General features: G+C 54.0%; 1 protein-coding gene across 1 annotated transcript; it reads right to left on the bottom strand.

The window, feature by feature from the left end:
- Positions 1-57,518: 57,518 nt before the first annotated feature.
- On the bottom strand, positions 57,519-126,510 carry UMODL1 (uromodulin like 1). Its single transcript, XM_047797106.1, has 22 exons — positions 126,435-126,510; positions 122,016-122,258; positions 116,350-116,511; positions 115,733-115,854; positions 112,891-113,077; positions 110,156-110,296; positions 96,283-96,537; positions 93,653-93,765; positions 92,182-92,401; positions 87,129-87,266; positions 85,504-86,076; positions 84,050-84,307; positions 81,511-81,623; positions 77,932-78,145; positions 74,906-75,043; positions 73,112-73,431; positions 65,239-65,384; positions 64,502-64,738; positions 64,083-64,242; positions 62,133-62,217; positions 59,706-59,903; positions 57,519-57,894 (listed from the first exon to the last, which is right to left on the bottom strand). Exons 1-21 carry the CDS (start codon positions 126,508-126,510, stop codon positions 59,722-59,724), a joined length of 4,083 nt encoding a protein of 1,360 aa, XP_047653062.1. The 3' UTR covers positions 57,519-57,894; positions 59,706-59,721.
- Between the last annotated feature and the right edge of the window lie 15,788 nt (positions 126,511-142,298).

Below are 142,298 nucleotides of genomic sequence, written 5' to 3'. Positions count from 1 at the left end.
AGTAAATTTTATTCCTAAATCCTAGCAACGAACACATGGACACTGAAATAGTATGTTATTAACAGTTGTTCAAACAAAAGTAAGTACTTAGCTATAAACGTAACAACAATATGTATAGGGCTTATATACTAAAAACTGCAAAAAGCTGATAGAAGGAATAAAAGAAAATCTTCAAAAATGCAGAAACAAATCATGTTCAAGGAGTGGGAGATTTAACATAGCAAAGATGTCAATTATTCCCACACCGATATACAAGGTTGATGCAATTCCTATTAAAATCCCAACAAAATGTTTTGTAGACATAGATTAGAATAGTTTAAAATTTTGGAAAGGCGAAGGAATTAGAATAGTTGAAACAACTTTACGAAAGAGGAATAAAGTAGGGGAAATTGTTTTACTGATTTCAAGACAAATTATAGCTACAGTGATCAAGTCTGTTTCGTGTTGGCGAGGAGAGAGATACAAAGATCAGTGGAACAGAGGAAAAACCTAGAATTAGACCCACACATATATGCTCAACTGATTTTGGCATAGGTTCAAAGCACTTCAAGGGGGGAAGGATAGGAGTTCCTGTTATGGCGCAGAGGAAATGAATCCGACTAGGAGCCATGAGGTTGTGGGTTGGATCCCTGGCCTCGCTCAGTGAGTTAAGGATCCAGCATTGCCATGAGCTGCGGTGTAGGTCGCAGATGTGCTTGGAACTGGTGTTGCTGTGGCTCTGGCGTAGGCTGGTGGCTACAGCTCTGATTAGACTCCTAGCCTGGGAACCTCCATATGGCCGGGTGCAGCCCTAAAAGGATGAAAAGAAAAAAGAAAAAAATGAAGGAAGGATAGTTTTTCCAATAAAAGGTACTGAAGCAATTGAACATCCATTGACAGAAAGGGAAAGAACCTAAGTCTTATGCCTTATATGAAAATGAACAGAAAAGAGATCACAGATATAGCCATAAAACACTAAATCTTTTAGGAAAAAAGTAGGAGAAAATTTGGGGTCTAGGGCCAGGCAAGGAGGTTTTAAACACCAAAAGCACAACCCATGAAATGAGACATTAATAAACCGAACTACTTCAACATGAAAAACCTTGACTCTGACAAAGACTCTGTTAGAAAGATGAAAAGTCAGGCTACAGACAGGTAGGAAATAGGTCTGAACCTCATATCCTACAAAGGACTAATATCTGGTACATATAAGGAGCTCTCAAAACTCAACAGGGGAAAAACCCAAACGATCCAATTGGAAAATGGGCAAAACACACGCATGAATATTTTGCCCCAAGAGACGTACAGTGAGGAAGTTAAGTCCACGAGCAGAAGTTCAGCATCATTAGCCATTAAAGAAAAGAAAGTTAAAATCACAATTAGATGGCATTGCACGCCTATCAGAGTGGCTAAAATAAAAACAAGCTCAACCCAACAAATGGAAGCCGTGGGATAAACTGGACCACTAGCTCACTGTTGGTGGGAATGTAGAAGGCACAGCTACTCTGGAAAGCAGTCTGGCCGTTTCTTCAAACACTGAACCTACAACTACCATTGGACCCAGCAGGTGCACTCCTGGACGTGAATCCCAGAGAAACGAAAACTTCCACTCACACTAACATCTCTACAGATGTTTACAGCGCCTTCATGTGCAAAAGCCAAAACTTGCAGGGGGTATATATACACAATGGAATACTACTCAGCCATAAAAAAGAATGACATAATGCCATTTGCAGCAACATGGATGGAGCTAGAGAATCTCATACTGAGTGAAATGAGCCAGAAAGACTCATTTCACTCAGTAAGACAAATACCATATGATATCACTCGTAACTGGAATCTAATATCCAGCACAAATGAACATCTCCTCAGAAAAGAAAATCATGGACTTGGAGAAGAGACTTGTGGCTGCCTGATGGGAGGGGGAGGGGGAGGGAGTGGGAGGGATCGGGAGCTTAGGCTTATCAGACACAACTTAGAATAGATTTACAAGGAGATCCTGCTGAATAGCATTGAGAACTTTGTCTAAATACTCATGTTGCAACAGAAGAAAGGGTGGGGGAAAAATGTAATTGTAATGTATACATGTAAGGATAACCTGACCCCCTTGCTGTACAGTGGGAAAAAAAAAAAAAAAAACCCTGCAGGGAACCCACATGTCCTGCAGCAGGGACCGGTTAACCAAATGTGGTCCACCCGCACCACGAAACACTACTCAGCCATAACAAGGAATGAAGTATTGATACCCACGATATTCTCTGGTCGTATCTCCAGAGAATTCTCATGGAAAAGCCAGTCCCAAGAGGTTATATATTGTGTGATTCCATTTAGGTAACATTCTTGAAGCGGGGGAAACAGGATAAAGGCTACGTGGGATCTGTCTGTGTTCTTTCTCACAACTACAATTCTCTCAAAATACAAATGTTAATTTTTCTTTTAGGGCTGCAGGTACGGCATCCGGAAGTCCCCAGGCTAGGGGTTGAATCAGAGCTGCAGCTGTCGGCCTACAACACAGCTACGGCAACACCAGATCCCAGACATGTCTGCAACCTACACCGCGGTTCGCAGTAATGCCGGATCCTGAACCCCCTGAGCAAGGCCAGGGATTGAATCTGCATCCTCATGGATGCTGGTCAGGGCCATTTCTGCTGAGCCACAACAGGAACTCCAAATGCTAATATCTTTTACGTCACAGAAGAGTCCCGAGGGGGGCCCCTCTGTGGCAGAATAGACTTTACACAGAGTGTGGGGAGCAAGGAAGTGGAGGCTTTGGAGACGAACAAAGAAAGGACAACCAACTGTTGGTGACCGTCCTCGGTCAGCTGTCAACCTCAGAAGGCAAGGATGGAAGGGACAACGTTCTTCCTCCTTATGAGCACTCTGTGAGTGAGGGTGTGCACGTATGGGCGTGTGCGCGTGCGTGTGTGCCTGTGTGTGTGCATGCGTGCATGCCCAGGCACCTGCTGGTGGACGGCGGTGGGTGGGACAGCAGCCCCATCACTGTGCTGCCAGGCCTATTCCCAACCTTGCAAAGCCTTCATCTTCATCTTCATGGGTGAAATAGCAAAAACAGTACCACTGTGATGGCTGAATAAGATGGGGTGTTGAAGTGCCTGGGAGCCCAGAAGAGAGGGAGGTTTGTAGGCATCTAAGTTTTCTTTTCTTTTCTTTTCTTTTTTTTGTCTTTTGTCTTTTTGTTGTTGTTGTTGCTATTTCTTGGGCCGCTCCCGCGGCATATGGAGGTTCCCAGGCTAGGGGTCGAATCGGAGCTGCAGCCACCGGCCTACGCCAGAGCCACAGCAACGCAGGATCCGAGCCGTGTCTACGACCTACACCACAGCTCACGGCAACGCCGGATCGTTAACCCACTGAGCAAGGGCAGGGACCCAACCCGCAACCTCATGGTTCCTAGTCGGATTCGTTCACCACTGCGCCACGACGGGAACTCTTTTTCTTTTCTTTTCTTTTCTTTTCTTTTCTTTTCTTTTCTTTTCTTTTCTTTTCTTTTCTTTTCTTTTCTTTTCTTTTCTTTTCTTTCTTTTCTTTTTCTTTTTCATTTTCTTTTTTTTTTTTTTTGGCTTTTTAGGGCCACACCTGTGGCATATGGAGGTTCCCAGGCTAGGGGTCTAATCGCAGCTACAGCTGCCGGCCTCCACCACAGCCACAGCAACACTGGATCCTTATCCCACTGAGCGGGGCCAGGGATGGAGCCCGCATCCTCATGGATCCCAGTCAAGATCATTAACTGCGGAGCCGCAAAGGGGACTGCCGGCATCTAACATGTCTTCTGCGCCTTGAGAGGCTGACCTCCCTCCTCCTGATTTTCACTGCTCACCCTCTGGCCGGAGGGCTTTATTCTTCTCTGCCTCCTCCGGTGAAGGTCGAGCGGGATGTCCTGCAGGAAGATGGGAGGAGAGATGCACAAAGGGGCTCCCAGGTCGCCAGCCTCAGGGGTGGTGCACTTCACTCTAAAATATTAAGCATCGATGTGGGGGACGAAGGTAAAATCTTCCAGTTCTAAGAGAAATAAGTGCTGGGGACCTAAAGCACAGCATCAGCAGAGTTAAACACTCTATATGTTTGTATATATGTCTTATATTGGAAAATTAATGAGAACGAATCAAAGATTCTTATCAAAAAAAGACATTTGTAACTATGTGAGGTGATGGATGTTAATTAAACTTTTTTTTTTTTTTTTGGCCACACCAGCATCATATGGACGTTCCCGGGCCAGGGATCAAATCCAAGCCGCAGCCACGACCTACGCCACGGAGGCAGCAACGCCAGATCCTTAACCTGCTGTTTATCCCAATATATGCATATGTCCAGTCATTGTGTTGTTCACCTTAAACTAATGTAATGTTTTATATCAATCATCTCTCAGTACAACTGGAAAAAATATCTAGGCATCTTTTTGCCGACACTCAACTCACGTGGATGTACAAATTTGTGTTGTCTCCACTCGTCTCTGACCCAGAGGACGGGGACGCTGGGACTGGTCCTCACTGATCCCCAATATCCAGCAGGTACCTGCCTCCTAGCAGGCTTTGAAGATTTGAGGACTGGCTGATTTAAGTCACAGACACTTTGCATCAGAGTAAATCACAATTATCGTTTGCTGCCTGTTCCCGTGATCTATGTTCCCTGACCTCCATCTAGTTAATTACATTTACTCCATATATTTAAATTTTTTTTTTACTAAAATGCATTTTGTCAGTGACATACCTACAGCTTAGGTATAAACACTTCCCAAGGAGTCCTTCTGCTGCAAAACAGACACCTCTGGAGTGAAACATATTTATTTTGCAGTTAATAAAGGAGTCCTTCTTTATGTAGGGACAACTTTCAGCTGTCACCACGGCAGACATGAAAACCCCCTGACCGCAGTGATTCAGTTTCTGTTCTGTGCTACAAGGAGAATTGTTTTAAAATAGGCATGATGCAATCTTATGTGTAATAATATTGCCCAATGTAATTGTTCCTGCAGAAAACAGGAAGTAAGTGAGGTTACTCAAGGGCAGTTTGCTCCCTTCCAGGTAACTGGCATGAAAGATCACCTGTCTGTCCACAGACCGACCAAGTGCGAAATCTAGGTATTTCCCATGTTTAGTCAGATAACAGAGTTTTGCATTAGGGAACATGGTGGAATTTGTTTCGTCATGCGCCCTGAAAACAATTAAGGCAAAAACTGAAATTCATCAAGGCCTTCAGGATCATACTTGTTTGGTTTGGTTTGCTTTTTAGGGCCACACCCATGGATATGGCGGTTCCCAGGCTAGGGGCTGAATCGGAGCTACAGCCGCTGGCCTACACCACAGCCCCAGCAACGTGGGATCGGAGCAGAGTCTGCGACCTACACCATAACTCAGAGCAATGCCGGATCCTTAACCCCACCGAGTGAGGCCAGGGACTGAACCTGCCTCCTCATGGCTCCTAGTCAGGTTCATTAACCGCTGAGCCACGAAGGGAAGTCCCTTCAGGATCATCATTGTTAGAGATGAACAGAATGTTTCCAGCAGAAGGTCTAGAATAACGCCAGTGACATCGTAAGGTGAGAGCTCTAGCCAATGATTATTGCTGCCAAGAGGGGGGAAAGAGTGTGCTGGGAAGCATCTGAGACTTCAAAGCTTGAAGGGAGCTTACCTCTCACCTGGTAACAGGACTAAGTAGCTTTGGAGTCCCAAGCAGGTTCCTGGCACTGTGCTTTGAACTTTAGAGCCCTTATAATTCACTTAGTCCTCATCACTGCCCCATGAACCTCACACTATTATTATTCATGATGGGGAAAGAAGGCACAGAGAGGTTACGTAACATGCATGGGTCACACAGCAAAAAAGTACCAATCCCAGATCCCAAATAGTCAGGTCTAGCTCCAGGAGTTATCAGGTTTTCTTTTTTTTCCTATAAGAAAGACTTTTTTCTTTTCTCTTTTTCAAAGTAAAGCACACATATTTTCATGTAAAGCTTGGTGAGTCTGATACATCTAGTCCCTTGTATTTACAGACCTGCACACCTGCATATGCATGACCCAGATCACAACATAGGACATTTCCATCCTGTGAAAATCTTTTTTCCCAACCACTTCCGGTCTCTAGAGGCGAACACTATTCTGGCTTCGATCACCATAGATTAAGTTTGTTCGTTCTTGGCCTTCAGATGATTGGATTACAGTATTCCTACTTCCTGCCTATCTTTTTTTCCCTCAATGCTGTGTTTTTAGATCCCCCTGTGTTATTGTGTGTACCCACGGCTCATTCCTTTATGCCATAGTTTACGTTTTTCTCTTACTGATGGCCCCTCGGGTTCTTTCCTGCTTGGGGCTCTTAGAAATAAAGCTGCTGTCAACCTTCTTGGACACGGGTCTTGGTGGACAGAAACATTCATTTCTCTTGAGAATATGCACAGCAGTGAAACTGACGAGGTATGGGACAAGAACATGATGAACGTGCGTTGCACTGCCGACCAGTTTTCCAAATTTATACCCGTTTGTATTCCCACCAGTTAGGTAAGACTTCCAGTTGGTCCATATCCTTCCCATCGCTTTGCGTTTTCCGCGAATTTTGGTTTTGTTTTTGTTTTTAGTGTGGCTATTCTGACAGGTGTATGGTGATTATAGCACCAAGGTTTTCATTTGCCTTTCAGTCCTGATAAGGATTTGTCTGTTCAAATTTCCCCCATTTTAAAATTGGATTGTTTTGTTTTTCGTATTGATCCGTACAATTTCTCAATATAGTCTGGATGTGTTCCCTGCTGCCTAGAGATATTGCAAGTGTATTCTCCAGTCTTGCCACTTAGTTTCTTAATTTTTTGATGATGGAAGTTCCCAGCTTTGATAAAATCCGATTGATTAATATTTCCCCTTATGGTTACGGGATTTTTTACCCATATATGTCTAAGAAATTTCTGCCACCACGAGAATATGAACGCACTTTCCATATTTTCTTCCAGAAGCCCCATCGTTTTGGTTTGCACACCTCAGTTTAGGACCCGTCTTGAATGAAGGTCTGCGCGCGCTGAAAGGCAGAGGTCAAGGTGCATGTCTCCGTATTTATTCAATTGCTCCAGCGCCAGTTTACTGAAAACACCCTCCTTTCTCCACTGAATGAGGCCAGCACGTTGCTTGAATCAGGTCTCTCCCCAGGCGGGAGGAAGGTGCATTTCTGGAATGTCTGTCCTTGTCCATTGCTCTCACGCCAATAGCACACTGCCTTCAGTCCGCAGTTTCTAAGTATGTCCTGGATTTTGATAGAGTCCTGGCTCCTTTGTATTTCCACATAAATTTAAAAATCAGCTTGTCACCTGTCATCAAAAAAAGTGGGGAGGAGGGGGAGGAAGAGGCACGTCAACCCAGTGGAATCGTAACTGGGATTGCATTATTCCAGAGATCCTAATATTAATTAGGATTAATAGGATTAACTAATCTGTATTAATATAGATCCATTAATCGATATATTACTATCAAATCCTACCAATAGGAAATATTCCTAACCCATGGCTACGGAATATTTCTCCACCTATATGTCATCTGCACGTTCTCTCAGCAGTGTTGCAATGGTTTCAGCCTACCTTGAGTTAGATTTATACTTTGTCATATTTTCGTATTTTCGTAAATTATATATATATTTTTTTATTTCTTTGTTTTTTCTTATTAGGGCCGCACCTGCATATGGACGTTCCTGAGCGAGGGGTTGAATTGGACCAGCAGCTGCCGGCCTCCACCACAACCACAGCGACGCCAGATCGGAGCCACGTCTGCCACCTACACCACAGCTCACGGCAACACTGGATGCTTAACCCACTGAGCAAGGCCAGGGACCCACATCCTCAGGGTTACTAGCCAGGCTCGTTTCCGCTTTGCCACAACGGGAACTCCCGCAAAGCATATTCTAATTTCCCTTGTGATTTCTTCTTTGAACTATTGAGGTTTTAGGATGGTGTTGTTCAATTTCCATATGTTAGTAAATTTCCTAAAATCGTGTATTGATGACAGTGAGTTTATAGACTTATTTATAGAGAGATTGACTAGGATATACTTAAGTTTTTTAAAAAATTATTCATCCTCATTGGAATTAGTTCTCGAATCTGTGTGTTGCTACCTTTCCTAAGGTTTAGAAAATGTTTGAAGCATTTGGCTATTATTTCTTCAGATATTCCTCTTTCCTGTCCCTCCGTCCTTCCGCCTTCCCCTCTCCCACCCCCTCCCACCCTGCCCGGACGGGAGTTACACCTGCGATGGTATTGATCATGCCTTTCCTACATGTCTCATTCTTTGTTCTGGTTTCAGTATTTTTATCTCTGTGTGATTCTTTCTCTTTTTTTTAGGTCCACATTTGTGGTGTATGGAAGTTCCCAGGCTAGGGGTCAAATTGGAGCTGCAGCTGCCACCCTATGCCACAGCCACAGCCACCCTGAATCCGATCCGCATCTGCGACCTCCAATATCTATTTTGGATACTTTCTTTTCCTTTTTCTTCTTTTGTCTTTTTAGGGCTGCACCTGAGGCATATGGAGGTTCCCAGGCCGGGGGTAGAATCAGAGCTACAGCTGCCAGCCTGCACCACAGCCACAGCAACAAGGGATCCGAGCCGAGTCTGCGATCTACACCACAGCTCACGGCCATGCCAGATCCTTAACCCATGGAGCGAGGCCAGGGATCGAACCCACAACCTCATGGTTACTAGACAGTATTGTTAACCACTGAGCCACAACAGGAACTCCTATTTTTTGATCGTTTCTATTGATCAGTCTTCAAACATGCTAATCTTGTGTTCTGCTGTCAGAGCCACCTGAGAGAGCCTCATTGCAAGTCGTCAGGGGCGCTTCTAACCTGTCCATTTGATTTTTGTAGATTCCAACTCTCCATCCAAACGCTTCCTCCTTGCATCCAACTTCGTCCATGTTTTTACTCCATTTTTAATGTATTTGTCAGTTGTTTTGAAGGCCTTGACCACGAACTCAATTCTCTGGGTCCTTCTCTGAGGCCTGGCCTCTAAACACACCAGCCATTTCCACAGAGGAGAAATGAAACGCATCTCCTGACTTCTGCTGCCCTGGCTGTCGGGTTTCTCACCCTGCATCTACCAGCTGGGGTGTGGGCTTGCTGGCCTTGGAGTTCTGTGACCAGGAGCTACACGTCGCTGTGATAACACCAACGCAGTAACCCCGACTGGGGGGTCACCGAAGATCAGCAGGCATCTTATCCCTCCCCGCACACCATCTGAGAAGCTGCCTTGGGCAACACCGGGTCTGCAGGTGCAAAGCGCTTTCCCATCTTCCTTGACCTGGCCCTGCCACGCCGAGGCTTCGCCAATGCAGCCAATCACCACCCACCACTTGAATAAAATTTTCTTTATTTTTTAAAAAAGTCCGAAAATTGACACTAATGGCAATTTAGTGAAAATAGCAGGGGTTCCCTTCGTGGCTCAATGGAAACAAATCTGACTAGTATCCATGAGGACGCAGGTTCGATCCCTGGCCTCACTCCGTGGGTTAAGGATCCAGCGTTGCCGTGAGCTGTGGTGTGGGTCGCAGACACGGCTCGGATCTGGTGTGGCTGTGGCTGTGGTGTAGGCCGGCGACTATGGATCCGATTCGACCCCTAGACTGGGAACCTCCATATGCCGCTGGGTGCGGCCCTAAAAAATAATAATAATCAACATAAAAATAGTATGTTGAGAACGTTACGAACCCCCTTCTCCTGAAAACAAAGGCAATTCGTGGTTCCCTAAATCGGTTCCCTGGAGTTTTGTCTGCTTCTGTGGAGGGAAGATTTTGAGGGATTCTGGAAAGCTTTGTGACGATTTAACGAGGCCCCACGTGTGCCGTGAGATTCATGGGATAAACATCTCCCATGGGAGGACTGGAGGGTTCTTGGGGTCTCTCTTTTTTGTTCATCTTTTTAGGGGCTCACCCAAGGCAAGTGGAGGTTCCCAGGCTAGGGGTTGAATCGGAGCTGTAGCTGCTGGCCTACACCACAGCCACAGCAATGCAGGATCCTTAACCCAGTGAGCAAGGCCTGGGGTTGAACCTGCATCCTCAGGGATACTAGTCAGGTTCGTTTCCATCGAGCCACGACGGGAACTCCCCGTTTGGGATTTCTAAGGTCTTGGCTGCTACACAATTTCGAATTTCATTATTTCAACTGTACCAAGTTTTTACCTCTTAACCATATGAGAGATTAGAAACACCCCTGGGGCTGTCAGCGGGCAGGGCTTGGGACAGAGGAAACGAGAGACCAGGCCAGGCAAGGGTTCAGATGTGGAACGTGGGCCGTGAATGCTGCGCTGAGGGGCCGTGGACCCCCGTGGACCTCAGGCCTGGGGTCTGCTCTGATGTCCAATGTCCCTGTAGCCTTGCCGGCCCCACCTTACCCAGCCAGCCTCGTCCCCCCCCCATGCTGGCCCCTCCTGGCCAGCATCCCACTGACCTCCCGCTGCCCTTCGCGTCTCCAGCTGGACATCCCGGTTCCTTCCTTGACCCTTCACCCCAGACGGGGTCCCGCCCCCTTGCCCCAGATGTGCTTGGGTTCAGAGGCCTCTTGTGAGAAGCTGCACCCACACCAGGCTCCCCAGAAGGCCTGAGACCCCGAGGAGAGCAGGCTGAGGTGGACCCCATTCCAGGGGCTTGGCCTCATCATGGCTCCGCTACTGCCTGCCTTTGCCCAGCCGACCTGGCCACGCCCGTCATCTGTTTCCCCAGGCCTGACCCTCCAGGTGTCTTTTTCCCTCAGTCCTGAGCCTCCAGGCAGCTGCAGGTGCTGGCGGCTCTGTTAGCCCCTAAAGCAGGAGGGGACGGGCATGTCCCTGCCTAGGGGGGCCAGTGTCAGCAGCCATGCAAGCGCCTGTTGGGCATTTGATTCACTCCTGAGAGCAGCCAGGAGCCAGAATGCTCATGTCCCCTCCATCCCTGCTGCCGGCCCCTCCTGCATGGCTGCTGAGAGGGGGTGCCCGTGAGCCCCATCACAGAATGACAGGAACATGAGGAGAAGCCATCACGCCAGATGTCGCCTTCCTTCTCCTTTGCTGCAACGTCTCAGGAATCTGAGATGCCACGGAAATGGGCCCTTCCAGCTCCATGAGGGTGATGGTCACTGTCCTCGGGTCCCCACCACAGTGACCCGCCCGGATGGTGTCGGGCTCCCAACACGTTCCCCCTGCCCTTTGCTGGTGCAATGACTCCACGCCTGTCCCGTGCCCTGTAGCAGCCCTGCAACCCAGGGTTCCCCAGCAGGTGCCCCTGAGACCCTGAGGGCAGAAGGTCTGGGCATCTGGAGTTTGTGTAGCTCCCAGGGGATTCAAATTCAAATCCAGGGAATTCCCTTTGTAGCTCAGCAGTTAACAGACCCAACCAGGATCCCTGAGGACGCGGGTTCAATCCTTGGTCTTGCTCAGTTGGTTAAGGATCTGGCGTTGCCGTGAGCTGTGGTGTAGGTTGTAGATGCGGCTCAGATCCTGCGTTGCTGCGCCCTGTGACATAGGCTGGCAGCTGCAGCTCCAATTCAACCCCTAGCCTGGGAACCTCCATATGCCGTGGGTGTGGCCATTAAAAAAAAAGCAAATTCAAATCCAAACTTGAGAATGAGCGCCCTGGGTCTGCGCTCAGGAACTGCCTGGGACCTTGTCAAACATGCTATCTCACGTCCAGTCAGCGGGTAAGGACCACACGTTCTCAACGAGCTTCTCTAAGTGCCCACAGCACCGGTCTCCCTGTGAATGCGGTGTCTTCATGACGCCTGTCCTGAAAGTGAGCTTTCGGATACATTTCCCTCCCGTGTCACTGGTCCCCAGCCCTCCAGCCTCCCCCCAGGTCACGCCCAGCATGACCAGACCTCCTGTCCCTTTTATGGGCGACTTGTCCTCCTGTCCCTTGTATGGGCAACCCAATACAGGAAGTTGTGCCAAAACCAGCTGCCCAGTAGAACCTGCGGGGGGTGGGGGTGTTAAAAGGAGTGATGCCTCCATGTCACCCAGACCCATGAGTCAGGACCTCTGGGTGGGATTCAGGAAAGAACTGATGGCCACACCTCTCACTCCATCCTGAGCCATGGAAGCAGCCCCGGGGGGCAGAGGCCAGGAGCCCCCCACCCCATCTCTCTCACAGCCCTTCGCCAGCCCCCCACTCACACCCGGGGAGCGCTGCACCCCTGCTGAAGTGACCTTCTCCTTTCCCAACAAGGCTTGTTGCCCTACGTCCGTCCAGCTGCCCGGGCCCTCGGTGCCTGTCCCACGTGGCCGTGCCATCGGAGGTCACTCTGGGGCAGGATTGCTGTGTACGGGCTCAGGCCCACGAGGCTGTGAGGATGAGGGTGGTTTTTCCCCGACGAACCACAGGGTAAGAAACGAGAAGTCAAGCATGAGCCCCAGTCCACTGTCTTATTTGTAATTTCAAAAAAAAAAATCCCGGAATATTTTCTCCATGTGCTAAAGGTTAAGTGGCTTGAGCACTACTGGCACCAGAACAAGAAGACAGGAAGCTGGAGGCAACGCAGGAGGTGGGGGTGGCTGAGATGTTCCCAGGGGGTCAGTGGCAGGTGCTCACGGCCATCTCTGGCCATGGAGTCACTTCAGAGCGTGGAAACCCGAAACCGCGTAGCAACATCTCACACAGGTGGGCTCGAAAAATGGATGGATGGGTGGATGGATAATAGATAGGCAGACAGATAGACAGACAGACAGAAGGCTGTGGGCTGATAAAAATCACAAGCGTATTGGCCAAAACTCACATCTGCTCACCAGGACAGCCTGGGTCCTCCCACGTGGCTGGGACAGTCCCAGTGGCCATGGAGCAGGCCGTTTGTGACCTTTGGAGCCAAGAGGAGAGACAGAAGCAAAGTAGCAAGAACATCCCCTGGGGCTGGGGGACTTGGAAGGCGGGAGTGTCAGGGCTGGATGCCGGAGTGCTCCTCAGCCAGCGTGCTGCACATCCCCGCAGGTCACCGTCCAACACGGACGGGCGTGGCCACAGTCAGGTCTCCCGTGATGACCGTGGGTCTGGGCACAGAAAACTGGGGCAGGGGGAGCAGGGTGTGCAAAGGTGGCCAAGAGCTTGGAACTGCCGTGGACAGAGCCTAGAACCTGCGAGAACCAGCCTTGACCGCTGAGGATCTAAGAAAAGTCCATCAGGCTATAAGCAGTCCTCTTCCAACAGAGTTGAAGGACCACCGAGGGAGTAGCCATGTGACTCAGGGTCAGCCTTCTTGTCTCTTTAAGTCACTTTGGTCCCAGAACGAAAATGCATCCTTAAAAAATGGGGGCGGGCGGAGGGGGCTTCCCACTGTGGCTCAGCAGCAATGAAGCCAACTAGTATCCATGAGGATGTGGGTTCGATCCCTGGCCTCACTCAGTGGGTTAAAGATCTGGCGTTGCCATGGGCTGTGGTGTAGGTCGCAGACCCTGCTGGGATCCTACATTGCCGTGGCTGTGGTGTCAGTTGGCAGCTGCAGCTCCAATTCGACCCCTAGCCTGGGAAGCTCCATATTGCACAGGAACAGCCTGGAAAAGAAAGAAAGAAAAAAAGTGCCCTTGTTATCCGGGCATTGACTTCCAAAAGCTTTTTGCCTTTTGCAATCAGAAATCCCCACTCAAAGACTTTGATTATTAGACTCTCTTTATAAAATCCCACTGGAGCCAAGAAGAAAGGATTTTGAGGCTCAGCCCTCTCCCTCGGGTCTCCTGGCATGGCGGGGAAGGAAGGATTCCCGGCTCCTGGCACCTGAGCCAGAGCTGCCCCCCAGCATCCAGCCCCAGTCCACGGGGACACGCCGCATCCGGAGGCTGGCAGTCCCACGCAGGGCGGGCCCGGGCTTTCTCTGGCTTATTGTTGAGCATTGAGAATGCATTTTCCCATAGACACAGGGGTTAGGTTCCCAGGCCAGCCCGTAAAAGCCCGTTTTTGTTTCACTTGTAGATAACTTGCATTACTGCAATTCTTCATGCTGCTGAAGCGTGGAACTCCCAGTATAGAGAGCCCTACAACACGGTGTCTGCCGGAAAATGTCCCCAGTTCAGCCTTGGCCTCTGGGCCGTGTGGCTCAGGCTTGGCCTTGCCCCTGCACAAGATCCATGTCCGCTGATGCAGATCCTGGGGCACCACCTGTCCAGGCAGGGGTCAGTGCACGGGCCACTGCGGCCAGCATTACCCAGAGGGTGGTTGGGCCCAAGGTGGCAACCCCAAGGCCAGGGAGGAAGACTGGGTTAGGAGAAGACGGCAAGGGCAGAGCCTCCGGCTTAGGCAGCTTATCAGACGCCAAGAATATCAGCTGCTCCAGCAACTTCTGCAGGGGGAGCCTCGCAGATCGTGCTGAAGTGTCTGATCCCCCTCGAGCAAAGGCAGGTGACATGAGCCCAGCCAGAGCTCCCCGTCGGCACAAAGGATTGAATCTGGAGAAAGCAGTTAGGGCTCATCCCGCGGGCTGAGCTGAATCAGTCAGTGAGGATGTCATTGCCGTAATCCCGATCATAGCAAGTCCAGACTCAGCAGGACCTGGTGCCCGATCGATTAGTGATGTCTGCCTTGGGAAGAGGCAGCGCCAGCGTGACCTAAAGTGTGGGCTACACCCTCGCTGGGCAAGTCAGCACCCACCATCGTTTTCAGGCTTCCCGGGGAAAGATGTGCTCTTATATATGAGCAGAGGCTCGGATCTCTTTCAGCAGTCCATAATAGCAGCATTACCCGTCCAAGATTATACAATTGGGCACATAAATCTAAAAATGATGCCTATGCAGTGTACAGAAAAAGAAAGCGGTCATGGTCTGGGGAAAAGTTGTTGCTTTTTGGTGCATAAAATTAAGTATGACTTAGAGAGCTAAAATCACGATGGTTGAAAACTGCATGTTTCTGGCTCCGGAATCCAGAAGCACTTAGCGGTGCAGTGCATCTGTGGCCACTGCGCATCGCACCTGAATTTTTGCTGTACTTTTATCCCTCCCTGCTTTGTGTCTCCTCGAATTTGTATATTCATATGTTTGGGGAAGTGAAATACTCTTTTATTGATTATCTTGCCACATAACTTAAAAACTGCCTTATCTCTAAAATACTAAAGTTCTATTACTGTAGCTTTAAAATGCATTCCATCTGCTGTCCCCCTTAGAGCTGTAGGTTTCCATGTAGGCTCAGGAATCTCTCCCGCCGCGGTGTTTATACTATGCAGATGCCTACAGGCCTCAAAGGGATCATGGCCTGAACCCTGAAAGAGCGGGGGCTCCTTGGGAGATTTCACTGTTCACGATGCCCCATGGAAAGCGTTTCCTTCAGCACAGCCCAGAGACAGGTGACCACAGCATTCATGGGGCCCAAGGCCAGGCCTATCAGCAGGGCTGCCTGTGCTGGGCCCTGAGACTCAGGGGGAAAGAACTGGCTGCTCCTCTGACCCCTACAGAGGTCAGCTCGCCGCTGAAATCCACGGCACATCTTTCCTGCTCTTTATAGAAAAAAGATACATTTTTATTAATGTGAGTGAGAGCAACCCACATGAAGCAACCACCTCAGGACACTTTTCTGAACGATAGATGGATAGATAGATAGAAAAAGGAGTTCCCGTCATGGCTCAGGGGTTAATGAATCCGACTAGGAACCATGAGGTTGTGGGTTCGATGCCTGGCCTCTCTCAGTGGGTGAAGGATCTGGCGTTGCCATAAGCCGTGGTGTAGGTCGCAGATGCGGCTTGGATCCCACGTTGCTGTGGCTCTGGCGTAGGCCAGCGGCTGCAGCTCCGATTAGACCCCTAGCCTGGGAAACTCCATATGCTGCAGGTGCAGCCCTAGAAAAAACAAAAAAGGCAAAAAAAAATAGATAGATAGATAATAGATAGATGATAGACACTAGACAGATAAGAGATGATATATATTCACAAATAGATAAATTCATAGATAGGTAAGAGATATATACATACATAGATACACAGATACATTTCTAGATAGATTCATAGATAGACGGACGAATGGACGGATGGACGGACAGACAGGTAGGTAGTTGTAAATAGATATGATCCTTGATGGCGGGACAGCGTTTAAGGTGAGGGAGCCCCAGCTGGGGCCCCTCTTGCCCATCTTTGACTTCCGCTCCGAGGTCTGCCCCAGGCTGCGGACAAAGCTCTTCCTGGAGATGCGGAGCCAGCTGCTCAGGGACCCGCTGCCCGCTCCTCCACGCCGCCTGAATGTCGGGGCTCGGCTGTGAGGTCTGGTCCCAGAGAAGGCCCTGGTTTCTCCTCTCAGCCTTGCCGCTGCTCAGGCTCCCGATGCCCTCCACACCCGAGAGGAAGGGGAGGAGGTGGGCCCCAGCCCTCCCCACCGCCCGGGGGGGTCAGACTGCAGGTGGCTGGGCAGTTTGCCCTCCTGGAGTGTTGTCACCGCGGCACTGATGCCTGCTGCAGCTGCTGTGTGTAAAATAGAGCAGCAGCACTTGCCCAGGAGGCAGCGAGGCTGTGCCCTGAGCCCCATGCCCAGCCGTCCCTTCGTTCATCACTGGCCCGCGGAGTTAAGCAACATGTAAACATCCACGCCGGCCTTCGGAGCAGCTGCCCTGTTTATAATCCCGCATCTGTGTGGTACACTGGGTTTCTATATTTCACACGTTCTCCCAAGAAGATGTTTGCAAACGGTTTCCATTATTATGAAAAGAACAGTTTCCTTTTTCCAAATACCTTACACACACCGGGCACCCTCCTGAGCTGTATCCATGCTTCCTGCCCTTGACTCATGAGGACAAGCGAGAGGGGGTGTATTTGTTCGCATGACCAATTGTCAGGCTTTTTCAGGACTGAAGAAGGCGGGGAAAGGGGTTTCTGGGACATGGGACTTTCGGTGCTAAAACCAGCATGAATCGATCACCCGCTATTAGCCCCATTTTACCCACAAGGCAACTGAGGCTCAAAGGGGTCCAGAGCTAGAGCAGGGCGCAGGGCGAGTGGGGCAGCTGGATGCTGGTCCGGCTGGTTCCAAGGCCAAGGCCGGTGCTCCTACCACCCATGATGGGCCGCCTCCAGCAGCCAGTGCTCATTTTTACAGACAGAAGCATCCAAACATCTTTCCTAATGATCTAGATGCCACTGCGTGTGCGCTGGCAGTGTGTTTCCAAGCCTTGATCCTGAAGACAGAGGAGCAGAGAGTGGGATGGGCTCGTGTGGACGGAGCTGCTTCATGCACGACCCCCGCCCCCAACCCCAAGGATACTTCTGCACCGAGCACTGTCCGGGTGGACAGTCCCTGTACTGCTCGGGCCCCAGCCCTGCCTTCCAAACCCTGGCACTGTCCCCACTCCAGGGGCCCCAGCCTGCTTGACCCACCTGAAGACTTTAGAACCACATTTTTCAAGACGGGAAAGGAAGGTTTCTTTTTAAAACAAGGCAAATTAGGAGTTCCTGTTGGGGTGCAGCGGAAACGAATCCAACTAGGAACCATGAGGTGGCAGGTTCGATCCCTGGCCTCGCTCAGTGGGTGAAGGATCCGGCGTTGCTGTGAGCTGTGGTGTAGGTCACAGATACAGCTCAGATCCCTTGTTGCTGTGGCTGTGGTGTAGGCCGGCAGCAGTAGCTCCGATTCAATCCCTAGCCTAGGAACCTCCATATGCCACGGGTGCGGCCCTAAAAAGCAAAATAAAATGAATAAATAGAAATAGATTTTCAAAAGGCAAATTATATAGGCATATTGTAACAGAAGAAAGATATACGAACAAAAGCTTATCATCTTCTTCATCTCCATCACACACACGAGACACCAGCGTAAAAAGATTGGTGTGTGTCTGTTGGGACCGGCATTGCATCCCTCCCATGCATATGTTGACGCCCCAATCCCCATGGGAAGGGGTTTGGAGACGGACCCTTTGGGAAGAGACGAGGTCACGGGGGGGGGGGGGACACTCAAAATGGGATTAATGCTCTTATAAGTGGAGAATGCAGGGAGTTCCCTCCTCCCCCCCTTCTTCCCTCCCTCCACCCCCTCCCTCCCTCCCTCTCTACCCCACCCCCACCCTCTGCCACGTGAAGACACAGCAAGACGATGGCCAGCAGCAAACCAGAATGCTGGCACCCTGGTCTCAGGCTTCCAGCCCCTACGACTGTGAGAAATAGATTTCTGTCGTTTATAAGCTCCTCAGCTACGGAATGCTGTGACAGCAGCCTGAGCAGACCAAGGCGACATCCTGCCACACCTTTCTCTTAAAACAAGCAATTGTGTACGTGTGATTCACATAAGGTATGTGCTCAAATAGACATGGAATTATACCAGCCACATTACATTTTTCCTCACGTGAAAATATTCCACGGATGTTTTCAATATATAGATATCCTGCCAATGACTTTATTGGCCACGAAATCATCCATTGAATTATAAATGCCATAATTTATTCGGCCATTCCATTATGCGTGAATATGGAATTTGCTGCCTTTGTTTTTTAACTAATAAAGCTGATCCCAACTACTTTTTTTTTCTCCTTTGTGTGGTCTCGGTTCCCTTGTGTTACTTACATCTTAGCTTGGTTCTGAGAAGGGACAAGAATATTTCATTCTCTCTCCAGGAACCACGGTTTTTCCTTAACTTAGCAATTTGTTTCTAAGATATTGACAAAAAAGTTTTCTTTCTTTTTTTGTTGTCTTTTTTTAGGGCCGCACCCACAGCATTTGGAGGTTCCCAGGCTAGGGGTCTCATCAGAGCTGTAGATGCTGGCCTACACCACAGCCATAGCAACCTGGGATCCAAGCCACATCTGCGACCTACACGACAGCTCACGCAACGCCGGATCTTTAACCTGCTGAGTGAGGCCAGGGATCGAACCCACATCCTCATGGGTCCAGGTTGGATTCGTTTCCTCTGGGCCATGAGGGGAGCTCCCACAGATTTTCTTTTACATTCATTTTTCCAATTTTTCCTCTTGTATTTGAAGAAACAGAGTTTTTTGTTTTGTTTTGTTTTAGGGCTGTTTTGTCCATTCATTGACCTAAGATCGTGAGACACATCCTCCGATAAGAGAGCATTTACCTACCTTGCAAGCGCCTGTACCAACCAAAATGACACAGGTTTGGGGGATGCATGAGGCCTTATCAACCTGGAAAAGCAAAAAGCCACAGCTTCAGGCAGAGCCGTGCTGCTCGACAGCTAACAGCAGAGACGGGGTGGGAGGGGTGGGGGGGGAAGGGGGGAGAGGACCTCTGACTTGTAGAGTCTGCCAATTTCCAAGACACAAATGCCCCCACACTGACCCACTTCCAGCTCCCAACACAACTCCCCCGACTCCAGAGTCGGGAAGACACCACCGCAGAGGGACCCCACCATCTGCCAGGCCCACCGGCATCGATCGCTCAAGGACACCAACAAGGACAAAAGGTGTTGAAATAACCAGGCAGTGGTGTGGCTTGAGTGTTTGCCAGCTTTGGTTGTAATATTCTTTGCTTTTGAAGAACGAGGGGTTTAGCACTTGGTTCTTAGGGGCTGGAGGAAGCCTGCGAGGACACACCCCAGGCCGGGGTCCCCAGCAGCACGCTGGGCTGCGTCCCTTCCTCCTGCCACCAGCCGAATGCGCATCGGTCATGCATGCTCGGGAGGCTCACCTGCACAGAGAGAGCTCACCTAGCCAAGGGATTCTTCCTAAGCCAAGGAGTGCTTATGGATTTTAAAAACCATTTCCCCACCTTCTAACCACTAAGGCTTAAAAATAATCTCAGGCCCCATTTTCCAGTAGGGCCCTGACACATTACCTCAGGGAGCCCCTCGCTGCCTTTCTCTCCCTCTCCCTCCCTCTCTCTCTCTCTCTCTCTCACACACACACACACACTCACACACACACACACACACACACACTTACCTTTTCCAGTGATAAACTGTTGGCTTTGAGTAGTTTATATGCTAAGCCGTTTCATCGTAGTTTATGTAAGTTTTTGCAGTGGTGCAGTTTTGTGCTTCTCTCTCTCTCTTTTTTCTTTTTTTTTTTTTGTCTTTTGTCTTTTTAGGGCCGCACCTGCAGCACATGGAGGCTCCCAGACTAGGGATCTAATCAGAGCTGTAGCTGCCGGCCTACACCACAGCCACAGCAACGCCAGATCCAAGCAGCATCTGCGACCCACACCACAGCTCACAGCAACGCCGGATCCTCAACCCACTGAATGAGGCCAGGGGTCGAACCTGCAACCTCATGGTTCCTAGTCGGATTTGTTTCTTCTGCGCCACGACGGGAACTCCATGTGACTCTCTTAAAGCCAGTTCTGGGCGCCTTGGCATCACATGGCCAAGAGAGGAGAGGTCTGAAAGTGGAGCCAGAAGACCGGGGTCAGCAAGGTTTTCTTTGCTCTGACCCCTTTCCAGAAAGGGAGAGGGCACTTCCGCAAGATGGAATAGGAAGCTCATGCTGCCCAACCATAAGGTCCGAGAAGAGAAACTGTGACCAAAGCCGTGGCCCAGGTAGGGTACGGGGGCGGGGGAGGGCACAGCCTCGATGGGATCTGGGGCTGGGGGCAGGTGTGAAGGTCAGGGGTGAGCCGGCCTCTGCCAGAAGCCAGGGAGGGGTCAGGCCATCCCTGCTGGTGACATGCAGCTGAGAACCAGCGACTGCGGACGGCTCTGGGGGCCTGGGCCTCTAGGATGAGGACATCGGGGAGGTGATGGACGAGTGTCACACGTGCTGTGCCCACAGCCACCGGGAAGCAGAGGAGGCCGGCCCGGGGTGGGCAGGAGGTGGAGCTCAGGGGCACGGAGGAGCAGAAACAAAAGTTCTCACCCCAAACCAACCTGCAACCTCAGATCTAAGACACATGAAGAAGAAGTTCCCGCTGCGGCACAGTGGGTTAAAAATCCAACGGCAGTGGCTCAGGGCGCTGCTGAGGCACAGGTTTGATCCCCAGCTCGGCAGAGTGGGTTAAGGATCCAGTGTTGCCACAGCTTCAGCATAGGTCACAGCTATAGCCCTGGCCCAGGAACCTCCATATGTAGAGCAATGCAACCACAAAAATAAAACACACACACACACAAGAAGATGCCTAAAGCCTAAATGATTAGCTGAAAAACCAACACTGGAACATGAATTAACTTCAAACACAATTAATTTTGTCAGCCATTCTGGCACAAATTAATGACAAAATCACTTTTTTTTTTTTTAGAAAGAAAAAGCTATCTGACAAACAAAACACGTATATATTAAAGAGCCACTTAAAACTCTCGGAAATGAGGAATAGAATTACTGAAACAAAAATTATACCTGGGAGCTCCCGTCGTGGCTCAGTGGTTAGCGAATCTGACTAGGAACCATGAGGTTGTGGGTCTGATCCCTGGCCTCGCTCCGTGGGTTAAGGATCCCGCGTTGCCCTGAGCTGTGGTGTCGGTCACAGACGTGGCTCGGATCCTGCGTTGCTGTGGCTGTGGTGCAGGCCAGCAGCTGTAGCTCCGATGCGACCCCCAGCTAGAACTTCCATATGCCTTGGATACGACCTTAAGAGGCAGAAAAAGAAAAAAGAAATATGCCAGACAGAGAAAGACAAATACTGTGTGTTATCTCTTATATGTAGAATCTAAAAAGATATACTGAGCTAGTCGATATAAGAAAAGAGAAGAAAGACCTGATGGTCCCCAGTGGAGAGAGAGGAGGAGGGAGACGCCTCACGGGGTGGGGCTAAGAGGTACAGGCCGCTGTGTGCGAAAGAACTAAGCTACAAGGGAATGCTGTCCACCCCAGGGAAGAGAGCCCGTCTTTTATAGTAATTATAACCGGAATGTAACCTGCCAAAATTGAACCACCGAGTCCGACACCTGAAACTGACACAATGTTGTGTATCAACTATATCTCTATTTTAAAAATGTTTAAACCCTCAGATCTTATGCTAGAGAAAAGGAGAGGTGAAAATAATAAAAGGTTTTCAGCAGAAGAGGTGCGGAAAAGGACAGATAAGTGAGCACGCGGAAGACAGAAGGTGGGGACGCACACGCATGGAAGAGGCATTAATAAATCAGAAGACAGATTGCACCAGGCGCCTTGTGCCAGTGCAGCCCGGCCTCCGTCTGGTGCCAGCTGCCACCTCAGCGTCCGGCTGACCCCCTCCCCTCACCCCATCCCAGCCCCACATCCCTCACGCCTCCTCGGATACCCCCCAGGATCCCATCCAGCACGCAGCCCAGAGCAGCCCAGAAGCAGGGGAGGTTACTGCCCCGGGGAGTGACCTCCCCCGTGGGAAGCAGGGGTCCCAGTGCTGTGTTTCTTGGACAGAAAAGCCTGGGGAAAAAAAAGAAAAGAAAAGTCTGGGAGGCGCCTATACCCATCTCAGTAGGTCCTAGCTGGGTCCAGCCCCGACTGCCCAGGGCAGCGGCCAGCAGGTAGCACCCAAATAACAGGAAATGTGCATTCCTCCAAGTGCGCGTGGAAGTAGGTTAATTAATAATAAGTGAGGGTGGTTTCTTGTAGTTGCTGTTTCAACCATCCTTTTTTTTTATTTATTTATTGAGTCTTTTTAGGGCCGCACCTGTGGCACATGGATGTTCCCAGGCTAGGGTGCAAATCGGAGCTACAGCTGCCAGCCTAAGCCACAGCCACAGCGATGCGGGATCCTTAACCCACTGAGTGAGGTCAGGGAGGGAACCCTCATCCTCATGGATGGTGGTCAGGTTCTTCACTTGCTGAGCCGCAAAGGGAACTCCTCAACAATGTGTAAAATTGCCATCATCCAAAGCACAGTCTCAGAAGTCCATGCAATTACATTGCACGTCAACAATGCAGACACTTCAAAAATGCTTAGAAAATGTAAATGCCCTGCTAAACGACCCGAGTTAGGAAATTACAGTAGAAATGAGGAGAGGCTGCCCCCTCCCCGGCCCAGATGCCCACAGGGACACATGATTTCATAGCAGCCGAATGTCACCCTAGAAGCACAACAGAATAGCAAATTTAAAAGTGAGGTCTTTGTAAAAACTAAGAAAACAGGCAAACCTGCAGCCGGAATGATACAGAAGAGGGGGCGAGGGAGGGAGGAGGGAGGGGAGGGCGAGGAGAACCAATCATGACTAAGAAGAACGACAAGTGGGATTTAATTGTGAGCATCATTAAAAACACACGGAAGAGATCCTATGAAGAGAGCACTCTCTGGTGGATCTGCAAGCCGCTTTGCAAGGGGTCATCTTCGGAAAAGTCAAAGTCACCAAAATTGCATCAAGAAGAAAACAGAAGCCTGAATACACCTACAAAGCCTTCCGTAGACTGAACCCGTAGTTGCATTTCCCCACCGACCTAAGGAGCCCAGACAGATTCTCAGGCGAATTGTATCAAAAGTTCAAGACATAGATCATCCGCATCTTACACAGAATGTTCCAAACAGAAGGCAAAGCAGGCGCGCCATACCGTTCACTTTAAGAGGCCAACAGAAGCTTGAGAGTAAAATCATACTGGGAAAATACATGCGTGCAAGTCCACACAAAGGCCACGTGGCCTAGTAAAGAAATCCTACAAACGGAGAGCGAAAACAATCCCAAACAATCCAACTTTTTTTTTAATGTCTGCATTCATGGCCAGTGAAAGTTCCCACGCCAGGGACTGAATCCCAGCCCCAGCTTCGACCTTTGCCACAGCTGCTTTAAGTCGGATGCTTCCCCCACGGCACTGGGCCGGGGACGGAACCCATGTCGCCACAGAGACAACACCAGATTCTTAACCCGATTCACCCCAGGGGGAACTCCACATCTCACATTTAAAATGCGAAGAGTAGATGAATAAGAAATTCACGGAAGAAACTCAAGCATCCAATAAACAAAGAAGAGACGCTCCAATTTGTCAGCCAATGGGAAACTAGAAGTTAAACCATGAAGTACCGCATCCCTTGTCAGACTGTAAACATTTGAGGTCCACAGATGACAGGGTTCCTGGTACATTTCATGGGGGTATAAAGTGGTACAACCACTTTGCAGGGCGATTTGGCAGCGTTTGGTGAATTTGAAGACACCTGTTCCCTGAAGGGTGTTCCCTTTTAAAGCTAAAGGACATGAACCCTGAGGTCCAAGTCCACAGTCAGCTCAGGGCAGAGCCACGCTCTGTCCATCACCGCCACCTGCCTCCAAATAAGATGGTTCATCTTATGTGATGGACAGTCTCTGATGGCACTTGGACGTTTTAATAAAATAAGCTTTTTTTTTTTTTTCCTCCACTCTAAGGATATCTCTTTAAAAGGGGAAAAAAAAAGGGCTTCCAAGTGTTTAATGCAAATAGAAGATCTAACCATCACATGCCACCTCCTCGAGTGTGTCGATATAAAGGATGTCAAAAATTGCAAGTGGGGGAAAAAAAACAGTGGGTGTATTTTTAGCTTTAATGCTAACACAGAGCAACCCGTGCAATCATGTGAAAATGTTTCCAAGAACATGGTAACCACTTAAAAATGGCCTATTTTCTAAAAGGAAACCCAGGCTATTTTGCCAGAGGAAACCCATGCTTCTAAGAAGCCAAACTGGATTTTGGGTGAATGGGGTCACCTCAGGGACTGCTTTTAGGAATGATTCCTCTCCAGTCTGCACCCAGAGACTGTGCTTTTTTTTAGAATTTAACTTTTTTGACCACGTGTACAGTGGCTTGATGTGGGATCTCAGGTCCCAGATCAGGGGTTGAGTCTGGGCCGCAATGGTGAAAGCACCAAATCCTAACCATTAGACCACCAGGGAACTCCCACAGACTGTGCTCTTGGGAGTCAGGCTTTTCAGCTGAAAGAAACTGGGGGAGCCTCTCGGCGGGGGTCTCTGTTCTACAGATGAAAACTGTCATGTGGCATTTCTCCTGCTTCCCTGTGAGTTCTTGGGGACACTTTGAAGCATCTCCCCAGCTACATGATCATCTTTCTCTACCTTGGAGGAATGCGTTGTCCTTGGGAGGAAAGGTACCAGTAACCACGAGCTTTTCCAGAGATGCACTGATACCCCAGCGTTGTCCAGTTTTGTTCATTCAAACATTGAAACTTAAAGTAGGTGCCACTTCAAGTTTCCAGAAAGAGGCATGAAAGCAGGTTCCTCAGCTTCCTGTCTATAATTGTGTGGCTCTGGGGGCTGAGAGAGCGCGAGAGCAGGCTGATGGGTGGGGGACTGCAAGCTGTGATCTGCTAAGGTGATGTGCAGAGCTGGGGGAAAGGGGGCAGCAAGTAAAAGACACTAGTGCGTTTTGAAACAATGAGTTCATTTAAAAGCATTTACAGAGCACCAGCTCCAATGTCATTGTCATTCGAGGCGGACACTGTGGGGCTCCAGAACTGGGGGTACTTGGTCCCCAGCCTGGAATTTTCTGCAAGCTCACTGATGGTTGAGTCCTACAAAGGCATACGGCAGACATGAACACGCACATACCTTTGCACACGCGCATCCAAACATAAGAAACTTTTAACCAGCCTTCAAGCAAGCATCACTGCTTTGTAGAAGCCCAAAGAAAATACTTCCCATGAGATGGAGCAGCAGGCTTCCAGAGAGAAGTGGCAGTGTGTCCGGTGTGTTTCTGGAATTAAATTCACAGGAGTCAGACACCCATCGTGTACCAGGAAGCAGGCACTGGGCGGAATCATCAAATAACCAAGGCTATAGGGTCCCTGGCTTTGAGGATCTAGCCTAACTTAGCACTGCTTTACGAAGCCAACTCCAAATCTGCAATTGAGGTCATTTCTTATAAAAACACATCAGATTAAAATATCTAAATGGCAGCTAAGAGAAGACACCAGGAGCTAAGAAGCTCTGAGGAGCTGAGGGGGCAGGGGGTGATCACCCCGTCTTTGCAGCAGGCAGATGGACCAGGATGAACGTGTGCAAACAAGAAGTGGAGGGCCTTGAGGAAAACAGAAGCTGTTTCTTTTGGCTGCACCTGCGGCTTGCGGAAGTTCCGGGCAATGGATCGAACCTGTGCCGTGGCAGTCACAATGCTGGATCTTTAACTCTTAGGCCAGCAGGGAACTCCAAAAACATATATTTTTTTAAGAACATTGCCAGTGATGAAATACAGTTTATATTTTAAAGCAAGACAATAAAAATCAACCATGAAACTCTGTGTGTTTCCTTCGACCCCCTCCCTCCCTCGGACATGTGCAGCGGACCTCGGCATGGCACACAGACCACACCTCCTCAAAGATGGGAGTGTGTGCTCAACCAGCACAGATCAATTTTTTCCTTCCCTTCCACGCTTGCAATGTAACTTCTTAAAAGAACAGCATTCTTGCCTCACTCCACAGAGGGTCACCGTGACCAGCTGTTGGCTTTGTAGGTGCCTGTATCCTTGGGGAACTGTACGTAAAATGTCAGTATGTAACTTTGATGTACGACCCTTTGTCTTTACGACCCTTTGTCTTGAAAAGGTACAGCCCCCGTGCCTTTGACTTCAAACCAGCAGCACAGTTCTCGGAGCTTTCTGATAATCTTCTTCCTGGGTTATAACCCTCAGTTTGGCCTGAATAAAATTTCCCTTTTTTTCTTCTAACTTGATAGTTAATTGAATTTTCATCAACACCAGGAAGAGCAGGAATATCCACGGAGTTTCCTTCCTGGCAGGTGGATGGTTGGTGTGCCAGGGAATTCAGAAAGCCAAGGATGACAGGTGGAAAAGGATAAGCTGCCAAGATTCCAGGGCTAAAGCCCCTTCCTAGGAGGTGTCGCTAAAACCCTCCGAATTCTCAAATCCAGGTTGAAATGTGTTGCCAAAACAAGCGGGTTCTCCACGAACAGATGCAACCTGACTGAAGCTGAACAGAATTAAAGCACTGCAACAAAAGCAGCAGCCAACAAAGTTTTTACATGAAACACAATGTATACTTATACACGTGTGTATCTGTACCCAGACTTGTTCCAGGAATAGACCGTGCAATCTTCGAGTCTGTTAAGGTTACTTAAGAGACAAATCAAGCGGCTGAAACACTGGCTCTAATTCACCCAGCACCCATTCCGCCCTCCTTCAGTCTGTTAACCCGTGTCCTGGGAGAAGACCCAGGTAGGGCTGACTTCTTGCAAGCAAGTGGTCCAGAGCTAAGCTGTCAGAGCCTGAGCCTCTCCTACACGGTGATTGGCTTGGGCGTGCTCATGTGACTCAACCCAGCCAATCAGAGTCCTTCCTCGGCCTCTGCCAGGGGACCTGCGGGAAAGTTGTCCGTGTTGCCCTGCTCAAGAGCCTGGGCTCTGCCAGCCTTCACCCCAGCCTGGCCTTGGCAGATGACATCGTCAGAGCCTTTCCCGGGCCCCTGTGTGCACCTGACTTCCCCCTTCTGTGAGCCAGCAAACGCCCTGTCTTGCTTCTGCTCGTTTGAGATGGTTGCAGCTCAGAGAGTGTCCTGAGTACAACAGCTTTGTGAGAACGGCTCTGAAAATGGCCTTTGAAGGAAAACACAGCCAACCATTGCCCGACATAGACATGGAACTGGCGGTTAATTCAGGCCATTGCGAGCGAGATGTTCGACGTTTTGGAGGCATAAATGAACCTCTCCGTTATACCTTGTCCCCGCCCTCTCCTGCGTCCCCCTCTCTCACTCTGGCTCTTTCCCTCCCCCCCGCCACACTCAGAGACGGTCATGAGATGAAATCACTTCCCCAGGTGCTAGATGTCATTAATACCAGAGAGTAGTTACTGACTGAATGGTACCTCCTCACTTTGGAAGAGGTAGTGGAATTTCTAGAGTAACACCTGGCTCTCTTTCTTGGAGCAGTTTTTGAATTGGCTGAATAGTTCCGGAAAACTCGAAGCTCTGGCAGTAGACTGCCACTTTAAATGCAAAGGAGACAGTGGCACTAGCTTATGTGGTGGAGCCGCTCCGGGTCTTGGACGATCATCTGGAAAGTTCTTCGGGAACAAATGTACCGTCTTGTTCCTGGTGATCCATACAAGGTGTTTCCAGAGGGAAAAGCCCCACCCCTGTCCCTGTTGGGGATCTGGACTCACTGACCCCTCTGCTGTCTCTAGGGTAGAGGTCCCTGTGCCCCTGCCAGCCAAGCCTGCAGCTGTCCTTGCTGGCTGGGGCCCACACAGACCCAGAATGGGCTTGATGGTTGGCTCCTGGCCCAGCCTCCCGACTCAGAGGGGCCGCACTACCAAGGCACCCTGGACAGGGAGTCCTGACCACTGACTCAGCCAGTCACCACCACCGCCACAGCTGGCCAGGCTGCTGTCCACATGCCCAGAGGTGTGGTCACTTACCTCCCAAGCAGGGTCTTGTCTCCTTGCACACACCCCTGGCCACCAGAGAGGGACCAAGCTCGCAAAATGAGAAAGCCCTGGCCCAGGAGTCACAAGAAAGTCCCCATCTCAAGACCAGCCCCACTGGGGGGAGGGGCTTGGACAGGTCACTGAGCCCCTGTGGGCCACACTGTCCCCATGAGAAAGTGAAGTTACCGGACTCCATCAGTGCCTTTCAAACGGTTGCTGCCCAAGACTCAGGCAGGTGGTGGGGATGGAGGGGATGGTGCAGGGCCTCAGTCTCCTTCCCTTTTTCTGCAGCTGGGCAGTTCTCTCCCACCGGAATCACTGGACAGCAGGCTCCTCAGCTGAAAGCAGTTTGAACCCGCCCCGCGCTCCCAGCGCATGATCGTCCAAGGCCTCTCCCAGTCTGCGATGCAGTGACTCAGGGAAACCCGTACGTGCCTGGGAGGGCAGAATCGATCCACAGGGAACTGCCGATCAGCTGGGGGGGCACTGGCCCAGGACTGTCTTTGGGCTTGAAACACCCACTGCCTGATTCCATGGTGATGTCACCTTCCTGACCCCATCAACGAGTGCTCAGAACATGTGTGCTAAATGAAATATGAAACAGGAAGCTTGGTTTGGGGGTTTCAGTAGTTCTGGTTGTTTTTAGGAAGTTTGTTGAACCTAATTTTAATTTCACATTTGAAAAAAACTTCAAATGTGAATTTTAATTTAAAAAAAATTTTTTTTTTAATTTGTGAGAGTTCCTGTTGCAGCTCAGTGGTAACCAACCCAACTAGCAGCAATGAGGACTCGGGTTCAATCCCTGGTCTCGCTCAGTGGGTTAAAGATCCGGCGTTGCCACAAGCTGTGGTGTAGGTCACAGATGCGGCTCAGATCTGGCATTGCTGTGGCTGTGGCTTAGGCCAGCGGCTGCAGTTCCGATTCAACTCCTAGTCTGGGAACTTTGATATGTCGCAGGTGTGGCCCTAAAAAAACCAAAAAAAAAAAAAAGTGTGTGAATTAAAAATCTCTCTTGGAAATAAGTTCTTTCCTGTATGGTTAAAACTACCTGAAAGGAGGAAATTATTATTATTATTATTATTATTATTATTATTATTATTATTTAATGTAGACATTTCTTTTTTTTACTTTTTTATGTAGACATTTCTTTAAAAGTACACTGTCAACATTTTTATCATTCTCCCAACATTTCAAGAATTCGAAAATTAGAGGAAGCTCAGCAGAGCAGGGTAAAATCCATAAGCTCTGACTGTTCTGAATTCAAAACACTCAAAGAGAAAGAGTCACCCCCTCGCCCCCCATTTTCAGGACCACCTGTGAGCCAGCTTTGCCTGTTGCAGTCACCCAGCCACACAGCATCACTCAGGACCCAACTTCACGGCACAACCCCGACAATCACACCGTGTGTGCTTCAAGCAGCCTGTGCCCCAGGTCACCTGCAGAGAACTCTTTGTATTCGGTGAAGCGGCTCTGAGCCTCAGTTTCCCCAATGAACCTGGGAGCACTCATGCCCACAGAGGCTCTGCACATTGCAAGCACCGGCCTCCAGGCCACTTTTCAGGCCAGCCAGACCACGTCCCTGCAGTGACCCGCTCTCCTCTCCCAAACCCACCCACAGTCACGCTTGTGGCCAAAGCAAGCCACCTGTGAGGCCTCCAGACACAATGACACATTCAACGGCCCCTCCTGGCTGTTCCTGGAAGACAGCCAAAGTCAGAGTCCACCGTGAGTCCTGACCTGTGACCGTTGAAGGTCATGTCTCTCAGAAGTCGGCTTTGGAAATCCGTGTTTTCCTCCTCCCGCCTGAGTTTTAAGAGGGAGGTTGATGGCGAGAGTGAAGACGGACAGAGGGAGAAGGTTCTATGTAGAAAGGGAGCGATGAGGCGCCGAGCGCACCTGCCCGCCTGCGGGAACACCTTTCAGCTCACGTTAAGCGTGTATTTCAGCCACCCTGTCATCCCTTCATCCGAGTCAGTTGGGAAATCAGGGAGTGGGGAACTCTTGCTGAACTCCCACAAGCTGCAGGCACTGTGCGAAGGCTGCCAGATGAATAGATATTGTTTCGGCTCTCAAGGACTTTATTGTCTAAGGCAGGAGAAGGACAAGCAAATAATAACAGCATAAAAATGCTGCATCCAGCACAGACAGTACACGCTGGAGGCAAGGGAAAGAAGCAACGCACTTGTATTCTTTTGACATTTGGGGTGAATGATGTTTTTATTTGAAATGTATTTTGTTGTGGTGGTTGTTGAAACTGATGCTAAAAGACCTGCCTTAAAAAACGATGACCTCTTGCTGTGGGAGCCCTAATATGTACCCAAATGAAAGGTAGCAAGACCCTATTATAAAGGAAAGCACAGAGTTACAGGCGCAGGGGTCTTGCACTCTAGGTGATGTGGTGTAACATTATCTGAAGGCTAGACGGGAAAAGGCAGGGGTACAAGAGGGTGTCACAAAGATAATGGCACGACTGTAACCGAGCAGAACCTGGGAGGTCTCCCCAGAGGGGACCCCCCCCCAACTCACATCCTCCTGCCTTTTTATCTGTAGAAAAACTTTACTCAAAGAACTGATTTCATCAGGGAAGTGAAAAAAAGCAGAGGAAAAGAAAACGGGAATAATATTTCATTCATTCTACAAAGTCAAAGACCTTCAGTTCTTCAAAGACTCAGATAATATTCTGAGCCGTGACCTTGGAGCTGTTTGGCAGGTGCTGAAGCCCCGCCAGGTGGAAGAAGTTAGCTGTGTGCTGCCCACAAGCACAGAGACCCAGCGCAGGTGGAACCAGAAGCCGATGACGCTGACTCCAGTGACCTCTCCACCCACCAGTCAGGAGAGTGTCCAGGAGCTGACCACGCCCTGCTCCTCAAACGCTATCAGACTTCTCACTACTCCTTCTAAGGGGGGGTGGGCACAGTCCCTGGGGCACTAGCCTGCTCTGTTTCCCTCTTTGCCTGGCCATTAAAGCTACTTTTTCTGTTTCTGCCAGCTCTGTCTCTGCGTTTCTATTTGGCATCAGTGTACAGAGGCAGCCGAGATTTCCGCAACATGACCATGGGGTCACAAGACAGAAAGCACAACTAATAAGCTGAGGGTAGAGAGCAAATGGAATACTAAACAGCACTCAGTTTAAAATGCCTGTTACAGGCAGTTCCCATCCTGGCTCAGCGGAAATGAATCCTACGAGTAGCCATGAGGATGCAGGTTCAACTCCTGGCCTCACTCAGTGGGTTAAGGATCCAGCATTGCCGTGAGCTGCAGTGTAGGTCACAAATGCGGCTCAGATCTGACATTGCTGTGGCTGTGGTGTAGGCTGGCAGCTACAGCTCTGATTTGACCCTTATGCTGCTGGTGTAGCCCTAAAAAGACACACACAAAAAAATGTTACACAGAGTTTACCATAATTTTTAAAAAAGGCTCAACGCTCATTTGATCAAAATGGGGGGGGGGGCAAAAATCATAGATTTAAACCCAACCCAGCCCCAAATTATCTCCGATATAAGTGGGACAAACATTCCAATTAGAAGGCAGCTATTGCCAAAGCAAAACCTGAATGTATGTTGTCTATAAGAAAATCCATTTTAAATACAATGACACAGGTGGATTAAGGGGAAGGACTGGGAAGGGATGTGCAGAAACGAGGTGTGAGATCAGCTGGATTAGCTGTGTTAACACGAACTAGACCTCAGGACAAGGACGCTCGCCAGACATGAAGAATAAATTGCAGAATGGCAATGGAGTAAGAGCCTCATGAGAGCATAAATGTGCACACACCTCTTTACAGAGCTTGAAAAACACATCAAGGAAGAGCTGGTAGACTAGATAGAAAACTATCACCTTCACTCAAGAACAGAGTATCAACCCGCTTGCCTAGTTTACGATTCCAGACAATCCGCCCCAGCACTTGCCATAAGCATCCTTTTCAAGTACACGTGGAACCTGCACCCCAAGGACGACAGGCAGACCTTGAAACAAGTCATAATAAGCGTAAAGTGGTTCAAATGATGGAATGCCTGTTCTTTCACTATAAGAAAATTAAACTAGAAATCAGTAACAGAAAATTATGTAGAAAATCTCCTAAATATTTGGAAATGAATACATTTCTAAACAGTCCATGGGCAAAAAAAAAAAAAAACAAAAAACTCACAAAAATTAGAGAATATTTTAAATGGAATGAAAATGAAATCATAGCATATCACTTTGTAAGATGCAGCTAAACTGGTGCCTAAAAGGAAATGTATAGTTTTCAATGCTTATATAAGAAAAAATAAAATAAAGCCCTCAAATAATTGATCTAAGTTTGTAAGTCAAGACAGTTGAAAGACAACAGTGAATTAAACCCAAATTAAGAAGGAAAGTAAGAATAGGTGGAAATCAATGGAACACAAATAGAAAAAGAATAGAAAATTCAGTGAAAACAAAACTAAGTTCTTTGATGCGATTGATATAATTGATAATTATCTAGCGAGAAAAATTAGAGATAAAAAGAGAGAAAAGACATAATCACCAACATGAGGAATTATAAAGAGGACCTCACCGTAGCCATTACACACATTAAAAGAATAATAAAGGAATGTTATGGACAATTTATGCCAATACACCTAACAATTTACTTGAACAAATTATTTTTATTATTATTATTTTAGTCTTAATTGTAAACAATTGTTATTTCCCCAATACATTTTTTCCCTACTGTACAGCATAGTGACCCAGTCACACATATATGTATACATTCTTTTTTCTCATATTATCACGCTCCATCATAAGTGACTAGACATAGTTCCCAGTGCTACACAGCAGGATCTCATTGCTGATCCATTCCAAAGGCTATAGTTTGCATGGTTTCACAGGCGAATTCTACCAAACCTACAAATTCCTTTTTAAGAAAAATTTATTGGAGTAGAGTTGGCTTACAATGTTGTATTACTTACAGGTGTACAGCAAAGTGACTCTGCTATATGTATACATATATCCACTCTTTTTCCCCATACAGGGTATTACAGAATATTGCGTAGATTTCCCTGTGCTATACAGTAGGTCCTTGTTAGTTATCTATTTTATAAACAGTTGTGTGTATATGTTAATTCCATCCTTCTAATTTATCCCTGCCCTCCCATGGTTTCCCCTTTGATACCATAAATTGGTTTTCCACATCAGTGAATCTATTTTTGTTTTGTAAATAAGTTTATTTGTATCATTATTTTAAGAGTGGAAATCCAAGTGATATCATACGGTATTTGTCTTTGATTTAATTCACTTGGGAAGATCATCTCTAGGTCCATCCATGTTTCTGCCAATGGCATTATTTTGTTCTTTTTTATGGCAGGGTAATAGTCCATTGTATATGTGCACCACATCTTCTTTCTCCATCCCTCTATGGATGGATACTCCCATGTCTTGGCTACTGTAACTAGTGCTGCTATAAACAGTGGGGTGCATGTATCTTTTTGAAAAATGATTTTCTCCAGATAGATGCCCTGGAGGGGAATTGCTGGGTCCTATGGTCGTCTTAAATTCAAATGCTGGAAGGGAAATATTCCCACACCCTTCATACTGTTTTCGAAGGAATCTCCATATTGTTTTCCATAGTGGCTGCACCAACTTCCACGCCCACCACCAATGTAGGAGGGTTCCCTTTTCTCCACACCCTTTCCAGCTTTTAGAGCTTTTGAAGATGGCCGTTCTGATTGGTGTGAAGTGATCCCTCATTGCAGTGTCGATTTGCATTTCTGTAATAATGAATGATGTTGAGCATCTTTTCATGTGCCTGTTGGCCATCTGCAGCTCTTGTTTAGCGAAATGCCTATGAACAAATTTCTTGAAAAATACAAATTATCAAAAGAATTAAATAACCTGACTATTCCCATATCTATTAAAAAACTTGAATTTATAGTTTAAAAACTTTCCTCAAAGAAAACTCTAATCCTAGATGAACTTTACTAAACATTTTAGGAAGAAATAATAATAATTCTGTATAAAATCTCTCAAAAATTCTTAGCATTGTTTTAGAAATTGACAAGCTGATTATAAAAGCTCATACGGAAATGCAAACACCTAGAACAGTCGAACTTTTTTTTTAATGAATGAAATCAGACTTAAATTATTAATTATTAAAGTTCACCAGAAAGTCATTGTGACCAAGGCCTTGCAGTTGTATTGATGTGAAGACAAACCCATGCGGCAGAGTCGATAACATATCGTCACATATACGGTCAATTAATTTTCAACAAAGATGACAAGGAGATTCAATAGGGGAAGGGAGAGTCTTTCCAGAAAGCGATGCTGGGTCAACAGGATGTCCAGATGAGGGGGAAATGAACCTCGAACTTTACCTTGAGTCATGTTTATTGGGTGTGCCATTGGCTATGTCAATTATATCTCAATAAAGTGAATTTTTTTAAGTCTACGCAGACGCCATATGGAAGTTCCCAGGTTAGCGGTCCCATTGGAGCTCCACCTGCCAGCCTGCACCACAGCCACAGCAACACCAGATCCAAGCCACATCTGCCAACTACGTCACAGCTTGCAGCAATGCCAGACCCTTAACCCACTGAGGGAGGCCAGGGATTGAATCTGCATCCTCATAGATACTAGTTGGGTTCTTAACCTGCTGAGCCACAACAGGAACTCCCTCGAGTTAAATTTTTAAAGAGTTGTTTATTTTTAACTGATTGTGTCAGGAGGAAAAAATATCCGCTGAACTGAATCCTTAGTCTTATGGTCTAGCAAAGACATACACAAACGCCTGCGAAAAATCCACCTAATTTTCACATGTGATAAAGGAAGATATATGAGGGTCTATACAGCATAGGAAAAAATGTTCCACATGATTCATAATTGGGAAAACCCAAATAAATCACAAGATATCACTGCGCTCCCACCAGAATGGCTAAATTTTAACAGAATGGCCACACCGGTGGTTGGCGACGATGTGGGACAATGAGAACTCATCGTCTGGGAGATGCAATAGTACAACCATTTCGCAAAGATGCCTGACCGTCTTCTAAAATTAAACGTACACCAGCCCATGAACCAAATTCCATGCTGAGATATCCACACAAGAGAAGTAAAAGCACCAGAAGGGTCACCAAGAAACAGTAGCATTACCCATACTAGCCAAATACTGAAATCGGCTTGAGGCCCCATCATCAGACAAATGCATAAACCAATGGTGGTTTCTTCCTACACTGGAATGATATCCTTCAGAAGAAGGGTTTGCCCTGCCGGCGCGGGCAGCAGTGTGACTCGCAGAAATTTATGAGAGTGAAAAAACTGTTACACGCAAGAGGTCCTACCGTGCAGCTCTGTGTCCATGAAGGTCTAGAACTTGCTAAACTATCTATAGTGGAAAAAAAGTCAGAACCGGGCTGCCTCCGTGTGGGGATAGGACCTGGGAAAGGCTATGAGGGAACTTCCTCTATTTGACAGGCGCTTAGATTAGACTTCAATGTTATATGTTTTGCTGTTTATAAATTTTATCTTTAAAATCCCTATAAACGAATAATGAACTCTAATGGCATGCAGGCTGAAGCATTTCAAAGATGACATGTACTGGGGAGTTCCCGTCGTGGCGCAGTGGTTAACAAATCCGACCAGGAACCATAAGGTTGCGGGTTCGATCCCTGCCCTTGCTCAGTGGGTTGACGATCCGGCGTTGCCATGGGCTGCGGTATAGGTTGCAGACGCGGCTCGGATCCTGCGTTGCTGTGGCTCTGGTGTAGGCCGGCAGCTACAGCTCCGATTCGACCCCTAGCCTGGGAACCTCCCATATGCTGAGGGAGCAGCCCAAGAAATGGCAAAAAGCCAAAAAACAAACAAACAAACAAAACAAAACAAAAAACCTAAAGCTGACATGTACTGATATTTACAACTTTAAAATGATCTCAGAAGAGCCTGGATGGATATCGGAATAGATGGATACAGAGATGGACAGATGCGTCATTAAGCAATTACAGAAAAAAAAAATGTTAATTTCAGAACCTAGGGCAGGGGTAGGTACACTTTTTCTGTAAAGGGCCAGATAGTAAATATTTTAGGCTTTATGGGCCATACAGTATATGACCCGTCCACTCAACTTGTCCGTTGTTGCAAGAAATCAGCCACAAACTATGGAAATGAATCCATGAGCTTGTGTTTTCATACAACTTTACTTAGGGACGCTAAATCCGAATTTCACATCATTTTCGCATGTCACAAGATAGTTTTCCTCTTTGGGTGGCTTTTCAACCATGTAAAAACATAAAACCCTCTGGGTTTAGGAGAACCTCCTGGATAAGGCACAGCATTGGGTTCTTAATTGGTAAGTTTATCCTATTTGTATTTAACGACCTGACACGTGTCTGATCCCAGTTCTCCGGCATCTGTGCAGCTATACTTTCCCTTTTTATAACAAGTAGACAGGACGCACGCACACACCTTCCTCTTTGTGTTGATCCCGGGTAATTCTCGACTCAGCGTCACAAGCCTACTTAGCACCAAAGCGGGTTTGGAGAAGCTCGCTTGTGCGCCTGCGCGTGAGCCTCCCCGCCCAACGCGGCCACGTGGGCTCCTAGACCTTTCCTAAGACTTGAGCAGGAACCTCGCTCCTGTTTCTCAGGCTCAGCTGCTTTCACCACCCCTCCCACCTGTCCTGACCTGAGGCATCGTGTGCAGCCTCCTCTCACCAGAGATCTGCCCCCTTTTGTCCTGTTCTTTGTGGGTCGTCCCTCGGAAAGGGGGCTGCCGACTCGGACCACGGTTTTTATGTATTTATTTTTATTTTCGGCCGCCTCTCTGCATTTGGAGTTCCCAGGCCAGGGATTCAGTGCAAGCCACAGGTGTGACCTAAGGCACAGCGGCAGCAATTGTCTGATCCTTAACCCACTGTGCCCAGCTGGGGATCAAACCTGGGACCTGGGCTGCGGAGAGGCTGCGGATCCTGTTGCCACAGCGAGAAGTGGGGGATCGGGATTTTTAATTGACCAGAGGTCTGGCGGCACGTTTTGAAAATGCATTAGCTCTCATCGCCATTCACATTTTCATTGCCTTTTTTTTTTTTTTTTTAAGCTAAGAAGTCGGTGTTTTCCTTATTCAGGGAAAAATCTAAAGCCACTTTTCCATATTGCTGCTCAGGTGATGAAAACACAGTAGTCTGTAGGTGAAATACAAGGTTGGTGAGTAAGACCCGTTCTCTATAATGAAGAAAATATGAGTAAATACAGAGTCTCAGCACGAATAAGTAAAACAAACAGCGTAGTCTCTGGGTTAAGAGTGAGATAAAGAAACAATCATAGGTTAAACAGAGTCTCACAGGGAAGCTGCTTGGCCCTCGTGACTCAGTTTTACGGCGGCAAGACACCAGCTAAATGTAGTTCGTTTTCAGTGTGGTCCCAAGGAGCCAGAGTCCTTTGTTCCGGATTGTCCACGTGGCACACAGGGTCCATCCCAGGACATTCTCGAAAACACGTACCTCCGCCCACCTCTTCCAATAAAGTCCTCACTCCGGTGTTGTGACGAGGGGCCTCTGATTTCACCTGCGACTCCACCCAGCGCTATAACCGAGGTCTGGGGAGTCCCGTTACCCAGTGTTCCCCTTCCTCCCGTCATAGCTCCTTGACTTTGGAGGGACGCCCTGGACCACCGACTGCTGTGTGCAGGCTTGAAGCACTGCGCATCAAAGGGCTCTGGCCCCTGGCCGAGGCTGGGGCTCAGGCACAGGCCAGGCCAGTGGAACTCTCAAGCCTGGGACCTGGACCAGGGTGGCGGAGGAGTGGGTGCCTGGGCTGCCTGGAAACTGCCCTTTCTGAACTTAGTTCTGACCTTTGTGCCAGGTCTGTGAGTGCCCATATCCTGACCGCCTGGCGGGTCACTGGCTCCGTCCGGGTACCCAGAGGCCGGGTACTCAGGGCTAGCCATAAGGGGGCCTCTCAGGGGAGTCTGCAGATGGGAGCCAGGTTTTCTAAACGGTAGATGGCTTAGCAGGTGGGGCAAGGCCACCAGGAGGAGAGGCGGGGGGGGGAGGGGCTGTCAGAGAGCACAAGATGCTGGCTTTGGGGGCACGGGGCGCATGTATGAGACCTCGCTGAATTATTTCTCCTACCTGCAAGTGCACCTACAATTATCTCAAAATAAAAAGCGTTTTTAAATGACAGACGGCCATGGCCCTCCTTCTCCAATTGCCCGCTCCCCGCCCTGGTGAGGCGGACGGAGCACTGCGGCAAGCCAGCTTCCACCCCTCCACCTGGCCTGCACCCCAGGACCCCCCCCCACTTTTTGCTCCCCTCCTTTGCCCTCCCCACCGCTTCATCTCGGCTCAGAAGCTGGCAATGCCCCCACACCCCGCCCCAGCGCCCCTCCCCTCCTCCCCCCTTCCCGCCCGCAAACCTGCTCCTCACCCCACAGGCCCAACGAAAACCTTCCGGTAAGCCAGGAGCATCTCAGCAGCTGGTTCTCCCTTTGCCTTTCCCGGCCAGACACCCCGAGACGCAACCCCCCTGCCTCACGGCCCCCTCGGCCGGGCGGGGCCACCTGAACGCCTTCCTCTGCTCCAGGCCGCTATGGGGCAGGGGGCGGGCGGGCGGAATCCCAGCCTCCCCGCCCCCTCCCCCTCCCCCTCCCCCCACCTCCTCCCCCTCCCCTCCCCCTCCCTCCCCCTCCCTCCTGCCCCTCCCTCCGTCTCTTCCCCCTCCCTCTTCTTCTCCTCCCAGGGGTCTCCTGGGTCTTTTTTTTTTTCATCTGAAAAACAGGAGGGAACCACAGAGACCTTCCCCCAGGGACTGTTGGGGTGAGGATTTTATGACCGCAAATATTTTGAAAACTCAAAGGGGTCATGTTTGGAAGTGTTTGTGCAAACAGAGCAGCCTTGCCAGGAGGGTGGCAGTTAAACCCACAGGTCATGGGCACTGCGCGCGATGTGTGCCCCTGTGTGTCTGTGTATGTGGTATGTGTTTGTGTGTCTATGTGCGTGTGTGTGTGTGTGTGTGTGTGTGTCTATGTGCCTGTGTGTGTGTTTGTGTGTCTATGTACCTGTATGTGCTTATGTGTCCATGTGCCTGTGTGTGTGTGTGTGTGTGTGTGTGTGTGTCTATGTGCCTGTGTGTGTGTCTGTGTGCTAGTTTATGTCTTTGTGTGTCTATGTACCTGTATGTGCTTATGTGTCCATGTGCCTGTGTGTGTGTGTGTGGAGCTGCTGGGTGGAGTGAACACACAGCCAGGGAGGCTTTGCTACCTCAAGCCCGGGGCATCTCTGATGGGAGGCGATTCAAATTACGTTTGCCGTCATTGACAGACCTGGTGCGTTCCCAGCCAGAGCTGCTCCGAGAACACGCCTTGGCCCCACTTATTGCCCTGAATTTCTTCGGACTATAAGAGAAGGTAGCTCCTGGGCTCCCAGGAACCCTGCTGCATCTGGAGACGTGTGAGGGCTTCTGGGAGAATCCTGCAGCCATGCAGAGCACAGGTGCTGAGGCTGCTGGGCTGCGACGGGCAGGCCCGTCCCTCTGCCGTCTCCCCGTCCGCCTTTCCCCCAGCTCTCCTCCCCGTCGACCCTGGATAGGTCAGCTCTCCTGGCCTAGGGAAACTGCTTCCCACGCCCTGAAAGGAGGCGGTGAGCCCTGTTCTATGTTCTATGTCAGGCAGGTCACTTAGCACCTGCCTCGCCAAGGGCGTGTCCCCATGAGAGGACAGAGGGCAGCGTCAGGGAGGCCCACAGCTGGGCGGCCCTCAGGGACCCAGGGGCCCCGCTCCCTGTCCTGCCCTTCCCAGGTGGGGGCTTCTACCTGGGTGGGGTGGGGGGCTGCAGGGACAGGGGCAGGGCCCCCAGAGATTGGCAAGGACAGAGGGTGTTATAGGCGCCCCAAGGGCCCTTTGCAGCCGGTAACTTGCAGACCAAGGGTTTGAAGCCCAGAGTTGGGAAGTGTTTGCCCGGGTGTGGCTGTTCACCAGGGCAAACCTCCCTCCATCTGTAAAATGAGGGATCCTGAGTCACCCACGTGGGCTTGTGCATAAGAAAAGGGCCGGGCTGGGCACCTGGCACGGCAGAGTCGCCACCTGACTTGGCGTCTCTCCTGGGATCCCATCTGTCTCCCTGCCGCCTCCACCCATCACCACCCACTGGGACTACACGACATCGCCAAGCAGGTGCGGCCTTGCTGCCTCCAGCGCCTCCCCTGTGGGCCAGGGCAGGGGCCGCCCCCACCCCACCTCCGCATCGGCGCCGGGCCCCCCGGGGCTTCTCTCCACTGACTGCCTCGCTTGGCTCCTGCTGGCCCTCCCAACACACCTGGCTTCTGGGAGCCCTGGGGAGCCCCAATCTGCCCTGAGCCCCGGGACCCCCATCCCCCGTGGATTCGCATAAAGAAGCCCTTTGTCTGGGACACATGGGAGCAGAAGGTGGGGGCTCCCTCCAGACCAAGGGGCTGGGGTGGGGGCTGTGTTCTCTCTTTCCTCCCAGTGCACCCAGAAGACCCCACCGGGGATTCCCGGGGGCTCAGTGGGTTAAAGATCCAGCATTGTCTCTGCTGTGGCTCAGGTTCGATCCCTGGCTGGGGACCTTCCGTCTGCCATGGGCAGCAGCAATAAAAACAGCCTACTGGCTGCGAACCGGCTCCCTCCACAGCTGTGTCTACATCAGGCCTTTCTTTCCCACTTCTGCTTCCTGCTGTGTCCTGAGAGAGACTCGAAGGCCTCACTGTGTCGGGAACAACGCCTGCTCTCCTGTCATGGCTTAGCGGGTTACGAACCCAACTAGTGTCCATGAGGATGAGAATTCAATCCCTGGGCTCACTCAGTAGGCTAAGGACCCGGCGTTGCCATGAGCTGTGGTGTAGGCCGGCAGCTGTAGTTCCAATTGGCCCCCTAGCCTGGGGCTGAAGACGCGGCCCTAAAAAGAAAAAAAGGAAAAAAAACAGCAGCCCCCGCTCCTCACGTGAATGTCCTGCCCAGTACCTGGAGTGGGTGTTTGTCAAGCACCTACTATGTATGCGGGGGCGCTAGGCTCTGCCGTCAGGCCAGAGGCAGCGACAGAGAAGCGAGCTTGGCTCCAGGTGGGGATGGGGTGACGCGAGCTCAGGTGGGGAAGTTGGGGTCGGTGAGCACCCCATCCAACCTAGGGCCAGGACAGCCTCCCGGGGAAGGTGGCTCCGGCCTGGCGCCTGAAGGGCCAGCAGGACCAGCGGGGCATTGGGACAGGGCTGGACTGGGAAGGGGGGGTCCTGCCGCACCGTGCAAACAGCACGTGACAGCAGGGAGGGTTCTGGGAAATGTGAGCGCTTGATGCACAGGGGCCGGGAGGTGAGGCTGGGGGTGCGGCAGGGAGGGGCTGATGTGCTGGTGAGTGATTCACAAGCCGCTCTCTGCAAAAAGCGTGAGCATATGTAATATGTCAGTTTATTCTCCATTTTGTTGCTGTAAAAGAAAATATATAAGAATATTAAAGAACATATAAGAATATAGTGTGAAGTTTACAAATAATAACAGAAGAGTCAGTGCCTTTGATTGTAAATTCCCCACAGACAATGGACTCACACAGAAAGCTTTGGGTGATTTTTGCCACCCTGGAACTCTTGTCTTTGTAGCCAACCTATAGGTGCAGTTCAATCACGACTGGGCAATTCTCTGTGTGTGCCATTCACAACGTAACAGTTACAAACACAGAGACTGGCAATTCTTTGTGTGTGCCATTCGCAATGTAACAGTGACAAATGCGACACCACACGCTCTCAGGTCTGCACCACTAAGGCGTCCCCACCACTTTCCAAAGACTAAACCATCAGCCAAAAATGCATCCAGCCATGATTTGAAGCATTTGCTGAATTCCGTGATGCAAATACTCCCCGCGTGGCTGATTGCAAGCTCCCACTGTGGCCCTGACGTCGCTGAAACACCGGGTTGGGAAGAGATGTGCGATGCGGGTGTGAGCTGGGATTTCCGCGGCTCAGACCCAATTGAGCCAAATCACCGAAAGAGCAGAGGTACGAACATGCAGTAAAATAATTAGGACGTGATGTGTTTTAAGGCATTTTTACCTTTGTTTTAATAGAATTGATTTCGCTGCACGTTTGTATGTTATTAATAGCAGCTGTTTAACACGCAGCTCTGGAAGCCAGTAGAAGCCAGCCCAGCACCCCCTGCAGTCAGGGACCAGACCTGCCGGCCCCTGGAGGGACAGTGCGTGCAAGCTCGGGAGTGGAAGGTGGCCGTGGAGGATGCCCACCTGAATGTGTCACCCTGCAGCGGAAGCTCTCTCCAGGCCCTGATCCTGGAACCCGTGAACGTATTATTTCCCGTGGCAAAAGGGATTAAAGGTAGCAGATGGAATTGCTGTTAATCAGCTGGCCTTAAAATAGGGAGATTATTCTGGTTTATCCAGCAGCTGCAGAGAAATCCCCAGGATCCTTAAACGTGGCAGCGGGAGGCTGCTTCAGGGCAGCAGAGCTCTTTGACGTGAGCAAGACGTGACCCCTCATTCTGCCCTTGCTGCCGGGGGAAGGGCCACGAGCCAAGAGCTGGGGGCGCCCTGGGGGCCGGAAAAGGCAAGGCCCTCGGTCTCCCCAGAGCCACCAGGAGGGACCAGCTCACACTTTGATTTGAGCCCAGTGACACTTGCGCCAGAGTTTTAACACCCAGACGTGTAAGATGATGAGTGCGGGTAGTTGTAAACCACTGGGTTTGTGCGGATTTGGCACAATCTCCGGAAACTAGTGCCCGACCCTCTGAGTTTCTAGCTCCTGTTCTTTGAACGGCCCAGTGGGGTAACAGGTGGGGTCTTTGGGCAGGACTTAGCTTCGGGAAGACAACTAAGGACAGCATCTGGATCTGGTTGGGTTGTCGCCAGGATTAAAGATCACGAACAAAGGGCTTAGAGCCTGTGAAGCTCTGAGCGCCGTGGGGCACAACTGGCTTTAGGGCTGCAGAAACCGGAGGGGTGGGTGAGTCCGTCGTGAGCCAGCTGCCCTGGGAAGGCTGGGTTCTCTTTTGCAGAAGCAGCCGTGGTTGAAAGCGAGTCCTCCAGACAAGGCCTGCTGTGCATTTTGCTTCCCAGATGAGGCTGCAGAATCTGCCTGATTCCTGACCGCAGCACAGCCCCGGGCCAGCAAGCCCGGTGGTGTGTTTGTTTGCCTTTGTTAAGTGACTTGGGGAAAAGCCATCTTTGGGTGACATGTCCTTCAAACAGATCAGCAGAGCAGAAAATGCCCCTTTTCTGGGCCATGGCTGGAGGGGGGGTGGGGTATCCATTTCCCCCACCCCCACCCCAGCCTCCTGAGCCCACATCGTGGGTGCCCGGCTGAATGCTCACGGGGAGTGACTGCCGCAGCCCTGTGCCTGGTCTCCCCGAGAGCAGGTGGGGAGGCAGGGCAGGCGTGAGCGCTGCCAGAGGCTGGGACGTGGACAGGTAGATTGCACTGTCACAAAAGTACCTGCAGAGAGAACGAGGGATAGGATCAGAAACCAAGCTGGCTGCTTTGTGTTTCCGAGGCTCCCCCAAACTTTGCCCCAAGAGACCATCTAGTCCCTGCCAAGTCGGAGTCCTCCAGGTTTGAAGGGACCAGCCTCAGAGTCCGGAAAAAACCACAGAACGGACTTGCTGCCGCCTTTGGGGGCCAGGCTCCCCTTTCTGCCTGAGCCTCCCAGCCTCCTCCTCCCGCCCTGGTCTGGGATCTCTGCGGCCCGGGCTCTCTGCGGCCCCTCCCCTTCCAGTCCAAGCAGCATCAAAGCAGATCTGGGGGGAGGATGTGGGACAAGAGCCTGGACCCCCACCGTGAGGAGCTGGGGATGGGCTGCCTCTCCCACCCCAGGTGCCGGAGTGACCTCCCCAGAGGATTCTGCTCCTCCAGGAGCAGATGAGGCTCTGCTCAGACCCTGGCGACTGAGAGATGGGTAGAGCTTCTGGACTGTCTGGTGTTTGGACAGGGTCCAAGGTGTGTTCAGGGACCCCAGGCCCAGTGTCTGTGTCACTCAGAGCCAGGGGAATCCCCTTGGCCTCCCCTTTCTTCACTGTCACAAAAGAAGGGGGCGCAGAAGCTAGCTGCCAGGAGGAGGGGGACCTGTCCCATCTCTCAGCCACAGGGAAGGCAGCTGCAGCCACGGAGCCGAACCACAGGTCGGCCTGGGGGCAGGGGCTGGTACATGTGGGGCTCCAAGGGGAGAGACGTCCAGAGGCTGCAGGACCTTGGTCAGACCTGGGCAGGTGGATGGCCAGGCAGAGGGGCCCGGCAGGTGGGACTCAGGGACATCGACTCCCGCTGACTTAGGGGACTATCTCTAAGGCACGGGCAAGAGGCTGCCCCTGGCCCACAGGGGCGCCCACCCTCTGCCCCCAGCCCCGCCTGGTGGCTGTCCCCTTCAGACCCGAGGGCTGGCTCCCAATCAGTGAGATGTCCTCAGGGCAGGCCTGGGTCTTTGTTCTCTTTCTCTCCCCAAATGTCTGCCTTTGCTCTGCACATAGTAGGTGCTCAGCCCGGACTGAGCTCATCAGCGGCTCCACAACTGATTCAGCAGTGCCCTGTAGTTTCCAGTCTGAGGACCAGGGCCTTGGGCAGGACCGATCCCAGCCCTGGGCACCATCTATGCCCGCCCCACCCCACCCCATGACCCCCCGCGGCAAGGAGGGCCCACCTCACCTTCGGAAATCTCCAGGTTCCAGCAGCACTTTGCAGGGACGCACTGAAGCTTGTAGGAAACAAGGCTACAGATGAGGCCGCCTCCTGTTGACTGAGCCGGAAACCCTGCAAGTGGTACCCAAGAACCTGCAACAGGACCACCGCCCCCCAGTGGTTCCCGTGCTTGTGAAAGTTTGGGAAGACCCTTCCCAGCCCCGGTCCTTCTCAGAGCTCTCGCATCCCAGCCCATACCAGGGAGCTGGCCGGACCCTTCCCCAGGGAGCCCGGCTCAGGTGCCCCCACTCCAGACCCACCCCCAGGACAGGCTCCCTCCCACTTACCCGCCAGTCCCGCCGCCAGTACAGTCAGGCTCCCTGCCCTGTGGTTCACGTGCATATCCTCCCCAAGCTTGTAAAAAGGCTTCATGGAAGAAGGGGCAGCCAGCTCCTCCCCTGGCCCCAGAGACCACCGGGGGTCACTGCTGGTGAGCAGCAGGCAGGCTGGCCCTCTCTCAGTCTCTCAGCCACCCAGCAACCCTGCCACCCAACCTCTGGCTTCTCCCTCATCCACTCTTTTGAAGCCACAGAACTTTCTGGGCTGCACTGGATGGGGAGAGCAAAGCTGTGGGGTCTTGGGGTCTGGATTTTCCAGATTCCCTGAGATGGTTTTCACAAAAGATTTCTTCTAACGCTGCCAACCCCAGCTGAGCTCACGCCAGTGATGCATGCATGTCCCGACCTGAAGCCTTGGACCCGACCTAGCTGGCTGTGCCCTGGCGCCTCTGTCCTCCCAGGATCGTGGTCTCCCAGTATCCGGGGGCTGGGACCTCCCAGGCCTCTACGTCCTGTGGCTTCCCTGTCCCAGTGGATTAAGGTGCCCCCCATGGGAGTTCCCACTGTGGCTCAGCAGAAACGAATCTGACTAGCATCCATGAGGATGCAGTTTCGATCCCTGCCCTTGCTCAGTGGGTTAAGGATCTGGCATTTCCATGAGCTGTGATGTACGTATGTCACAGACCCGGCTTGGATCCTGCGTTGCTGTGGCTGTGGTGTAGGCCGGCGGCTTCAGCTCCTATTGGACCCCTAGCCCGGGAACCTCCCTATGCCAGGAGTGCAGGGCTTAAAAAAATAAACAAGGTGCGCCCCATCCATCTCTTGACATGGGGGGGGGGGTTAGAGGACTCAACGTTGCATCTTAATGTAGATGTGGTACCCAAACGGGGTCCCCCTGCAGGCTTGTTCTTGCTCCCAGCTCACCGGCATCAAAATGCCGTGAGAGCCAGGCATAACTTTGACAGCCGTTTGTAACCGCAGCCCCAGCCTTTATGGAGATGCCTGTTGTCCATGGTGGGGGAGGGGGGTGGTAATTTTCCATTGAAAATTCTGCCAGCTAATTGTATTTTCTGTCCCTCTTAGTGTCTTGGGGTTTTGTTGTTTTTCTTTCTCTCTCTCTCTCTCTTTTTTTTTTCTTGAATCGCAAAATCCGCAGAGAGAAGCCTGGAGTTAGCTGGTCAGCTTTGCAACACTTGGGCTCCCTGGCAACAACTTTGTGAAAAAGAAGCCCCAACAGATCATCAGTCTGGGCCACGGGGAAGGAAGCCTGGCTGTGCGGCTGCAGGACTCCAGCCCCAGGTGGGCAAAGCTGGCGCCCAGGGAGCCGGGCGTGGCCTCCAGGGACCGGCCTGGGGCTTCAGAGGTTGTGAATCGGGGCAGGCACCCCCGCAGGAAGATGAGAAACACCATGAAGGTTTTCGAGCTGATCATCCCGCCTGGACTCAAACCCTGGAATAAACGTGTCGAACGCCAGGTCTGCCTGCAGGTGTGTCTGACCTGCACCGAAGCCCTCGGGTCCCCATGGTTACAGGCACGTTTATTTGCTGAGCTGATGTCAATTTCTGTTATGATCAAAAGAGTGTTTATAAACACTGGGCAAGGTGTAAAATCCAATGCAGCCAAAAGCGTCGTGGGGAGCGTCTTGCTTTCTGAACTCTCTTGCCTCACCCCCCCTGCTGGCCGGCACTGGTATTACATGCAGCAGGGGTCAGGGGCCTCTGAGCCCAGGCCTGATCCTGGGCCGATGTCCCTGCTCTGTAATGAAATCGGAGCTGGAAGCAAGGAGGACCAGTCTCCCGGCAGCCCGAGCATCTCTTTAGGAGGACATGGCACTCTGAGGGGGCGAGGGGGTCTTGGACATCTGCTCCCTCTGTCCCCCCAGTTCCTATGCAGCAGAGGCTTAACTCAGCAGAATTAAGGTGTTAAATCCTGAACCTGGAGTTCCCATTGTGGCTCAGTGGGTTAAGAACCCAACTAGCATCCATGAGGATACAGGTTCCATCCCTGGCCTTGTTCAGTGGGTTAAGGATTCAGCATTGCTGCAAGCTGTGGGTAGGTTGCAGATGGGGCTCGGATCTGGTGTTGCTGTGGCTGTGGTGTAGGCCGGTGGCTGCAGCTCCAGTTCGACCCCTACCCCGGGAACTTCTATATGCTGCAGATGCAGCCATAAAAAGAAAAAATAAATAACTAAAACCTTACAAAAGATACCCCTTCCTGAGTCAGGGAATGTCCAAGCCGATAACGGCGTCTCTGTGCCCCTGGGCCTGGGGTCCTGACTGCTATTAATGCTGACGGTGTGATTTATGGGGGTGGAGCCGTGCATCAGTTTGACCTGGGGTGAAGGCTGGGGCCTGAGCAGTTCAGCTCAGCCAGGCAGTGCTCCATGCCTTTGGGACTGAGCCTCAGGACTAGCTTGGACGCCAAGTCTCATGAGCTTCTCTGGTTGGCAATGCCCCACACGTGCTGTCACACGCCGTTGCCAGAGAATTAGCAGCGTCCCCACGACTCCCTTGGGAGAGGACAGTGCAGGGGAGCTCACTCTGGCCTCTCCTGGACTCCTCCCCGGCACCCCCCCCCCCCCCCGTGGGTTTTCATTTGCATCTGTTCACTGTAATAAACGGTAACCTCTGTGTCCCATGAGTCTTTCTAGAAGATCTTCAAACCTCAGGGTGGTTTTGGGGACCCCGGCAGATCCTTCTCCCCGAAAATGTCCCTGGTTGGCACCTCCATCAGAAAGGGATGAAGACAACGCCTGCCCTTTCTGGGAGAAAAGGACCTGCTACTTTTTTTTTTTTTTTCTTTTTTGGCCGCACTTGTGGCACATGGAAGTTCCCAGGCCAGGGACTAAGTCTGAGCCACTGCTAAGACCCCCATCACAGCTGTGGCAACATCAGATACTTAACCCACTGCACGGGGCCAGAGGGTGAACCCGCACCTCTGTAGCGACCTGAGCTGCTGCATTCGGATCTTTAACCTAGTGTACCACAGCAGGAACTACTTTATTTTATTTATTATTTTTTTGTCTTTTTAGAGCTGCACCTGCAGCACATGGAAGTTCCCAGGCTAGGGGTCGAGTTGGAGCTGCAGCCACCAGCCTACACCATAGCCACAGCAACAACGCAGGATCCAAGCCGCATCTGGGACCTACCCCACAGCTCACAGCAATGCTGGATCCTTAATCCCCTGAGCGGGGCCAGGGATTGAACCCTCATCCTCATGGATACTAGTCAGGTCCTTTAACCCTCTGAGCCACAGTGAGAACTCTGAAAGGGCCCTAACATTCTCATAACAGAAGGATGGGCCCGTGGCGGTGAAGGGAGGAAACAGCATCACCCTTCTTCCCTGCGTTGAGACCGGAGGCCCCAGCAGATCCCGCCCAGCCCTGGTCCCCAGGGGGAAGCCCTCCTGCCCCAGGTTCTAGGACAGTCCAGAGCAGTGTGGTGTGACCGGCACCACAGCTCACAGCAACGCCAGATCCTAAGCCCACTGAGCGAGGCCAGGGGTCGAACCCACATCCTCATGGACACCATGTTGGGTTCTTAGCTCGCTGAGCCACAGCGGGAACTCCCCTTGGAACTAACTCAGAATCCAGTCAGGGAGGATGCAGAGGGTGGAGTCTGGTCCCCAGTGGAGCCACGGGAGAGCCGCAGAGGTAACCAGAGGCCAGGCCAGGAGACGACCTGGGAGAGAGCTGCAGGGCACAGCCTGGAACGTGTGAGGGTCGCTCTCCCCCCCAGGTCTCATCAGAGACATGACAGAACCATCTGGAACGTCGCAATCCTCCATCTCAAATCCAAACCCCAATCTCTCCCCCTTTGAGAGGGTAACCCTGTCCCCGCTCGGGGTGCTGAAGCGGTGTCTGAAGTAGAGAAGCCCCTTTGAACTCCAGGGATGTTTAGAATCCCAGGCAGATGAGAAAATAGATCCAGCCCATTGTATTAATCCTTTCCTGTTACGTTCAGGAAGAGTCTGCGTGTTTGTTTTAAAGTCTGCGATGTCGAAGAGAAGGAAGCGTCCTGGGGCTCCCACGACAGAGCCTTCTTCTAGTTTATCCCGGAGAATAGCCGACTCTCGTTTAACATGTGGCCTCTTCTTAGGGGCTGGTGCATCCAAGTTCAAAGGTCTAGGAGAAACGGACCAAATGTGTAAACAGAACTGGAACGTTCCTGAGACCCGAGACCCATCAAATTCTAGGCTTGGTTATCAACAGCCTCACTGGAGTTTGAAAAGCACGTGGGGGGGAGTTCCCGTGGTGGCTCAATGGGTTATGAACCCAACGAGTATCCATGAGGTTACACGTTCACTTCCTGGCCTCACTCAGTGGGTTAAAGATCCGGCATTTGCTGTGAGCTGTGGTATAGGTCGCAGAAGCGGTTCCGATTTGACTCCTAGCCTGGGAATTTCCATGTGCAGCAGGTGCAGCCATAAAAATAAAAATAAAGCTAAATAAATAAATAAATAAATAAATAAATAAATAAATAAATAAATAAAAAGCACACAGGCCATGCAGTTGAAGCTCCTTGGAAGGAAGACCGGAGAAATTAAATTAGTAAATGCAGTTGTCAGTGCCCAAGGGAATTTAATTAAATGGATTGGTTACAAGGATTTTTGTCACTTGAATACTTCAAACTCTGAGTCCCCTTAAAAGTGATTGTTACAAGTCCCCAGAAGTATGCAAAAGAAATTTAAAAGATTCATAAGGTTGGAGTTCCCTTTGTGGCTCAGTGGTTAACGAACCCGACTAGGAACCATGAGGACGCAGGTTCGGTCCCTGGCCTCGCTCAGTGGGTTGAGGATCTGGTGTTGCCGTGAGCTGTGGTGTAGGTGGAAGATGCGGCTTGGATCTGGTGTTTCTGTGGCTGTGGTGTAGGCTGGCCGCTGTAGTTCTGATTTGACCCCTAGCCTGGGAACCTCCATATGCCGCGGGTTCTTTAAAAAAAAAAAAAGATTCATAAGGTGAATTTAGTTAAGGAAAATAAATCGCCTTCAAAATGTAACCTAAAGACGTAATCTCTTACCTTTTCACTAGGCAGGAAGGTGTTTTCTGTGCACGGCAGCCTCCGGGGACATCAGAGCCCCCCCGGGCTTTGGTCAGTGTGGGTGGGGGCAGGGGCGCAGGGCCGGGACACACCCAGGACTGAAGGCTGGAAGCCCAGGAGCGGGCCTGGCAGGGGTGGCCCTGCAGGCTCAGAGGCACTTCCACACCCAGCTCCTGGTCCCTTCAGGGCATGGGGTGGGAAGTGGGTGAGAGATCTGTGCCCACCTGAAAAGCATGTCACCCGGGCACCAGGCCGCCCACACAGAGACCCTGCCCGCCCCAGGCTCCTGGAGGAAATAAGGCAGCACTTCCCTATGAGCAGAGGCGGGGGTCCTGTCTCCACAACCCCCCGCCCCCAACCCGCCAGATCTGTGAAAGTAAATTACACGAGCCTTCCTGGGGAAGGGGGGTGGGTCCTGGGGAGTAGGGAGGTGACAGGTGGCCCCTGAGGAGGGCAGCTCTGGTTAGAAACTGGATTCAGACACAGCCTGGGCTGCTGGGGTGACATGGGTTGGCCCCAGTGCCGTGAAAAGGGGGAGAAGCCCGAGAGAGGCCTGCCCTTGGCCAAGGGCTGAGCGGTCCCTTCAGACCCAGGCAGGCCCTGGGGTTGGGTCAGCCAAGCCCTCCCTGCTCAGGATGCCTACAGGGGCTTCCTGACAGTGTGAGCAACGAGGGGCCGTCCCCATCTCCAGCCAGGCTCCACCCTGGGCAGTCCGCCTTGGCCGCCAGCCTCCCCACTGTGACCGGGTGACGGGAGTCCCGGACGAAATTCCAGCAAGGAGGGCTTCCCATGGCCGCTCAGAGTGAGACCCAGAATGTCGTGGAATATTGCCAGGGGTTCCCACGCCACGGTCCCAGCCCCCGTAGGGTCCTGCCAGGTGGGTGAGCACCCACCCCACCCCACCCAGCCCACCCGGGGGCCAGGCCTTGTGCTCAGCCCTGGGCCCTGGATTTCATCATCTCCACTGCTGACCTGAGTCATGGAAACGTCTCTTTCCAGAGACGGAGAGTGAGGTCAAGGTTATAGCTTGGCCAGGCCTGGGATGGAGGCCCCGTCCATCCACCGTGCGGTCAAGAGCTGAGAGATGCCTTCATGAAATGCCGTGTGGCCTTGCTAGGCCAGCCTTTCCCCTGGGACGCAGGCTTAGAATCCACGCTTTGGGAAATGGGGTGAAGGCCACGGCCGAGGACAGCCCTGGGCTGACTCCCGCCCGGGCACTTACTGCTGGATGGTGTCTCAGGGAGGCTGTTTTCTTCCTCTGACCTGACACTGGCCTCCCAAGAAGGCAGCTCGTGTCCGGCCGTGGCCTTCAGGGCTCAGGTAAGCGTTCTGCATCATCACCCACCAGCCCGCTCAGAAGATGGTTCCAGGAGCGCAGCCCTAAAGGCTAAGTGGCTTCTCAGCATCTCTCTTGGCTGCCACAAGCAGGTTCAGAAGAGAACTCATTCGGGCCCATCCAGGTGCCCCCCAGGGCCCAGGGTGCGCACCCCTCATCACCACTGGGGCTCTGCTTTCCCCCCTGGGGAGAGCTTCTCCACAGGAATGGGGCCCTTCCTGCTGGAACCATCCAGTCAGAAGCCATTGGTCACCCACGAAGAACATTCTGGAAGAATGATTTGACAAGACCGGGTTAGTCTTCCCTGGTTCCCAGAAAACATTCTGGGAGATGAAGCCCCTGGAACCCAAGGGAAAGGCAAATGTCCACACAGATTCCATCACAACCTTCTCGAATCTTCTCCTCCTCACGGTGCTGGGCCTGGGCCGCAGGAATCAGGCACAGGTGCACTGGTTTCCTGTGGCCTCGGACTGGCTGATACTGACCAGCAAGGGCACGGCCCCAGGGCCCAGCTGTCCGCACAGGACGTCCTCCTGGTCAGAGTTGACAGACTCAGGGTTGGGACAGGATCCAGGATGTTTCAATCAAGAGGTGATCCCAGCCCCTTGGATCAACAGTTGGGAAGATCCTGTCTTTCTTTTGCTGGACACAAAAGCATGTTATCTGGTTACTGCTCACAGGTATTTGGGGACTAAGGGGGAACTTCTGGTTGAAGCTAGAGCTGTGGAAGAAGAGCAAAGAATGGACAAAGCTGGGTCCTTGAGAGCTGCTGGAGAGAGCCTTGCCTGAACTCCACCCTGGCTTGGACTTTGCCCTTGCAAGGGATCATAAATGATCTTCACTGCCAAAGCCTGTTAGAGCCAACGCTTCCCTTACTCAAAGCCCCCAACTCCCTCATTAATGCTGGTATGGTCCCCCTTTCACAGGGGAAAACTGAGGTGCAGATTAGATGACAAGGCCCCGCGTGGCAGAGCAGGTGCCTTTCACCTCGACACCAGCCCGAATGCCCGCAGCCACATACTACCTTGTGATATGCAAGCTCTAGCTGTTCCCAGGCCCAGGAACCCCCCAGGCCCAGGCCTTACTGTGCAGTTCTTTCCACCAGTCACTTTGGGGTCTGGCATCTCAAAAAGCTGGAATTCTGAGCCCCTGATGATGGGCTGAGCTTTCCCCTCCCAACCAGGGCTCTACCCCGAGGCTGGAAGCACCCCCACTCCGTGATGCAAGCGCTTTCCTCCTCCTCACACCGCGAGGTCTCCGGCTTTGCGCCAGCCTTAGGGCTGGTTGCCAGCAGGCACCACTGTGCCCCCCACCCCAGTCCTCAGCCAGGAAGCTCCCTCCCTCAGCAAGCCCCTAGCCTCCCCCTCCTCCTGTCGCCTCTCCCCCCATTCCTCCCCACCGCCCGCCTTGCAGGTGCATGGCACAGGGACGCCCTTTTCTTCCCAGAGAAGAAGGGGAAGGTGTCCCCTCCTCGGGAAGTCCCAGGCTGTGGGGACCAAGCCCGCGTGGACTCTGCTTTCTCCCCACAGTCGCCCAGGCCAGCACTTCTAATGTCTGCTCTGAAGGCGCCGGGTCTGTCCACCCCGAAAGACCGGGGACAGAAGGAAGAAAAATGCCCAATTTAAGTCAACATGAAACTTCTCCTCTGCTGCGGGGCCTGCTCCCCCCGCTCCAGTGAGCGCTGTGCGTTAGCCAGACCTCCTGGAGCGGAAGTACCTGCTCAAAGCATAAAGATCACGTTTTCCCCTTCTGACACCAGCCGCATAACAAAGACGGTCCTTTCTCAACCCTGTGAGGGGTCACGATGCCACCCCCCCACCTCCTATGAGCAAACATCTTTGATGGACTATGATGCCAATTTATCATTTCCCTTAAAGATAACCACTGGAGGCGTTCCCATCGTGGCTCAGTGGTTAACGAATGCGACTAGGAGCCATGAAGTTGTGGGTTCGATCCCTGGCCTTGCTCAGTGGGTTAAGGATCCGGCATGGCCATGAGCTGTGGTGTAGTTTGCAGATGCAGCTCGGATCCCGCGTTGCTGTGGCTCTGATGTAGGTGGGTGGCTACAGCTCTGATTAGACCCCTAGCCTGGGAACCTCCATATGCCACAGAAGCAGCCCTAGAAATGCCGAAAAGCCAAAAAAAAAAAAAAAGAAAAAGAAAAAAGACACCCACTGGAGGAGGCAGGCGGGTGAGCTGGGAGATCCTGAGCCACCCTCAAGGGGAGTTCTCAGCTTAAAGGCTTACTTAGGACCTTGTGAATGTCACCAGCCATATTGCTTGTGTTCTATTTTACAAGATTGTTTTTCCGGCATTACCAAGTGTGTGACTGAGATAAAATGAGTGAAGGTTAGGCAACTTGAAACGATTGATCAAAAATACACTTCTGGAGTTCCCTGCTGGTGCAGTGGATTAAGGACCTGGTGTTTTCACCAGTGTGGCTTGGGTCACTGCTCTAGTGCACGTTGGATCCCTAGCCCAGGAACTTCGGTATGCCTCAGGCTTGGCCAAAAAAAAAGGAGGGGGGGGTTCCCATTGTGGCTCAGAGGGTTAGGACCTGACATTGGCTCCATGAGGATGTGGGTTCAATCCTTGGCCTGTCTCAGTGGGCTAAGGATCTGGCATTGCTACAAGCCTGGGTGTAGGTCGCAGATGCAGCTTGGATCCAGCGTGGCCATGGCTGTGGCGTAGGCATCAGTTCCAGCTCTGATTAACCCCTGGCCTGGGAACTTCCATATGCCACAGGTGCAGCGGTAATAAAAATACACACACACACACACACACACACACACACACACATACTATTTTCGATAAGATCAGTGATTATAAAAGTGTAACTCTAGCTGCGGGAAGAAGCAGTAAGAGGGACCATTTCCCAGACAGTAACAGGCCAGTAAGATGGGCAGCCCAGAGGCTTCCATTACTGTGAACGGGGCCTAGTCCAGCAACAGCAGAGCAAGTAGCCTGACAACAAAATCCTCATCTGATCTGGGAATTCCCAACACCATGGGACAAGCTGGCCACGAAATGCCTCCCAAACCTTGGTGGAAATTAAGACCAAAAGGGAAGGGATTGTAAAGAAAGAATGACGCCCACTTTCCCGTTTTACAGGAATCAAGGCAGGAGCCCCTGCAGCCGACAAGGAATTCAGGACAAAGAGCAGAGCTCTGCGCTCTGGGAAACCTGGCAGAACTGGCCCCCAGGTAGTTAGACATTTTTTATGAGCCGAGATTCTCGCATCTTCCCAACCTGCAAGATAAACGCTCAAGGGAGTTCCCTGGTGGCTCAGCGGGGTAAAGATCTGGCGTTGTCACTGTTGTGGCACAGGTTTGACCCCATGACTTGGGTGCGGCCAAAGACAACAACAACAAAGAGAAAAGCACTCAACTCTTTAGCTAAGCTGTCTGTTCCTCATGCCCGGCAGACTTCTACAGAGATGTGTGCTTGCCTGTCCGGACCCCTTCCCCAAAACCACACCTACACTGGCCTCCCCCCGCCACCTCTTCGGACCATCCTTGGAGCTGGAGGACCGTCTCCTGGGCTGGAACTCTCAGGTTGGCTGGAATAAAAATATTCTTTTCTTTCTCAGATCAGCTGTGGATGAAATTTTTTCCACACCACTGAGGTTGTCTGAACCCCATCCCAGACACGTGCCCTGGGGCCCGGAAGCCCTGACTTCAGATTCCCCTCAAATTGGGCAAAGAGAACAAACCTGAGAGGCAGGGCTCTCTGGCTGCTGCAGGAAAACGGGACTCCCGCCCTGGTCTGCAGCGCCCTCTCGTGGTGATGCTGGGGAAGTGCAGGCTGGGCTGGAGGGGGCGAGGGGGCGAGGGGGCGCGGGTGAGTCGCCGCCCCCCATCAGACCTTCAGATTTCATCAGACCCTCCACCGCAAAGATCACAGAACTTTACAACCAGGCAGGCCCGGTTTCAATTCCAGTTCCTCCACGTACTAGCTTTTTGATTTGGGGAACGTTGCGTAAGGTCTCCACGTAGAGTGAAAAGAATCATTTGCGGAAGACCTGTGATGAGTTTTGGGTGAGGTGATATCTGCAAGGTGTGAGCACAGTGTGCACACAACCCCCACCCTCACGCGGGGACAGCCCACTCGGCCCCAGAGGGGTCTTCTGGAGGGTCTCCAAGGCCCCCAAGTCCGGCCTCGCAACCTGCAAGGCACAGCCTGGCAGTGACCCCCTGCTCTGGAGAGCAGTGGACGACCTCTACAGATGCCCAGGACCGCCCTGCCTCAGTGCCTCCCTCCCTCTGCTTCAGGATGCTTGGAATTTAATTCTGGAGCCATGCCGGCAGAAAGAGTCTGGGATTCGAGGGTTTAAAGTACAAGCAACACGCAGACCGGGTCCACCCTTACCCAGCAGCCTCTCAGAACCTCGCGTAGAAGGAACACGAGCACGTGTCCACATGTGCATTGTTCTGTCGCCTCCCTCCTCCTGGCCTCCCCGCCTTTACAGCATGTCGTATTCAGAGGGGCTTTTCTTCAGAAGGATTTTCAGTTCCTGGGGGCAAAGACTCTACCCTTTCTGTCTTCCTACTGTCAGCATAAGAACTGAAACTCGATAGCATTTCTTGGTTGAATGGATGGATACGTGGGTGAGTGGGTGGATAGGCAGGTGGATGGATGGATGGATGGATGGTTGAATGGATGGGTGGAGAGAAGAGTGGTGGGTGGGTTAGACGAGTGAGTGGGTGAAGAAATGCATGGATAAATAAATGGAAGGAAGGGTAGACAAGTGGGTGAATGGACGGATGGACAGATGGGTGGCTGGGTGAGTGGCTGGATGAGTGGATGGATGGAGGAGTAAGTGGATGATGGATGGGTGGATGGGTAGAGAGGGGAAGGGGTGGACAGTTAGAAGGGTGGGTGGGCGGAGCCTCAGGGGTCCCTCTCAGCACTTGGCATCACCGTCTATTGACTTGAATGTCTCTTTCTCTACAAGACCTCGTGCTCTGTGAGGGCAGAACGGAGCCTGCCTCTCTCCCAGTCATCAGCACCGAGCCCAGGGCCTGGGGCATGGTGTGTGCTCCGGAAACAAGGCAGAAGAGACTGGGGCAGTGGTGGCGGGGGGGGCGGTGCGGGGGGGGGGGGAAGCCAAATTTTCCTTGTTACAGGAAACACACACGGATGAAGAGAGTAGGTACGGAGATTCCTTCCAAACTGCAGGTGGAGTTTGAAGGTGGAGCATTGAAATGCAAGTCAACTACTTTATCTGAAATCCAAAGAGCCACAGAGCCACAGGGCCCAAGCCTGGGTTTCCTGCATGCTTCCTGTCTCTTCCTCAAGAAAGGTAAGTGACAGGCACTGAGCTGACGTCAGAACAGGAGGACGCAGCTGGAGAAGCATCAGGGACAGGCTCCCGGTCTCCTGGGAACGCGCAGCCCAGCGGCCGCCCGCGCCGATGCCGGGTGAGGGTGTGACATGGGCAGAACCAGACAAGCACAGTCACATCTCAATGTCATCGGCGACTTATTCTACTTGTTCAGAATCTGATCTCCACAGTATGACATCCTGCGATTCGACACTGACTCTGAGACTCTCCAGCACCTCAAAATACATTTCCCGAATGTTCTGTATTAACGCCAGTTAATTGCATTGGACAAAGTTAATCTCATGAATTAAAAACCAAGATGGTGTTATAACACGCTAAGTTCATCCAGGAGAAACACGAAACTTGCAGGCATTAGCTATCGAAGACGATGCCATGTGCTTTAAACGAAGTAGCAGTGTCATGAAGAAAATTCTAGACTAAAACGCTTAGACTCTAGACCCATTTCATCGTTAAGGCACTGCGTGACCTTCGGTAATGAACTCACCCACTCCTCCTGTGGTTTCCCAATGAGTAGTGGCTAAATAGTGCCTCGCCCCCGGTAAAATTATTTATTTGACTACCTGTGAAACACTTGGAAAAATATAAAATGTTATAGAGATCCACTGTTGCTCCTACTTGCAAAGGTGCTCAATGAATGGCCTAGAGTCGCCTTTTGAGCCACTGCTGCGTAAATCAAAACAGTATCCTGGTAAAAATGCAGGAGAAAAATTCTAAAGCATCTGTATCTACTAAAAACGACGTTAGACATATATTCACACTGACTTATCTTTAAAAGAACTTCAAGGGCACTGTCAGATATTTTTGAAAATGAGAAACATGTATTTGACAGGGTGTCGGATGGACGGATGAGGGGCTGATGGGGGGCGGAGGAGGAGAAACCTCAGTGGTGAGCTGGGAAGGGCCACCTGGACCAGTTAGGGTGAGAGGGGGCTGGGAGCTGGCGGTGAAAGTGATGGGGGTGATGGGAGAGCTGGTTGGAAGATCCCCGTGTCTGAGGCTCCAGGCAGCCAGGCTCACTGCCCGCTTCTCACCAGCCCGCAGCCCTTGCTGATCCGGGCCTCGTGGGGGCGGGCGGAGGCTGCGTTTGCAGCATCTCTGGGGCTCATCCAGGCTCTGGACGTGGAACACAGCAGGCTTGCTCGAGTGGAGACTGGAGCTTGAGTCCCGGCTACCTGTGTGGGGAAGGAGGGCTGCTGGGTCAGTCTGCTCGCAGGAAGCGTGAGGTTTATGCTGGGAACTCCAGAGTGGGTAGCAGAGGGCAACCACCAGCCCCCAGGACACGACATCTGTGCCTGCGGGAGAGGGTGAGATTGTGCCCCATGAAAGGGCAGTGACTCCAGGAGGCGCGGGGGAAGGGGAACCAGTACCTGGGCAGCAGGCAGGTGTGACAGGTGACGGGCACCCCCTCAGGGCCTGTGCCTTTGCCCTATCCCCAGACAGCCCACCCGGACAGGGCTCATCGCCAAGTGAGGCTGTGCCAAGCGCTGACCTTGGCATGTGTTTATTTGATGTTTTCCAAAGAGCAGATTTTTGCAGGACCTTGAGAACGCCCTACAGAGGTTTTTACTTAGAAGACAGAAGCCCCAGGAGGGTAAGAAAAGATAAAGGCTGCTTTTCCCTCCCGCGTTTTCACTTCGAGCAGGAGGGCACCCCACACGGCCATGGTACCTACACCCCAGATCGCCTCAAAAACTGCCCAGGATAAGCGTTGGCCTCCTGGTTGGAATTCACTGAAATTCCCCTGCCCTCCTATGCGGGGCAGACTGGTCCACCCTTCCCGTCCCTCCCGGGTGGTGAGGGCTCGAAGGCCCCGGAATCACGCGAGCTCTCAGGACCTCAGAGCAAAGGGGCTGAAACAGGGAAGGCTCTGCCTCCAGCATCGGCAGAAGCAGCTCCTTGAGCAGGTGACCTCTTCTCTGTGGACAGTGCTGTCACCCAGAAGGGACATGCCTCGTGTAGAAGGGCACTGTAACCCAGCCTCTGCCGTGAGATGCTGTGGGGGAGTCACCTGAGATCTCTGGCCCCAATCGCCTCTTTTTTGTTCTTTCTTTCATTTCTTTTCTTTCTTTCTTTTTTTTTTTTTTCTTAGGCTGCACCCACGGCAGATGAAAGTTCCTGGGCTAGGGCTTGAATTGGAGCTGCAGCTGCTGGCCTACACCACAGCCACACTGGATCTGAGCCACGTCTGCAGTCTACACTGCAGCTCACGGCAATGCTGCATCCTTAACCCACTGAGCAGGGCCAGGGATCGAACCCACATCCTCACCGATACTGTGTCGGGTTCTTAACCCGCCGAGCCACAGTGGGAACTCCCCGCTCCCACTTCAAGGAGGATACGATGGACCACCCTTGGTTGAGTTGTATTGAATTTCCGTGACCTCGAGAGACTGAAGAGCTAAACTTGGGGAAGGAGGCCTGGCTGGGGAAGCTGCAGGCCCAGGAGGAGACGTGAACATGGGCCGGCCACGAGGGCACATCTGCCTGACAGTAGCCCCGACGGATGGACGGGGTTGGTAAGTGGCAAAGGTTTCAGGACAGAACCTGCTGGGCTCCCAACTAGCCTAGAAGGCGCCCACAGAGGCGGCCGGTGGCTTTTTTATCAGGGGAGTTGACCTGGAGTTACTGCCCTCCACCCCTTTTTGGGATCTTACAGGTGGCAGAGGACACCGGGCCTCTAATCAGGAGGTTGGTTCCCCTGGCCACCACCCGCCATCCTTAGGCGCATGCGGGCCAAAGGTTCCCTTGTTAACATAACCAGACCCGCCGCCCCTCTGCCCCCCATCACTTAGGAAAGCCCGAGGGTTTTAGGAGCTTTGCACCAGGAACCAGGGACAAAGACCAAATACAGATTTCTTATTACAAACCACAGCATCACAGGCATGAGAGGCCCACACCCACCCATCTCCTGGTTCCTGAACCCTGGGGCACGCAGTGCCACCACTATGGGCGGCGAAGGCAGCAGAGGACCTGGCTCCCCACCCACCTCCGGCGTGGGTGCCTCATTCACGGAAGGCCTGGTAGCTGAAGGTGCCAGGCTGGGTCTTGAAGCTGTACCTGCCGGTCATTCTCTGGTAGCTCAGGAGCACAAGGGCAGCTGCCCCTGCCACCAAGGCAAAGACGGCCACTACGATGAGCGCCAGGTAACCGGCTCCCAGGCCTGGCTCTGCACCTGGAGGCTCTCCTGCGGGAACAGGGGACGAGATGGGCATGGGTGGGGAGTCTGCCAAAGCAGCTGGACCCCAGCATCGGCCCCGGATTGAGGGCCTGGGATGGAGCCCAAGATGGTGGCCACTCTGTAAGGTCACCCCACTGTGCCCGTGTACCCAAGGCACCAGGCAGGCATCCCAAGCCTGAGAGAGCACGGCCCCCAGGACAGCCCCACCTGCCCACGTTCTGCAAAATCACCAACCAGCTGCATGGGGACAACCGGCCCTTCGGGTGGGGGCACGAGCTCAGTGCATTCCAGCACAGAGACACGCTGTATCCACACACGCAGCACAGCACAGGGAGCCGGCCATCCCCAGACCCAGGGGCAAGAAAAACACACGAGCGCCTGCCCCCCAAAGAGCTGAAAACTGGGGTTCAAGTCAACCCTGGTACAGGCAGGTTTGTAGCTGCATCTCCACAACAGCCAAGAGGGAGAACAGCCCCCCAGTCCAGCAAAGCAGCAAGGAACAAACAAAACACGGCCCAACCGGCGGGGGGAATAATATTTGGTCATGAAAGGAGTGAGGCTCTGACACACGTCTGCTCGGCAGGAGTGAGCCTCAAAAACATCCATCAGGCTGAGCGAAAGGCAACAGTCAGAAAGACCACACGTCCCGTCCCGGGACCCCAGGACCCCGTTTCTAGGGAAACCAGAGACAGAAAGTTGACCTCGGCGGTTTCAGGGAGGAGCGGGGCTGGGGAGTCCCTCCCTTGGGCATGGAGCGGCTCTGCGGTGATGAAAATGTTTTGAAATGAGAGAAAAGCGGTGGTTGTACACCCCTGCGAAGGTGCTAAATTCTGCTCGACTGTCTATGGTAAAGCAATCGACTTTATATTAGGGGAGTTTTATCTCCCTTTTACCACAGGAGCTCATCGGAAAGGTCTGGGTAGGAAAGAACCTTCCTGGGCCACAAGGGTCATGCGAGAGCAGTGTCCCATTTGAGGGGCTGTTGCCAGAAGTGGCCATTGCTCTGTGTTCCCCCAATCATGGCTGGGACGTGTGCAGTCACCAAAGCAGTCTGACAATGATGCAGAAGAGGCTCCCTTTTGACTGCCTGGACGGTGGGCCAGCTGGAACCTGGGCAACCCTCTCCTCCAGAGGGAGACACACTGGGACCGGGATACTGGAGTTGATTGCTGGAGCAGCTGCAACCTCCCAAGGAACCTGAGGCCCCCAGACTCTGGCTCGCATACTTCTGAGCCACGTGGTCTTAGGAATATTCCTGAGTCTTCTGAACCCTATTCATCCATCCATTCAGCTTTGCTCTACAATGTCCTGGGGAACCTGGCTCTGTCCAGCTCCTGTCCCCCTGGTCCAAGATGGCACTGGCTGTATGTCAGGCAGCAGGTCAGGTGCCAGATGTTTATGAGGAGGGCACCCTTTAAAAAGTTGTCACTTAACACTCCCTTTTGCGCTTCATTAGACAGAATTCACTCATGTGGCCATTCTTGGCAGCCAGGTTGGGAATTATAGTTTTTACTCCTGGCAGCCACAAGTCCCTGAGAAACTGGTGGTTTGGGGACCAAGGAAGGAGAGGAGAACAGCTATTGGGAGGCGGCTGGCAGTTTCTGTCTCATGAAACAAAGCACACAATTACCCAAAGCATTTTTTTTTCAAAATAATAGAATAGATCACAAAGAAAATAAAATGTTTTCCTGGAAAATTATTGGTGAGTTTTGAAAATACATGGAATGCAATTAACTGACAGATGTTTTTCACAAGGGAGAGCAGCAATGCTATCTTTTTTGCATCTTTAGCCAAGCCTAGAAGAAAACAGCTTCCTTGTGCGTGTACACACACACACACACAACACACACACACAGAATGTAACGTGGCTGTAGCCTTCCTCATAACAACCCACCTGATGCCTTCACCCAGTGTCAAGAGACTTCCCTGGCTTCATGTTACACAGGTCAAATATCGCCTTATTTACACTTGTGCCAACGTCCTGAAGCCTGGTCTTTCATCTACAATGTGGGGTAACAACAAATCCTACATCACGTCTGCATGTAAAGGAACTTATCGCCACTCTGGAAAGCCAGACTCTCCAAGAACGTTAGCTCTCTTTTCTCCTAGAATGAGTCTTCTCGTAAAATCCTACGATTTCCATCTTCCCAAGTGGTTGCTTGTCAGTGTCCATGCTGGTGAAATGGAATTGGCTGCGTCTCTGCTCTAGTTGTCTAAACCAACTCGCCAACTCACCTTCTGACCGAATGAGGGGCCCCCAGGACATCTGGTGTGTCGCAGACATCCCACTGCTTCTCGGCGACCGAAAGTCATCACAGTTCTGTTGGTTTAAAGGAGAGACGTTCAAATTAGCTGAACAATGTTGAGGAGAAATGAACCCACCTTATGGATGATACTCTGATTTGTACTTTTTTTTTCCTACTGGAAATGTCAGCTCAGGATGGATGTGTCCATTCAGGGAAGAAGGAGGACAGGGGAGGCTGGACCACCTGGACCTCAGGGCTGGGCCAGGCACGTGTCCAGTGGGATGCGGCAGGCTGGACCCCTCAGACCTCAGGGCTATGCCAGACAGGATGCACAGTGAGACAAGGAGGCTGGACCACCTGGACCTCAGGGCTGTGCCAGGCGGGATGTCCAGTGGAACGGGGTGGGGCTGGGAAGCAGGAGGCTTGAAGGAGGGGAGATGTAGCCCCCGAGGGGTCCCCAGTTACCTGGGAACATCATCTCAAGGTCACCTTTGTGTTGTCCACAGCCTGTGCAGACACCTGCTCCTTTTAACGCCTTTCAGTGACACAATGGAATCTGCTTACTATATACCTGCTGTGGGGTGCACTGGGTCCCCCAAAAGATGCTGAAGTCCTAACCCCAGTACCTCTGTTTGTGACCTTAATTGGTCATGGGGGCTTTGCAGATGATGAAGTTAGGGTGAGGTCACCAGAGAGGGTGCTAATTCAATACCACTGCGCCCTTATATAAAGAGGACACGTGACCGCAGGCACAGACAGGCACAGAGAGAAGGTGAGGTGAAGACACGGGGAGGAGGCTGCTGTCCACCAGCCAGGGGGCTGGACCTGGAACAGACTCTCCTCACAGCCTCAGAAGGAACAGCCCAGCTGACACCTTGATCTCAGACTTCCAGGCTCCAGAACTCTGCAAGGATAAATGTTATTTCATCCGCCCAGTCTGTGGTACTTCCTTACAGCAGCCCCACAACTCCTGTCCTAAAGGAACTTGGAAAGAAATATGTGAGGTTCACACTGTAGGGAATTTGAGGACCGGCAGCTCCTTGCTGAGGCTGTGTGGCATCAACAGCTGTAGTGCTTCTACAGGGCTAATGGAAGCAGGTGCAGGCTTGGTGCCCCCTCAGTGGGCAGGTGTCAGGAGTCTGTGTTCCTTTCCTCTGTTGTTCCAGAGAATCTACTGTTTGAGAAAAAGTGACAACAAGATCAGGGGTCACTGGGTTTCTTTTCCTGCGCAGTCCACCTGTCGCTCGGCAGCTGACCACCCAGGAAAACCGCCCGAGTTCTCTGAGGAGCACAGGACAAGTCTAGCCTCCAATAGAGAGGGCTTCATGCAGGAGCTGAACCAAAGGTCAGCCGAGCCCTTCACACACCGTCCCCAGCCACAGGCAGCCCGTGACAAACTGTCACTTCTCCTACGGGTCCACGGTGTGAAGAACGCGCCAACCCAGAAATGCAAAGCACATTTCAAATTCAAAGGTCTGAGGAAATGAGAATGTAAAATTATTCATAATCCTGGCACAAATGGGAACAGGAACGAAACCTGATTAAATATCGCAGTGGCTAAGATTCAGTCGTTGAGTCTTAGGGCTCCGTTGATGTTGCTAAAAATAATTTCAAATTCAAAACACATTTTTACACTGAAATACGCATTAAATTGCCTTGAGCAGAAGCCTGGCAGCGCCATGACAAGGCAAGTCTGATGTGACGGCCAGTGGGACCGTGTGGCCTCAGGAAGGATTCAAGTTAGCCATCGATGACACGGGTCCTCCACCCCAGGCTGCCCGCCACCATGTCGCTCCTTTTAAGGGCCAAGCCTGCAGGGCCCAGTGCCCTCTCCCTGAAGCTGGGCCCCAGAGCTGCCCGAGCCCTGAGCTCTTGCTCGCAGAGCAGCCCCGCTCACAACAAGCGTGCGTCCAGAGGTATAGGACAGCAAAGCACTTACTATTTTGCACGTGGTGCCGGGGGATTCCATGCAGATGCGAAGCTTGCAGTGCAAATAGACTATGGAGTTGTTGATGAAGGAGAAGATTTTCAGCTTAACCTGGGCCTTGTTGGAGTTCCCATTCTCAATCACACTCGTGTGCGTGTTGGGGACGGGGCAGCTGGGGGGAGAGAACGGACTCATCAACTCTAACAGTCCTCCTGTCCTCAGTTCAAGGTGAGTTTCTCTACAGCACACCTGAGTGAACACGGAGCATCCCCACAAGGCTCTGAGAAGGCAAGGAAGGCTCAATCACCTGCCCCCAGGAGGAGGGTCTCCTACGGGCACTACCTAAACCCAGGTCCACAACCACGCATGTCTAGAAACTCAGAGCAGGCTACAGAGCAAGGGGCAGGTATTCAGTCCCCCCAAACCCCTACCTGTTGTTAATGAAGCCAAACATGATGGGGTCCTTGGCGTTACTGGACGGTGTAGCCCAGCATTCGGTCAGGACCACTTTGAGGTTGCTTTTGTGCTTATAGAGCCCCACTTCGATCTTGACGTCATCACTGGCAGACACGCTATAATTTTGAGGAATCGGAGAGTCTCCGATAAATAACTGCATTTCGGTGACAAATCTTCCGGCTCCGTGGAGGTCCTCGATGATGGTGTAAACACTGCAAGAGGGAGAATTTGCAGAGGGTCTGCTTCCGTGAGCCTCCTCTTCCCATTCCTCCCCGAAGTGCAGCGCCCAAGAAGGATGGAAACAAAAGAAGTCCATCCAAATGCGAACCAGGAGAGGACGGCTCTTTCTTCCGAGCTGGCTGGAGCTGGGACCAGCCCCCCTCAATCGCGTTTGGTGGAGACTCAAAGCCAGGCGGGGGCGGGGACGAGCTTCACCGGGGGGGGGGGGGGGGGGGCTCAGTGTGCCCTGATGGGGGCGCCCTAGGCGACTGGCTGGGAGAGCAGGTCTGCCTTTCTCGGGTTGGTCCTCCCTGGAACTGGGGACAAAAGTTGGGGAGCTGGCCACTAAGAGCCAGGTCCTGGCCAGGGCCCTTCTGAATGCTCCGTCCCTTGGAAGGGTCTTCAAGTGACTGACACCCTAGGGAAACCCCCAGGTGAGGGCGCTGGGAGGAGCATGGGTCCTGAAGAGTCGGGGAGAGACGCCCACACTCACCCCCACTCCGGGGTGTAGCCTGAGGACGTCAGGAGGTGGTTCTGGAAGGCGCAGTGGACGGGGCTCAGGATCGTCAGGTGGTGGATGACGCCCTCCGGGGACAGGTCATTCCTCAGCGTGGTCCTCACCACCGTGCTGGTCACGTTCTGGACACGAGCGGGAAGGGAGGTCCCTGCGGGTCCCAGCCCCGCCCCCCAAAGACGACCCCCTGATGATTCTCCCCAGTGTAAACTGCCGAGGAGAGCCTAATGGCGTGACACCTGGCTTAACCTGTCTCCTGTGCCCATTTTATTTCTGCCTTAAAAGAGAGCCAGACAGGGGAGTTCCTGCTCAGAGGTGGCAAATCCAACTAGTGTCCATCAGGATGCAGGTTCAATCCCTGGCCTTCCTCAGAGGATTAAGGATCCAGCATTGCCATGAGCTGTGGTGTAGACTGCAAACGCAGCTCGGGTCCCACGTGGCTGTGGCTGTGGCTGTGGTGGAGGCCGGCAGCTGCAGCTCCAATTCAGTCCCTACCCTGGGAACTTCCATATGCCACAGGCGTGGCCCTAAAAAAGCAAAAGTTAAAATAAAAAATAAAAGAGAACCAGAGACAAACTAGATCAGATGATACCCCCAAATAGATCTGACTTCTCCCCAAATCATCCTCAAGTACACTTCTGAAAAGGAGAGTACAAAGCCCTTGCCACAGAAATTGAGAGTTGGGAAAATGTATATTGGTGCAGCCACGATGGGAGAACAGTATGGAGGCTCCTCAAAGAACTAACACAGCAGTTCTCTGGTGGTGCTGTGGGTTGAGGATCTGGCATTGTCACTGCAGCAGCTCAGGTCATTGCCGTGGCATGGGTTTGATCCCTGGCCCAGGAACTTCTTTTTTCTTTTGGTCTTTTTGTGCCATTTCTTGGGCCACTCCCGCAGCATATGGAGGTTCCCAGGCTAGGGGTCCAATCAGAGCTGTAGCTACTGGCCTACACCAGAGCCACAGCACCGTGGGATCTGAGCCACGTCTGCAACCTACACCACAGCTCACAGCAACGCCGGATCTTTAACCCACTGAGCAAGGCCAGGGATCGAACCCACAACCTCATGGTTCCTAGTTGGATTCGTTAACCACTGTGCCACGACGGGAACTCCCCAGGAACTTCTGTATGCCGCAGATGCAGCCAGAAAAACAAAAGCAAAAACAAAAACAAAAAAACCAAATATAGAATTGCCATATGATGCAACAGTTCCAATTCTGGGCTATATCCAGAGAAAAATCATAATTTGACAAGATAATACACCCCCATAGTCATATCAGCACTATTTACAATAGCCAAGACATGGAAACAGCCTAAATGTCCATTGACAGAAGACTAGGTAAAGACATGGTACATACATACACAGTAGAATATTACTCAGCCATAAAAAAGAGATGATGCCATTTGCAGCAACATAGATGGATATACAGATTATCACACTAAGTGAAGTGAGTCAGAGAAAGACAAATACCATATGCTATCACTTACATGTGGACTCTTAAAATAATGATATAAATGAACTTATTTACAAAACATAAATGGATTCACCAACATGGGAAACAAACTTAGGGTTACCACAAAGGGGATAGCAGGGGTGGGAGAGATAAATGAGAAGTTTGGGATTAACAGATACATACAACTACATATAAAATAGATAAACGACAAGGACCTATATTCAATGTCTTGTAATAACCTATAACGGAAAAGAATCTGGAACAGATAAAAAGCTGAATCACTTTGCTGGCCACCTGAAACCAAGTCAATGTTGCACATCAACTATATTTCAATTTTTTTTTTTAAAGAAAAAAAGAAATCAAGGGTTAAAATACATTGGTTAAAGTCTGTGACTCAGCAACCTGCATTCCTTCTACTTCTTGGGAGAATGAGAAAGAACCAAGGATCTAGAAGGCCACCGAAAGAAAATGAGTGTGACCCGGAGGAGGACCCAGGGACGTGAGAGGACAACACAGCTCACGCCACGGACGCGAGTCCCCAGGGAACAGTGTGGTGCCTGTTAGTGCTAATGAGGCTAAGCCCCTAAACAAAAGTGCAGAGCAAATCCATTTCACGCTAGAGAAGCGATCTCAGGGTCAGCTGGCATTAAGGACCGGTTGCTCAGAATGCGGATGTTTAGCAGAAAAGAAGATTTTCAGGCAGTCATGTTATGAGGCTGGGCTTTCCAACATCAAAGCGAGTTCTGAAACTTCTCCAAAGCCAAAAGCAGAGATGAAGATGCCGTGATGGGCAATTTCATCATTGCATTGAGTGGAGAGCATTTTAAGAGGAAATAAAAATTCCTCTGAAAATTGCCATCATTAGCCTGAAGCCAGTCTTTGGTTTGACAAGATGCCTGAAGCTGTAGCACTGGACTGGCCAGTGGCTTAAGTTTGATTGTCATGGTGGCAGATTCTCCAAGATCAACATCCCTTATGACGCCTCCAAAAATACCAAAGGACAGAACACCGGGCCAATGAAGGACAGCCTGGATGACCTGGCTGCAGGGCTTCTGTGTGTTACAACAGGTAGTAGGCATTGCCCTGCTTCCTTTAGAGTCACCAGCCTTAACCGTTTAGCACTAGAGAAGGGAAAGTTTATGTGAAATAGGTAAACCAGAGCCATCAAGTGAGGAGGAAACAAAGGCCTGGTTGAAAATTATGCCAATGAAGAAGCGTGGATTAGAGTCAGAATACACAGCCAAGTAGGAGTTACTGGATTTCATGGAGGACGGAAAAGCAGAGTATGCGTACATAAAAAAAGGTCTAATTCTGATACAGTGGCCAATAAAGCATTTGCTGAAAATAGAAATTCTGAGACTAACAACACTAATGGGACCCTGAATCTGACAAGCGGGGAATCCAGAGGTCAAACATGAATGGGTCTGAGAACAAAACGCCATCAGCAGGGCTAAGCTTAGAGGAGCAGGAAGGGAAGTGTCTGCTCTCTGATGATCCGAAAGTCACTGAGGAGAAGGACATTTTGAGTCTCCTTCCTTCTACAGCTACTGCATCTGCCCCTTATTTGCTGTTTTAGAAAAAAATTATAGAATGAGGTATGTTCCTTGCACGCATATTAAAAAGACCTATAGACAAACTGGAAAAAGTTGTTTACATCAAAGAGTCTAGCTCTTGAACATCCTACTCAATGGTGGAAAGCTGAAAGCATTTCCTCTAAGATCAAGAACAAGACAAGGACACCCACAGTCACCACTTTCATTCAAAATAATATTAGAAGTCTTTGCCATAGCAACTAGATAAGAAAAAGAAATAAGAGGAATCCGAATTGGAAATGAAGTAAAACTGTCACTATTTGCAGACGACATGATACGATACATAGAAAATCCTAAAGATGCCACCAAGAAAACTCATTGATAAATTCGGTAAAGTTGCAGGAACAAAATTAACCTACAGAAACCTGCTGTGTTTCTGTACACCAACAACAAACTATCAGAAGGAGAAATTAAGAAAACAGTCTCATTTACAGTCACATCAAAAAATTAAAATACCTAGGGGTAGGAGTTCCCATCATGGCTCAGTGGTAATGAACCCGACTAGTATGCATGAGGACTTGGGTTCAATCCCTGGCCTCGCTCAGTGGGTTGGGATCTGGCATTGCTGTGGGCTGTGGAACAACAGAGATGGGCCTAAGGATTATCATACTAAGCGAAGTAAGTCAGACAAACATCATATGATATCATTTATATGCAGAATCTAAAATATGACACAAATGAACTTATTTACAAAATAGAAAGAGACTCATAGGCACAGAAAACAAACTCATGGCTACCAGAGGAGAAAGAGGAGGAGGGATAAATTAGGAGTCGGGGATTAACGGGTACACCGCTATATTTAAAACACATAACCAACAAGAACCTACTGTGCAGCACAGGGAATGCTCTTCAATTTATTATCATAACCTAAAGGGAAGCACTGAAAGCCTTCTGCATTTACACCTGTCTTCCGTGTTTGCATCTTAAAATAAAATGCTGTGTTCTTGTCTCCATATTTTGCAGGACTTATCTGCATGATATTTATAGGTCCTGTAGTTTTTCAACTAAAAAACACATTTAGTTTTAGAACAGCCATGTAGCCACATCTTGGATGGGCCATATCACAGGCACCAAGCCTAGAACATATGTCTTCACGATGGTAAACTTTTTGTGCCTTGAGTCACTTTGAGATCTGCCTCAGAAAACCTGGGCATTTCCCTTCTACCATTACAAGAATTTGACATGTATTTATTTTTTATTTTATTTTTTTGCCTTTTGTCTTTTTATGGTCCCACCTGCAGCACATGGAAGTTCCCAGGCTAGGGGCTGAATCAGAGCTGCAGGCGCTGGCCTCCACCACAGCCACAGCAGCGCGGGATCCAAGCCACATCTGTGACCTACACCACAGCTCATGGCAGCGCCGGGTCCTTAACCTTCTAGCGGGGCCACAGATCACACCTGCGTCCTCATGGATATTCGCCGGGTTCATGAACCTTATGTGTGAAGATGAGTCTGCACCCCAGTGAATCTTCAGGCCTGGTATGAAACTCAGGTTGATGTATGGAAAACATCAGACTGAGAACTGAGCCCTCAAATCTAATTAAAAAAAAAAAAAAAAGAAGGTCAAGAAAATTTTAAAAAAAGGGGCGGGGGAGGCAGAACTTGCGAACCATGCTTAATCTGTTCTATTTGTATAAGTAAGTTTTGGGGGGAATCTTAGTTTGTTTGTTTGTTTGTTTGTTTTTGTCTTTTTGCCATTTCTTGGGCCGCTCCCGCGGCATATGGAGGTTCCCAGGCTAGGGGTCTAATCGGAGCTGTGGCCGCCGGCCTATGCCAGAGCCACAGCAACGCAGGATCCGAGCCGCGTCTGCGACCTACACCACAGCTCACAGCAACGCTGGATCGTTAACCCACTGAGCAAGGGCAGGGACCGAACCCGCAACCTCATGGTTCCTAGTCGGATTCGTTAACCACTGCGCCACGACGGGAACTCCGGAATGTTAGTTTTTGACAAATGTCAAGACATGTAAGAGCTCCTGTGGTCCCCAGGGCCTGGATGACTCATAAGAGATGAATTTCCTTTGATCTGAACTTGCCCTGAATCCTACTGAATTTAATTGCTAAACCAGGTGCTTGGCTCGCTCAGCAAAACAAGCGGGTGGGAGAGCAACGTCTGCAGCCGCGCCTCTGGTCCCCGCTGACCCGGGTCCTGTAGGAGGCGCTGTCACCGTGGGACAGCCTGGCGGGCCCATCGCCAGGGGCAGGAGCTGTCGTATTTGGAGCATCTTTCACTTGGGTCCTACAAGCCCCTCCTGGCATGGACCAGAGAACCATCCCCACCCCCACCCCCAGCCTGTGCTCAGAAAGGAAGTCGCCCAGAAGCTCACACCTGCTCGCTGCCCCCCACGGCGCCCCCCTCCCCATGCCCCTGCCTCCAGGTGGGAGTCTCGGGAATCTTTAAGAAAGAGGAGCAAAACCCAGTGGCTATTTTCCAGTTGTGCTGACTGGAGAAGCTGACGAAGGCTGTGGTCACCAGAAATGTCCCACTCGGTCCCCGACCCAGGGGCTCCGTCTGTGGGTCTGAGGATGCCGCATGGGGGGCACGTAGAGCTGCCTGTGCACCCTGTCCCCCCACCCCTTCCCCACCTCCCCTCCCCGGGTCCCTGCCTACTCAGGCCCAAGGTCACGTCCGGGCCTCCTGCTCAGCCTACGCCCCATCCTCACCCTTTCAGCTGAGGTGTCACCTCCCTGCGCCCTTGACTTGGGGCGATCAGCAAGCTTAGCCCAGTCTCATGCCCCACGAGGGATCGCCCAGGGTCCAACCTGAGCCTCTGAGGGTGTGGGTCCCCCCGCCCACTCTGTGCCATCAAGGCCCCTGGAGAGGCGGAGTCACAGAGGCCACAGGGCTGGTCCTTGGAGGCAGGGCGACCTTGATCTTGACCCCCCCCCCCAATAAACCTTGCTGAGCCTCCAGGTCCCGCTGGTTAAACATGGAAAATAACACCCAGTCTGGGGGTGACGAGGGTGCTAAGCACACAGCCAGCAGGTCCTTGTCCTCGGGGCCGAGTACCCCCCAGCCCTGATCTAGAACAAGACCTCAGGCCCTCAGCCTTCCCTGCTCAGCAGCACCACCTCCCCCAGGGCCAGGGCCGCCCCCCCACCGCCGCCCCAGCCCACCTGCAGCAGAAGCCCCTTCCCCGCCCTGCCCCTCCCACTGGGCCGCGCTGTCCCACTGGCCAGAACCACTCAGCCACCCTCCACCCCATAACGCAGCCCCATTTCTTGCCTCCCAAATCCAGCCACCAGCGCACGTCCCCTGACCACCCTCGTGGTCTCCCTGATACGCCCCTTGGCGTGTTTCAGCCTCCTTTCGCGGCTGCTTCCAGAAGACCCCTCCCACCCAGGGCCCAGAAAGCCAGGCCGCTGGGCTCAGTGCTGGCCTGGCCCCACCCTGTGCTGCTGGGTGATGGCACCTCCTGTCCCAGGACCGCATGTTTCTCCCGGGACAAGCCCCCCCACCAACCTGCCCTCAGTGCTGCTTCTGCTCCCCCAGTGCTGAGTGCTGGCTGAGCCCAAGAAAGGTGCTGCCCACCTGCCCGGCAGGGCCCTGAAAAGAGGCTTGGTGCTTGGTGGCCGAGTGTGGGGAGAGGGAGGGCAGGGGGTGCAGGGCATGGCCTGAAGATGCAGGATCTGGAGCTGTCAGCCAGCATGTGGGGGACACTGCAAACCAGAGGTGCTGATGTGGGCCCGGGAGCCCCAGCCCAGAGCGGGGACAGCAAGGCGGATGCACAGGAGCCCTGCTCAGCACTGAGGTGGGACTGCCTCCCAGCCAAGACTCCACCCACTGGGCTGCAGGAAAGACCCTCCAGCTAAGAGATTTTTGATATGGCCCCGCCTCTCGGGCCAGCCAGGTCTGACGCCACCTCTGTTCCCCAGCAACGCACGTGCACACACAACCTCTCATACACACTCCACAAGCACACACACCCACATGCAAGCTCATACACTCACCTACACGCATGCACACAGACATGTGCTGATACACACGCATGCACACACACACACACGCAGGGACAAACGCTCACACAGGCTCTGGCTTTCCTGCCCTTCCTCCTCCCCACTGGCCTCCATTCTGCCTGCGCATCAGACTCACTGAGAGGATTCTTCATTTTTTTTCTGGCCACACCCACCATATCTGGGAGTTCCTGGGCCAGGGACTGAATCCCAGCCGCAGCTGTGACCTGTGCTGAAGCTGCAACATGCTGAACCCTTTAACCCATGGAGCTGGGCTGGGAATCAAACCCACGCCTCTGCAGCAACCTGAGCCACTGCAGGTGGATCTTTTTTTTTCTTTTTTCAGGGCCGCACTTGCTGCATATGGAGGTTCCCAGGCTAGGGGCTGCACTGGAGCTGCAGCTGCCGGCCTACACCACAGCCACAGCAACGCCAGATCCGAGCCACATCTGGGACCTACACCACAGCTCGTGGCCATGCCGGATCCTTAACCCAGTGAGCAGGGCCAAGGATCGAACCCGTGTCCTCATGGATACTAGCTGGATTTGTTTGTTACTGCTAAGCCACAACAGGAACTCCTGCAGTTGGACACTTAACCCACTGCGCCATGGCGGGAGCTCCTGGGAGAATCCTCTAAACCCTGCCTTTGCACCAGCATCCCTGCACCAGGGTGCCGCCTGGTGCCCCGAGAACTCGGCCCTGTTCTAACCCTTTGCTGGGTCCCTCACTGAGTCAGGCATCTCAGGGTAGAGCCTTCCGTGTCCCCCAGGCCAGACCAGCCCCTGCCTCATGGAGATCCAGACTCCGGGTGCCGCCTCCCCGCACCCCGGGGAGGGTCTGAGCCAGGCCTCACGCTCTGCACGACGGTTCCGCACTCGCTCCACGCAGCCACCAGGATCACGTGTGTGCTGTTGCTGTCGCTGACGTTGCAGGATGGGTGCCCCAGGTACAGGGCCGACTCGGGGATGGACTCCTGCTGCAGGAAGCGCCTCTGGATGGCGACAGCCACCTTGTCGGTCTCGCAGAGCACCCTGACGGCTCTGCTCAGGTTCAGCCGCGGGGGCGGGCCCGGGGGTGCTGGGCGGGCGCCCTGTGCAGCGGGAGCCCAGGTTCCCGCTGGGGTGGGGGGCCGCTCTGGGGTGGGGGACCGGGTCGTGTTGCCAGGAGAGTTGCCTGCAAGGCACAAGGAGACAAAAGCACAGGGTAGCCTGTGTTCAGGGGCTGCCGCGGGAGCCCGGCCAGAGGGCAGGGGCGGGCAGGGGACGGGCAGCAGAGGGAAGGGCTCTGTGCCTGGCAGCAGCGCCAGCCTGGGGTTGTGCATCCCGCCAGCCTGGGGAACTGGCCTTGGCTCACCATGGCCCCCATGGGCAGGGGACCTGAGGGCCCTCTGCCCCCCAGCCCTCCCAGGACGATGCTGGCCATGTGCCCCCAATCCACGGACTTGGGATCAGCCATCGACCCGGGCCCCAAGTCTTGTTTCTGAAATGGGTTAATGAAGTTTACGTGAAGCTTCCTTGTGACCCTAGCTCCTGCTCCAGCCTCCTGCTGCCCTCAAAGCACCCTATTTCTTGTTTCTCTTTTCTTTTGTCTTTTTAGGGCCACACCCGCGGCATATGGAGGTTCCCAGGCTAGGGGTCTAATCGGAGCTGTACCTGCCAACCTACACCACAGCCGCATCAATGGGAGATCCGAGCTGCATCTGTGACCCACACCACAGCTTGCAGCAATGCTTGATCCTTAACCCACTGAGCGAGGCCAGGGATCAAACCCACGTCCTCATGGATACTAGTCAGGTTCTTAACCCGATGAGCCAGAACGGGAACTCCAGCACACTCAATTTCAATCTCTAAAGGTGCAGGGGGCTCTGAAAAAGCACCCACTATTCTCTGAGGACAGACCCAGCACACATGAGATCCAAACTTCGTCAGCGACCTACGCCACGGCTCCCGCCAACACCAGCTCCTTAATCCATGCAGAGAGGCCAGGGGATTGAACCCACATCCTCACAGATCGGGTTTGTAACCCACTGAGCCACAAAGGGAACTCCTGAGGCATCCTTTAAGCCCAGTTTGAGGCATTCTGAGGCATCGTTTAGGTCCATGCCTCTTCCAGGAAGCCCTCCCTGACCACTCTGACTGGGCTGGACTCCTCTGGGCCTCTTGCTTCTACCTCAGGTAGAGTAATTCCACAGTCCTTGTGTTCACACTCCTCTAAGCGTCTGTCTCCTCCACCTGACCACAGATCCCTAGACGGCAGGGGTCACCTCGGGGTCAGCTCTAGTACACAAAGGCCCCAGGTGACGGGGAAAGTGCTGCGTGGACAGCAGGGCCACAGAGAAGTGTTCCCAGTGTGAGGTCATCATCCAGCGTCCAAGAGGACACACCCGAGGGCGCGTAGCTCCTCATCAAGGGGGTCAGAGGACACGCTTGTGGATGAGGCAGCACCCAGAAGGCTGGGGGCACCCAGAAGGCTGGGGCACCAGCAGCAGCAGGTGCACACGGGCTCGCACGCGCGCGCGCACACACGGAAACTTGTCCAGGTCCTAAAAGTACGCTGCTCTCATTCACAAGATGGGCTTTTCAGGGGACCGTCCTTAAATAACAGACCATTTGACGGTGTTCCAGACAATGGATCCCGAGAATATTACCTTCGCAGGGTCTTCCTGAATATTCTATGGGAGGGTCCGCAGCACCTCCCTCGCAGCGGCAGGTGAATGACCCCAGGATGTTGCGGCAGGTGGAGCCCGGGGCACAGTCGTGCTCCTCCCTCTCGCACTCGTCGTAATCTGCGCAGGATTTACAAGACGAAGCAGGAGGGTCAAGGCTGGCTGTGCCCACCAGTTACAGGCAGCCTGGGGAGGAAGAAGCATCTGGGGGGGGGGGGCAAAGCTAAAATGATCAAATGACAGCAAAGATGGCCCGCACTGGAGGGTTCAGGAGCCTGGGCAACATCCCCATTTTGTGCGGGAGATGGGAGTGCCAGGGAGGCGGTAGGGGCTGTTCTAGAAGGAGGACTCCTGGTCCCAGGGCTGGCGCGGGGGAGGGGAGTGGGCCGAGCAGCACTAGACCCCGGTCTCAGGCAGAGGGACCCCGGCCCCCACTTGCCCCACTCCTGCACATTCACAGTAAGGCAGGTCCGCGCAGAAAATGGATAAAAGGCGGAACAGCTTAGAAAACCATCAACCCCCACCCCCACCCCTCCCATCCTGAGGCCACCTCGCGGGTGCAGGTGTCTGCACGTCCCAGTGTCTCCGGTCCTTTGAAAGGCAGACAGGACGCAGCTAAGACCAAGTTTTAAACACAAATGTGAGCCCTGCTTTCATCCCCTGTCTTGGGTCAAGAACCTTGTCTGGCTCAGCACATCTCATATTTCATAATTGCCTAACAGACCGTGGCACTGATAGGGCGTGACTGACCTAATCTCTTCCCTATTCCCAGATGACAGCTTATTCCCAACTTCTGCTTTTAAAGTTAACACTGAGGGAATTCCTATTGTGCCTCAGGGGTAATGCACCTGACTAGTATCCATGAGGATGAAGGTTCGACCCTTGGCCCTGCTCCGTGGGTTAAGGATCTGGTGTTGCCGTGAGCTGCGGTGTGGGCTGCAGACACGGCTTGGATCCCGCACTGCTGTGGCTGGGGCGGAGGCCAGCCGCTGCAGCTCTGATGCGACCCTTAGCCTGAGAACCTCCATATGCCGCAGGTGCAGCCCTAAAAAGACAAAGAACAAACAAGCAGACAAACAGTGTCTCTGTATACAAACTATGGTCCCATCTGAGGTCTGTTTCCTGAGGGTGAAGTCTTGGAAGTGCTACTAGTCCAAAGTCACAGGGGAGGAACTCTTTTTTTTTTTTTTTTTTTTCAGTGGACGAACATTTTTAAAGCTCTTGACAAATAGTGTCGAATCGGTTGCCAGGCAGTGAGGGGAAATTTTACTCCCCAGCTCTGCGTGCAAGGGCTGCCTGAGGACTATTTTAAGGTGCTCTCAGATGGGCAAAAAGAGCAACTCATTTCAGCAGGAATATGCCTTTGATTCTTGGTCTTTGTCAGTTAACGTGTGTTTCTTTCATGCATCGACTATTTGGGTCTTTGGCGCACCTGTCTATTGGGTTCTCAGGAATTTGTGATCCATGAATGACTCGGCTCTATATTTAGGCACCACGCTTCATCAGAGTGTTGAACTTCTTTTTGGGTTTACGGCTCGCTTTATAATGACGACTTTATTTTGTTTGATGTGAGAGATTTAACTTTTTTTTTTCCTTTTTACAGCAGCACCCGCAGCATATGGAAGTTCCTGGGCTAGGGGTCAAATCTGAACCACATCTGTGACCTATGCTGCAGCTTGTGGCAATCCTGGATCCTTAACCCACTGGGCGAGGCCAGGGATCGAACCCACAACCTCGCAGAGACGACATCATGTTCCTAATCCTGAGTCCCATCAGGAACTCTGAGAGATTTAACTTTTTACGGAGTCTGATATTCCAGCCTTTTTCTCCACAGGCTTAACCCTTCCCATTCCAAAAGTCAGAAAAATATTCATTTACGTTGTCTTTGATTTTATGCAAACATGTAACTCTAAGACTTCTATCATTTACTCTCGGGTATGATGTGTTAGGGGTGAGCTCTGTCCCCTCAAAATCCATGCATTGAAGCCGCGACCTGCAGTGTGACTGCATTTGGAGGTGGGCCCTTTGGGGGATAACTGGGGGTAAATGAGGTCCTAAGGGAGGGGACCCGATCTGACCGGACAGATGGCCCTGTAAGAGCAACCCCAGAGCCCTCCCTCTCTCCACACACACACACACACACAGGAAAAGCCAAGCTAAGACACAGCAGCAAGACTGTCCACATGTCAGGAGCGTCCCCACCAAAACCAGCCAACACTCTGACCCGGGATTTCCAGCCTCTGCAACGGCGAGGAAATAAGCATCCAATGTTGAAGCCACTCTGTCCCCGCAACTGTGTTATGACAGCTCGAGCTCATACGATATGAGAAGAGCCCACGTGGCCTTTCTCCCTGCTTCTCTCCTCAATTATTTTAACTAGATCTCCTTGGAAACTGTGCAGAGGAGGATGAGTCTGCCCTCAGCCCCTCAACCTTGACAGAGGCGGGAGAGATGGGACAGAGCCCACGGGAAGGGAGCAGCACCCCTGGGAATGTTTGCAGGCTCGCCCAAAGATATCATCAACCCTTAAGCCATTTTTCAAAACAAACAAACAAACAAAAAGCAAAACAAAAAAAAAACCACAAGGGAGTTCCCATTGTGGCTCAGTGGGTTAAAAACCCGACTACTATCCGTGAGAATGTGGGTTTGATCCACGGCCCTGCTCAGAGGGTTAAGGATCTGGCATTGCCGTGAGCTGGTGTGTAGGTTGCAGGTGTGGCTCAGATCTCGTGTGGCTGTGGCTGTGGCTGTGGTGCAGGCCGGCAGCTGCAGCTCTGATTCAGTCCCCAGCCTGGGACCCTCCATGTGCCACAGGTGCAGCGCTAAAAAGGAAAGAAAAAACAAAAAAACCACAGCAGCACTAAGAGAGACGCAGGTCCTGTCCGTGTCACATTTTCATATCATGCAGGGAAGCCTTTAAGAGGAGACACGTTTTTCAGAAACAAAGCCGGGGCGAGGATTTCACCCCCTGCGGGGAGGGGGTCTCCATCGAGCCCAGCTCTGCGTACCCCATAGGAAGGTGTCCCCTGCGACCACCTCCAGCAGAGAGGCGTCCTGAAAGGCGGCGAGGAACGCGGCGGCCACCTCCCGGATGTCCAGGTCTGCGATGACCAGCAAGTTGAACTCCACCAGGACGCTGCCGTTGCTGATGCGGGTCACCTCCAGCTGCACCCCACCTGTGTCCAGGTGCTGGCGCATGGAGGCCGGCAAGGAATTCCGCACCTTTAGAGAAATGCGGCTGGTGAGGAGAGCTGCCCGCGGAGAGGAAATGGGGACTCACCTCAAGGGGGCTTCTCCGGGGGTTCCGGCCAGCAGCAGGGCTGGCCTTGGCCAAGAGGTCAAGGCCACAGGTCCCTGCTATCTGATGAGGCCCCAGGCCCAGCACAAATGCCAGTGGCTTGAGACACTGAGTCAACAACCAGGGTCAGCATGGGGCCAGGTGCCAATGCCCTGCCCTGAGGGGCTTGTAACACGGGCATGGGCACACAGCAGCATCTAAAATCTGCTGCTCTTTCTGAATTATAGTTTTGCCCAGATAGATGCCCAGGAGAGGGACTCCTGGATCATATGGTAGTTCTGTATTTCATTTTTGGAGGGACTTCCGTACTGTTTTCCATAGAGGTTGCACCAATATATATTCCCACCAATGGTGCAGGAGGGTTCCCTTTTCTCCACACCCTCTCCAGCATTTGTTATTTGTAGACTTATTAATGGCTATTCTGACCAGTGTGAGGTGGTACAAAACTATAATTCAGAAAGATTCCTGCACCTGTATGTTCATAGCAGCACTATTCACAGTAGCTGGAATACTACTCACATGGAAACAACCTAAATGTCCATCAATGTATGAATGGATTAAGAAGATGTGGTCTATATACACAATGGAATACTATTCAGCCACCAAAAAGAACAAAATAATGCCATTTGCAGTAAAGTGGAAACGACTAGAGATTCTCATACTAAGTGAAGGAAGTCAGAAAGAGAAAGACCAAGCTCATATGATATCACTTCCATGTGGAATCTAAACTATGGCACAAAGAAACTTATCTACAAAACAGAAACAGACTCAGACCTAGAGAGCAGACTTGTGGTTGCCAAGGGGGGAGAGGAGAAGGAGCAGGATGGACGGGGAGTTTGGGGTTAGTGGATGCAAACTATTCCATGTAGAACGGATGAGCCGGGAGGTCCTGCTGGACAGCACGGGGAACTCCATCCAGTCTCTTGGGACAGAACTTGATGGAAGATAATGTGAGAAAAAGAATATGACCCATGATTTGGGTCATGTTGCTGTACAGCAGAAATTGACACAACACTGTAAATCAACTATAGTTTAATAATAATAAAAAAAATCTGCCGTGGAAGGCGGGCTGTGCCAGTGGCCATAGGGAGGGCTGTAGGGAGGGCAGCACCACCCCGGCTTCGTCTTTTCTAGAGCAGGCCTTATGAGCCTCATACCGCAAAAGGCTTTCCCTGCCTTCCTTCCTCCGGCCTTTCGGAAAACTGCTTCCCTGTGAGCATCCTTGTGGGACAGGCAGCTCCCGCCTCTAAAAGCCTGGTTTATTAGTCTGTCACTGTGGACGGGGCCCGATATCACACACTACACTATTTCATTGTAGCCCATTACGCTCGAATTGCCCAGAAAGGTGCCCAATCTTAAGGGCCTGAGGTGGCCCATGGAACGTGGATCTGCTACAGAGGAGCCCACCCCCGCCGTTGGCCCTCACAGAGAAAACCTTGTCTGCATCTGAACTGCAGGACGTTTGGCAGCTCAGGACACAGGCTCGTACATGCTCAGCCTTGGGACAGCCAGTGGGAGCAAGCCTGTGGTCACCCGTCAGAGGCCGCAGGTGCCCAGGAGACCCCAGAGCTGCTGCAGTCACATGGCCGCCATCACTGTCACCGGAAGGGTTGGGCTTCTCTCTGTCTCTGGGTGTCTCTCTCTCTCTGGCATTTTTGGAGAGGGATCCATCAGAGGCTTGAAGGAGCATCATGTCTGGCTGTATCTCAAGCCAGACTCAAAGCAAAGTTCCAGGCCCCTCGCTAGGAAGTGACGAAGAAAAGGGTGACACGTGAACCCGCAACCTCTCCAAATGTGTCCCAGTACCCTACACTGGTGCTAAATTGCACAGTTCTTTGCTATCCGGAAATCCTAGACAGACAAAAACTGTTCCCCACGCCCGCCAACAGACAAAAGATGAAATGTTTTAGAAAGGAAAGATGAGTGAAGGAACTTGGAGTGGCAGAGAAGCTGCCTCCTGTGATTGCTAGCACTACGTGATGTCACAGCGATGTCACTTAATGTGACATGCAACTACCATTTAACCTAAAGAAGACAGTGATACCCACATGAGTCAAACTATTCAAACTAACGACCTTGAATCCATGCACTGGACCAGGAGCTAGGGGCCTCACGATAAATAAGGCAGGGTCCCAGGTTCTGAGGAGCTGCCATGGGACAGTTCCAGGAGCAGCAATGGAACCGTCCCATCATTTTATCCAGCAGCAATGCTGATGAGGTTGAGCCGAATCCCCAGCATTGCTGAGGTGCTATCTGTTACTCCACCAATAGATGGCGCTGCCAAGCTCTCTCTGGTCTGTCCGAAACTCCCCGAACAGGGAAAGGATAAAGTGCATGAGAAGGACCCTAGATTACGACAAACGCATTCTCTGCTCATCGAAGAGCAAACTAGCCACCAGCAAGAGGAATATTGAGATTGCTACCCTCACTAAATTGCAGCAATATACCATCCCAAAGAATGCCAGTAGGATGGCAGAGGGCACTGCAAGAAAGAGTAAGAAAGGAGTTCCTGCTGTGGCTCAGCAGAAACGACTCTGACTAGCATCCATGAGGACGCAGGTTCAATCCCCGGCCTCATTCAGTGGGTTAGGGATCCAGCGTTGCCATGAGCTGTGGTGTAGGTTGCAGGCGTGGCTCGGATCCCACATTGCTGTGGCCGTGGTGTAGGTCAGCAGCTATAGCTCCAATTCGACCCCTAGCCTGGGAACCTCGATAGGCTGCAGTGCAGCCCTAAAAAAAGACCAAAAAAAAGGGTAGGAAAAAGAATTTCTTTTCTTTTCTTTCTTTTTTTTTTTTTTTTTTTTTTTTTTGCTATTTCCTGGGCCACTCCTTTGCAACGGTGAGAACATGCTGGAATTAGATGATGGTGATGGTCACGCGATTGTGTAAACACAGTCTGCACCACCGACTCCTGCCCTTTAAAGTACGAGTTCTAGGGTGTGTGATGGAGGCCCCAATTTTAAATCTTTTTTTTTTTTTCCTTTTTAAGGCAGGGGCGGGGGCACCGCCATCTGCTCCGTGGGGTCCCAGATGAATAGTGAGGCTTCACCGACCAGGAAACATGCGAGGCAAGCATGCAGCAGAGGAAAGGGTGTGTCTCCCCACTGCTGGCGTGTCCTTTAGTGGCAGAACACACACGCACCACACTACAGCTGAAGTGCCAGCTTCCCTTGGAAAGGAGAGCCCCGTGGCACCTTCAGGTCTGGAGGCAGGGTGGCTGCAACTGGGATGCTACCACCTCCCTCCTCTTCATCCCAGGAGAAAATAAGGACCAATTCCACCCACTTACCGTCCTAAGGAACAGCTCTAGGAAGGCCCGGTACTCCTTGCTGCTTGCGTTACGGAAGGATTCTAAATACCTGACGTTCGCTATTCTGACTTTTCCACTGAGCTTCTGGGCGGCTGCAGGGTGCAGAATAAACACGTTTGGGACGGGATCAGGTAAGACATCATCATCTCTTTTCTTTTCATTTTTTATCTTTTTGCCTTTTCTGGGGCCACTCCCGCAGCATGTGGAGGTTCCTAGGCTAGGGGTCTAATCAGAGCTGCAGCCACCAGCCTATGCCAGAGCCACAGCAACGCAGGATCCGAGCTGCATCTGTGACCTACACCACAGCTCACGGCAACACCGGGTCCTTAACCCACTGAGTGAGGCCAGGGATCGAACCTGCAACCTCATGGTTCCTAGTCGGATTCGTTAACCACTGAGCCACGACGGGAACTCCCATCATCTCTATCTTAATGGCGTATTTTCATGTCACCCAGGAAGAGCACCAAGCTGAGACTGACCTGCCCTCTGTAAAGAAGGACCAGCACCCGATATGCAGATACAGCCCACCAGCTCCAGAGCACGCTGGGGCAAAGCCTGGCACTGAGGGAGAGAGACCCTTCCAGAAGACGCAGAACCAGCTCAGCCCCTACAACTCTTTCCTGCCTCCCTGGGCCACCACCTGTGCACAGGTGTCCCCGCAGATGGCCAGCAAGCTGGGACAAGTTTCAGAGTGAAAGGAGGCGCTGCTGGGCCATGAGGGGGTGTGTGCCAGCTGTGTACACAGACTCGGGGGGGACGCATAAAGAATCCCCGCGCCCAGGGGTCCCAGACAGCCAGCCCTTCCTGCCCCACCGCCGCAGCCCTGCCTCTGTGCGGACCAGGCCGTCCCTGCTCCCTCGCGCCGTCTGTTCCATCTGAATCATCTCCCTCTGAGTAGGGCTTCCAGGAGTGCGCGGCCCGGGAGCATGGCCCAGCCACATGCTGGGTCCCCCAGGGCAGCCGTCTCAGTTCTCGTTCAGAGCTTCGCCAGGTGCTATGTGCGGGGCGTTCCGTGAGGGGGGACCAGGTTCCCCTGTCCGGGGCTGAGAGTCTCTCCCCAGGAGCTTGCTGCCCAGGCATACGACAGACCACACAGCTGTCTCACTACGCACTCCTGGATGAACCCCGAGCCCCACGTCCTCAGGATCGTGGCTGTCCCTGGACCTGAGGGTCACCCTCCAGATGCAGGACACCTGAGCATGTGACCTGACCTGAAGGCCATCGGGAGCAGGATGGGCACACAGGTGAGGGCAGGAGCAGGATGGGCACACAGGTGAGAGCAAATATGGACTCGTCTCAGGCAGGGGTCACATGCCCGTGGGCAGCTCCTCTCACCAGGCTCAGGCGAGACCTTCAGAGCCCAGATTTACACCAAAAGCCCGGCACCAGCTCTCCTCAGGGCTGCCCTGCCTGGCTGTCTGGCCAGCGGTGACCGTCCCTTCTCCGGCTTGTCATGAACTTGCATGGGGCGTCATCACCCATCACCTCCTCTCTGATTTCCCAGTCCGCAGCCAATCCATACTGGAAAGTGCATCAACGAAAGTCCTGAGCTTTTCTGACTGTACCCCAATAGGTGGTCTTAGGCATCTCCCAGGGGTGTGCACCCCATCTCAGAGACCAATGCTACCCACTCTTGGAGGGCTGCCCGAGCTTTGGGGAGCCACCTGCAACATCAGCTTGCCCGTGGCTGTCCAGGTAAGTTAGTTATTCAAGAAAAGATGTGGTGACAAATGCTAAGGAGGAGAAGAGAGGAATTTTATCTGAACATGTAACTCTCAACAAGGATTGGCCCCGCCTCATCAGAGTCTGCGTCTGACCTGCTCGATTCTATTCCCTCGCTTTTGCTCCGCAGCCCCAGGCTCTGGGGGCCCCTCATCCTTCCTGAAAGCCAAGTCCAGGTCCCCTAGGAGGGAGGACGCTCAGAGGGAATGAATAGACCAGCACCGCACCTGTTTCCCTGCCTCATACCCCTGAGGACACAGGTGAGCAAGCGACGGCCGCCTCTGCAGAGTCCAGAGCGCTTTGCAATGCAGCCTCTTTGCCCCACCTGCCCAACACCTGTCCCTGAAATAAGCCCCCTCCTGTGTGGCCGTCACACGGCAGCTGTGTGTGAGGTGAGATAGATGTTCCTACACCAAGGGACAGAAATCTAGTGTCCACAAAAGAGTGTGGCTGTTTAACCTGTAACCCACCGAAAATCGTTTTCCCGCTTTCCCTCCTTTAAAAACCGGTGCTGTGGGAGTTCCTGTTGTGACTCAGCAGATTAAGACCGCAACGAGTATCCATGAGGCCACAGGTTCGATCCTTGGCCTTGCTCAGTGGGTTAGGGATCCGGTGTGGCCATGAGCCGTGGTGTAGCTTATAGATGTGGCTCGGATCCTGCGGTGCTGTGGCTGTGGTGGAGGCCGGCGGCTGCAGCTCCGATTCAACCCCTAACCTGGGAATCTCCCTATGCTGCAGGTGCAGCCCTAAAAAAAAAGAGAGAACCAATGGCAATAGCATTTCTGAAGCCCGTTACCTGTCCTCACTTTCAGGTGCGCTCGGGCCGTTTCTTTCCCACATGCTTGGGCCACAATCTCCACCCGGTGCAAGATGCCAGGCTCCAGGCCCGACAGCACCAGGCTTGCGTCCCGAGTCTCCAGGTTCACGGTGGGGCCCTGAGCAGAAGTCAGGGTGAGCTGGAATGTGGGGCGTGGGGTGAGATCCGCCGTCCATGCCACATGAAAGCCTGTGCTGGTAACGTTGGAGACGATGACCCTTCTGATGCGGACAGGAGCTGGGAAGTGGAAACAAATGCCTCTGTTAAAATCAGTCCAGGGGCTCCCACGGTGGAGCAATGGAATCACAGCATCTCTGTGGCGCCAGGATGCAGATTCAATCCCAGGCCCAGCACAGTGGGTTAAAGGACCTGCTGCCGCCTGTAGCTGTGCTGTGGGCTGCAGCTGTGGCTAAGATCTGATCTCCAGCCCGGGAACTCTACATGCCAAGGGACAGCCAATAAATAAAATGGAATGGAATGGAATAGAATAGAATAGAAAAAATAAAATAAAATATAAAATAAAATAAAATAAATCCAACACTCTGAGGAGATGAAAGAAGCTTCGCCTCTCCACGCAGGGACACAAGAGTCAAGTTCCCTGGCTGCTGGCTGCACACGTGGGTGAAGCGTCCCTGGACGGCCCCCGCGCCCTGGAGTCCAGGGACGGACCTCCTGCCCCTCAGGTTTGCTCCGTGTCCACCCTGACGTCCTGGTGAGACCTCCTGAAACAAAGTTTGCTGGAGCTGGTTCTGGGTAAACTTTACGAGGGCTCAGCGGGACAGCCATTGCTGGCTCTAGATGGTTCCCACAGGGGTTTAGACGGGCTTCAGAGTTTAGTCTCAGATCCCGCTCTGTTCAGCAGGGGAAATGCATCGATGGCGCTGCCTTTACCATCTGGCCCATTGGGATGCAATCCAGGGCCGGGCTAGCTGGGTGAGCTCACCCGGGTGCCAGCACAGCCAGGCCCGTTTCCTCCGCAGAGCGGCCACCTGTCTCCTGGGGTATCTTCAGGGGTCTTGACGAGGCCCCCTGCAATAATGGGTGATGGGGGACAGCCAGGGGTCAGCACCTCTGGGGGTGCAGAACTGTTGGGGACCCAAGAATGCCGGGGGATGTGCCCCCGTACCCCCTGCGCTTAATTCAACATGTGCCGGACTTGCTGCTCCAGCTGTTGGCCATGGGGAGGCTTAGGAAGGGGGAGGAGGGGCTGGAGGACAAGGGGGGAGAGCGAGTTCTCTTCCTAACGAGACAGGGAGCTGGCGGCCGAGGGGCAGGGCTGCGCTGCACCAGGCTTGTCCGCTGTGCAGAGAGAGCCCGCCTCGGTGCTGCCCGATGGCCTGGACTGCACCACTGTGTGCCTGCCTTTGCCCACGGGAACTCGCACCGCATGTGGCTCCACACGGCTCCCTGGGGGCACCATTCCTGCCACTCACCGCAGGCGGGGGTCTTCAGAGGCTCGGGGGTGGGGGCCGAGGGCAGGTCCTGAGACGTGGCTCCAGGGTCCAAGGTCAGTGGCCACGTTGGGTCCAGAGGTGCTGGCAGTGTGTCCCTCGTGGGGAGGCTGACTTGCCACTCGATGTGGCCTGTGGGACCCTCGGTAGGTATGGGCCAGAAGGGAGGCTCCACGGTGGAGTCTGGAGGCAACATCCCAGGAGGGCCCGGCAGGCTGTCTGTGGCCCCGGGAGCCCTGGGGGAGAAGGCGGTGCCCGCCACCCCACTGGCCGTCCCCTGGCCAGCCCCCAGGCCTGGGGCCACACTGGGCACTTCTTCCTCCACGCCTTGCCCCGTGCTTTCACTGCCGTGGCCAGCCATGCTGCTGACCCCTCTCCTGGGTGGGGGCCCTGGGGTCCAGGCCTGGCCTGCTGCAGGGGTGCCCCATGGGTGTCCAGGGCTGGGGGACAGGGCAACAGTCTCCAAGCCAACAGCTGCTGTTTCCGTGCCAGGAGCTGGGGCTACAACCCCTGTCGCTGGAGACAGCACACCTCCCGGGGGACTCACTGCATCACCTGCCGAGACACATCCTCTCTCAGGCGGGGAGTCTGCTCCAGACACAATTGAGTAAGAGCCCCCCCAGATGCCACCTACATGAGCTGCCAGCTGACCCCAAGTACTTGGGGACCCACCCAGAGGGTGCTTAAGAATGTCTAATGGGGACAAACAGGTGGTCTCTCAAGAGTGCTCTCGGAAGGCCACAGGGCCTTTCCTTGGGGTCAGTGAGGACGCCGAGACCCCGAGGGCAGGGGTCCAGCTGGGTGGCTGCAGAACCAGGACAGAAACCCAGGTCTTGGTTCTTGCAGGCCTCAGACAGAACTGCCAGGTTTGGGGGAACTTGGGGCAACTTTCCCCCAATGTGTGCTCAGCATGGGGCTCCGTGCTTTTGTTACACGTGTAAAAGCAGGGGAGGGGAGAAGTGGTGTGGACCCCAGACTTAGCAAGCAGGACAGTACACATAGTTGCTAAGGACCAGAAGCACCGTCCCCAGGGAACGGGTCTCTGCGGCTTCTTCCAGCGAGAAGCCTCAGCAGGGATGGCAAACGGGCAGCCGAGCGCCTATGCTGCCCACCCTGCGTCCAGAGCAGACACTGCGAGTCGATCACAGCATTGTAAGGCTGTATACGGCCTCGTCCTGCTTCTCAGCCCAGCACTCCAGGAAGCCCCGACCAGTCGGTCAGAACCTGCCCTCCAGAAACGTGGGGCCGAGATGTGCCAAGAATGGGGCTCAGAAGCCCCACCTCCAGGCCTTCTCCAAGCTCACCTAGGCTCCTACACCCAGGGAGGGACCCCCACTTCCGGGGTTTCATCTTGACCTTCTAAGACCCTTTCACTCATAAAATTAATTTAAAGTCATACTTTAAAACTGCATTAGTATAAAGACGGGATTCAGAATTGATATTTGCTGTTATGATATAAATTTCTTTCTTTTGGTCTGAAAAGCAATTAAATTGTTCTCGGGGACCTCCAAGAGCACGACAGGGCAGGGGGTGCCAGGCCCTGTGCCCACCCTGCTTGACAGAGAAGTGGGCCCTGCTCCACCCCAGGTCCCCGGGAGGGGGCGCACCATCGCAGGCCCGGCCGGGTCTGGAGGGGTTGGCGTCCCTGGCCGTCCAGCACCGGCAGGTGTACGAGCCCTCGAGGTTGATGCACTGGGCGGCCGGTGAGCAGTCGTGCTCCAAGCTGTCCGCACACTCGTCCCAGTCTGTGGGGCGACAAAGACACAGGGCACCGGCACATGAGGAAGCAGCCAGACGCTGCTCAGAGGACAGAGCAGCGACAGGGCCAGGTTCTTCCTGATCGCCTTTGCAGCAAACATCCAAAGGGACCGGGCAGGGCTTCGGTGAGGCCCTTGGTGTCCAGCACCTGCGGGAAGTGGGGAGGGGGCCTGCACAGAGCCCTCCTGGAAGCTTCTACCTGACCCGCAGCGACAAGCTCAGGGCCCGCCTGTGCCCGCCTCCAGCCAGGGCGGGGGGGGGGGGGTCTGGGGACGGAGATTAGGGAACGCTGGTCCCTTAGGAGGTATTAGCACCCCTGGGTGTGACTATACTCCCCTGTTGTTATTCTTTGTCCCTAGCTTGCTTTCACTTCTCTCCCCTAACTTTTAGCATCTCAAAAAAGCAGCTGAAAAATAACCGAGCCGGGAGCTGTCCAGCTAAACATGGACTTTCCGGGCCATGGATGGGCACGGGCCTTGAACACCCCCTCCCCCGGTCCAGGAAATGACTGTAAGAGACCCACAGACCCCGTGCCACCGGGAAGCCCTGATCCCTCGGAGGCGGGCAAGCAAGGCTGCTCGACGACCTCCCCATCCCAGCACCTTCCCGAAGAGCCCCCGTCCTTCCTCTCATCACACAACCCAGCCCCGCAGCTGCTGATGGGCGGGCAGCCAGGACCAGCTTTCGGCCAAACTGGGGCAAAACTCATGAGAACATCATCCCTCCACCTTCTCCTGCTCTCTCCACCCGCCTTCTGGGCCCCCTGGTCACCGCACCCCCACTCCTGTCCCTGCCCGAGGACAGAATCGGATGGTCTGGTGCATTTTGATATACGACGATCAATAGCACGCTGTATGCAATAAGCAGGATAAAACCTTAAGGGATCAAAACTCGAGCTGGGTTTCGGGCTGGGAGGAGTCGGGCCCGGGGGCCAGTCTTCCCACAGCCCTGGAAACCCATCCTTCAGCCTGGGTCTGGCTCTGTGGGTCACTGCCTGTCCTACCCCCGCCCCAGGGAGCAGGCGGCTCTTCGAATTGTCGCTTTGAGCTGCAGAGGAAGCTGGAGCACCTCGAAGGTCTGAGGGTCCCTGGGTGGGGTGGCCACGAGCCCCTCCATGTGTGTTGCCTGAGAGCCACAGGCGGAGTTCCCGAGCCAGGGGAGCCCGATTTGCTGGGCTCCGGGTCAAGACAGGGGACAAGTCTCGTTCTGTGCAGAGAAAACTCTGCAGCCAAGCGCTCAGAGGCCCGTTTTGTGGTTTTCAGTTGTGCTTCATGTGACTGTCACGAAGCAGCTCCCCCGGGACCAGCAGGCTCATCAGCTGATGTAACAGTTACACCCCAGCCCAGCTCTCAGATCCTCCTGGAGCACAGCCGACCCCCAGCCTGCAGGCAGCTCGAGGATGCTGGGGGCTGGAGGCCACAGCTGGAGCCAGGCCAGCCGGGCAGCAGGGCCAGGAGGAAAACGGAGGCCCCAGAAGAGACCTGGGCCCAAAGCACAGAGCATTTACAGGCTATCTTGTGGGGGGGGGTCTCCTCGCCTTCGCTCCCCAGCACACACCCAGGAGCAAGCCCGACTAAGATGCAGACAGCTCGGATCCTGGGTCAAAGCCCGAGGCCTGCCGTCCTCCGGGTTAGAGGCAGGAGGCAGGTCTGCGAGCCCTGAGAGAGGCCAGGTGGCTTTGTGCCTCCTGGGCCACCAGACAAGGACGTGGGTGGACGCCCCGTGCCACACCCGCACTCTGCTCCTGCCAGCCCTGAAGCCAGGATGAGGATATGAACCACCTCCCGGAGGGTGGGCAGCATAGGCAGCGCTGTGACTCCCGGGACAGGGAACCCCCAGGAACGAGTCAGGAGACTCGACTCCCACTGTCCTTGAGACCTGGTGGCTTTCGGAAGCAAGACCTGGCCAGAGCCAGTCCCGGGCCGGCGTCAGGGTCTCACTCGAGGAGGAAGGAGGGCACGGAGACCTGGCTTCCTACTGCAGCACACACAGAAGCCGGGCCCGAGGCAGCGCCCCCCGAGTCTGGAGAGAGCGAGCCCCCCAGCATCCAGGTGGAGGTGACGGTCCCGGCCAGCCTCCTCTGCTCGCGCCCCTTCTCTCCCCACCCACAGGGGCGACAGGAAGGGCCGCTGCATCTGCAAAGCTGTTGGGAGCGTGTGGCCGACTGGAAGCTTCAGGTTAGGCCTGTCCTGGGCCCGCAGGACAAGGCGGCCCCCACCCCCCTACTGTGGTGACCCCAGGCGCCCCCCCCTCACATAGGACATGCCCCTGGCAGAGCCTGGTTTGGTTGACTCGGCACCGAGGGGCCGGGTAGGTGCACGCGGAGGCCTGGTGTCTGCCCTTCGGCAGGTGAGAAGGACGGGGCTTCCTGGGCAAGGGGGCACAGAGGGAAGGGAGGAAGGAGGGGAGGACTGGCCAGGACCCCGGGGACCTTCGGGGCCTGAGAACGCACGCGAGGTATGAAAGTGCATCTGGAGAAGAGGAGCCGGGAAACGTGGGAGGTGCCGTCAGAGGTCCGGGCCTGTGCCAGCTCTTGGCTCACCCCAAGGTGGCCTTTGTCCTCCCCTCCCATCTCCCGGAGGAACACGGGAGGCCCGTCCCAGGCACCACAGTGAATGCGTCAGAGCCGGGACCCCCACCCGCCCTGTGGAGCACCCACTGGACGGGGTGGGCAGGGGCGTGCCCCCCAGGGGAGGACCAGGACCTGTGGCCCCCAGTGAGCGGGGGATGGGCGAGGGGAGAAGATGAGGTCATGACCACGGGACGGCCCTGCTGCTGAGACGAGCTCCCAGATCACCCAGGGGGCTTGGCTGCGCCAGCAGCGCTGTTTCTATGGGAGCCTCAGGGGAGGGGAGCTCTCTGTGCTGCAGTCTGTTGCTAGTTTGCAGACTGGCAAGGAATGCATGCTTCCAGTACCTGGGCTGCGGGAGTGGGGGGGGGGGGGGTGGCGCTGGCGGGACGTCAGGGGCAGGGGGAGAACGGCCCTCCCACATGCAGGCTCCAGCCTCCCCAGGTGGGACTGTCCCTCGGGCTCTGGGGTCAGAAGCCAGCAGGTCGGCGGACTCTGCAGGCAGAGCAGCCTCCTTCTCTGCGAAGCGGCCCTGGGAGGCCTTCCCACAGCGACCCCCAGCTCCGGTGTGTGAGGCCCAGAGCTGAGCGTTTGTGAGGGATGCTGCAGGACGAGAGCCTGCTCAGGGCTCCCGACGCTTCTGGAACTTCGGGAGAGGGGCTTAGAAATGACTGGCTGAGAACGGGGGCTGTTAGCAAAGGAAGTGGCCTCTTCTCCCTGTTTGACTTTGCTGAGGCCAACGTCATACCAACGGCCACGCGCCTTCAAGCTGGCTTAAAACAGGGTGCATTCCCTCGAGTTCTAGAGGCGAAGTCCAAAACCAGGGCGTGGGAGGGCTGGGCGCCCTCTGTGGCACTCAGGGAGGGCACTCAGGAAGGGAGGGTCCTTCCTGCCTCTGCTGGCGGCCCCTTGGGGTCCCTGGCCCGGCTGCCTCCAGCATCACGTGGTCTCCTCCATGGGTCCTGTGTCCTTTCTCCTCTAAGGACGCTGTCATCGGCCTTAGGTCCCACCCTGATCCAGGAGGATTCCAGGTCCTTAGTGTCACCTGCAGGGACTCTTCTTCCAAATATGATCACATCTTATCTTTGGGGCCACCATTCAGCACACTGTATCACCTGACAAACATCAACAACCTGCGCCCGGTGCCCGGGCACATGGCTGGGAAGCATCACACATGGTAGGGCTCAGCTGGACCCAAGGGGGCTCAGATCTGTCCAAGGGGGGCGCCCACTGAGGGTCTGCTCAGCACTTAGCCCCCTGAGCCCCAGCAGGCGGGACCTCCAGGTGAGAGGGCGCTTCCATCTCAGTCCCCGAGGTGGTAAGCGACAGGAGACCCCAGGCCAAGCAGGCAGGTCCTCCCCAGGTGTGACTTCAGGTGTGACACTGCCGTGGCCATCCCTGCATTCTGGGGTTGGTGGTGCTGGACTGAGCTCAAAGGAGATGGCAGAGCTCACTTGGAGACCCGTGCCACTGGGGGGCCAGGGGGACGCCCGCTCCACAGACCGAGCCCAGGCAGGCTCCTCGCCACACAGGAAGCTTCGTCCCTGCATCCGACGGCAGAGCCCCCTGACATGATGGCGCGAGGTCTCTGTCTCTCTCTGGGCGTCTCTGTTTTTCTGTCTTCCTCTCTCTGTCCCCGTCTCTCCCTCACCTCCCCCAGTCTCCTCTGCATCCTTTCTCTGCATCTCCCTCTCCGCCTCTCTCTGTTTCTCTGTCCCCGTCTCTCTCTCATCTCCCCCAGCCTCCCCTGCAGCCTCTGCATCTCTCTCTGTCTCTTCATGTCTGTGTCTCCATCTCATCTCTGACTCTGTCCCCCGCTTCCCCATCCCCCATCTCTCTCTCTCACCCCCTCGCTCCCCGCCCCCGCCTGTCCCTGTCACTCCCGGCTCTTCCCCTGACCTGTGACTTCCTGCCTCAAAGTAACACCGACTAAAATGACGCAGCGCTAAGGAAGCCGACCCCGCGTGAGGGGGTCACACACCGCCAGGTGGTGCTTGGACACAGTAAGCCCCCTTCCCCTCACCCCTCATGCTCCCTCCAGCCCGGGCCCACCCTGGATGGGCTCTGGGTCTGAGGCAGCCAAGAGGCACTTTCCCAGGGAATAAGTGTCCCCAAGCTCCGGGGGTCGCTTCTCCCATGGGGAACCAGATGTGGGTACGGGTGGGCTCGCTGTTTGGGGGTGTCGGCCCTGGACCCCCTCTCCCGAGGAACCCAGGATAAGGACTCCAAGTTCACGAACTTTATCCATCTTTTGGAATAAAGTGGGTGTTGACCAGAAACCCCGCAGCCCGGACTCTGGAGGGTGTGGTGCCGGGTGTGGGGCGAGGACCCACCTTGCACGAGCGTCCCCTGCTGGTCAACCTGGAACACGGTGCTGGCCCACAGAGGCGGAAGCATGGGGGCCAGTGTGGCCACACCCAGCGGGAACTCGGGGTCCCACACGGTCAGCCTGAGCCTCACCACCACGCTCCCCGCCTGGAGAGACACGATCTGCATCCTCAGCCTCCCTCCTCGGTACAGGTCAGAAACTGCCGGCGGGAAGGAGCGGGCAACCTGGCCCAGGGGAGAGAAGGGGCGCTCAGAGGGAGCCGACCTCCTGTCCACGTCTTCCAACCCGTTAAGCGGGGCCACAAATGGAGGGGGCACAGAACCCATGCGTCATGCTCATAACAGGGGGAGGGGCCCAGCCACCAAGCTCTTGGGGCAGCAGAGGCACCCCCCAGCTCAGGGCACCCTGGGACAGCGGACTGGGCCTGAGGGGTCTTTGTGGGGACCCAGAGACCCTGACGGCCAGCTGTCCGCCGTGCCGCCCCAGACGCACGGGCCACCCCGGGTGCCCTGGAACCTGGTGTGAAGGTAACGTGTGTGCGAGGAGAGTGGCTAGCTCGCGGCACTGACTGACGCATTGACGGACTGGCCAAGAGAGACCACGGGGCGCCATCCCATGGCGCTGTCCCCTCTCACTGGTCTTGATCCCCCAGGAAACACAGGCACGGCCAGGTGTTCAGGGCCACCGGTGCCTGAGCAAAGGAGACACCAGCCTGGCCCCACCTCCCTCCACCCCACCTGCACATACGGGCCAAATACTGCTTAAAAGGGCAGAGAATTCTCTCGGGCATTCCCATCGTGGCTCAGCGGTAACACACCCAACTAGGATCCACGAAGACTCGGGTTCAGTCTGGCCTTGCTCAGTGGGTTAAGGATCTGGCATTGCAGTGGCTGTGGGGCAGGCTGGCAGCTGCAGCTCCAGTTCAACCCCTAGCCTGGGACCTTCCATATGCTGCAGGTGTGGCCATTAAAAAAAAAAAAAGATTTAGGAGTTCCTGTCGCGGCGCAGTGGTTAACGAATCCGACTAGGAACCATGAGGTTGCGGGTCCGGTCCCTGCCCTTGCTCAGTGGGTTCACGATCCGGCGTTGCCGTGAGCTGTGGTGTAGGTTGCAGACGCGGCTCGGATCCCCTGTTGCTGTGGCTCTGGCGTAGGCCGGTGGCTACAGCTCCGATTCGACCCCTAGCCTGGGAACCTCCATATGCCGCGGGAGCGGCCCAAGAAATAGCAAAAAAAAAAAAAAAAAGACAAAAAATAAAAATTAAAAAAAAAAAAAGATTTAGACAGTTTGGCCCCAAATCTAGATTAAGTGTCCCGTAAGAGGGGCCTCTTGAGGCATCTCCGTAGATCTGGGCTTGCCCCTCCCCAGCCATGGTGACGGGCGCTTGTCCCACCGCCACATAGGCTGCTCAGGGACAGGCCGCTGGCTCGGGCTCCTGGCTCAGACCCTCGGAAAACTCCCCTCCAGGGCTTTACCTCGTGCAGCAGCTGCCGGGAGAAGCTCTGGAACTCGGGGCTCCCGCGGTCCAGCAGCCTCTCGGTCACGTTGCGGTCCAGGATCCTCACCGTGACTTGGAACGACCGTGCATCTGGGGCAGACGGTGACGCGTGAGAGCCGGAACCCGGCGACACGAGTCACGCACTTTTCTGTCAACATTTTCCAACGTCCCCTACACTTCGGAGGGACGTCATTAGAAAACAGTCCGAAGCCTGAGTCTGAGGTCTGGATGCCAAGTCGGGAGAGATCAGCGGCAGACATGCGCCCTCTGCGCTGGAGGCGAGGAAACTCAATAATCACACGCTTTCAAGGCCAGAGTGGGGGACAAGGGTCACAGCAGGGGAACTGGGGTTCGGCCAGGGCACACAGGGTACGCAGCCCCCCCGCAATGCCTCACATGGCGTGGGTGCTATTTTCCTCAGCTGCTGCCTTCCAGCCAGGCCCCCCAACACCCGGGTGAGTGATTGGTCCCAATTTGCCATGGACTTTCCCGTTCTCCCGGCAAAGGTCCCATCTTTCAGGAGCCTGCCCCGTCGCAGGCAAAATAAAAGGTTTGTCACCCTCAAGGGAAGCGTCCTTTCCTTTGGACACAAAGAAAAGCTGGAAAAGCCTGCAACGGGATGTGGGAGCCTGTCTTTTTGGTGACGGAGAATGAAACTCACACCCATAACTACATTTTAACAAGGAAGAGAGAAAGAGAGAGAAGGCAGGGAGGGAGAGAGGAAGAAAGAAAAGAAAGAAGGAAAGAGAGACAGAGGGAGGGAGGGAGGGAAGGAAGGAAGAGAGAAACTAACTCATATCCACGCTCCCCCTGCAGTCATGATCTAACTTCTTCGTCCTTTTTTTTTTTTGTCTTTTTGTCTTTTCTAGGGCCGCTCCCACTAGAGAGTCGAATTGGAGCTGTTGCTATCGGCCTACACCAGAGCCACAGCAACACGGGATCCAAGCCACATCTGCAACCTACACCACAGCTCACGGCAACGCCGGATCCTTCACCCACTGAGCAAGGCCAGGGATCGAACCCACAACCTCATGGTTCCTAGTCGGATTCGTTAACCACTGAGCCATGACGGGAAGTCCTCATGATCTAACTTCTAATGACCTAAAGGCTGCTCACACTTGGCCCCCACCCTGACTCTCCACCAACCAGCCAGCCTTGGGCCAAGGCAGAGCTCATGCCCACGCCACTTAAGGCCCAGAAATGTCACCAGCGTTGCACAGTGTACACAGGTGGACCCATCTCAACCGGAGCTTTCGTGCAGTGATTTCTGTTTTCTGCTTGCTCTGAATCCCCAGGCTAGGGCGCCCGCCTGCTCTGGCCTCCAGACCAGACTTTCTTGGAGTTCCACTGTCCCCACCCCACCGCACGCTTCTGCATCCAGAGGCCAGCCTAGGCAGGAACTCCCAACCCCTCCCCCGGGCTGTACCACACTGGGGCCTACACCACCCCGGGGACTGCCACGTCCAGGCAGAGGCGTGATAGAGTCATGAGGCAGAACCAGGTGGGCCAAGCCAGCTGCCTTCAGGGCACTGGAATTCCCAATTCATGCTGGTTGTGTTTGGGGAAAAACGTTTGTTCAGGCTGCAATGCGGCAGGGCACTGTGTTAGCTTTGCGAGTACACGGCGTGGGAAATGAGGTGTGTGTCATGAGGATTTTACAGGATGCCCAGCTTTCGGGTCGCGGGAAGTCATACAGACTCAGCCGTTTGGAATTAAGAATGGCCAAAGAGGAGTTCCCGTCGTGGCGCAGTGGTTAACGAATCCGACCAGGAACCATGAGGTTGCGGGTTCGGTCCCTGCCCTTGCTCAGTGGGTTAACAATCCGGCGTTGCCGTGAGCTGTGGTGTAGGTTGCAGATGCGGCTCGGATCCCGCATTGCTGCGGCTCTGGTGTAGGCCGGGGGCTACAGCTCCGATTCGACCCCTAGCCTGGGAACCTCCATATGCCGCGGAAGCGGCCCAAAGAAATAGCAAAAAGACAAAAAAAAAAAAAAGAATGGCCAAAGAAGAGTTCCCATTGTGGCTCAGTGGGTTAAGAATCCAACTGGTATCCATGAGGATGCAGGTTCGATCCCCAGCCTTTCTCTGTGAGTTAAGGATTCAGCATGGCTGTGGCATGGGCCAGCAGCCGCAGCTTAGATTTGATGCCTAGCCTGGCAACTTCCATATGCTGCAGGGCTGAACAAAAAAAAAAAAAAGGAAAAGAATAAAGAAAAAAAAGAATGGCCGAAGGTCGCTCGAGGCATGTAGCTCTCTGCCCTGTCCTGCCTCACTACACTCTGGGCCTTGCTCTAGCTGATGGCTTTATGGGTCCCTCAAGCCACAGAAAGATGGGCTCCTCAGACTTCTCATCACGCCGGGGGTCAGAGGAGCCCCCAGGCAGGATGAGGGGAGGGGAGCCAGGGGGGCCTTGCAGACCACAGGCACTGCTCCAGGGCTCAGAATGTCCCCGCTTCTGCCTAGAAGCCTGAGGCCACGTCCAAGACCACCCCGCCCACGACCACTCCGCCCTGCTCATCAGAAGCACAATGATTTGAATCACTGGGGCCAACAGGACTGGGCTAGAAAGACAAACTCACTAATGTGGGCTTCAGACGCGTGGCCTTACCGGTCCTGACGGTGAGCGTGTTGGTGACGTTGGCCCCGCACGCCTGGTGGCCGGTCTGCACTCTGTACAGCACGCCGGCCTCCAGCCCGGCCACCTCCAGGCTCGTCCCCCGGGTGCTGGCCATCCTGAACAGCTCCTCGCCCCTGTACACCCGCACCTGGAAAGGGCGGTTCTGGGTGGAATTCAAACTCCAAGACACGTGAAAGCTGCTGCTGGTGACGTTGGCGATCACGTGGTCAGGGACGGGCGGGCAGTCTACGGAGGACACAGGAAATGTCAGAGACGTAACGGAAGCCAGAGTCAACAGGTGCGCCGACGTCAAGCCGAGACGCTCCTGCCCAGGAAACCATCCCCAAAATGAAAAGGCAACCTACAGACCGCGAGAAAATACGTGCAGATCAGAGATCTATCTGATGAGGGGTTAATATCCAAAATACGCATGAAAACCATACAACTCATTAGCAAAATAATAATCCAATTTAAAAATGGGCAGAGGATCTGAACAGCTATTGTTCTAAAGAAGACCTGGAGAGGGAGTTCCCGTTGTGGCACAGTAGTTAACAAATCCGACAAGGAACCATGAGGTTGCAGGTTCGATCCCTGGCCTTGCTCAGTGGGTGAAGGATCCGGTGTTGCGTGAGCTGTGGTGTAGGTCACAGACTCGGCTCAGATCCCATGTTGCTGTGGCTCTGGCGTAGGCCAGCGGCTACAGCTCTGATTCGACCCCTAGCCTGGGAACCTCCATATGCTGCGGGAGCGGCCCAAGAAATGGCAAAAAGACAAAAAAAAAAAAAAAAAGACCAGAGATGGCCAACGAGCACACGAAAAGATGCTCAGCATAACCAACCATCCGGGAAATGCAGATGAAAACCACAGTGGGGTACCACTTCACAGGTGTCAGCGTGCTGTTATCAAAAAGACGAGCGATCACGCATGTTGGGGGGTGTGGGGAAGAGAGACGCCTCAGGCACCATTGGTGGGAATGGAAATTGGTGCAGCCACCCTGGAGAGCATTGTGGAGTTCCCTCGAGAAATGAGAAATAAAACCACCCTATGATCCAGCAACTCCACTCCTGAGGATCCCTCTGAAGGAAACAAATTCACGATTTTCAAAGAGCTACCTGCACCCCCATGTTCACGGCAGCACCAGGTACAACCACCAAGCCACAGAGGCAGCCGGGTTGTTTTTGCAACTATGGCCATCGTGGTGTGTGACGGGCTGAACCGCGTTCCCCTAAAGTTCACGGGTTGGGTTCTAACCCCCAATACCTCAAAAGTGACCTATGTGGAGGTCGAGTCTTTCAAGAAGTTTTAAAGTTAAAATGAGGGCATTACGATGGACTCCAATCCAACATGACTGGTGTCCTTATAAGAAGAGGACACTAGGACACAGACACACAGAGGGCCCAGGTGAGGACACAGGGAGAAGATGGCACCAGCCCGCCACCAACACCCGAGCCCCGCCGACACCCCAGCCTCCTGACAGTAAGAAAGCAAATGCCTGCTGTTGAAGCCGCCCGGTTGGTGGCGTGTATTACGGCAGCCTGGGCAGGTTAACACACGGCGTCATGTTTCTGTGCTCCATGTACACATACGGTCTCAACACAAATTCAAAGGGCCCTCTCTTCAGATTCACAAGGACTTAATCATTTGCCCCAGGACGTCGGCTCAGCTAATTCATCACCAGAACAATGGCCCGTGGGAAGCAGGATTCAGGAGTCAGGCTGAGGCCCCCTGTGTTTTCACATCAAGCTCCATGCTCTATCAGTGGGTTAAGGATCTGCTGTGGTCACTGCTGTGGCTCAGGTTCGCTCCCTGGCCTGGGAACTTCTGCATGTTGTAGAGAGGCTCAAAAAAAAAAAAAAAAAAATCCATGCTTTAGGGAGCAACACTCTAACACAACAACCAATACATATTTCCATGCTCAAGTGGAATTCAATATCTTCGGTGGGAGAAAAATTCTGGCCTTGGAGTTCCCGTCGTGGCGCGGTGGTTAACGAATCTGACTAGGAACCATGAGGTGGCGGGTTCGATCCCTCAGTGGGTTAAGGGTCCCACGTTGTGGTGAGCTGTGGTGTAGGTCGCAGATGCGGCTCAGATCCCACGTTGCTGTGGCTCTGGTGTAGGCCAGTGGCTACAGCTCTGATTAGACCCCTAGCCTGGGAACCTCCATATGCTGCAGCTGTGGCCCTAGAAAGGACAAAAAAAAAAAAAAATTCTGGCCTTATAGCACTCACCTGGGCAATATGAATTATACCAAAATTATACCTAGGGTGACCCTCAGCCTAGGCGCCAAAATTTTTACAGCAAAATTTGAGTTCTATAGAAATAAACTATGAAGAGATTAAAAAAAAAAAACTTTTTGCAAAACCATAGGGAAGAAAAAATTACAATCTGTGTCAAGTTTTGAAAAACCTTCACATAAGGATTCATAGGCTGTATGCTTTCTAATATTATGAAAAAATTGTCTTTCCAACAAATATGTGGGCTTCCTCTCAGTAAAAATTAAAACTGGTACCACTCAAGGCATTTCCCTTTTTGCCTTGGCTGCCAAGAAGCTCGGGATCCAGCTTAGTGCCCCACCCTCGTCTTGCAGCTCAGTCCTGCCACATCCTTCCCGAGCTGCCCCATCAGGAGTCCCCCAGAGCCCCGCAAAGCAGGGGCTGGATGCTCCAGAGGGAGGGAAGCACCCCCACTCCCACCCCCCCCTACCCCCCTGAATCTAAATCCTTAGTTTCCTGAAAATGCTCCTTGCCTGGGGAGGTCGAGTGTGCTTTAAAGAGGATGCATCTGTCCTTCCACTGAATGGTCCAGGGTTTTTCTGCACTTTCATCTTACGAATGATTTTCTTTCTTTACTATGCTGTCTTTTCTTTTGGCTGAGGACTGGCCAGCAGCTCGGGCCCTGAAACCACGGGTCTCACCCCCACCTCCCCCTCACCAGGACCCTGACATCAAGAAGACCCCCAGTGACAACCACGCGGCTTTTCTGTCTGTTCCCCAGGAACAGGGCTCTCTGAAAAAGGAAGGAAGGGCTAAACTCTAAAATTTTGCTCAAAGCACTGAATGTTCTGACACACGTGGCTAAACGACACAGTCCCAGGCATTTTTTCAGTCCCACGGGTCGCGGCACAACAGCCGGCAAATAGGACCGTGGGGCCGAGCACGAGGCTTGGGGGGCCTGGGCAGCAGCATCCAGCCCCCTTTGGGGCTGTGACACTGCCTCCTGGTTGCCAGTCAGCGTCAGACTACATGTGGGACACAGAAAACCAATCTCTGCCACAAGCTTGTGTACAGCCCTTTCCTAGAATGTTCTAGAGAGAGGGTGCCTCCTAGCTGAGGGGGGTTACCAGAGGAAAGGTCCTCTCGGCGTTGGGAGGAACCCCGGGGACTGGCGGGTATCCAGCTGGCTGGAGACACAGTCACTCTTTTTTTTTTTTTTTGTCTTTTTAGGGTCATACCCATGGCAAGTGGGGGTTCCCAGCTAGGAGTGAAATCGGAGCTGCAGCTGCTAGCCTACACCATCATCACAGCAACGCCAGATCCAAGCCACATCTGGGACCTACACCACAGCTCATGGCAATACTGGGTCCTTAACCCACTGAGCGAGGCCAGGGATCAAACCCAAATCCTGCTGATTGTTAGCAGGTTTGTAACCCACTGAGCCACAACGGGAATCCCTCACATTCATTCTTTGACTTAAGAAGCCAGGAGTTCCTGTTGTGACTCAGCGGGTTATAAAACTGACTCGTATCCAGGAAGATTCGGGTTTGATCCCTGGCCTCCCTTGCTCAGGGGGTTAAGGATCCGGCGTTGCCGGGAGCTGCGGCGCTGGTGGCAGACGTGGCTCAGATCCCGAATTGCTGTGACTGTGGGGTAGGCCGATTCGACCCCTAGCCTAGGAACTTCCATATGCTGCAGGTGGGGCCCTAAAAAACCATTAATTAATTAATATGCTGGGGGTCCCTGGATCCTGGGCTGAGGAGCTGCCAGGTGGGCATTGCTATGGCTGAAGAAGCCTTAGGGGCATCTGCCAAAGCTGTTTAATTAATCACAGAGCTCAGGGCCTCTCATCCAAAGAAATAAATCTCTTTGAGGAAAGTCTCACCGGCGAGTGTGCATTTAGCCCTTTACCCAATGTATTACCTTGAGACAGAAACAGACACACAGAGAGAGAACAGACCGCGGTTGCCAAGGAGGAGGGGGAGGGACTGGGAGTTTGGGGTCAGTAGATGCAAACTACTACCTTTTGAGTGGCTAAGCCATGAGGCCCTGCTGGACGGCACAGGGAACCGGGCTAGACCGCGATGGAAGATAATTCAAGACGGCGAATGCATATACACGTGTGACTGGGTCACTTCGCTGCACAGCAGAAATTGGCACAACACTGTAAACCAACTATACTCTTTTTTTACGGCCACACATGGGAGTTCCCAGGCCAGGGACTGAGTTCGAGCCCCAGCCGCAGCAACGCTGGATCCTTTAACCCACTGCTCTGGGCCAGGCATCAAATCCTCGCCTCTGCAGGACCTGAGCTGCTGCAGTTGGATTCTTAACCCAATGTGCCACAGCAGGAACTCCCAACTATACTTTAATTAAAAACCTACATATATATAAGGTATAAATATATATACAGATATATAGTACCTTGAGGCATCTGCAAGTGTCTGGATTCAGTAACGACTGACCAACTACAAGGGCAAGTTCCTACGGTTTGACATGTCCCGCGCATCTTCCAGGCACCCAGCACTGCCCCAGCCAGGGATGGAAACGAGGGTAGATTAAGGCCCACAGCAGTTCCAGACACCTACACAGGAGGTCCAAGCCGGCGGGGGGGGGGGCGTCATGGAAACAGTGGGGATACAGGGCCGTGGGGGCGCTCACGGGGCTGGGGGCACCCCCTCCCGTGAACTCCATCAGGCTGCTACCCAAGCTACCACCGGCTCACTTAGAGCTCCCACTGGCTGAGCGCATGTGACTCCTGTTACTCCCAACAATACTTGGGAGGTAATAGGTTCTCCTATGATCCCGTTTTACAGAGGATGAACCTGAGGCCTAGGAAGGTCAAGCAGAGAGCCAGAGGCAAAGCTGTCCAGTGAGTAAAGGCAAAATTCCCGTGCCGGACTCCTAACCTATTCCCCCCCCCCAACCCCCCACCCCGGAAATAGACTGGATAATGACCTCCAAAGAGAGCAGCTTTGGGGAAAAGGGCCTTCGGGGGCGGGATGAAGCTCAGGACCCTGATGACCGTGGATGATCAGGTTGGCCCTCGAGGCCATCACAAGACAGAGGCGGGAAAGGGGACACACACAGAGGAAGCCACGTGCAAAGGGCGTGGGGGGAAACTGAGGATGTTGGCCCTGAAGACAGGTGTGATGTGGCCACCAGCCAAGGAAGTCAAGCAGCCCCCAAAAGGGGGGGACAGCAAAACGGGGGGGCTCCCCTAGAGCATCCGGAGGGAGCCCTGCCACTCCTTGTCTTGGACGCAGCAATACGGATGGACGCTTCTGCCGTCCAGAAGTGTGGGAGAGGAACCTTCTGTTGTTTCAACCACCAGGTCTGTGGGCCTCTGTCACAGCCGCCCCAGGAAATGAGTCGACCTCTGGATTCTTCTTTTAAGTAGTTTTCCAGGCCGCGGTTGGCTGGATGGCAGGACTTGGCGGAAAGTTCTGTGTTGCTGCAAAACTGGCCACCGTCGGACCTACGAAGGCTGATTCCTCTTCTGGAGGACAGATGTTGAGCTCCTTTAAACCGGAAACCATCCTGACCCTCTGTCTTCCCTGTGACCTGGATTTCTGGTCATCAGTCAGAACACTGTCTGTCCTGGCCTTTGGCCTGGCCACGTGCTTCCATCTTAAAAGGCGGCCCCCGAAAACAAGCCCAGCTCTTGCCTGGGTCTGATCCCAGGGCACTGCTGCCCCGTGGCCCTTGCAGGCCACGGCTGTGCACCTGAACTCAGGAGTGGATGTGTCTACCTCAGTGAAGCAGGAGGGATGCTCTGTGTCCACAGGGCTGGGCCCTTGTTTCTCGCAGGCAGCCCTGACCTGGGCCTGACGGGGCAGGAAGAGGACTGCTGAGGACTCGGCCTCCACCCTGATCTCACACGTCAGGCTCTGCCCCTCTAACCCCTGGGCCTGTCTGCTGAAGCCCTGAACCTTGTCAAGGTACCAACACTGAGATTCGAGCCAAGATCCTGGGTGTTCGGTTGTTGAAACTCTGGTTGTAGGTCAGGTTTGTGAACTTGAGCAGCCATTCTTGGCAGCCCGGCAGCCTCTCCAGGATCAGCCTCATCTTCACCAAAGGAGCCAACTCACAAGAGGGTCTTTAGGGAGCGGAAGAGCCGTCAGGCTCCAGCTGGGAAGGGGACTGTGTTGGAGGGAGCTAGGACACGCTTCCACTCCTTCCTCAAAGCAGAATGTGTTCCTGGGACATTAAGCGGGAACCGGGCAAGATTTCTTATGGTTTTTGTTTGTGCAAGAATCCAGCTGCCCTGCGAGTCATTAATTGGGTGATGGATTTCACAAGAAAAGCATCTGAGATTTGTGCTGTCTTTTCCACGGGTTTGTACCCCTGATTTATTCCAGCAGATTGCTCATTTTTTATATTAGCTTCTAAATTTAAAACATGTGCTGTTTTCCCTTAGCAATATGCAATTGGAATTCACTGGAGAGTTCTCATCTGGAGATGCCAGCTTTGTCTTCTCTGCCCTGTTGGAGGGAACCGGGGCTGTGCCCTTTCCCTGCTTGTGTTCACTTTACCTTGAGGGGCAAGCGGGGCAGTGTGGCTGCTAAGTCTCCTCCCAGAGTCTGACGTTTGTTCAGATGCCCGCGCCGAGTATTTTCAGTAACTGTATCCGACCTTCTAGTCTCACTGGGGGGACAGGATGCTCCCAGCCGGAGGCCACAGTCCAGAGCACGTAAAATAATCCGCAAAGCTCTGCAGGCACATTTGAGCACGAGCCTGGTTCTAGGCAGACAAAGCCCTGAGGCACAGGAGAGGAGCGCTTTGTTGCCAGAGGTGGGGCTGGGAGGTGCTTCTTTCTGGAATCCCAAACTTTCGGCATAGCCCCCACTCACGCACCCCTCTTCCCTTCAAGGGAAAGGGACGTGCAGATGAAATGGTGAATTCAAAGTCAGTTGTGACCAGGCTCTGCATAACCACGTCGCAATGTTACCAAAAGTTCTGGTTTTTAGAACGGATGCTGGAGGCGACCTGAAAGCCATGAGGGAAGTACCTGAGAGCGTGACAGCATCTCTGTAACACGCCACTCTTTCTCAACCAGGGAAAATTGTAATTATGAAAAGACCAGGTCGCTTCTTGGAAAATGTTACATGGTAAACAGCAAGCGGAGAGAGCAGAATGCAAAACTGCACATGTGGCAGGATTTAAATAAGGTTAAAAAAAAAACCTGGGAGGGAAAGGAACAGGAAAAAAAATAAAAATAATTTGCAGGGGTTCTGAGGCTTGCAGGGTGCGGGGGGGGGGGGGGGGGGGGAAACGTATCCTCCCCCTGAGGTTAGAATGGTGGTAAGTAAATACATCAGATTCTTGAATGAGAAGACAAAGTCCTAGCAGCCAAGAGGAAGCAGGTGTACCTGCCTCTGGGCTGAACTGTTTGAAAGGAGGTACCGAGTCCGTCCAAAGCCCTCTCTGCAGCCTCCTCTCGGGCCAGCCCCGCCTGTGCTGCGTGCTCAGATGTCCTGGGGAGGCTGGTGTCCACTTACCGGATGCCCCTCGCCCACCAGGCCACCACTCCGGGCCTTTGCCCCAAGTCACCAAGCCTGGGGTCAGCTGCTGCACGGATGGAAAATCCCAGCAGGGGCAGCCGTCCCCTAGAGAAGAGCAGTGGCACCTCAGGCCCCGCCCCCTTCACTCTCTGCTCCTCCAGCCCCAATGTCTGGGGCTTATCCTCAAGGTCGCCCCCTGTCTCAGATGACCGACGGGGACTCGGCCATCACAGCGCCCTGCCCAACCTGGTCTCCACACAGCCCGTAACCCTTCAGCCTTCTTCCCAACTCCATGGAAATGTCCTCGATGGCTCATTGGCTAAGATGAGTCATACGCCCCCCCACCTACAAGGGAGGTGGGAAAATGAGGTTTTTTCAATGAGGACGTTTCCACCCAAAAGCCCATCTGGACGGTGAAGGAAGGAGAGAGTGGATTGGGGGTCTGCCGGGCCCCCTCTAGTCGATTTGCCCAGCAGCAGGGCACACCTGAACACAGATGTGGGGGCTCCCAGCAGCAGCTGGGTGCCCCAGAGCTCCTGCTTTGGGCACTGTCCCGCTCAAGTCTACGTGCTCATCACCTGCCCAGCGGCCACAAGAGAAGGGATGACAGGTATCGTGGGAGAACAGGACACAGCAGCCCATGGAACATAAAGAACCTTGTCAAAAAAGAAGCCAGAGGCGTTCCCATCATGGCGCAGCAGAAAAGAATCTGATTAGTATCCATGAAGATGCGGGGTCAAGCCTGGGCCTCGCTCAGTGGATTGCAGTGAGCTGTGGTGTGGGTCACAGATATAGCTCGGATCCTGAGTTGCTGTGACTGTGGTTGAGCCGGTACCTTTAGCTCCAATTCGACCCCTAGCCTGGGAACTCCCATATGCCCTGGGTGTGGCCCTAAAAAGACCAAAAAAAAAAAAAAAGGAAGTGAGATCTGAGTCTGACTCTGTGATGCCTCTATCTTAGGGCTCCTTGACCTGCATGGGGACGTGGTTATGGGGAGCCCTGGGTACAAACCAGCAGATCCCAGCCCATGAGCAATGGCTGGGCTGAGGGAGCCTGACCCAGCACTTAACAAGAGGAAATGGAAGTGGAGGGGAGACTTCTGGATTCGAAAATAACTTAAGAGATACCATTACTAACTGGTGGATCCGACTTAAGCTACAACTCGAACAGTTAAAAAATTATGAAAATGGTCCCATAAGAAAATGGGCAGAAGATCTAAACAGACAATTCTCCAAAGAAGACATACGGGGGGCCAAAAAACACATGAAAAAAATGTTCAACATCACTCATCATTAGAGACATGCAAATCAAACCCACTGTGAGGTCCCACCTGACACCAGCCAGAAGGGCCATCCTCAAAGAGTCCACAGACAATAAGGGCTGGAGAGGGTGTGGAGAAAAAGGAGCCCTATGACACAGTTGGTGGGATTGTCAATGGGAGCAACCACTGTGGAAAGCAGTATGGAGATTCCTCAGAAAACTAATCACAGAACTGCCATTGGATCCAGCAATCCCACTCCTGGGCATCTGCCCAGAGAAAACCATGACTCACAAAGACACATGTACTCCGACGGTCACTGCAGCACTATTTACAAGAGCCAAGACATGGAAACAGCCAAAATGTCCATCGACAGAGGAGTGGATCCAGAAGATGTGGTACAGATACACAATGAAATATGACTCAGCCATTACAAGGAACGAAATATCGGCATTTTTAGCAACATGGATGGACTTAGAAATTATTATGCCAAATGAAGTCAGTCAGACAGTGAGACACCAACATCGAACACTATCACTTACATGTGGAATCTAAAAAAAGGACACAAAGAACTTCTTTGCAGAACAGATACTGACCCACAGACGCTGAAAAACTTATGGCTTCCTTTGGAGACAGGTTAGGGGGTGGGGGGATGCGCTGGGGGTTTGGGATGGAAATGCTATAAAATTCGGTTGTGGTGATTGTTGTACAACTATAAATGTAATAAAATCCACGGAGTAATAAAAAAAAGCAGAAAAAAATATGAAAATGGGAGTTCCCGTTGTGGCTCAGTGATAATGAACCCCACTAGTATCCACGAGGATGTGGGTTCCATCCCTGGCCTCACTCAGTGCGTTAAGAATCTGGCATTGCCATGAGCTGTGGTGCAGGCTGCAGATGCGGCTTGGATCCTGTGTTGCTGTGGCTATGGTGTGGGCCGGCAGCTGCAGCTCCAATTTGACCCCGTAGCGTGGGAACTTCCATATGCTGTAGGAGCAGCCCTTAAAAAAAAAAAAAAAAAAAATTATGAAAAAGTTGAGACCATTAGAAACTTCAACACACTGGATATTTGATGATATTAAGGAATTACTGTTTCAGTTTTTAAATAGGGACAGATGAAGTGATATGAGGAAGTGGCTTCAGAATAACAGGGGAGGGGGAGGGAGGGCTGATGGGGACGGGATCGGAGCCAGGAGGGGTCTGGGAGCATCTCGGGCTTATTTGTTACACTCCTCTCCCTGTGCGTCCATTTGTCTGCAGTGTTCTAGAGTGAAAGTCCCCGTGGCCCTGCCACGTCTGCACCACAGGAGCCCTGCCTGGTTCTGTCCCTGGTAGCTGGTCCCATCCTCTCAGGTTCGTCGCCACCGGCCTCCTGGCTCCTGGTTTCCTCGCTGGGCCCTGACCTGACTCTGTATAGCTTCCCGTGGCTGCTGTGACGAATTACCACCTTTAGTGGCTTAAAGCAAGAAAAATGGGCTCTCTGGCCCTGGAGGTCAGGAGTCTATAACTAGGTGGGGGCAGGCCTGCGTTCCCTCCGTTTCCTTCCTGCTGCAGCCTCCAGAGGCTCCATGCCCCGGGGTGGCGGTCCCCTCTCCACCTGCCAGGCCAGTGGCACCGGGCTTCTCCCGTCCCTGCCTCCCTCGTCACGTCAGCTCCCTCTGGCTCTGACCCTCTGGCTCCCTCTCCTATGGACCCTGGCAATGACACTGGGGCACAGAAGGTGTGTGTCATGCCCTCTTGATGTCCTCAGCCTAATCCCACCCGCGGAGTCCCCTTGGCACTCGAGGCACCACTCACGTGGCGGGCGGGGACATGGACTCCTTTGGGGACATCGCTCAGCCCTCCACACCCCTCCTTGTCCCTTGTCAGCCTCACGGCTCCCTCCCACACTCCTGAAAGTCACCCTGTCTGCGGAGTGGCCCTGGCCACTGCACCTGAGATGGCACGCCCAGGCCCCGGCCCACCTGTCACTCTCCTACATCATTTTTCTTCACGGCAGAACTGTCACCCCATATTCTGCGTCTGTCCATGTCTTTGTCATCTTCCCCACTGCCCTCTGCATTCCAAGGGACTGAGAGCTCGTGGACACTGGAGAATCACCATGAAAACAACGCCTGGTGCATAGCTGGTGCTCATGAAAAGGTGTCCCATATTTAAATAAAACTATAAATTTCTCATTGCCTCCAAAAATGAAAATAAATATAAATAAGATAAAATGTGTCCATTAGTGAACGGACGCCCGCCTGACCCTCACCACCGGTCCATGCTAGTGGAACCTTCCACCCGCTGACCCCCCACTCACCATCCCAGCTCCCGGCCAGGCACCTGCACCTGCAGCCTCGCCCCCTGCAGGCAGCCCTGCACGCTGCGGGCATCATGCCCCCCTGGGCTGCACGCCGGCCACTGGAGCAGCTGCAGGAGACCGTGATACCCAGCCACGGGGAAGAAGAGAAAAGAGATGCCAGGGCGGCTGCCCAGAGGAGAGGGGGCTTGAACTGGGTCCGGGGGCTGCAAGAATTAGCAGCGTCTCTCCCACGGCCCACAGGTGTGCTTTGGCATGCCCGTCTTTGAGAAGGACCCTCCTGGAAGCCCACCTGTCCTCCAGATTCTGCTCGGTCTCTCTGAGCCCCTTCTCAGTAAATGCCTGTGAAGCATCACCTCTCCTTGGCTCCTGGATGCTGACTTTCCTGTGCTCTTCCTGCCTCACTCCATCTCTGCACGCACTTCCTCCCGTACCAACATCTAAGTCCCAGGGTTCCTTCCCTTCTCCCGACCTTGCCCGTAGTCCAGATGCCACCTGCACACCCAAGGTTACTGCAGCCCAGCCCCACCTCTGAGCTCCAGCACCAAAGAGCCACTCAGGCAGCACCTGCTGTGTCTCCATCTCACCCCCTCTCAGTGTAAACTGTTACTGTCAGAAGCGCTAATAATAAGCTTCGTCTTCCGCCGCTCCTGCAGAATCGGCCATCTCTCCATTGCTGGACCAGGACATGCCACCTTACTGTCCTCTTCCTCTCCTGCATCTCCTTGGTCACCAAGTCCCACAGCTTCAGTGGCCGAAACGTCCCTTGACCCCATCTCCCCCCACTGCCTTCTCCTGCCTACACTGCAGCTCTCCGCACTTTTCAAAATACAGTTAGTTGCCACTCAGAGCCCCTCGCATGCACCGGCAGCTGGGACACGCCTGGCATCCATCAGCGACCCAGCCGGCACAGAGCCGGGACTTCCTTCTCAGTGTGTCCACCAGCACTCAGCACATTTTTCACCATCTAGGTTGACCGCACAATTCCAGGGGCAGACTCCGGGTTACTCCTGGGGCCCGGTGTAAGCAGCAGTCATGCCCTTTTCACTCTCAAGAGGGTCCCCCTTAAACAACAGAGTGCACAGGCATCCTATTTACACACCAGCATGGCAGGCACCTGGCACGTTCTCTACTGAGTTTCCAGAGAGCAAAGCTTATGATCTATTCATATGTGTCTTTTTTTTGTCTTTTTTTTTGCTATTTCTTGGGCCTCCCCTGTGGCATATGGAAGTTCCCAGGCTAGGGGTCGAATCGGAGCCGTAGCCACCAGCCTACGCCAGAGCCACAGCAACGCGGGATCCGAGCCGTGTCTGCGACCTACACCACAGCTCACGGCAACGCCGGATCGTTAACCCACTGAGCAAGGGCAGGGACTGAACCTGCAACCTCATGGTTCCTAGTCGGATTCGTTAACCACTGCGCCACGACGGGAACTCCTCATATGTGTCTTGATGACCAGCACCTGCCACAGTGAATGGCACATAAACATCTGTTTACCTAAAGAATGAAGGCAAGAACAACCCCTAGGAATTCATGGCGTGGCTCAGTGGTTAACGAGCCCAACTAGAAACCATGAGGTTGCAGGTTCGGTCCCTGGCCTCGCTCAGTGGATTAAGGATCTGGCGTTGCTGTGGCTGTGGTGTAGGCTGGCAGCTACAGGTCCAACTCGACCCCTAGCCTGGGAACCTCCATATGCCTGGGTGCAGCCCTAAAAAGACAAAAGACAAAAAAAAAAAAGAATAGCCCCCCCATAGCACAGGAAACGATACCAATATTTTGTAATAACTTATAAGGGAAAAGAATCTGAACAAGAATATGTATAAACATATGTATACATATGTAACTGAATATACATATTTTATATGTATATATATAACTGAACCACTGTGCTCTATACCAGACGCTAACACAGCGTTGTAAATCAACTATACTTCAATTTAAAAAAGAATAGGAGGCTCCCTGACAGCTCAGTGGGTTAAGGATCTGGTGTTGCTGTGAGCTGTGGTGTAGGTTGCAGATGCGGCTCGGATCCCATGTTGCTGTGGCTGTGGTGTAGGCTCCAACTAGACCCCTAGCCTGGGAAACCTCCATATGCCCGGGTGTGGCCCTAAAAAAGACAAAACGCCAAAAAAAAAAAAAGAATACCCCCCCCATAGCACAGGGAACAATACCAATTTTTTTGTAATAACTTATAAGGAAAAAGAAGCTGAACAAGATTTTATATATACACAGTGTCTAAGTCAACTATACTTCAATTGAAAAAAGAATAGAAGGTTCCCTGATGGCTCAGTGGATTAGGGGTCTGGCACTGACACTGCTGTGGCTCAGGTCACTGCTATAGGTCACTGCTGAGGTGCAGATTCAGTCCCTGAACCAGGAACGTTCACATGCCATATGGGCATCCCCCCCCCAAAAAAAAAGAATAGCCCGTCATGAGATCAGAAATTCTCAAAAGAACCAAATGACTCCTCTGCCCAGGGGACCGCCATCCCCTCTGTGCAAGAAGAGAGGGTCCCAGTGGTCTGAGGACCGTCTGGCCTGGGAGATGCCGAGGCCTTCCTTCGCCACCTGGAGAGCCGTCACCCACCTTCACACGTGCCGTCCAGCTTCCGGGGACACAGGGCCGGCGTCTCGGGGTGACGGGCACAGTGGTAGGAGCCCTCTGTGTTTACACACGGCTCCCCTCCGGAGCAGGTGTTGAGTTCGTCGTGGGAACATTCATTCACGTCTGTCGAAAAGGAGGAGCGGTGAGGACGCTCATCCGTTGTCCCTCATTACCCTCCAAACTTTTTCACAGGAGCAGAGGAAGGGGGTCAGCCCGCGGTCCCAAGGGCCTCTGCACGCCCTGCTCTACAGGCCCCATCAGCCCCCAGCCCCGGTCACTGGGGCAGCTGGTCCAAGGCTCAAGGCACTGCTCTGGGTGCTTGGGCGGCGGCTGTGGGCTCAGCAAATCACTTCGGGGCTGTGCTGAATCTGAAATGATGGGGTCTAGGGAGTTCCCGTTGCGGCTCAGCAGAAACAAATCCGACTAGTATCCATGAGGATGCAGGTTCAATCCCTGGCCTCATTCAGTGGGTCAGGGATCCGGCGTTGCCGTGAGCAGTGGTGTAGGTCACAGACACTGCTTGGGTCTGGCATTGCTGTGGCTGTGCTGTAGGCTGGTAGCTGTAGGTCTGATTCGACCCCTAGCCTGGGAACTTCCATATGCCACAAGTGCAGCCCTAAAAAGCAAAAAAATGATGGCGGCTAGACCTCCTCCCCAAGCATCAATCCTGTGGACGGCAGTGCGTGGACAGAAATGAGGGCGGAGCGGCTCCTGACCGGCAGGAGGGGCCTGGTCCTTCCACGGCCCCCTTACTCGCCTATGCGGTGGGAGCACCAGCTCAGGTCTGCCGGACAGGCTTCTCCATGACCAGGACAGAGCAAGACAGGCAGAGGTCACATCTCCACCTCATCAAGCCCAGTCGGAAAAAGGTCATCACGGCCCCCACGAAGCACCCACCCCTCTCTTGGCCGCAGTGGGAGGCTGTGGGTTCTGCACCAATCACAGCTCTTCGTGCTGCCGCCCCTCCCCTGGAGGAGAGTTACTGAGATGTCCAATCAAAGACGCGCGTCCGCTTCCGCAGCATCCAATCCAGAGCAAGCCCCACCCCCTCAGCCCTCCCTCACCTGCGCCACCCGGTCAAAGCCACAGACCATCACGGAGTCTCTCTGTGTCCCGCTGAGATGCTCCCAGTCCCCGCCCTGAGCCTTCCCTCTCCTTGCTCCAGATTCCCGTGGTCAGAACAGACAAGACAGGCACTTTGCTTATTGGCGCGGCTCAGTCTGGTTTTCAGGAACATTTGTGGCATTGGAAGGGAATTAATTGCCATCATTAGAACGTTCCCTGGGTCCCAGACCCTGGCATGGTGACGTGTGACCTTTAGTGTCACAGAAGGAGCTTCCTCAGCAAGAGCAGCCCAGGAATGCAGCAAACTGCCAATGCCTCCTGTTGTGGCAAAGAAAGTTCCAGCCGAGCCCAGCCTCTGCTCACGCACTGTCCACGGCAAAGCCAAGCCACTGAAACAGGCCATGTGGCCCACAGCCACACGTATTTCCTGTCTGGCCTTTTTTAGAAAGTTTACCGATCCCTGATATAGATTCTCCTTCAAAAAAAAAAAAAAAGAATGAAATAACACCATTTGCAGCAACATGGATGGACCTCGAGATTCTCATACTAAGTGAAGTAAGTCAAAGACAAATGTCATATGTTATCACTTATACACGAAATCTTTTTTTAAAAAAATGATAGAAATGAGCTTATTTACAAAATAGAAACAGACTCACCGACTTCAAAAACAAACTTATGGTTACCAGGGCGGAGGGCGGGGTAGGGATGGCCTGGGGGTTTGCGGATGGCACAGGCACACTGTGGTCTACGGGATGGAGGGTCCACAGGGGCCTGCTGTCCCGCCCAGGGAGCTCCACCCCATATTCTGTGATCGTCTATGTGGGAAAAGAATCTGAAATAGAGTGGATGCGTGTACATGTATAACTGAATAGGAGTTCCCATGGTGGCCCTGAGGTAACGAATCCGACTAGTATCCATGAGGACACCGGTTCAATCCCTGGCCTCGTTCAGTGGGTTAAGGATCCGGCATTGCCGTGAGCTGTGGTGTCGGTCACAGATGCGGCTCGGATCCCGCGTTGCTCTGGCTGGGGTATAGGCCGGAAGCTGTAGCTCTGATTCGACCCCCAGCCTGGGAATTTCCATATGCCACAGATGCGGCCCTAAAAAAGACAAAACAAAACAAAAAAAGTATAACCGAATCACTTAGCTGTACAGCAGAAATTATCATAAATTATCATAATGTTGTAACTCAACCGTACTTCAAAAAAACTTTTAAAAATGAAAAGAAAAAAAAGACCAGGTGATTTCTTCCAGAAACACATCTGTGGGCTTTCCCAAGCTCAGCTTTGTGCAAATTCTGCCGACAGAGCCTTCTGGAGGCAAGGATGCTCTTGGTGAGGGTGGGGCAGAGGCAGGAGGGGAATCTGGGAGCTGGGGAGACAGGTCGTGCCTGTGCTGCTCCGGGATGTGTCCTCTGGCCCCCCCCGGAGGGAAGAAGCTGGGCCTGAGGGGCTGCAGAGGCGACAGAGCGGGCAAGGAAAAACGACACCGGAGCAGAACCAGCTCCCGACATGCCGGCTTCAGAACCTGGAGGTCAGACTTCCGGCCAGGATGAGCTAACGATGGGTCGGACCATCCCTCGCCTGCCGGGGGACTCCTCACTCCTGCGGTCCCTGCCCCGCACCCCCAGGGGACACCGACCGAAGCCCCACCTTGCACCCGGATGCCGGTCACTTCATAGACGCGCTTCACCATGCTGCCCAGCGCCGTGGAGACACGGGCCACCGGCACCGGCTGTGGCAGGCCCAGCAGCAGCCAGGACACTGTGGTCGAGGTGTCCCCGCCGGCTGCATGCAGGTGGTGGACGGTGGCGTTCAGTGGCTGCAGGGCACCGGTGACCTGAGAAACCAGAGTCAGGGTGTCACATGGTGGAAGAGTGCTTCCAGGGGACAGACTGGGAGACAGAGGCCCAAAGATGTTAAAATTAATTGTAACACACACACACACACACACACACACACACACACACACACGCGCTCCATTCTCCTGTGCAGAAAAAAAAAAGGCAAAACCTATACAATATTTTTCTTTTGGTCATCATTCCAATAAAAGCCCTGCAAAGCAGATTATAAATTCTTTGGGTTGAATTGTGGCTCCCCCCTAAAGCTCTCCACGCTGGGGTCCTAAGCCCCCAGAATCTCGGAATGTGGCCCCTTAGGGGACAGGGCTGTTGCAATGTACGTGGTGAAGGTGAGGTCGTTAGGGTGGCCTCCGTCCAGTGTGTGTCGTGTCCTTATGCCAAGAACTTTGGACACAGACGGACACTGGCAGAGAATCTAAGGACACGGGGAGAGGCCAGGGAGCCGCCTGGAGCCGACCTCCACCTACAAGCTCTGAACTTGCCTTATGGCAGCCCCAGGGAGAAACCCTGGGCAGTGGCACCCCTGGGCCCCGCCCTTGCGGCTGATGACAGAGAGTCGGGCCTGGAATTAGGGAACTAGACATCAAGCCACAGCCTCACGTTGTGCACGTCAGCTATTTTCTGAAGTTGAATGATCCCTTTTCTCATTTCATATGAATTCTTTTTGCTCTCCTCTGGTATTTCAAAGTCTCAAGCTACAGTTTGCCTTGCGACACAGGGCCAAGGAGCGTGGACCACCCAGGCAGAGGAGCATCAGGAAGCAGGCTTTGCCGGGACACCCCCCTCCACCCCCGTCTCCATCGGGACCTGAAAGGGGCGGGGGGGGGCACTGGGCCCCGGACCCTCCTCGGCAGACCTGAAACCGTTCCCAGGGAGGCAGACCAGGAAGCCAGCACTGGCCTCGTGTAAATCCCTTAGTCACGTGCCCAGCACCTGCTGCGGTCAGGAGCCCGTGTGGACAGGCCCCTCCTGTGAAGCGGAGCACAACCCACACACCAGAGGAGACACCGGGGACATGGGACAATGACGTGCAGCAACCAACAACCACAGCAGCTCAGAAGTGACACGTATGAGCATCGTTTAAAGATCTTCACATGTGCTGTCTACACCTCACAGCCACTGTTTCAGGGAGAACTATTTCTGTTCAATGGAGGAGACATCGAAGGCACAGAGAGGTTAGGTAACTTGCCCAAGGTCACACAGCTGATGAGTGACAGCGTTGGGATTTGAATCCAGTAGTCTGGCTCCAGAACCATTCTTTACTGGGCAATTAGGCATCTCCAACCCTCCAATGAGCCAAGAAAAAAAAAAAATCACTTCCAGCTGGGGCACTGAAGGCTCCTGGGTCCAGGCAGTGTTTGGAAAATACCTCTCAAGCCCTTTTACTGGGCGGCCCAGAACGAGGTGAGGAGTGTGCCGTCTGTTCTGGGCCCACCCCCACTGACTCTGGGTCTGACATTGTGACACCTGGCACACATCTATGGGACCTGACAGTCAGCCAGGCCCAGCCACACAATGTGCGGGGCCTAGCACAGAAGGAAAATGTGCAGCCCCTTGTTCAAAAATCAAGCACTTCAAGAGGCAAGAGCAGAGCATTATAGGAGATGCAGGGCCCTTCCAAGTGGGAGGTGACTGTGTGGGGTCACCTCCCCGTGAAGCTGTCCTGGGGTCAGACCACCACCCCGGGAAGGCATCGTAGGGTGGTGACAAGCAGCGTCTGCCCCCTGCTGGGTTCCCCAGACAGAGGGACACAGCGCGTGAAGTTGTCCTGATTGGCAGGTGCTGCCGAGGCGTCAGAAAGCACCCACGGCCTTGCCCCTCGGGGGACCTGTGGCATCCAGGACAGTTTTGGTTGTCACAGCTGGGCACGTTTCTGTGTCCTGTGCATAGAGGCCAGGCATGCTGTGAATCCTACGGGGACAGGCAGCCGCAAGACAAAGAGCCACCAGCCCCAAGGGCGAGGGGGAGGAGCCCGGTTTGCAGGCTCCTTCCAGGCACTTCCAGAACCTCTACAGAATTCCCGATGTGGGGGCTGAAGCTCCGGGGCAAGGGGTGCATGAGGACACAGCTCTGGGCAGGGTGTCTGTGTCTGGGAACTTTTATTGAAGTCACAGACCCTGTAAGGGGGAGGGGCTCCGTGCTCGACGGGGTGGGCCTGAACACCCTGACCTCAAATCGCGCCCAAGAGTGTGTTTTATTGCATGAAAATCCTAGCTCTTAGAGCTTTGGGTCTTTTTCGTTGTTGTTGTTTTGGCTTTGCAGGGCCGCACCTGCAGTAGTATATGGGAGTTCCCAGGCCAGGGGTGCAATCAGAGTTGCAGCCGCCGGCCTATGCCACGGCCACAGCAACACCAGATCCAAGCCGTATCTACGACCTACACCACAGCTCCTGGCAACCTGGATTCTTAACCCACTGAGCAAGGCCATGGATCAAACCCGCATCCTCATGGATACTAGTTAGGGTCTGAAACCGCTGAGCCTTGATGGGAACTCCCTTAAAGCCATTTTTAAGTAAGAATTCACATTTGGTTCAGAGTCAGGCTTTGGGGGTCACGCGTGGAACCCCTCCCCGACCGCCAGCTCCCAGCTGCACACCACCGGGCGTCCTGCAGGCGCCCCCCGCCCCCACCTACCATGGAGTGCAGGAGCCTCATGTGATCCAGGAGCCTGGGGTCCACCTGCAGGAGCTCCTGGAAGTCCATCTTCACCAGGACCGTCAGGTTGTACCAGAAACTCGCCAGCTTCCTTTCTGGAGCTGCAGGAGGGCACTGGGTGAGCCTCAGGCCCGGGACAGGGCAGGGTCCCCGGGGGCCACACTACACAAATGTATGACGTGTTATGATATCTAGTCCCTATTACAGATTTATATATATTTCCTTCGCCCTGCACCTTGACCAGCCACTTCTGGGAGCGGGCACTGAGGGCCAGGCCACCGACCTGCTGAATATGGGTTCTTGAGGAGGATTTGGGTCCCCATGGGGCAGCCTTACACAGTTCAGTTCCCAGCGAGCTCCAGCGGGGGCTCCGAGGACCTCCCCCGGGTTCCCTTCCCCCAGACTTGGGAAACTGGGGTCCTTCCCTGCTCTCCCAGAACACCTTCCCTGCCCCGGGGCCCAGAGAGCGGGCCCCGCCCATGAGGGTCAGTGCTGGATTTTGATGAGTGAAGTGTCCCCTCCTCCCAGAGCAGGGCCTGGCCCCGCCCCGCTCAGCTTCCCGAGGGAGGCCTGCGTTGCTCAGGTCTTAGCCCTACCTCCAGGCGTGGGAGCCGTGCAGACGAGGCCCCCTGACACGGGGCAGCACTTCTGGAGTCCAGGGCAGTCCACATCCAGGGTGCATGGCGAGGTGGACGCTTCTGGCCCCACCACAGGGCAGATTCCAGGTCTGGATGCAAACTCCGAAGACCGATTCCGGGCTGGGGGGGCAAGGGACCAGTCATCAGGACTGTGTTGGCAGCAGAGTCTTTTTTTTTTTTTTTTTTTTGCTTTTTAGGGCCGCGCCTTTGGCCTATGGAAGTTCCCAGGCTAGGGGTCAAATCAAACCTGCAGCTGCTGGCCTACATCACAGCCTCAGCAACGTGGGACCCAAGCTGCATCTGAGAATCATACCATAGCTCACAGCAAGGCCGGATCCTTAATCCACTAAGGGAGGCCAGGGATCGAACCCACATCTTCAGGGATGCTAGTCAGGTTCTTCACCCACTGAGCCACAACGAGAACTCCCAGCAGCAGAGTCCTTGATGGGCTGCGTGATGCTGCCCCTGGATGGCTCCTGGCCCTGGGTCGTCTGGGGTTCCGAGGTGCACGGCCCAGCCCTCTTGAGAGCCGTGTCCAGGCCTGGGCAGCACCGTCCCGCGTCCTGCAGAGCATCCATCAGGGGCCATCTGCTCTGACTCTAACTAGCCTGACCGTCTCTCCTGGGAGGAGGGAAGCTTCAGCTGGGGGCCCGGGGGCCCCTTTGCTCTAGGCCTCCGGAGCCCGGGTACGGGGACCTCCACCAGCTTCCAGAGGCCCCCTTGCTGCTTGTGTGCTAACCCCTCACTCACTCACTCACTCATTCAATATTTATTGGGCACCTACTGTGTGCCAGACATGGTACCAGGGCCCAGGACCCAGCAGTGAGCCAGAGGGCAAGTCCCTGCCTTCAGGACACTTAGACTCCAGCAGACAGAGGCCAGTATACAAATAGAAGTACTGAAAGCTTCGGATGGAAGCTTCAAGGAAGAAGGTAGGGGCCAGTGGGGGGCCGCCTGGGGGGGCCAGGGCTCTGGCGGGCAGCCATCAGAGAGCAGGCTTGATGCCTGGCAGGCAGGCAGGCAGGCAGGAGAATGGGCGAGGAGGCCAGAGGGCCCCTGGGACAGAACAATGACACTAGGAAGTAAAGGAAAATCCAGACAGAGTGTGGATTACAATTAACACTGTGCCAGCATCAGCCTTTCCCGGGACCAATGTGCTTGGTAACCGACAAGCTCACGTTAGGGACCCGGGGAGAGGGGGACTCCACTGTCTCCAAATACTTAATCAAAAACTATTCTAAGAGTTCCCTGGCGGCTCAGTAGGTTAAGGACCCAGTACTGTCACTGCTGCTGCTCAGGTCGCTGCTGTGGCGAGGGTTCAATCCCTGGCCAGGAACTTCCACGGGCCATGGGCACAGCCAAAAAAAACCTAGTCTAAACTAAGAGGTTTACAGGCCACCAAGAAAAGCTGGCTTCCAAAAATGCTCACTTGATCACAACAGAGGGCTTTTGAGTCATAGCTCGTCTTAATTTGGAGGCAGCTGGAAACCCCCTGCCCTACCCCCCCCACCCCACCCCCAGGGCTGGCCGGCTTAGAGAGCCCAAGAGAACACTCCACAACTCTGATTTGGTAGAAAGTCAAAAGTCTGCTTCTCTTTCTCTAACTCGATGCAAACAACGAGCCAGGACCGCCCAGCCCCTGGCCACCCCGGGTCCTTCTCAGTTCAATGAGCCAAGGGGAAGATTTCCGTCTGAGCCACAGCCCTAAAGACTCCCCAGGGCTGGGGAATAATTGGGTGGTAAGCCCTCCTCAGCAGCCTCCTGAGGAAGCCACCAGCCTGGGGGAGACGGGAAGTCTGAGGTCGGCTCCTGGTCCCATGGGAACCTGGGCCCCCCTGACGATGAGCCGGCAGAGGAGGCAGGCAGGGCAGGAACCGGGCGATGGTGCAGATGGTGAGGGGCCACTGAGGCCCCAGCTCTGCTCCTGGATCCATCCTGAGTTTTGCACCCAACTTGGGCGTAGCAGCAGCATTATTTGTAACAAAGAACTGGAAACCCCTAGATGTGACAAGGTTGGAGGCTGCCTCATGCGGATCCAGCCTGATGAGGTAATGCCTTGTGGCCATTAAATCATGCTGGAGAACACTGCTTGTTGACACCCGGAATGTTCCAGATAAACCCCCGAGTGGCCAAAGGGTGCTACGACACGTCTCGGGGAGGGTGACCGTGCTTTTGTCAAACATGCGCCCTGCGTGAAACCAGAAGGCAATTTGAACAGTCGTTATTCTTGGGGCGGGCGGGGGCCCGGAGGCTTGGGGCCATTTCCCTTTGTCCTTTTCTTTGTTTTCAAATTGTCTACACGACCTGCGCGCTCATTTTTGTCCTTGTATTTTAAAAATATACTTAAATAAAACAATGTATGACTTACTGCATTCTAAATATTGGACTTAAAAAGTTTGGAATGGGGGAGTCCCTCCGTGGCTCAGCAGTTAACGAACGCAACTAGGATCCATGGGGACACAGGTTCGATCCCTGGTCTCGCGCAGTGGGTTAAGGATCCGGCGTTGCCGTGAGCTGTGGTGTAGGTCACAGATGCAGCTAGGATCCTGCATTGCTGTGGCTGTGGTGTAGGCCAGCAGCTGCAGCTCCAATTCAACCCCTAGCCTGGGAACCTCCATATACTGCAGGTGCAGCCCTAAAAAGACAAAAAAAAAAAAAAAGGAAGAAAACTTGAAAAAGTCATTGCACGTGTTCTCACATGGCTCCTCCCTTTTTAGGGGATTGGTGCTGAGTGGGAGGAAGAGGAAGAAATCGGGCTGCGGTGGCTGCTGCAGGAATGAGACCCCTGAGCTGAGAGCTTCAAGTTGCCAAGACGCAAGGCAACCCAGAGGCCCTGCCACAGAGCAGAGCGCCTTCTGCCCGCCTCCACCTCCAGACTCCCAGACTGTGTCTGCACCCACCACGTCCAGGCTTGGCTTCTGCCTCCTGCTGTGCAGATCAACCAGCGGGTCTCAGCAGATCTTTTGTTGAGATTTCTCACTTCTGGTCCCAAAGACAGCCAGGCTGTCATGAGGCATCTCTGAGCCAACGTTGATCAAACGTGCCAGCTTTGATCAGAGGAGTCAGGCAGGGGTGGAGGAAGCTGAGCTGCAGGCACCCGTGGTGTAAACGCTTGCAACCCAGGCACTTCTCAGCTGCCCACGTGGGGTCCTTGAGCTCAGAGATGCGGACACAGACACTCAGCGTGGCTCTCACAAGCCGCAGGAGCGCTGCAGCCCCCACCCCCTCCCCCGGGTCACATTCCAGGCTCCGCAGCGGCTGCAGTGCCAAGCGGGACGGGCACAAGAAGGGACGGACCTTCCTGAGCAGAAGTCCGGTGGACCCTGTGCCCGATATTCCTCGTCACTGCCCCCCTCCCCCACAGCCCCCTTCCTCAAATGCCACAAACTGAATCGGACGGGGGTCAGGGACACCCAGACCCAAGTCGGCGCGATCTTAGCCGGGTCCGCTGCCGCCCGCCGTCTGTCGTGACAAGGATTCTCCCGTGGGCCTTTGTAGGATGCACCCAATGGAGGCTCCTCTCCCTCTCTCTCCTCCTGCCTTCTGGGCTCCTGTCTGCCTCCCTCCACGCTGCTCCTGGAGTGACCCTGATCCTAGAGTGACCCTCCTAAGGCCCAGGGGGCCTGTGCGCCCCCCGCCCCACCTCAGCCCCCTCCTTGGGCCCCGGGGACCTTCAGGGGGAGTCCCTTCTCTCGCCCCCAGCACACCCCGCCTCCTACCCCCACTGTCTCCACACCAGCCACCCCTGACCGGCGCTTCCCCAGAGCAGATCTGCCCACTCTGTCTAGAATGTTCTGGGCCTCTCCCGCCTGCTAAGTTCCTATTTAAAGGCGCTAATGGTGTAAAAGTGGGGAGGAGCCCCATGAGAGGCTGGCTCGTTAGGAGGAAGAAAGACGAGCAGCAGGTGCCTCCCAAGGGGAATTCACTTGTTACAGCGCAGAAGAGACAGCTTGGCCTGGGAGAGGCGGGGGGGGGTGGCACTCCGCCTCAGGTCCTCCAGGCATGTGACCTTGCCAGCCCCTCTTCAGGTGAGAGGAGTGTGGCCTCCGCAGGTGATGGTAGACCGGGAGGGGTGGTCACTCCTTCTGCTAGAACCTGATGCTCCCAACTGGCAAGGTCCCCCAGGCCTCCCGGGCACGGGCCCCATCCCCAGGAGGAGGGGCAGAGGGTGCTCCCAGGGCTGGGCAGCGCCTTTGTCACAGGGCCCTCGGACACAGGGGACGTGAAGAGGGGGCCGGGGTCACCACGGGAGGGACCCCTTAGACTCAGCACCTGGGCAGGATCGCCAGGGGACAGGGAACCGCAAGAGTGTACGATGGGTGCCAAGCCCCGGACCCGAGGCCAGCTGGCCCCTTCTGGTTTTGACTTGCAGTGGTGTCATTTTAACACTCCTGTGAACTGCTCAGCCCCGAGCTGTCCCGTCACCTCTGAGCCTGGCCTCTGAATGGGGACAGGATGAAGTGTCAGCCGCCCCTGTTCCCTGTGGGCTTGCGGGGCCTGAGGGAGGTGCACTCAGGCTGACCGTGTGCCCAGCCATGCAGCCTCCTGCAGGGTCGGACTGGCCCAAGACTCTGCATCCTGTGGCCCCTGGTGCTGGGGGGTGGATCCCAGTGTGTGGTGTGCATGCCCCAGCCTGCAGCTGTCCCGGCCTCGGGCCCTGGGGACCGTCCTGGGGGGCCCCCCTGCACCCCTGAGCTGGTACTTTCTGCTCCTTGAAGCTGCAGCCCTCCGTCTCAGGGTGCCCAGCCGACACCCCATGGAGCCACGCCCTTCCCACTTCCACCTCCACCTCCAGGCCGGGGCAGGGGGCCCTTCTGAGCATTCAGAAACTCATGGTAGCTCGGGTATTGACTCAAATCTAACAATCACCGCCACCCCCACACGTTCACACATGCCCACGCCCACATCCTCTCCCCTAGAAGAGGTTCTGGAAACTTCCTTCAGGTCAAGAGGCTGAGCCCTGAACTCCCACATGGCCCTGGCCACCTGGCTTCAGACCAGCCTGGCCCAGCCAAAGCCTCCCTGGGAAGTGCCCCAAGCATCCTTTGAAACTCACTGAGGAAGTAAGAGGAGGATGTGGGGGCCTCTGGGCAGGCAGGGGGCACGTGGGGGACCCTTCCCATCCATCACTCTTACAGATCAGGGTTCAGATTAGGATTTCCGGGCTTTTAGAATGAAGAGGCTGCCTGCCAGGAGGGAAGAGAGGGCAGCGCGGGTTCTCAGACTCGTTGCCTATTTGAATTGCTCAGGGGGCTTTAAAAAAAATCCCAGTGCCCAAGCTGTGCCCCAGACCAAATCCATCCGGTCCCTGAGAGGAGACCCAGGCGTGAGCATTTATAAAGCTGCCCCCAGGACGTCCGTGCAGTCAGGTCTCAGAGCCACCGGCCCAGACAGAGCTTCTGGAAGTGGGGCCTTGGGCCCCAGCATCAGCACCGCCCGGGAACCTGCACTTCACCCCGACCCTCTGGACCTGACACCTGGGCTGGGGCCAGAGACCTGTGCCTGGACCGGCCCTCCGGATGACCCTGCTGCGCCCTGGGAACCAGAGTTCGAGAAAGATCTGGTCCGTTCAGGGTAAGGGCGAACGTGAAGATCCCGAGACGCGGCCGGACGCCCACACTCACGCCGGACGCAGTAGAGGCCCAGCTGCTCGTAGCCCTCGCAGCAGCGGGTCACGTTCCTCCGCTCGGGCACGTCCACCGCCAGGTAGCGGGTCCTGTAGACGGTCTTGGGGCAGCGCCGCCAGGGGATCCAGCCACCGCAGGGAACGTGGGTCAGGCGGGACGTCTGCGCGGCCTCCACGCTCGGGACGGTGCGCGTCTCGCTGTAGTCGCACAGCTGGTAGCCCAGCAACGAGAGGCCGCTTTCTATGGGGGGGGGGGCAACGGGGGGGGGGGGGAGACAACGGGGGGGGGAGACAACGGGTGGGGGGGAGACAATGGGGCGGGGGGGGAGGGGGAGGAGGGACAACGGGTGGGGGGAGGAGAGACACGGGGGGGGGAGACAATGGGGGGGACAACAGGGTTGGGGGGGACAACAGGGTTGGGGGGGAGGGACAACGGGGAGAAGAGTGGGTGGTGGATGCCGGTGTCAAACCAGTTCCAGGGCTTTTCTGCAAGTCCTCGGCTTTGGGGAACCCGCCACCCCTGCCCCCAGAAGCGGAGGCAGCAGTGCAGACTCAAGGAATAAAGTGTAGGAGTTCCCTGGTGGCTCAGTGGGTTAAGGATCCGGTGCTGTCACTGCTGTGGCGTGGGTTCAGTCCCTGGCCTGGGAACTTCCACATGCCACAGGCACAGCCAAAAAAAAAAGAAAAGGCATCAAGTCTGAAAGGCCACCAGCACGCAAGGGCAGTCCTCCTCCAGGGGGCAGGAGATGCTACACCTGCCTGACCCCCGGCTCCTGCACCCACGGCCCTGACACTGCAGGAAGGGGCCACAGAGGAACCAAGCATGTGGGCTCCTCACGTGTCCTCTGACTCTGCTGGCTGGAGAGCTCTGTGCTCGCCTCTCGGCTGCACAGCCGAGGGGAATACGCGGCAGTTCCCCCAGGGACCCCATGCTGAGGCCACCGTGTGCCGGGCACACTGGCGATGGCGCCCTTGTTTGGCATGAGATGGAAGACACACACACACACACACACACACATTGAGCACACGTGAGACCTTCATAGGTGGTAAAGCTCAGCCCGACCGCAGGGCTGACCCTGTTCGATCGCCAGCAGGAGTGAGGGCACGGTGCCCACAGTAGGACCACATCCTCCCTGGCTGTGACCCCGTGTCTTAGGCCCAGTGTCTCTCACCCGGAGCCTGGTTCGTGCGCACAGATGCCCGTGGCCTCCATCAGCGTCATCACCTGGTCCTCGAGCTCCCACGGCGCCCACCACCTTCACCAGCCCTGTGCCCTCTGCCACGGACCCCCTTCCCATGGGGTGCCAGGGTGTCCCGTCTGCCCAAGAGCAGGGGCTGCCACGGACGGAAAGGCGCCCCGCCTCGGATTCATGTTGAAGTCTTACACCCCAGGGCCCGGAATGCGACCGTGTTTGGAAGTAGGGATTTTTGCAGGTGAGGTTCCGCTGGAGTAGGTGGCGCCTGGCCCAGGACAACTGGCATCCTTATCGAAGGGGAATTTGGAGGCAGAGACACGAATGAGCACAAGGAGACGTGATGTGAGACGAAGGCAGATACCAGGGGGATGCTGCCGCCAGCCAAGGAGCAGCAAGATCACCAGCAAAGTCCTGGAAGCCGGGGAGGGGCTGGGACCGGATCCCACCCCCCACCCCCCCGCCAGCCGCACGAGGAACCGGCCCTACCAGCACCTTGACCTGGGACTTCTGGTCTCCCGACTGTGGGGACATGAATCTCTACCGTTAAGCACCGCCACCGCCGCCCCTGCCAGTCTTTGGGACCTGGCCAAGGCAGCCCCAGGGCAGGGACACGGGGGCCCGTGCAGTGTCCCCAGACTTCACGGTCCGCAGGGGACCCGCTGCAGTCACGGGCTTCAGTGAAGGAAAAGTGAATGGTTTCCAGAACTTCACATTTTCATTTCCTTGTTTTTTGACGGAGTCCATGGCACATAGACGTTCCGGGGCTGGGAATTGAACTGGTGCCACAGCAACAACTGGAGCCACAAACCCAGGACAATGCCCGCTCGTTAACCCGAGGTCACCGGGGGAACTCCACTTGACACTTCAGATACTGACCCTCGGAGCGCTAAGCTTTACGAGACGGTACAGCCGGTGGGGAGGTGGCCCCTGTTATAGTGCCTACCCTTCCGGGAGAGGCTGGATTTCTGGGCAGGGACTCAGAGGGGGCAGCAGAAACTGTCTTTATCCCCAGCACCAGGACGGCACCCCCGAAGATCCCTGCCTCTGGCCTCTCACGTGCCCGCAAGCATACGGAACGCGAGACTCGGGCTGGGAACCCCCAGGAGGAAACAGGGCCCAGCCGGCCCTCAAGCCCAGGCTGGTGGGAGAGGCTGCTGCCGAATCGGGCGTTGAGTCCCATCACCGCAGAGCGAGCCCACGCCCAAGCCACGTGGCGGCCTCCCCTGGGGTGGCAGGGCTTCTGGGAGTGGACACAACCTGTGTTCACCCAGGGGTGGGTCCCAGTAGGCTTTGGGAGAGGCTGGGAGGCCCCTCACTGTGTGGGGTGGGACAGGAGAAGGCGCCTTCTGAGGTCAGAGCTCAGAGGTGACAGGAGAAAATGTCACTAGCTGAGCGAGGGGGCCGAAGAGGATCAAGCTTCCTGCGTGGAGAAGCGGGTGAGGCCAACCCACGGGTTATTTTTCATCGTAAGTGAAGACGAGGTGCCAACCGCTAAGGAAGGTTGCTTCCCAGTCTCCCGAGAGCCGCTGGGCTCCACCAGGTCCCAGCAAGGTCCCAGCTGCTGGTTAGCAGAGCCCTCCTGTGTGTGTATGCGTGCACGAGCGTGTGCGCACACGCGCACACACACACACACACACCTCCTTCCAGGCAAAATGGCCCTCAGAGCTACTTGTTTTGCTTTTCTTGGCAGAGCCCAGAACAGAAACCTCGGAGCAGAGCCCTCACTCAGCAAATCCTTTGCGGAGCACAGGCAGCCTGGCTTCTGGTCCCAGAGGCAGGAAATCTGAACGCGCTGCTGGGTCCTGGGATGAGCAGACCTGCGTTCGCACCAGCTTCCCAGATACCAGCTTCGTGACCTTGAGCCCATGTCACGCCCTCTCGGGGCCTCAGTGTCATCATTTGTAAAGTCATAGCTACGCCTGGGGTGGCGGGAGGACTAAAGAAATCACGCCTGTAACTGCAGCATGTGGCACCTGGGGGCAAACACGTGGCTCCCTGACGGAGCAGCGGCCGGGACCCCACCTGTGCATGAAATGTCTCCTGAGATCTTCTCTGGCCTCCGGACACTCCTGCCCGCTCTCCCCTGAGCTGTGTGATTTGCACCTTACTTATTCCAAAGAAAATACCAAGTTTTTTTTTTTTTAAAGCATAATTAATTTTTTTTAAAAAAATCACAAATTCCTTGCTTATGGATGAAAAAATTTTAAGCTGGTTCAAAACTGAAGTTGATGGTAGAAAGGGAATGAATCTGTGTGAATTCTCGGCTTCATACTTTCTTTTTTTCTTTTAGGACTGCCCCTATGGCATATGGCACTTCCAGGCTACAGGTAGAATCAGAGCTACAGCTGCCAGCCTATGCCACAGCCACAGCAACGCGGGATCCGAGCCACCTCTGTGACCTACACCACAGCTCACGGCAACATCAGACCCTTAACCCACTGAGTGAGGCCAAGGATCGAACCTACGTCCTCATGGTTCCTACTCAGATTCCTTTCTGCTGAGCCACGATGGGAACTCCAATACAGTGGATTCCTGGAGGGAAGTGAGTTAAAGGACTTGCAACCTCAGTTCTCAGAGGCCTGGGGCTTCCGAAATCCAGCGTGTCTTCAGCAGCTGATGGGAGCCTCTCTAAGGCCGTGAACCTGTGCCTGGCCCTCAGCCCCCATGGACCACCTGCATCCTCATCCACTGCAGAGGAAACAGAGCTGGCAGAGCCCAGGGCGAGTCGAACCTCCCCTTCGTGGTCCCACCTCCTTGGCAGGGACAGGAGGTCTGAGCCGGGGTCAAGGTCGGAGGTCGCCCTGGAGGAATCCTGCCCGCAGCCGGCTGGCTGTGTGGCCTCGGCCAGCCCCTGACCACGCTGGGTTTCCTGACTAATGGGCCAGGGTTCTAGAGACTTCGATGCTGAGTCCCTGGGAATTCACTACTCAGCGGGGCTGGCGGATCTGCAGCATCCACACCACGAGCTGAAATGCAGAGTTTGGGGCCCTGCCCAGACCCACTGACTCAGACTCAGCATTTGAACCCCACCGACTGACCCCCCGAGCAGGTGGTTCGAGGGCATCCCTACCACGTCTCTGTGGTTACAAGGAAGTTCAGCCAAGAAGTAAGAGACCCTGTCTCTCCAAGCAGACACATCTTTGGCTGCCTAGCCCTCGGCTCTGCTCCCAGGGGGCCCCTCGCTCCCCCAGCATCACCCACACTGAGCCCCGACCCCTCACCTGTGAAGCCGCTGGCCTGGCTCTGGCCCACGGCGCTGACCAGAGCCAGCAGGGCCAGCCCGAGGGTCCTGAGCATGGTCGGACGGTGGCGGTGGCTCTGGGCCTCTCGTGAGCGGCAGCGCAAAGGGGCCCGGGTCACCTGGGTCCAGAGAAGGGGCTCTTTTCTCGCCTGCTCCGCCGACCGTGGCAGCGGCTTCACAGAGTGCGCCGTGGGAGCGGTCCCTTATGCCTGCCCGTAAACACCTGCCACCGCTGCGGCCATGTCCCCCGGGACCCCTGCGAGTCCCAACCCATTTCCCTCCAGGCAGATGGCATCTTTCAGGAAAGGTGAGTCGCCGAGTCCCCGCGGCATCGCTGGGGCCCATCTCATCGTTACGCAGAAAACACATTTCAGACCCGAATCTGACTCCCTCCATCAATACAAAGTATTGCCTTACCTTATCGCCGGGAACTGGCAGGAGAAAACAGCAGCAAATCAAAGTGGCCCATCAGACTCAGAAAAGCATCCTTCCCTCAGTTGGACAATACGGATCAAAAGCCGTAAAAAATGTCCCTCCGACCCGGAGACCTCTTCCTGAGGCTCGGCCTGAGGGCCATGGAGCTGCAGGCCGAGATGGTCACCGCTGGCCGGGATTGAAAATGGCAAAGCCTCAAAGGGAGCCTTCGTAGGAGGCGCCGGGGAGTAAGTCATTACAGAGCACCTGGACGTAACACCACGCAGACCTGTGTTCCCCGCGAAGGCTTTTAGCAGCGTGGAAATAAGACCTCATCATGTGAAATCAGAGCCTCACACACACCGGTTTCTAAAAAGGCGACAAGCCCACAATTACATAAAAGCGGGCCCAACCCAGAAGAGGCCAGAGGAAGAAAATTCATTGTGAGGGGAGTCAGAAGGAGAGCTGATGTATATCTTGTTGCAGTAGCCACACGTGTTATGTGAAATGGATTCTTTAAAATTTTGTATCAAAGACTTTCTAGTTGATGATGCCTTCTCATTCCTCTACTGGGTTGTCTTTCTTTGCTTGAAACAATTTTTTTTTTTCTTTGCTTTTTGCTGTCACACCCAAGCATATGGAAGTTGCCAGGCTAGGGGTCAAATCGAAGCTGCAGCAGCCTGCCTGTACCACAGCCACAGTAATGCAGGACCCGAGCCGCATCTGTGACCTATGCCACAGCGTGTGGCAACGCCAGATCCTTAACCCACTGAGCGAGGCCAGGGATCAAACCCGCCTCCTCATGGAGACTAGTCAGGTTCTTAACCCACTGAGCCACACGGAAACTCCCATTGCTGGCTGCAATTTGTAACAGTAGATCAGGCACCATGAGGTGAAAATCTCATTCATTCTGCTGAGGAGACTTTCAAATAGGATAGCAAAGCCCCATCTTGACTGCCTGGTTCTGAAATATAATTCCTCTGAGTTCTGTCCTGAAGCGCTCTTGTAGCTTAACTCCCAGACAACACCATGCCATGTCTTTTATTCTCTGTAGGTTAACCTCTGAGATGATTAACTGGTGCGTTTGCATGGCTAATGACTAAATGACAGATGCCAGGACAAGAAAGGGAAAAAAGAAGCTGGAAATAATTGCGCCGTTAAGGGGCTTAGCCCCCGTCTCCCGGGAGACGGTCCCTTCCCTAGCAACACAGCGCTCCCTGACTGACTCATACGCGATGCTGCGCTCACCGAGGTTCACAAAAAAGTTTCAGGAGCGAGGGAATCATTGTTAAAGCTAGAATATAAGATTCCAGAAGATAAAATCCACCGAGCACGAGCAGAATACATGAGAAAACCACTCTAATTAAGGTGAAGCTGAACGTTTAAAAAGATAAGGCGAATCTATTATAATATGCTATTCTCTCTTAGAACTTTTGCTCCTAGAACATGGGAGCACTTTTATAAAATATGAAGGTGCCATCAAGGATAATGTCATATTTTAAGACTTGAAATTGGCCCCATACACCATTTTTCTCGTCTTCAGAAGCGCCCTGTGGCATACGTCCCTGATGCCCCTTGCCCAGACAAAGAGACTGAGGGTCCGAGACGCCATGCAGCCGGAAGACCACGTTCTTCACTGAACACACCCTGTCTGGCCCCCCTTCCTACCAGGAGGACACCCAGCCTCAGACCCCCAGAGGGGAGGACAAAGGCAAGACACGTTGCCAGCTGAGCGCTTCGTGCCAGTTGGAAATTGTACATAAAATGCTGTCACAACGGGCTCTCTTTATATCAAAATTCCTATGATTAAAACAAATAAACCCCTCAAAGGCAGCCTGTTTCTCATTCTCTCCTCTCAGCCTCCTCTTGCACAGGCACAGGAAGGGTAAAAACGTGTGTGCTGTTTCTATTCCACCCACAGCGAGGTATTTCCCTGCAGTAATTCAGGCATATTTTTCTGCACGGCGGCCACGGGGATTTTCCGCATTTGACTTCTCCACGTCAACGCTTTGTGGAAAAATAACCACGCGGTGCCACCAGCGGGGAGAGGGACGTCTCCCCTCCAGGATAGCATGTCCAGCTGTGTCTGGCCAGGAGTCCACCCAGAAAAGAGCCCCCAGTGGCCCCCTCCTGGGGCAGAAGATCCAGCATCTTGCTGACAGTGTGTCCAAAAACTGGGGGACGAGGGGAGGCCAGCCGGCTGCAGGGCCGGATCAAAGGACAGACACATGGGTTCACACACCCGCACACACGTGTGTGCAAAAAGCCATGCTCAACTCACATAGGTATATACACATGGCCATACTCACAACGCACTCCTGTGCACGCTCACACATTCACGCTCATGTATGCACACTCGCTCACACACAACCACACTCTCACACTCACATGTGTCTGTAAACACACACTCCCATGTGCCCACACACTCTCATGTGTGTGCAGACAGATCTGATGCTTGTGGGCACACAGTGCTGAGACGTGTGTGCCCACTCGACACGTGCCTGTGTACACAGCGTCCCCAGGGACATGAGCTGGGCGGTCCATCCCACCTCCTCCACCTGCAGTCAGGCAGGTAGGTTAGGTGACCTCCAAAGGACCTTCATTGGCTCTGGTTCTGAGTTCTGTGCAGGTTGCAAAACCACAGCTGTCATCGTCCCGTGGGCCAAGACGTAGACCTTCCAGCACTGCCTGGGGATGTGGCTTTGTGTTCAGAGGGATGGAAGGGTGTGGCCACTGCCGGGCACCAGATGTCGTCTGGAGCAGTGACAGCAGGCATGGCCTTGCTCATCGCCTCTTTCCTGGACCCCTGCTCCACGCACAGCCCTGGCAACCTCCATCCTCGGGTGGAGAGGCAGGAGGGGCCGGGCAGGCCGGGCGCTATCCTGCGCCACCTGGCCTGGGCAAGGAGGATGCACACAAAAAGGCGTGCGTGGCAGAAGCATGCATCCATGGTGTGGGGACCAAGGTGAGAACTGCTGGGCCCTGAGAGGCTCTGGACAGGGACGGGGAGGGGGGACGGGGGGGGGGGGGGGTCTGGAGACTGTGCTGCTCGTTGCCAATTGGTGAGGATGGTGCTGGAGGCGAGAAGGGGCCTCCGTTGCCAAGGGGTCAATTCCAGGGAACACGAGCCATGATGGTCATGAGCAAACGTTGGGTTGAAGCCCCCTTAAGCAGTCTGGTCCAGCTTCTGACCCTGCCAGGCTGCTCTCTGCCCCCGTGGGGACCCAAAGCCATGTTTCCCGTGGCCCAGGGAGGACCACCCACTTCGGAATCCTGCGGGTGGGCTTATTGGAAAAGCAGGTGCCTTCTCAGGCTATTCGGGTGGGTCCCCGGGGACTCGGGTCCCTCAGGGAAACACAAAAGCTTGAGGACAAGGACCAACTCTTTCTAAACCCCGAGGACCCGGCCCCGTGCAGGGCTGTGTTCAGGGCAGCCCTTCCTATGAACGGCTCTGCTGGAAAAGTCCTCCTCAGGTACGTTCTGCTCCAGCAGAGATGCCCAAGGGTGAGTGTGCCACACCCCCTGCTTTGGGCCAAGCCACCATCGGGCAGGGGAAGGAGCAAGGGGCAGTTAGAGTGACATTCTCGTGGCTGCCTCAGTGGCCCTCTTCAGAGGCAGAACCTCCCAGGGGGTCCAGGGGTGAGGTGGCTTTCACCCCAGCCCACCTAGAGATGCAGTGACCGAGCGTCCTGGTTTGCAGGGGCCGAGGTGTGGCTCAGGAGGCGGGGCTGTCACTATGAACCCCAGGAAAGTCCCATGAAATCCAGGATGAGTTTGCCAACTCCTGGGAATGTCCTTAAGGAATACCAGCCCCCATCCCAGCCCGGGTCAGGGCTTAGCCCCTCTGGGGAAGGGCGGGACCCCTCTTTAAAGCACCTGGGGGGATCTCAAGAGGCGGCTGGACCACCGCTGGTCCAGCCCAGATCCGAGGTTGTTTGCCAACGAGGAAATGGATGTGAGATGCTTTTGGACAAGGTCACCGCATGTAATGGGTCGAATGGTGCCCCCCCAAAAGATACATCCAAATCCTAACCCCTGGTGCTTTTAAATGCCGCTTTACTTGGAGACAGAGTCTGTTTTACTATTAGTATTATTATAGTTGATCTAGTGTCCTGTCCATTTCTGCTGTACAGCCAAGTGACCCAGTTACACATATGTATCCATTCTTTTTCTCACAGTATCCTCCATCTGTTCCCTCACAAGGGATTGGATGTATAGTTCTCCTTGCTATACGGCAGGATCCCCTTGCTTATCCACTCCAGATGCAATAGTGGGCATCTATGCACCCCAAACTCCCAGTGCCTCCCCACCCCCTCCTTGGCAACCGCAAGTCTGTTCTCTATGCCCAGGCGTCTGTTTCTTTTCTGTAGATGGCTTCATTTGTGGCCATATATTAGATTCCACTCAGAAGTGATATCCTGTGGCCTTGGACTTCCTCTTACTGACTTAGGTCACTTAGTATGAGAATCTTTAGTTCCATCCACGTTGCTGCGAATGGGAAGCAGAGTCTCGGCAGGTGTGACCAAGGCAGCGCCTGGGTGATGTGCCTACAAGCGGAGGGATGCGAGGGCTGGCCGGCTGCATCGGAAACTGGAAGAGGCAAAAGGAAGCGCTCTCCACCTGGGCGTCCTGAGGACCCGACTCGGCTGCCACCCGTTTTCAGATGTCTGCCCCCCCAGGGCTCTGAGAAAATAATATTCATGTGCTTCTGTGCCCCCCATCTCAGGGGCTGTGACACTCACACACCCTATGGGGCGAAGGCGGAGACTCCCCCACCCTTCATGGGACCCCCGACTGACGCTCTCCCCTCCTCCCCCTCCCCTCCCCTCTCCTCCACCCAGTTGCAGTGGAGTTTGTTGGGCTGAACAGTGAGAGACGCTTAACACACGTGGGCTCTGTGGGTGCCCAGCACATTCCTCCTTCCCGGAAGCCTGGGCGTCGCACGGCCAGGTCCCGGGTCTCCCAGGTTTGGGGGCTTCGTGCCATTGGCAGAGCTGAAGGAAGGCCTTCAGGAGGCACCTCCAGAGATGACTGATATGCCCGGGCATTTCCCATTGGCAGCCCAGCGCACAGCCTTTCTCTGCCTCCTGTGCCTAGGAAGGTCCCTCTCTTTGATGTGTTGGGTCTATAACGCCTCCATCCCACCAGGAAAGCCCCCCTCCCCTCCTCTGGGGGTCGGGGTGGTGCTCGGGGTTAGGCTGCATCATCTCAGTCACATCTGGGCCACTCGTGAGCGGCTCCCACCCGGCACGGGCCCTGCCTGGCCCTGCGTGGCTCAGCCTGGCTTCTTGGCAAAACTTCCTTCGTATCCGTGTTCTCTGTTTCTGGTACTGCCTACAGGGAGTGGTTTTCAGAGGGCTGTCTTCGCCCTGAGGCCTGTATCCCTCTGGGCACCCCTGGGCTTCCGCACTGCCTGTCACAGCCTCCGTCAGGGGTACGTGGCAGCATTTCTCTTTGTGTTTTACGTGGAAAAAAGAGATGTGTCCTGAAAGAAAAAAAAAAAAACAAAACTGTGTATGTTGTTGACTGAATATTCGTCTCCTTAAACGCCTTAAGAGTCGTGGGTTAAAATTCGAACCCCAGTGTGGCTGTCCTCCGAGTAAGGATGCAATTGCTTATGGCTAATGAGGTCGTGAGGGTGGGGTCCTGACCCGATGGGATTGGCGCCCTTATGGGAGGAGACCTCAGAGCTCACTTTCTCTTTCTCCCTCCCTTTCCCTCCCTCTGTCTCTCTTCCTGTGAGGACCCAGCAAGGAGGTAGCCATCAAGAAGCATCCTCACCAAAACCCACCCTCCCTGCTGGACCTTGACCATGGCCTCCCAGCCTCCAGGACTCTGAGGAAGTGAACATCGGTGTTGAAGTCACCCAGTCTGTGGCTCCAGCCGACAGAGGGTCCTTCCAGAAGCTGCCGTGGTGTTGATCGCAGTGGCCCAGCACTGCGGGTCTTGCGGGTTTTCTGAGACCAGGTCAGAGATGAGCTCAGAGCCGCAGGGGTGGAAGAGGAAGCTCCCAAGATCAGTGCCATGAGGCACCCTCCCCTGGCCGTGGGGGGGTCGTGCCTGCAGACAAGGGTCCACAGTGGGGCACGGAGGGTGCTGCCTGGCCTCCAAGGGAGCAAGGTGGGTGGAGTCACAAGTTTCGAGCTCTGGGTGCCAGCGGGTACCAGCCTCTGTCTCCACGGGGACACAGGAAGCTGCTGGGGGTGAGGGCGGGGCCAGAGCCCAGGAGAAAGTGCCGTCATGTCACGGCTCCCGTGGGCCCCTCCAGCCCTGATGGTTTGATTTTGAAACAGCTCCAGGAGAGACAGGAAACAGGAAGTGAGAAGGGGGCGGGGAGCGGCTATAGAGATTCACGATGGAGCAGAATCAGAGGCACAAGCAGGGAGGGAGGGGGCGCTGGCCCTCGAGTCAGGCTTCACTGGGACATCCGCCCTCAGCATCCATGACCCGTGGGCTGTCAGCTCCCTGCCTGTCCCTTCATTCATCCCACAGATGTCCCCCTGTGCCTTCTGGGGCCACCTGGGGACTCAGCAGTAGACAGGACCAGCCCAGACCCAAAAAGCCCTCAAGTCTGCTGTGGGTTCAATTGTGACCCCCCAAGATATGTTCAAGCCCTACCCCCGTGAACAGGAGGAACAGACCATGGTACCTGGGAAGTGAGGTCTTTGCAGGTGTGACTTAGTTGCGATGGGGTCCTCGGCTTAGGGTGGACCCTAAATCCAGTACGCCCCGTGGCCTCACAGGAGCCAGGTGGGGTCATAGATTCACAGAGGGGGGCTGTGTGACCAGGGGCAGGAGGTTGGGTGATGAAAGCTGCCAGGCGAGGAATGCCCAGGACCCCTGGCCACCCCAGAGGGCTGTGCCCTGCCAACACCCCAATTTGGGGCTTCTGGCTCCAGGGCTGTGCGAGAACAAACTTCTCGTGTTTTAAGCGCCCGCGTTGGTGGTGCTTTGTCACGGCGGCCCTGGACATGTCAGCGAGCGGGATGGAGAAGACTGACCTCCAGCATGAATTCACAGGGTCCAGGCGCGCAAGCTGGGACCTGCAGGGGATGCTCTGGGGCCCGGAGCTTGGGCCCTCGGAGGAGCTGGTGGCTCTCAGGGAGGCAAGATGCAGCCCCAGCCCGGCTCATCACCCGTCCTTCCAGCCACGGCCCGGGACTGTGTGGCCCTGAGAGCCGCGCCTCTCTTGAAATAGGTGTCAAAGCCCCAGGTCACCTCCAGCTCCTGCCAGCGAGGTGGTGGCCTCCACAGGGTAGGTGACAGGCCGGAGTCACTCAGGGCCGAGTCACAGGCGGTCAACGTCAGTTTCAGCAGCAGGTATGTGGGTCAGATCGGGAGAGCAGTTAAGCCTGGAAAGCTGTATCTAGAGCACGGTGACAGGAGACGCCCCACCTACCCCCACTCCCCCCACCAGGGCACACCCCGCACCCCAGCTCCAGCCTCCAGCCTGCGTCTGAGGTTACAGCTGCAGAGAGTCTCCCTTCCCGAGGGGGTGGCTTCCAAGGGGGGTGAACAGGTTCGCAGCTCCAGGGAGCAGGATCCAGAGCCTGAGGGACCCACGGGAGGCGGGGGGCACGATCCCACCCTCGGTCCCTGCTTCCTTTCTGAGCAGCCTTGGAAGGGACTCTGGCCATGCCCTGGTCAGCAAACAGGGACAGCGTGCCTCCTCTGGGTGGCCTAGGAGCTAAGACCCCAGCACGTGGCCAGGGCTTCACAAAGCTGGTGTTCCTGCTCCCCTCCTGTGAAGACTAAGTACCAGACTGACGTGGACATGAGCTTGTGCTAGAAAGGGCTGTGCAGTGTCAGCCACGACACATCCATGTTTGGGACCCGCTGGATGCACAGAAGCCTTGTCCCTGGTGACCTGGGGACAGATAGGCAGGCGGCAAAGGCCTGGCCGGGAGGTGGACCCAATGGGGGCTGGTGGTGCTGGGGGAGCCTGTGGTGCAGGGGTCTGCTCAGCCTGGGCCATGTAAAGTCATCGGCCAAGGTTAAGGCAAGCACGTGACCTGTGTCAGCCAGGACAGTGTGGGTCATGAGCACAAGCAGGACCCAGGGCGGCGGTCAGCTGGCCAACCTCAGGGAGATCCGCCAAGGGTGCAGGGATGGCCCTGGGCCAGGAAGTCTTAGCTTAAAAGGGCAACACTCAGAGCCATCACGGGACAGGGAGGACCCATGACCAGACCACAGGACCAGGGCACAGAGGCCGAGCTGCAGCAGGAACTGGGTCCAGGGGCTGGAGGCCAAGGTCAGGCACCATAATTGGGGCTACCACTCAGAAAGAACACCGGGGCCGTCCGGTTGCAGTTGGACCAACCAGGAAAGAAATATTGGTCCAGGGAGTTCCCACTGTGGCTCAGAGGGTTGAGAACCTGACTAGTATCCATGAGGATGCAGGTTCGATCCCTGGCCTCGCTCAATGGATTAAAGGATCTGGCGTTGCCGTGAGCTGTGGTGTAGGTCGCTGACGCAGTTCGGATCTGGAATTGCTATGGCGGTGGTGTAGACCAGCAGCTGCAGCTCTGATTCCGCCTCTAGCTTGGGAACCTCCAAAGACTCCGAATGCCCCCCCCTCCAAAAAAAGAGAACTCTCTCTGGACACTCAGCCCTGAGGCCAGACCCTGCTCCCCTGGGGCTGGACAGGATTCACCCCGAAGGCTTTGGTAATGGGTACTTAAAACTGGGAACTTCCAGATGAGTAAACTTCTTCTCTATTTTCCGAAAGTTCGAAGGTTTTCTTTTGTTAATGAGCATGTTGGAAGCAATGTTAGGAAAAACATACCCTTTCAGAAAAACCTCAAAGTATGTGAAAAGAAAGTCCCCCAGAGTTCCGGCGCTTTGCTGAGGATTTTCTGGGGAAGGGAGGGCCCGGAATGCCGAGCCCAGCACGCTCGGGGTAAATGAATGAGTGTTTATCGCGCAGTGCTTGGTGGTTTGGGGCTTGTGTAAATAAAAGGCAGACAGATGAGAAAGCCCAAATGGAAAGACAGGCCTGGAATGTCTCGCGGACTGTGGGGCCGGGGAGAACGGTTTTCCATCCCAGAAGGAAACAGACGAGGCAGCGTTTCCAGCAGGACTGCGGGCGGCGGGCTGGATGCGTTCGGGAGGAAGGATACAGGCAGTGTTTGGGGGCAACGGCCTCGCGTATCTCAACAGTGTCTGAAGAGCAAAAAAAAAAAAAAAAAACAGTGAGGAGAGGGACCGGAGAAGGACAAATGACAACCAAGCGTGACTGATGTCGTGAGTTGACCGCGTCCCCCTCCCCCAATCTGTGTCCACTCAGAAGCTCGGAAGGTGGCTCTTGGAAACAGGGCTTTGCAGATGCCACCAAGACAGGGGTACCGAATGAGAGCATCATGGATCAGGGTGGGCCCTGAACCCAATGAGCCTGTCCTGCTGACACAGGAGAGGACACACACAAGCCCAGGAACACCACAGGAGCTGGAAGGTGCAGGTGGATCCCCCCCACCCCCCCCACCCCAGGGGCCTGCGGCGTGCCCGAGGCCCCACAGACACCTAGGTTTCAGACTCTGGGCCTCCACGATGGGGGGCAGCAAATGCCTGCTTTTGTTTTGGTTTGGCTTGGCTTTTTCGTGTTATGGCGACCCCCGTGGCATGTGGAGGATCCCAAGCCAGGGGTCACCTCAGAGCTGCAACTGCCCGTCTACACCACAGCCACCGCAACACCAGATCCGAGCCACATCTTCAACCTATGCCACAGCTTGCAGCAATGCCAGATCCTTCGCCCACTGAGCGAGGCCAGGGATCGAACCCGCATCCTCACAGATAGTATGTCAGGCTCTTAACCCACTGAGCCACAGTGGAAACTCCAAATGTCTGTGGTTTTAAGCCACAAAGTTGGTGGTAATTTGCTGCCCCAGCCCCAGGACACCGTTGCAAATGAAAGGGAGGAAATGATCCCTCAGGAGGTGGGTCCCACCCGCATCTGTCTCCACCTGCTCTGGTCCAGAGACATCGTGAAGGCGGTGCCTGTCTGCTCCCTCGCTCAGAGGCAAACCACAGAGAACACAATGATTTTCTCGCCGAGACGCTTTGCTCACAATAGACAATAGACGGTGCCTCTGGACAGAGAGCTGTGCAAAATTTTTTAAGTGGTTTGTTCCCAAGATTTCCCAAACTCGGGGGAGGGGGAGGGAGCGGGATGGACCGGGAATCTGGGGTTAATAGATGCAAACTATTGCCTTTGGAGTGGATTAGCAATGAGATCCTGCTGTGTAGCACTGGGAATTATGTCTCGTCACTTATGATGGAGCATGAGAATGTGAGAAAAAGGAATGCATGCATGTATGTGTGACTGGGTCTCCTTGCTGTATGGTAGAAAATTGACAGAACACTGTAAACCAGCTATGACGGAAAAAATAAAAATCATTATAAAGGAAAAAAAATCTCCCAAACTATTTTGGGAGAACCAGCTGAGAAAGCTGTAGGGCAGGGAGTGGTGGGAGCAGAGGAGGGGGCCGGGGATTCTGAAGTCAAGCTCTGACTCTGCTTCCAGGTCACCCCTGGAGCGTCACCGAGTGCAGGCAGAAAGGCGGGGGGGCCGGGCAGGACCTGCCGTCGAGGTCTGGCCAGGCCAGGCCAAAGGGGCTTAAACCAGCCACACAACCATGCAGGACCGCAGCGTCCACCCCACCGAGGGATTGGGCCATAGCCCGGGGCGCTGCAGAGCTGAACGCCAGTGATGCGGTCATTTTGATTTCCCCTTTGCGCGACGTTTGTAAAATCGAAATAAAACGGCCTCTGATCATCTGATTCCTCCTCCTGGAGATCCTCCTTCTTAGAAGCATGGAAGAAGGAGGGAAGAATGGGAGCGAGAGGGGACAGGGAAGAGGGAAGGCCCCAGAGACACGCGGTCGCCTCGAGGTCAGGGCCACCTGCCCGCACGTCCCCTCTGCTCCTCGCGGTGCTGCCCCCACTGCCCTGGGTGAGTGAGACCCACCCTGGTCTTGGAATTGCATGTGTGTGTGTGCGCGCACGCGCGTGCTTGGAGTGCCAGCAGAGACGTCGGTGACTGTGCCCTGGCGTCTATCTCTACCTGCAGGGAGCAGCCCAAATGAGACCTGCCCACCCAGGGCCCCAAACCCCAGCGGCTAAGGTGGCAGGGGTGGGGGGCTTGCAACCCCGTGTTCCCCACACGGAAAGTCCCAAGTAAGGAGACTCTGCTCTAGCTGCGTTCCAGGTTCCCGCACCCCCCTCCGCCCCGCCCTATGCCAGGATGGCTCCAGGGACCCTCCCCCCTTCCCAGCTCCCAGCATCCTCCTGCCTGGCTCACAACTGCCTGCCCCTCCCCTGTTCCACCGGCCTGGTGTGGGGTGAGGGCAGAGCTGTGCCCCCCTCCTGTGGCCGGCCACACATCCCTACCTCACCCCAGATGCTTGGTCCTGGCCTATCTCCCCCCTGGCTAACACCAGCTCAAATCCTGACCCTCCTGGGTTCATAGGGCCTGTGACAGATGAAGTGACATCTATGCAGGGCAAGGAGGGGATATTGGTATTTTGTTTTTTGCCTTTTCTAGGGGTGCGCTGACGGCATATGGATGTTCCCAGGCTAGGGGTCTAATTGGGGCTGTAGCCACTGGCCTACACCACAGCCACAGCCACACCAGATCCGAGCCGCCTCTGCGACCTACACCCCAGCTCACGGCAGTGCTGGATCCTTAATCCACTGAGCGAGGCCAGGGATGGAACTCGCAACCTCGTGGTTCCCAGTCGGATTCGTTTCCACTGTGCCACGACGGGAACTCTGGAAATTGATATTGACACTGATGGAATATGGACTCCCAAGGGAAGGGGTGGGTGTGGGCAGAACAGGTGTGGTGCCCCCACCCGGAAGGAAACCGTTGCCCTAGCAAAGACCCAAAAGGCAGACACAACGGCTGGTGTCCAGTGTCAACGTCTGTCGTGGAGAAGCAGCCAAAACTTAGAACAAGGGAGGAGCTCCCCCCATGCCTCAGCAGAAACAAATCCGCCTAGCATCCATAGGGATGCAGGCTCGATCCCTAGCCTCACTCAGATCTGTGTGCTGATGGCTGGAAAGGATTTCCGGATTCCAAGTCTTTAAATAAAAGCAATGTGTGTGCCATGGGCTCTAGTTTTAGACGTTCCTTTACTAAAGAAAGTGAAAATAACACTTTCCCGGCATGTCGTTGGGGTCATGACAACTGAACATCATGTGTGGTTCTGGAGAGGACCCTGGACCCAGAAAAATAGCCATAAAGGGCACAGGCACATGTATTTTATAAACTGCAAAAAAAGTTTGGCTCATTTGTAGGACTTCTTTCTTTTAATTTTTTATTTTTAGGGCCACTTGTGTGGCATAGGGAAAAGGGGTCAAATCTGAGCCCCACCTGTGACCTACGCCACGGCTCGTGGCCATGCGGGACACCTAACCCACTGAGCAAGGCCTTCGGTGGCAGTATCTCCCCGGTAAAAAGTACCCCTCTGTTCCCCAAAGGAAGTACTCTCTAGACAAGTAATTACTTGAAACCTCTAGACCTTCTCAATGGAGTCGAAAGAGGCAGAGGGAGCCTCTTTTCTTTGTCTTGGGGAAGGAACATGTGAGGTCAATGACAGGGAACCAACCAACCAGCAGCTTTGACCTACTGGGAAAAGGTCACAGCAAAACTGTCCCAGCGCCCCCCCCGGGCCCTCAGGCCTGGCCTGGTCCCCCAGCCCCGAGCCCTTCCACCCGAGCAGACGGCCCCCGTGATGGGGACACACAGCCCCCAAGTCAAGTGAAGGTTCTGGGAGAGGCCATGCCCTGGCCAACCAAGGGGCAGCTCAGACCCAAGCACATGGACTGGGAGACCCAGCCGGATGACCGCCTGGTCCTGAGACCAGGACAGTCCGAACCCCCCAAAGCTGTGGTAGGTCCATGGATCCCACATCTGATAAGCCCCAGGGGTGCCCCTTGGGAGGTGTGGACTCTGAACAGGCATCTTCTGCCCGCTGGTCCCACAGTCACCCACTTGGGGACAGAGGTCCAGCCTACCGAAAACCAGTCATGGGGCACCCACTCTCCTGCCAAGTGGTCTGAGCCAGCTTCCCGGGCCACTCACTTCACAGTCCTGCCCTGTGTCCACTCACTCAAGATGCATTGACAGAGAACTTGCTGGGGGCTGCCAGCCTGTCCTTGGGGCTCGGAGGAAGCAGGGTGGTCTCTGCCTGGTTCTCCAGGGCCCAGCCCTGGGCCTGGCCTGAATCCATCACCAGGCTGCACGTGATGTTCCGACAGGTGACCCCTGGCCGCACACTCACCGGGACCCCCGGTTCTCTTTGCAGGGGTCCCGGCCCCACTCAGCTCCCCTACACTGTCCGGCCTCTTCCCGTTCAAGGCGAGCCCTGCTGATCTCCGCCCTCCAGGCAAAGCTCCTCTGCCTTCCGAGTCTCTCTTCTCCCAACCTCCCGGACTCCCATCCACGCCCTCCTGGAGGGTGGCTAAGTCCGTCCTCTCGCTTGCCGCGAAGAGGAACCGGCAGTCCACTCACGTTCGTGCCACTCCCTGGGCCAGGAGGTCATGTCTGTAGGTGACCTATCAGGACCACGGGGAGGTTTCCCAGCAGCCGATGTGCTACGGGGGAAACACACGTCTCCTGGGGTCTGAGGAGGTTTCAGGCCTGGCTCCTCAAAGTGTGGTCCGCGGACCAGTGGCAGTGAGACAGAATTCTGACTCAGGGGGTCAGCGGAGGAGCGGGGGCTGCCATACAGTCTCTCGATGTGGACATTGATTGACCTTTGTGGTTTAAGGGCTTCAGGCACCAACATCTCCACAGGCCTTGTTTTATCATAAGAAACGCGCGGTCCCCAAAGGCTTTGTTTACGGTAGGGAATAGAAATTTCTAGTCCACTCCTCAACTGATAAAAAAGGAAGGAGCGAAATGGTGACGTAATCTAAGGAAAGAACAAAGAAACCCTAAAACTTACGGGGCATTTCCACCCCTAAAACCCCTATAGGACAAGGACTGATATAAGCAATTGAGCAGGGCCAATGGGAGAAAAGCACATCTTTCTGGACCCCACGTTGGTACCCACCCCCATCTTTAAGAGATCAAAATCCCTATAGGACAAGAGAGAGGGGGGCTCTTCTCCCCCCACCCCCAGCAGCCCTGGGAGCTATTTGCTTTCCTTTAATAAAGATTTTGCTTGTTTGCTGCCTGTGTGTTCACGGAGTTCATTCTTCTACGGCTGTGAACAAGAACCCGGTTTCCCATGTCATCTTTCCGGGATCAGCAGCGGCATCTCAGGGAGCTTGTTGGTCCCGCTGACTCCCAGGCAGGCCCAAGACTGAGGGCAGCAGAATCTGCAGTCGACCTGCCCTGCAGCTGACCCTCGTGCACCTGAGTGTTTGAGAAGCAGTGGGTTGAGAGCACAGGAAGGAAGGAAGGAAGGGGGAGAGAAAGAGAGAAAGAGAGAAAGAGAGAAAGAGAGAAAGGAGAACGAAAAAAAAGAAAGAAAGAAAGAAGAAAGAAGGAAGGAAAGAAAGAAAGAAGGAAGGAAGGAAGGAAGGAAGGAAGGAAGAAGAGCAGGAGGAAGGATGAGGAAGAAGCCCACGAGGAAGAAAAGAACGAAGAAAGGAAGGAGGAGGCCCTGGAAAGGATTTCTCTCTCCCTCCTTCCCCTCTCTCCCCTACCCTTCCTCCCCGTCTTGATTCTTTGTTCTTTCTTCCTCTCCTCCGGAGAGAGAAAGAAAAGAAAGTTGAGAGGGGAAGGTGGAGGACAGGAGAGGGAGGGACGGGAGGGAATTAGGAGGGAATTTGATAAATCTTGATCAAGGTTCTCCACCAGGAGCAGTGACCTCAGCTGCGGATCTGAACGCCGAGGTTCTGGCACAAACAACCATCGCTTCCTGCCAGCCTGCCCCTGGCAGGGGACCCGCAGACCCAGGCAGTTGGGGAAGGGGTCAGTTAGATGCCCTCAAGCAAGTTGCCAGGGCAACCTGACCCCCCCCCCAAAAAAAAATGTGACTGTGGAAGAAAGCAAGCACTCAGTTCCCCCCCAGGCTTGCAGCTCCTTCCCCCAACAGGGACCCTGACCTCGTGTCCTGGCAGCCTTGCCCCTCCTGAGCTAAAAAGCACTGGCTGGAATCCGTAAGTGCAGGGAAGCGGGGGGCTGGTGGATCTGCCGTTGAGTGGCCCACAGCTTGGCTGTAAATCTGCCCTTGGCAGCAGCCAGCCAGTGACCTCACACCTGGCTTCCGTCTGGGAATTGTGGAAATGACCTTACGAGGGAGTGAGACGGTCTTCGGCTCCAAGACAGGGCACATTGCTCAGAAAATCAAGTGCCGACGTGGTGACATCAGAATCCTAAAATAAATTCCACTCGGCCACAGGGGGGTTTCTAAGGTCTAGAATATTCCAGCTCATCGTGGCTTTTCTTACCTTCCAACTTCTAACATGAGCAACGGGCGTC

Source organism: Phacochoerus africanus, chromosome 1, assembly GCF_016906955.1.
Source record: "Phacochoerus africanus isolate WHEZ1 chromosome 1, ROS_Pafr_v1, whole genome shotgun sequence".
NCBI lineage: Eukaryota > Metazoa > Chordata > Mammalia > Artiodactyla > Suidae > Phacochoerus > Phacochoerus africanus.
This window is presented reverse-complemented; position numbering and strand designations above follow the sequence as displayed.

Excerpts from the sequence above, each read along its gene's own strand:
- UMODL1 (XM_047797106.1), bottom strand. The coding sequence starts at position 126,510 with ATGCTCAGGACCCTCGGGCTGGCCCTGCTGGCTCTGGTCAGCGCCGTG. Across the intron at positions 86,077-87,128 it reads ACCCGGCCGGGCCTGCGATG|GTGATGCAGTGAGTCCCCCG; the intron begins GTGCGCCCCCTC and ends GTGTCTCGGCAG. Across the intron at positions 78,146-81,510 it reads TAGAGCTGTTCCTTAGGACG|GTGCGGAATTCCTTGCCGGC; the intron begins GTAAGTGGGTGG and ends ATTTCTCTAAAG.